General features: G+C 41.2%; 2 protein-coding genes across 8 annotated transcripts in view; both read right to left on the minus strand.

Moving 5' to 3' along the window:
- ANKRD46 (ankyrin repeat domain 46) overlaps positions 1–17569 on the minus strand; it is a 33860-nt gene extending 16291 nt beyond the window's left edge. Inside the window, exon 1 of one of the 2 annotated variants that reach the window (XM_059394932.1) lies at positions 17465–17569. The gene's annotated coding sequence lies outside the window, so the exon portion shown is untranslated. The other variant, XM_059394933.1, reaches the window with a different exon arrangement.
- A 2206-nt stretch (positions 17570–19775) lies between these two features.
- SNX31 (sorting nexin 31) lies at positions 19776–85461 on the minus strand. 6 transcript variants are annotated; one of them, XM_059392928.1, is made up of 18 exons: positions 85223–85461; positions 85037–85111; positions 75089–75203; positions 72348–72412; positions 64786–64896; positions 60774–60864; positions 59736–59823; positions 56421–56490; positions 50277–50369; positions 45489–45692; positions 39929–40042; positions 36961–37038; positions 31255–31311; positions 27824–28667; positions 23822–24003; positions 23225–23720; positions 20935–21072; positions 19776–19821 (listed from the first exon to the last, which is right to left on the minus strand). In XM_059392928.1, exons 1-14 carry the CDS (start codon positions 85286–85288, stop codon positions 28575–28577), a joined length of 1320 nt encoding a protein of 439 aa, XP_059248911.1. In that variant the 5' UTR covers positions 85289–85461; the 3' UTR covers positions 19776–19821; positions 20935–21072; positions 23225–23720; positions 23822–24003; positions 27824–28574. The 6 variants fall into 6 exon arrangements, with proteins under 6 accessions (XP_059248911.1, XP_059248912.1, XP_059248910.1 ...); XM_059392929.1 differs by lacking the exons at positions 19776–19821; positions 20935–21072 and having other exon boundaries at positions 22985–23720; positions 31255–31308; XM_059392927.1 differs by lacking the exons at positions 19776–19821; positions 20935–21072 and having other exon boundaries at positions 22985–23720.
- Between the last annotated feature and the right edge of the window lie 58718 nt (positions 85462–144179).

Below are 144179 nucleotides of genomic sequence, written 5' to 3' on the forward strand. Positions count from 1 at the left end.
ATAGTCTGAGAGGGGCACCTGGGTAGCTCAGTTGGTTAAGTGACCGGCTCTTGGTTTTGGCTCAAGTCATGATCTCAGGGTTCTGGGATCAAGCCCTGTGTGGGGTTCCCTGTTTAGCAGGAAGTCTGCTTATCTCCCCCTCTCTCTGCCCCTCCCCCTGCTCACTCTCTCTCTCTAAAATAAGTAAATCTTAAAAAACAAACAAAACATAGTCTAAGAGACCTTTAAATAGTATTTTTAGTACTATCATGATAGGTTCTCATAATTCTCGTAATGGAATCTATCATAATGGATTCCCAGGCAATGCATTTAACAGATGTGACACAAATGGATCCAGCTACAATGTGGAATTAGTTTCTTTTTCTTTTTTAAAGATTTATTTATTTATTTATTTGAGAGAGAATGTGGTGGGGGGCAGGGGGAGGACAGAGGGAGTCAAAGAAATCTTAAGCAGACTCCCTGCTGAGACCAGAGCCCCACTTGGAGCTTGATCCCACAACCCTGAGATCATGATCTGAGCTGAAACCAAGAGTCGGATGGATGTTCAATCAACTGAGTCACAGGGGTGGCCCTGGTCTTATTTCTTTATGGCAAACAGTTTTACTTTGACAGCAATCCTGATGTAATGCTTGCTTTGCTCACAATAAAAACTTCAAAGATTCTGGTGTATGGTTCATGTTAAACTATAGTTCACTTTAATCTGAATCCCTTTTAGAACGCCTATTTATCGATTTTTGGATGACTGTCTTAGAAGGGCCTGGGAAATAAATTCTCACAGATTGTATGGCTAGAATCCCAATTCTTAACCTTGGACTTATCTGTCCAAAATAAAGGCAAAATATGTGAATATTTGTTTTGAGTTCTTAAAAAAGAAAAAAGGTAGGCCCCTTTTTGATAGCATGAAAGTAAATTGAAAAAGAATTGAGAATATTATCCTTTCAGGATATTCTAGCACCATGAAGACCATCTGAAGGAGGAAGTTCATAAATAGAACCCTCCAAATTTTACTTTCAAGTCTCAAAAATAATTAACAGAAGTTCAAAAAGAATAATTTTTAGATAGATCTGGATCTCCTACAGATATATTTTTACTTTACATTGATTTTGTGATATTTCCAAGTCTAACTTGATTTGTTTAAAATTCTTAACGTTGTGATTTCTTCAATGCCAAGCTTTCAATTGCTTAATTAAAACTTTATTAAAACAATAAAGGTGAGGTTAATTGAAATGTGTGAATTATAGGATGCTACTAAAGGCCAGTTCATTATGTTTAAGTTCATAGAATAATTGAAAGTAGGCTAATCGGGTACTACTTAGTAAACACTCTTAGGAAAGAAAGCTTAATGAAAAAAGAAACAAGAATTTGTTTATATGTCTGCTCTTACTATGCAACAACTGTTTAGCAACATGAGATACATAATATTTAACATTTACTAAGTTATTATATTCCAGGCACTTATTGTTTTTCCCGGAATGATTGATTTAACCTTTAGATAAGTCTTATATAAAAGGTAAGTATGATCAATTATCCTCATTTTATGGGCAAAAAACAAATGGCACTAAGTTTGCTTTCATAAAATTCTTTTTCATATAATGAATTAGTTTAGGAAACTTTTCATCAAAGATTACGTAAAGGGAAACATTAGTCTAGCCCACATATTCTGAATTAACTCCCTATAATCATTTCATTCAAAGTAAATTTTTCAAACTGCAGGAAAACAATATAAATATCTGGAAATGTTTCTTACTTCACAGGAAACATCGGTCCATGTTTACAGGAAACATTCAGTCATATATTCTGAATTAACTCTTTGCAATCTTCTCAAAGTAATCTTTTCTAAGTGTGAGAAAATAACAACAAAATATTTGGGAATATTTTCTACTTTATAGGAAGTGACTAAATTCCTGGAGTCATTATTCTCATGGATTTCTTACTCATTGGGATAGTGAGAAAACACTTGTGTAAAATTTTCTTTCTCCATCAGAAAATCAAAAAACACCAAACAAGGATTTCTGTTATATATTTTCTCCAATGTTTGTACTACTTTACTTATATTCTTGCATTAAAATTTAGTTCAGTTCAACTTTTGGAGAAATATTGGCTTAAAATAAAAATTAATTGTTCACAAATGGAGTACCGGTACCGTGGATATTTTATTTTATTCTAATACCTTTCAGTATTTTCCAAAATCTTTACCGTGTAATTTCAGAATGTTTAATATTCTTAGCAAATGACTTGCCCCCATAGAAGTCTTCAGTTTACAATTTGTAATTATATAATAAAGATATTAAATAAGCACTGGAATGTCAATCTGAAATCTTTCATGCATATGAATTATTTTTATAATGAAGTGATTTTTTAAAAAATCAGGGTTCTTTTTGTTTTTTTGCAACATCTTATCCGTGACCTAATGGTGCCACCTTGTGGCCTACCTGGGCTTCAAGTACAACTTCAGCATCTACAACCAGAATACAGCAAGAGGAAGTACTTTGAAGTTTTTGTTCATTTCTTTTTTGTTTGTTTGTTTTGTTTTTGTTTTTAAAGTTTACTTACTTGTTTTAGATATCTACACCCAATGTGGGGCTCAAACTCACGATCCTGATATCAAGAGACTAATGCTCTACTGAATGAACTAGTCAGGCGTTCCCGTTTTATTTCACAGTTACTTGCTATTATTATTATTCTCAATAATTCTTTTTTTTAAAAAAGATTTTATTTATTTGACAGAGAGAGATCACAAGTAGACATAGAGGCAGGCAAAGAGAGAGAGAGAGGGAAGAAGGATCACTGCTAAGCAGAGAGCCCGATGCGGGACTTGATCCCAGGACCCTGAGGTCATGGCCTGAGCCGGAGGCAGAAGCTTAACCCACTGAGCCACCCAGGCGCCCTCATTCTCTTATAATTCTTAATTAGTGAAATTCAGAGTGGAGATAAAGCTCAATTTTCCTTAAAAAAAAAAAAGTTTACCTAACATATTAATAGCATAAATATAACTCCAGGCTATTTAGAGATCTAAATCTCATTAAACCCACCCTAACAGACTTCATTTATACAAAATTAAAGTGTTAAAAAAAATGACACTCCTGGAGTGCCTAGGAGGCTCATTCAGTGAAGCGTCCAACTCTTGATTTTTGCGCAGGTCATGATTTCAGGGTTGTGAAACTGAGATTCTCTCTCCCTCTGCCCTTCCCCCCCTAAAAAAAAGACTTATTCATTTATTTGGTGTTATTTAAAAATACAGGAACTACAACTTTTGTAAATTACTCATTTTCTAAATAGTTCACAAAATGTAAACCAGATTCACCTCAAGCAATCTGATGGCACAAGACTCTGTTTTAAGGAGAACCTTGAATACTTCTATGAAGTTTTTACAGCCAGGAAGTCCATTCAGGATTATTCAACTCAATCTCCTTATTTTACATTTAAGGATACTGAGAATCAGAAAGGCCGTTAACATGCTACTTGACAAGCAAACTACCCCTTACCCTCAAGATTCTAGCTCCATTCATGATTCACGGTGGAAATATAAGGTACATCATTTTTAACATAAGTTTGTCACAGTTTTATTGTAATCTGTCCCCGCCTAATGCTTTCAGTTGTGCACCAGATGGATGCTAGCATGTATGGCATCCTTCACATAGTGACATAGGGTGGACAAGGACCTCCTTAGGCTATACAAGCCCACAAATGATCTAGCAGACTTCTTTGAGGTGTGCTCTTATTGCATGTAAAGCTATATGAACCACTGTGGTCAAGGGCTCCATACTGCTTACAGTGATGTCGCCTATGAAGACACTTAAAATTCAAGAACTCCTGACATGTCATTATTAGACTCGTGTCCTACCTCACTTATTTGAACCTCTGGGGACCCTAGTAAATAAGGATATACAATGAAAAAAATGACTGAAGAGAGGACTAAGGAACCAACTAAGCCAAACAGCCTCTAAAAATGGCATGGTTATGAACAGTGACAAAAGGACCACCATTGGGGGTGTGAGACATTTCTTCTTTTTCCTTAATTCCCTAAGAATTAAGGATAAGACCTTTGGTAGAAAGAGAGTAAAGGATGAAGAACAGATGTCTGAGACTTTAAGGAGAGCCTTTGTTTCCTTGCCTGCTGCCCCCTTTTAGACTGCGGGGCAACCTATTCTGGGGAGGCGTCCTCTGATACCCAGAGAAAGAAAATAAGGGGTGACATACAAATGACTATAGGTTAAAGAAAAGAAAAATAAGGATTTTCCCCCCTAAATTTTTCGGCCCATTTTAGAAGGATAAAAATAAGAATTACAGGGAGAAGTTGTATTTTTTGGCTGGAGCTTTCTTCTAGCTGCCAGTTAGGAACCTAAAATGTGGGGCACAAAGTGGGAAATGCCAGTATTCTACGGCAGAGCTGAATCAGCAGTCCTGATAGCTTCGTCAATAGAACAGTATTTCTGAGTGAAAAGGACAATGAATTATAACAACATTCTTTCTGACTGAGACCTGGCCCCTACAAAGCCTCTCCTGTTAAAATGGCAGATCTATGAGTTGGCTCAGTTCAAGTCTATGTACTCAGAGTTCTAGGAAATTTTTCAGAAATGGGAGTAGGGCTGGCAAATCCCTGTATCAGTTTCCCAAGAAATTATTTTTAACTGCCCAGAGACCGACCAGGTCATTGTGACTAATATGAGAAAAAGTGATCAGTGACCAAGGATCTCAAGTTTTTAGTTACATGGCTCTCCATATAATTCCCTTGGTATGTTCCAAGACATAAATACTTTAAAAAGTTTTAAAAATGCCCCTAAACCCCACAATATATCACCCCAACTACCGAAAAACAGCATTAATACTAGAACACCAGAATGCTGAGAACCACTACTGCAGCTGTGAATGCTAGGCACTTTACATTTAAAATTTAAATAGCCACAATACTGGATAATGTAGCTCTAATATACAACAAATTTCTTCTATATATATGTTTCTGGCTCTCTACTCTGTTCTAACAGTCTGTGGAACATATATGTGCCAATATCACACTGTCTTAATAACTTTAGTGTCATCATCATCACTAGTTCTTGATATCTTCTATGGCAAGTCTCACAATGTTGTTCTTCATAATCATTATAACAATTATTTGCAATCTTCTATCCCATCTGAGGGTCAGGATTATTTTGACATGTACCACAGAAAGCCTATTGGAAATTTTATTTACTACACAAAGTCATACCCTTGAACGTGAACTCTCTGGATATTCTTTGCTATCTTTTTAATACATTTTTATAATCTTCCCCATGAAGGTCTTGTATATCTTTTATACATTTTATTTTTTAAAAAACCCATTGTTCTTTGTGCTGTGATTGAGGTCTCTTTTTACTACAGTTTTACTTTGGTTATTACCAGTACAAAGAACGAAACTGATGCATATGTGCTGACTCACATCAGCAACCCTGCTGCGTTCTTACTAATTCTATTAATACATCTACAGGTTCTCTTGAATTTTCTATGTATTGCCATATCACTTACATTAAGTACAGGGCGCTGGTTTGAAAACATGCCTGAAAATTCACTACACCTTTCTTCAAGAGGTCAAGTTAAATTATGCACCACCACCTCCCACTCCCCCCAGTATAGGCTTACTAATTCACCACTAACAAACAGGACATGGTAGAAGTGGCTTGTAAGACAGGTCATAAATTAGACAATGCAGCCTCCCTCTTACTGTGTCACGGATTACTCACTCTGAAACAAGCCAGCTGCCATGCCATAAGGACATCCAAGCAGTACTATAGACGTTTCTGTGATGAAGTACCGCCAGTAAACAGCACGGAACTGAAGCTTTTTGCCAATAGACTTGTGAGTGAGCCACCTTGGAAAAGATCCAGCCAAGCCTTCAGATGGCTAGTCCTGGCTGAAATCTTGATTGAAATACACTGAGCCTGAACCACTCAGCTAAGCAAGCCACTTTGAAATCTCTGACCCACAGATGTTATTATTTTAAACTTTTTAGTTTTCCAATTTATTGGCGTAAAGTTATACATTACACACGCTCCTGACTGAAAAATCTCTATTATATCTGCATAGTTTCCTTTTTTGTTTCCGATGCTGTTTATTTGTGCTTTTTCTTGTTTTGTTTTTCTTTCCTAGATCATTATTGGTAAAAGTTTGTATATTTAGTTTTTCAAACTGGTGCGCCTGGGTAGCTCAGTCGGTTAAGCAGCCAACTCTTGATTTCGGCTCAGGTCAGGATCTCAGAGCCCTGGCATTGAGCCCACATGCCCATCTGGCTCCAAGTTCAGTGGGGAATCTGCTTGAGGGTTCTATCTCTCCCTTTCCCTTTGCCCCTCCCCCTGCATGTGTGCATTTGCTCTCTCTCAAATAAATAATCTGGAGGGGAAAAAAAAGAACCAGTTCTCCTGTTTTACTGCTTCTGGTTTTTCTTTTTAATTTCTTCTATTTTAAGTTTTATATGTGGTTTTTTTTTTTTTTACCTTCTTGATTTGTATCCTTAACTCACTTTTAATCTTACCTTTTAACAAATTTATTTAAATCTATATAATTTTTTTAGGAAAAGAAAGAAAAAAAATCTATAAATTTACATTAATGTGTCAACTGGACCCCATTGGTATTTCACACTGTTGTTTAAATATTATATAATTTCTGTGATGTCCTCTTTTAAACCTATTAATTATATAGAAATGCATTTTAAATACCCATACATGGGATCTGAAAATCTTTTTGTTCATTTCTAATTTATTTGCATTGTGGTAAAAGAAAATGGTCTTTGGGGCAAGAATTTTTTAAAATTTAGACTTTCTTTTGGTTAATGCACCAGGTGTATCTGAAATGAATGTATGAAGCATTAGTTGAAGACAGGATTCTACTCTTCATATACATACATTTGATCAATCTTGTTAATTTTGTTGTGGAAATATTCTGTATTTTTCCAATTTTTTGCCATCTGATATATTGGTTTCTGAAAGTACTGTTAACAGTTTTTCCCCATGATGGTGAATTTATCGATTTTTCTTATAATCCCATGTAATTTGGGGTTACATTTTGGGACTATGTTTAGGTACATGGATCACTGCTCTATCTTCCCAGAAGACTGTTTCTTTTATTAGTGTGCTTCTTTATTCCTATTAATGTTTCTTGCCTCAACATTTGACATTAATGATATTAACATTATTGTAGTATCTTTCTATGGTTATAACTTTGAGGGGATATTTTTCTGTTTCAACCTTTATGTATAGCTTTGGTTTAGGTATATGTCTGGTAAACAGGAAACTAGATTGCATTTAAACAGTTCTGAAGATTTTTTCCCCATAGGTGAATTTATTTTTTTAATAGATTTTTACTTATTTGACAGAGTTCACAAGCAGGCAGAGAGCGAGGAAGGGAACCAGACTCCCAGCTGAGCAGAAAGCCCAATGCAGGGCTCCATCCCAGGACCTTGGGATCATGACCTGAGCTGAAGGCAGAGGCTCTAACCCACTGAGCCACCCAGGCGTCCCTCCACAGGTGAATTTAATCAACTTATATTTTCTGTGATTTCCAACCTATTTGGATTGATTTCCACCTATTTTGTGTGTTTTCTGTTTATCATCTATTTTGTGTTTTGTTTATCTTTTTTATTTCTTTTTTTTACCGAGTTATTTAAAAATTTTAATATACATGTTAATAATGTTTCTTGAAGTCTAAAATTACCTGGAATTTTATTCTGAACACAATGACCAGAATGCACTAACCACCATACATGGCTCCAAGATTTCTGTCTGAGTTTTAGCTTTCCCTTTAAAAAATTCCTCTCCGAAACCCCTAAAACTTGAAGTCAACTAAATTTATTAACATTTTATCAATCAGATCACTCTTTTTCAAAAAATCCCATGCCTTCCCTCGGGATTCACTCTTCTGGCTGAAGTTCACTCTCTACTTCTTTTAGTGAGGATATGTAAGAAGTAGCTTCTTTCAGTCTTTGTAAATGTGCAGATGACTTAATTTGACTTGATTCTTTTTTTTTTTTAATTTTTTAAATTCTTTTTTTTTTTTTTTAAAGATTTTATTTATTTGTCAGAGAGCGAGCGAGCGAGAGCGAGCACAGGCAGACAGAGTGGCAAGCCGAGTCAGAGGGAGAAGCAGGCTCCCTGCGGAGCAAGGAGCCCGATGTGGGACTCGATCCCATGACTCTGGGATGATGACCTGAGCTGAAGGCAGCTGCTTAACCAACTGAGCCACCCAGGCGTCCCGATTTGACTTAATTTTTGAATAAAAGTTCAGGTGATCGTGAGGTTATAGTTGCCAGTCACTTTCCCTCAGTATCTTGAAGCTTTCGCCCTGATGCTTCCAGGCATTTATTATTGCCAGGAGAAGTCTGTTTCAGTCTAACTGTTGTTCTTGTGTAGGAATGTCTTTTTCTTTGTTTGGCTTAAAATTTTTCACTTTATCCTTAATGTTCTACAATGTTCTACACTTTACTGGGATCTATTCAGGAGAATTTACTTATCCTGCTTGGAATTCAGAATGGATTTATAATCTAAGTACTCATGCCTTTCTTGCATTCTGGCAAATTCTCTTCAAATAGTGCTTTTCAACAATATCTTCCTATTTGATATATGTTGGAAACTCAATGATCAACATATCCTTTAAAAAAAGTTTTTCTGTGCTACATGCTAAGTGCAGTGTCTCAGCTCCATCTTCTAATTTACTTATGCTCAGGCTACTTTGAATCTAAAATTTTATTACACCTTAAAAAAAAAACCTCAACTACTATAATTTTTCTTTTCTAATTAATTCTTCATATCCACTTTATTTTCCATTTCATAATTTACTCTTCATTTTTAATAAATGTGAGTCCTTTTTCTCTTTGAGCATATAGACACTTAATTAAAAATCTTTGTTGGATGGTTTCCTAAAAGTTTTTGTCAGGACTGAATCTGTGTTCCAGTGTTAATATTGTTGGATGAGTTCTTCTTAGCACTTAGCATCTTCTTCATTCCTTTCAGAATTTGTGCACTTAGCATCTTCTTCATTCCTTTCAGAATTTGTGCTGCAAGCTTCTTTTGGGAGAAAGTTTTGTTTGTTTTTTGTTCTCCATTCCTTCTCCCCTATGTTCACTCCTTCTGATAGCTGCCTCCACTTTGCCACCTGGGAATGTAGTCCAGAACCAGGTCTTATAGAATGTAAGTTAAGCTCTTGTCTCTCAGTGATAATGGGGCTATTACAGATTTAGTCACTGAGCCAAAGCCCAGTTCAGTTCCTGGCTGTGAGACTGACATGTCCTTCTGCCCTGCTAGGTCCAGCTTCTTTAAGCCATCTGATTCCAACAGCACTCAAGAACAGTTTTATTTGGACTCCTTTCCTGCTTAGGGAATTTCTACCCAAAGCCTTGACTTTAAGCCATAATCTTATTCCACTCCTGTCCTGTGTGAAATAAGCACTTGTAATCCTCATCACCCAGCAGGAGCCAAATATTTGCCCACCACTGCCCACTTCCAGAACAGCTGCAGCTCCACTTATCAAACTGTGCTTCTATTCCATAGAGATGTTTAATTCATGTCCTGTTCTCACTACACTTTTCTGGTTCCTTCTTTTTATATATGATTAATTACTGCCATGTACTGAAATGTGAACTTAATGTACCATTTTGATCTAAACCAACTATATGTGTTTTTCTATCCTCAGAAGGCTACTGCCACTGTAGTGGACACACTGGCTGCCAACCTAGTATCTATTCCTATGTTTTTCTGCACCAGAGTACCCAACAGTACAACTCTTCACTGCTCACATGCCTTAAAGGGGTCAGACCTGATTATATTAAGCCATTTAATATTTATATTCCCCTAGCTGTAGTAGTTTATTGAGAGATAAACATGTGACCAGTCCAATAAGTCTCTGCTTGGAATGCTGGAGTGATACAATCTCTTTTTTTCCTAACAATACGGTGTGTGTAAATAATACCAAAAAATTGTTTGTCATTTTGACATATATTTTATACACATGTGCACACATACACACACATATGCATGTGTGCACACACATATAGGAAGCACACAGAGAGAAAAATGGAGTCAAGCCTCGATTAAACCTCATCTGAAGCACATATTAACTGTGGAATTTTGAAATACAGGCATCAGTGAAGTTCCATTTTTTTATTAAGCCAGTTTAAGTTAGGTTTTCTGTTACTTAGAGCCAAATATTTAACACAGAACCTAGAGTGATCATTACTACTTAGTATCTAACCTACTGTTACATGCACCTATAACTGCTTTCTAAGAAATACTGTAAAGAAATACAGTAAAAATACTGTTTTTGTTACATGTTTCATTAAAAGACAAAGGTCAAAGGAAGGGTGGGGTGTAAAGATATCTATGGCTTCAAGAATGAGATGAATTAAGGCCTAAGAAATCCCACACTTAAGTGGAACAAATAGCACAAGGAACTGGATGCTGAGAGCTGTGGTAAATTCTAGGAACTGACCACGGAGATAACCCAGAGAACAAGTTGAAAAGATACCTTGAATAAACAAGTGAGATAAAAATAAGCTCACTGTGGGAAAACCCTTTTTTTAGGAAATACCAGTTTTTGTTTTCAAGAAAAAATAAATATAATAGTCAACAGGCAAAATACAGTCAAAAGATGGGGAAGGGTGAGATAAAGATTTAAATGAAAGAAGCAGTGCCAATTGGGAAGTGGGGAAAAAAATGACTGACTTGACTTTAGGGCTAAAAATGCCACCAAAGTTACAAATGTCTAAATTCTTCCAACAACGTCACACTCAGGACATTTTATTTTAAAGGTAAACTTAGGATGGAGCGTCTGGGTCACTCAATCAGATAATCATCTGACTCTTGATCTTAAGGCTCTGAATTCAAGCCCCACATTGGTCTCCACAATGTGTATGAAGCCTACTTTAAAAAAAAAAAAATTAAACTTAGGTTAAAGGAAAAAAAGACAATGTAATTAGTAAGAGAAAATACATAGGTTATTTGGCTAATTTTAATACATTTGTTTTAGAAAGTAATACAACGAAGTATCTAGTCTCATAAAGACCCAATGTGGAAAAGGTAGCTAAGTAAACTATGTTCTTGCAGTTCTGACTGACTTGGTACCATTCCTAAATAATATCATGCACATGTCTTTTAAGTGATTATAGTCAGAAATTTGTGGAAAGTACTTTTTAGTGCTTAGCAACATATTTATGGATATGTCTCCGCAGGTAAGGGAAACAAAAACAAAAATAAACTATTGGGGTTACACCAAATAAGCTTTTTCACAAGAAACCATAAAAAAAACAAAAGGCAACCTACTGAATGGGAGAGGAGATCTGCAATGGTATATCCAATAAAGGGTTAATATCTAGAATATATAGAGAAGTTACAGAACTCAACACGAAATAAACATCTGATTAAAAAATAGGCAAAGTAGGTGAAAGAGATTAAGAGGCAAAAACTTCCAGGGGGAAAATAAGTCTACTTACTGGATAGCTTATCAAATACATACAAATATCACTATTTTTTTTGTAAATATGTGTTTATGGTGACATGAAAGAGCTAGAGGCAACAAATTGTCCACTTTTTAATCAAATGGGTATATTTCTACTATTTACTGGACATGTTTTGGTCTTAGAATTGTTTTGTTTCTTTAATAATTACTGGCCATAAAGATAATAAATATTTAAGGTTTCTAAACACTGCCTTGGAGGAATTGCTAACAGTCTTAGTGATCGAAGAGAAGCTTCAGAAAAACTTAGCTATAAAATAAGAACAAGTTCACAATTCTGGGTATGTAACCAAAGGAAATAAAATCACTCTCTCAAAGAGATACCCGCATGTTCATTGCAGCAATATTCACAATAGCCAAAATTTATAAATAACCTAAGTGTCAGTCAACAGCTAAATAATGCAGAAGATGAAGATGTGGGGTGTGTTTGTATACAGATACACACACACACACACACACACACACACACACACATATATATAATAGAAGACTATTCAGATATAAAAAAGGAGGAAATCCTGCTATTTACAATACCATACTTAAACAAGGAGCACATTATACTAAGTGAAATATGCCAGACACAGAAAAATAAATACTGTATGATCTTATTTATATGTGGAACTTCAAAAAGCCTAACTCATAGAACCAGAAAATAGAATGGTGGTTATTTGGGACTGAAGGGTGGAGGAAAAGATAGTGGTCAAAATGCATAAACTTTCAGTTAGAAGATGACTAAGCTCTGAAGTTCTAATGTACAGTATAGTGATTATAGTAATACTGTATTATATACTTGAAATTTGCTGAGTAGATCTTCGGTGTTTAAACACACTTACAAAAAGCTAACTATGTGAGATAATGGATATGCTAATTGACCTGATTGTGGTAAATATTTCATAGTGTAAAAGAATACTAAATCATCACGTTGTACCCCTTAAAAAATTACGTTGTGCAACCTAAATATATACAATTTTATTTGTCACTAATACCTCAGTAAAGCTGGAAGAAAAAGGACAAGCATCCTTTTAATCTGGAAATTAGCTGTTCCTTTGCCACTGATTTTTTTTTAAAGATTTAATTAATTAATTAATTAAATTTATTTATTTGACAGACAGAGATCACAAGGAGGCAGAGAGGCAGACAGAGAGAGAGGAGGAAGCAGGCTCCCCGCTGAGCAGACAGCCCGATGTGGGACTCCATCCCAGGACCCTGGGATCATGACCCAAGCCAAAGGCTCTAACCCACTAAGTCACCCAGATGCCCCTGATTTTATTTTTATATATAAAGTTTAAGTTAAGCTGATCATTCTTATGTCTACTAACTGGTTCATAAAAAAGGGACTTTATTACAAAGACTTAACTATAAACACAAGTTTTAATAGCAAAAATTATTTTAAATAGGTAAATCCTTCGTCCACACCACAACAGAGTGCTTTATGGAATGCCTACACACAATCCAATTCTCTAATTATTTTCCTTGTAAGAAATCTAGAAAAAGTCTTTAGTAAAATGGTATTAAGCAAATTTGGCATGACAATTCAATAGTATAGTGACAATCTCAAAAGTTTTTTCATTTTTAAAAGGATGAATAACAAAACAAAATCAACATGGATCAATGAAAAATTTTGCACCAGAAGAGATTCATCAGCTTTACATGAAGAAAACCATACCACTGAAAATTACTTAAAATAATAAACTGAAAAAATCCAGGGTAAAAAATGTGCTTTAGGAATATGCAAAAAAACAAGAACTCAGGGTGAGAGGAAAAATACTAGAAGGAGATTGGGATAAAATAAAACTCTAAGTTAAATAAAAACATAAAAAAAAAGTAAATCCAAATTGTGAGCAGTAAGAAACAGAACAAATATTGCAGAAAATCAAATCGGGGACAGAAAGGCCTCTTTAAGAAGTGATGGAAAAGAAAAGAAAAAACTTAAAGATTTGTGACATGATTAACACAACTAGAAACCAGAGCCAACCCATGAAAAATTCCCACAGGAAAAATGAAAATGAAAACATGATAAATGAAACATGAAAACATGAAAAATGAAAAAACAAAACAAAAGGCACAAACTTAAGAAAATACTTGCCTCAGCTGAAAAAATAGACTGAAGGACCTGCATCTTGCAGATAAGATTGATGGATTAAAAAAATCAGTGGTCATAACACTGAACTTTGAAATATTTTGATCATTCTAAATCTTTACAATGTAACAAATGGCTGTAGCTACTATGGAAACAGTATACAACAAGATCAGGGAAAGAGCTTACACCCACAGCTAAGATGATGTAAATATACCATATGCTGGGTAACCTACTGATTACTTTGTATTTGTATGTGGGCATTAACTTACTCAGAGCAAACACAAGAACCTAAATTCATGTCTTCAAATAAAAACCACAGTCTGGTTTTGTTTTGTTTTACATTTACTCCCTTTTTAAAACCATGCTGTCTTATATTATTATTTATTTGCAAAGAAGTATTCGTCTTCACACTTTGTAAGTAACAAGACAAGCGTTGCTTTGTTACTTATAAATTAATTCTTAAAACAGAAATGATGTATATCGGCACGGTCAGTTCTTACTGCTACTGAGATAGCACACTTCAAAATAAATCCTAGTTCTCAATTTCTGGATCCATGTATTTTTGTTTTTAAATACACAGCTGTAACAGTTGTAAGTTAGTTTTTTAACCTAAGGTAAGAACAAAGTGGTAAAAGAATGCATGTCACTGAAGCACTTTCATGAGTCCTGAAATGTGTTATATCAAAAGGACAAGCTTCCTGGTGTATTGGTTTTGAAGGTTAATAATACATTACTATTATCGGTAGTAGTAGCATAGTTATTTACTTCCAACAGTTATTGATAAAATAATCCAAGTCTAGCTGCTAAGTGGGTGAAGCTGGAAATAAAATTAGTCACTATGAAAATGACTTCAGTGCTTTCAAATAATTTATGTATGAAAAATTTACAACTAACTTTTCCTAAAGAGTTGTCTATAGCTCCAATTCCTCTCCTATTCTCTCTGTAAAACCAGGTTTTAGCCCAGGTTTTCTCCCCCCCAATTCTCCTGAAAGTACTCCTGCGCAGTCACCAAAGACCTTCACATTGCTAAATCCAATGGCCATTTCACAGTCCTCATCTTACACGACTTGTCAACTGAGGAGGAGACACAGATGATCACTTTCTCCTTCCTGAAACACTCTATTCACTTGGTTTCCAGCACTCCATATTCCTACCTTTAAAGGGCTTTTTTTCCTTCTCAGTCTTTGAGGTTCTTAATCTCTCCAACCACTGTATGTGGAAAGCCCAGAGCTCAATCCTCTGTTCTTTAGACCAGATTTCATACAATCTCATGGTTTTAAATACTATCTACTTGTTAATGACTCCCAAATTTCTATTTCAGGTTGCAATCTTTCCCATCAACTCCAGCCTCATATAACTCCATGTGAACAGGCATCTCAAACCTAACACATATAAAACTAACTCTTAATTCCCACTTCACCCACCTCCCCTTAACTCTCCACCCTTAAATCTTCCCCATCTCTATAAACAGCAAATCCATCCTTCCAACAGCTGGAAAGGCCTTAGAATTAGGCTTCATTCTTTTACCCCTATACTCCACATCCAATACATCAGGAAATCCTGGCAGCTACCAAATGGTCTAAGCTCCCATCACCTTTCTTTTTCTTTTCTTTTTTTTTTAAGATTTTATTTATTTATTTGACAGAGATCACAAGTAGGCAGGGACTCCCATCACCTTTCACTTGGATTCCTAAAACGCTTCCTAACCAGTCTCCCCTCTTTCATCCTTGTCCCCACAGCCGATCTGAACAAAGCAGCCAGAGCAACTCTTTAAAAACGTTAAGTCAGATCCCCCAATTCCTCTGCTCAAAATCTTCCACCCACTCCCCTCTTCACTCAGAACCAGTCAGCTCTCAGACCCTCTGCCCTCCCTTAATCTGCTGAAACCTGCTGGCCTCCTTGCGGGTCCTCCAGTAGGACTGGCAGTTTCTGGCCTTCTGCACCTGCCCGGTATACTATTATTCCCCCAGATAGCCCCATGGCTGGCCCTCACCCTCTCCAGTTTTGTTCAAGAATCTTCTCCATGACGCTGTTCCTTACTTAAAAAATGCATCTGTTTCTTCTCTGGTTCTTCTTATCTCCCTTAGCTGCTTTATTTTTCTTCTTAGCAACAGTTACCATCTGACTGGATATACTTAAATTTTTCAATTATTTTGTTTATTGTACCCATTCTCACATTCCTCCAGTGGAAAGTTAGCTCCATGAACACAAAGATATTTTTCCCCACTCCTCTTCCCCAGTGAGTAGAACAGTGCCTGGCCATGGAAGGCACTCAATATACCTTTGCTATAAGAATGTTGAGTATATAAACTCCTATATCCTGTTAAGGCTAAGAGATTTGGGAGATTCTAGTATCCAACCTCTTTCCTCTTGGGAAGCAAGGACTTCCCTTCTGATGTTCACAGGAACCCTGGAGACTCTTTATCCTTCACAGTAAGTAACTCAATTTGCTCTGAACAACATGCCTAAAATCTCTTCATTCCTTTTTATTTCAGTCTCTCTCCAGTGCCTTTCCTACATCCAGTAAGATGTTAACGGTCAACGAAAACCCGTTCATTTCCCTTCAGCACCACTGTCCTAATATATTGCAAAGACAAAGTAATGAAGAATAGTAACGAAGCGCACACACACAACCAAAGAAACCCAACTCTATTTCAAATCAAACTGCATTGGTGGTGGTGAGGGCCCAAGTCCAAGCCTGACTTACTATCCACTATAATCTGTAATGAGCAAAGACTTTTCTCATGAAACTCCTTCAAAACTAAAGAGAAGTTCGTAGAAGGCTCTTGAGCATAGCCAGGAAAATTACGCCTGGGAGAAATCGGCCCAGGCTACAAACCAAATCAAACACACACACACACACACACACACACCCTCTAAAACACGGGTGGACCGGTAACAGAAGCAAGAACACTGCAGTGAGGCGGATGAGGCTCAGACCCCAGCCCACCCCCTGCTAGCTGTCTGACCTTCAACAAGTGAACGCAGACTCTCCGTGCTCGGTTTCCTTATCTGGAAAATGGAAAGGGTACCTATCTCCCAGGGTGGCTACAAGAATTAAACAGAAGTATTCAAACACTCGGCGTCCTGTCTGACACACAGCAAGCACTGCAAATAGTTATCCCTATGATTCCTGTACCACGGACATTGCAGCTGTTTAAACTAGGAGCTCCTTGGTATCACCGTTATTTTATTTTATTTTCTTAAGAGTGAGACGTGTCACTATTCAGCGGTTTATATGAATTTTTTTACCTAATTATATTCAGTAGCCAATTTTAAAGAATAAACGCATCTTCTCCCCCAGGCAGGGCGCTGCACTGGAAAACCCGGCCGGTAAGCCGCCCGCTTCCTCGCACTGCACGTTAAGAGGCAAACGGCTCTTTAAACACGGGGCCAGGTGCCACTCGAGACGGTTCGGTCTCACCGCAACAGCTGTTCACACCTAGGCTGCGGGCTCCCTGCGATCCGCCGCGAACCGCCGCGCCCCAGCCGCGAAAGCACACGCTCGCTCCGGGCGCCACAGCGAGGCGCCGGCGGAGGGCTGCGACTCGGTCCTCCCGATTAACCGTGAGCGCGCTCCGCCCCGGGCCCGCCCGCCGGGGCCCGCAAACCCGCGCTGGCCCTCTCCTGCGGACGACCACAACCTTTACCCGCGAAACAAGAACCCTCGCTGGCCTTTTCGTTGCCCTCACGAGCGACACACCCTTGGGGGGAAGCCACGGCGGACCCGCGACGCCGGGTCGGGCTCCCTCCGGCCGCCGAGTAGGTGCGGGGGACCCCCGGCGGCCTCGCTCTCCACCCCTCGCTCCTCGGTCAAGCCTCGACCGGGCCTCTCAAGTGCGTCAGGGCCGGCAGGGGAGATGTCAGCGGTTCAGTCCTGGGGCCGCCCACGAGCCCCGACCCAGGTACCTTTGACACACGGCCGAGTTGAGGAGGGAGCGCCGGCTGCAGCAGGCTGAGGAAAGGAGAGGGGCGGGCCATAGAGACAGGCGGAGCCCCACCTCCGGGCTAGAGCGGTCTTACGCAGCGTCGGGCCGCACGCCCCCTGGAGGCGGGAGGCCCGAGAGGCTGCTCCGCTTGCCCAGAACTGGAAACGCGGAATGAGCCTGCTCTGAATTAGGGAAAAGACAGAACCTTGCGCAGGGAGAAGAGAATGACAGGCCAGGAAGAGGTTTTTCGGACTCGAGTCCAGGAGCATTTTGCACTATCCTATTCTAAATAGACATCCCACCCCCTCAGCTAAATGAAGGCTTCTAAGCAAGGACCATTTTTATTAAAAGCCGTAGGTATCAATTAATAGTCACTGGCCTCCTGGTAAAGTTAATATAGAAGCCAAATGGACAAACTCATAATAGTAACAGCTTTAATTCTAAAATATGATGCAAAGTTGTTTTTGTTTTTGTTTTTTTAACAATGGTTGGATATTTACATCCCATTTTTTAGGATCCCTGAACTAAACGCAACGTGTATACAGCCAAAACTCACTAAAAATGTAGTGGGTAGTGGGGTAGTAGAAGTTAATTTACTGGAAACATAAAATTATATATATAATATAAAAATATAAATATATACAAATATATATTTATATTAGGTATACATATAATTAGGTAAATAAATACATATATGTATGTTTATATATAAATATATTTGTGTGTATATATATATATATATATGGAGGCGGGAGGCCCGAGAGGCTCTGTTCCGACAGACTTCCTCTGCACAGTGATTACCCCTTCTCCAAATTCTAGCACCTCTCGCCTGACCAGGTCACCCTCTGGGATGTCTCAGATCCATTCACTCAAGCATTATTATTCAGTCTAACAGTTTGTTCTTGGTAAAGTCATGGAAATGTTTAAGATAACTGTCAAATTCAAGAGACTCTCTCTCAAATTTCGTTCACATAAGAATTATGATTTCAGGGCATTTCACATTTTCTGGTAAAGTGACTAATCATAAGTATTAAATACTCTCTGAATGGGTGACTTTTATTAACCAAAATGTCATGGATATCTCCCTTGTGGTTTGGGTTGACTTTATAATCTCTTCATTGATGCCGGTAAATTGTGTCAAATCTGCAGAGAATCTAAACCTTTCCCAGTGTGTTGATGGGATGCACTTCTCTCCATTAATTGGCTTACTAAACAATCTGAGAACCTATTTATTACTTCTATTCAAACATATTTCTTCCCCTTTGTGAATTGCTCTTTTTGTTTGATTTGAAAAAATGCAGGCACCCCACAGTTTTTTTCTCTGATGAGATTAAAGGAGTGAGATGCACACTACACATACTCTGTGATTCCTCCATGTCACCACACCTGGGGACGTCAGCAAATTGGTCATTAGGAGTATTCATAGAAGCCATTTCTATGCTTCAACAATAACTTAATGCTGCATGTGATCATGAACCACATGAATGTATCTCATTAAATGCAAACCAGAGTATTCCCAACTGCATTTCTACTTAGCAAGAGCACCAAAATATCTATATTCACTCCAGTGCTACTCAACTGGCGAAGAGGCCTTGGGAAATCTGAGTAGAAAGAGACAGCAGCCTTTATTGTAGCTAAAATATATTAATTTTACAAGCTTTACAGAAACATTTGGCCTGTGAACGTACTTCAGGGTCTTGGAAGGGAACTGTACAAAGAAGGGGTGGGCTGTATTAGTTCCCTATTGTCCCTGTAACAAATTACCACAGGCTTAATGACCTAAAACAACACTCAATCATCCTCTTACAGTTTAGGAGGTAAAAAGTACAAAATCAGTTTCACTGGGCTAACATCAAAATGTAGGCAAGACTGCCTTCTTCTGGAGGCTCTAGAGAAAACCCATTTGCTTCCCTTCTCCAGCTTCCTGAGGCTGTGCATATTCTGTGGCCTGTGGTTCCTTCGTCCATCCAGCCATCTAGCATCATTTCTCCTTCTGACCTTTGCTTCTACTCTTATGTCTTCTCTAACTTTGATCCTCCTGTCTCATTATAAGGACACTTGAATAACATCGGCCATTCTTTATAAATCCAGAATCTCTCCATCTCAGGGTCTTTAACTTAATCACATCTGTAAAGTCCTTTTTACCATGCAAGGTAACATAGTCATAAGTTCTGGGAATTAGGACATGGACATCTTTGAGGGGATGTTATTCAGCCCACTACAGGGCCCTGAAGCTCCAATTCTTTTCCTTTCAGGTAAATCTGCCTCTTCTTCCTCAATACCAAAGTCTGTTTAATCCCGAGTTCTGATTGTGAGACTTCCACTGGGGAGGAATACCTGTAATTACAACTGGGATATGTGTTATGAAGGAAGAGAAGAGATGCTATATAAAGGCAAATAATATGGGACCTAATTTAGGTGGTAAGGCAGCAATACCTTTGAAGAAGCGATATTGCACCTGAGACACAAAGGATGAGGAAGAGTTATTTACACAATGAACAAGGACAATGTTCCAGATGAGGGGATAGTATGTATGGCCTGGGAATGGAGGTGTCAGAAGGTCAGTGTGGGGGCGCCCGGCTGCCTCAGTCAGTAGAACATGTGACTCTTGATCTCAAGGTCCTGAGTTCAAGGCCCATGTTGGGCATGGAGCCTAGTTAAAACAAAGGAGGAGGAGGAAAAGGAGAAAGAAAAGGAGGAAGAGGAGGAGAAAGAAGAAAGAAGAAGGTGAGCATGGCCCATTTGTGTCCCTACCATTGAACCTTAGCACTACCACAACGAATGGCACATAGTAGGTGCTCAAGAATATTAGCTTAGTAGTTCTCAGCCCTTGTAGCACATTATAGTCACCACAGGAGCCTAAAAATACCAACAACTACGTCCTAGTCAAAACCAAGGCAGAATTATTTTGAAGTATGGTCCCGGCATCTACATTTTTAAAAGCTGCTCAGGAAATCCCAATATGCAGCCAATGTGCAGGGCTGAGAATTGCTGTGTCAGATACAACTGAGCGAGTGAATGAGTGAATGGATGACAGAAAAGATTTGCTTGGGGTAGGATTTTCTTTTAGGTCATTTTTTCTGGATAGGGAAAAAAGGGTTAGACTGATTATATATTACTATCCAGTCTTAGGAAATGCAGAAAGGATTTTCCCAAACATAATTGAACAGTTATCAGAAGAGACTCAGAGTGATCTAGCAACCATCCCAGTGTAACCAATTGTTACACTGTAGAAAAGAGATATGTTGGAATGGGAAAGTGCTTTAAAAACTCATCATAGTGAGGTGCCTGGTTGCTTAAGTGTCTCACTCTTGTTTTGGCTCAGGTCATGATTTCATGGTTAAGATTGAGCCCTGTGTTGAGCTCCTTGCTGGGTGTGAAGCCTGCTTAAGATTCTCTCTTTCCCTCTCCCTCCCTAAAACAACAAAACAAAACAAAACAACACCATACCTCAACGGAAGAGGGATTTCTACTTGTTTTTGAGCTTTACTCCTGTTCCAGGTTGGTTTTTGTAGTACTAACAAATGACCGTCAGAGGGAGACATGTTCCTGAAAATGTTGCTTCCATGGGCGTCCCATCTCTCATTCCTGGCTAGGGAGAATCAGGTGTTTTTAACAACACTAGGGATTCTGAAGGCTTAACCATCGAATAAATAAATTGCATATATTTATCTACACAAGAATTAGATTTATTTCGGTTCCCCAAGAGTTTAAACATTTAAACCACCAGGAAAAAAACGAAGTTTGCATGTGTGCCAAGCATTATTATATCTGCAACACTGGGAAAAAATTGGGAGCCTCAGGGGATAATCTGTCCCTCTAGCAACCAACCATAACTAGAAATTAAGTATGCAAGCAAAACCCTCAGAAAGCGATCTCTCTCCCTCTGTTAATTGCAAAGTAAACATCTTAGATCTTGAATTTCTGGAGTTACTAAGATAAGGGTTAGATCCCTGGAAAGAATAAAAGAACTTGACTCCTTCTCTGCAATACCCATTTGTTGTTTTCTTATCCACACATGCCAGAACCACACAGATGAATATATTAGACTAACTATGTATGTGATGGGAAAGTATATAGCGCTTAGCCCTGATTAAGCTTCTCTTCCAAAAGTTAAGGAACTGATCCTTAGCAAGGGAATACCTTTTGCAAAGGTGTAAGCAAATGCATTGATTTGCAAAGCCTTTAAAAGCGACTGGTGAGAAGTTATGCCTGTGATCAGCAGGTATCAGTCATTGAGTTATGAGATAGGAACTCTTAGGAATGTGGAAGCCATATCTTACTTGGCATATAGGGATTATGTGGGGAACCTAAAAGACTATGTCCCAAAGAGCAACACTGTTTGTCATTGAAAAAGTCAATAAAAACTCTTCAGAGTTTTTATTTTATTTTAATTATATTTTATCATTCTTATTGCATAAGAAATGATGAGGTCCGCATGTTGTTCATTTATTCTATACTTCAAAACAAGCACTAGAAACTCAGAAGTCAGTAGGTTTATAAATTTTTTTTTCAGAAGCAGGCAAGGAAAACCAACAGGAAACCAAACCAAAAGGTCTAGTCTTTTCTCCTTTCCTTTCTGGCCCTAAATTTCCTTCCTAACCTTCTAATATTCCCACCCCTTAGAGAACATGTTAGTTTAGGGTTTGTTCAGTGTGGGAGAGGAGAAGCTAGGGAAGGGTTCATGCTGGTCCCAGAGGGCTCTGGAATGTCTGCTTGGTCCAGAAAATGAGCAGCTCATTCCAACAATCTGTGTTGTTAAAGGGTTCGCTTTAACCCTGGAACGCTGCTAAGCTCACTCCGGGGGCTCACACTGAACCGACATTTTTGGCTTAGAGGGATCTTAACTCTTACATTAGTCTCAAAATAAACTCCTGGCAATCATTCAAACAGAAGCCAAGCTCCTCTCCTTCTCAGTCCTGAAAACACTCTAGGGAATGAGCTTTATCAGAACTTGCCTCAGTTCTGCTCTCTTCCTCTCCAAATACAGAGTTGGTGCTTTCATTTCCACCTTTGTGAAACTGTGATGCCCCAGTCAGGAGAAACCCCGAGGCTATTCTACTCTGACAACTATTTTCTGCCAATACACCTGGACTAACATCTTTTGAACTTAAAACTTCTGACCAGCAAGAAAGGAAACTTGTGACATTTTTATAGGGAAAAAAGGGGGGCGGGAGGAGTGGATAAGTAGTGCGAATTACTCTTAGCCTATGCATTTGTTTTAAGGCAAACAGAATCAGAAAAGACTTTCAAATGATTTTTTTTTACAAACCTCAAAAATGTATTTTATATATCTATCTTCCAAGCTCACGAGACACATTAAAAGAAGAAATGGGAGTTAGTTGTCTTTTGTGTTTGTTTTTGTCATCATCCAGCAGGATTTTTTAACAAGTCCCAGGTAACAATTCCTTACCACACTTGAGCAGGAAGGTTTTAGGATTTTTTTTTCCTACAGTGATTTCACTAAGATTTCAGCCCATCTTCATTATCACCCTTAGCCCACACATCACTTTTGTTTTAATTCTGACAAATGAAAAGGAAAAAGAGGATATGACAGAAGAAAAACAAGGGAAAAAGACATCTTGACACAAATGACCCACAGTTAATTGCAAAAGAGAAACTAATACCGACATACATAATTGATATAAATCCAGTCACCTGTAAGAAATCTTCGATTTAACTACTGTGATATGTATTCAGTCAATATATGAAAAAAAAAGAAAAGAAAAGAAAACCCCACCTCTGATATACAGTCTTCCTATTTTCTCCCTTAACACGATGCCATACAAGTCCTGGGACGTGGAACCGCTTTCCTTTTGCACATAAATAGGTGCACTTGCTGGAATGGTGCCTCTGGAAAGCTCCTCCAGCAATGGCAAAATAGCTACAGTTGAGTTTTGAATAGAACCCGTCTCCAAGTGGTTGACTTCGTCACATGTATGTTTCATCACTGTCATTTCACTTGTTTTACTCAACATTTTGCAGAAAATCAAATTCTAACTTCCCTTGATGAGGACCCAGATGCAGTAGATTTCCATCTCCTCTTCCTCTGCACACTAGACGCGATACAAAGAGGGGGACCTCCCCAGACATTCTGTGGGGACTTCGTTTTCAGTGCGAAGAAGAGCACGCATGCGCACAGAGAGGCCAGCTCACCCTCCCGGCTTCAGCCTGCCGCTCCAGGCGCCTCCACCCCAGACCACGGCTGCACCGCAGAGCCGGTCCAATGAGGGCTCCTGTGGACAGATGGAAAAGCCATTAGGAAGTACAGCCAACTCCGTGTTCCCACATTTCCGGGATGAAAACCACATTTAGTGCAGGAGCTGTGCAAACTCACCAAGGTCAATGCCTTTAAATCAACGGAGTGTCCGACTTCTTCCAAGATGTTACACAACCAAAGCCCAACTGGTGAGCTGAAGACTTTGCCCCACAGAAAAGTAAACAGGCCACACGGCTGGACCGAAGTGCCAAGCCCACCACGGACTTTTCCCATAGCTCTAATTTTTCTTATCTGGAAAACTGTTCAACACATGACTTCTTAAGAATACAACAAATAGCTATTATAAGGTAACTTATAAGCAAAGTACAATTATACATCAATAAAGTGGAGGGAGTCGAATACAATGATAAGGCGAAAAGCCATCCTTTAAAAATTTTTTAAATGAATTTATTAGAGAGAGAGCATGAGCACAAGCAGAGGGAGCTTCAGGCAGAGGGAGAAACAGGCTCCCCACTGAGCAAGGAGCCTGATGTGAGACTTGATCCCAGGACCCAGGGATCATGACCTGAGCTGAAGGCAGATGCTTAATGGACTGAGCCATGCAGGCATCCCTGAAAAGCCTTTTTTTTTTTTTTAAGATTTTATTTATTTATTTGACAGAGAGATCACAATAGGCAGAGAGGCAAGCAGAGAGAGAGAAGGAAGAAGGCTCCACACCGAGCAGAGAGCCCGATGCCAGACTCGATTCCAGGACCCTAAGATCATGACCGGAGCTGAAGGCAGAGGCTTAACCCACTGAGCCACCCAGGCGCCTCAAAAAGCCATTTTCTAAGGGATTATTGGTGTTAGGTATACATTTTCTTTCATTCTCTTTCTTTCTCTCTCTCTCTCTTTCTGACTTTTTATTTTAGAGGAGAGAGACAGAGGGAGAGAGAATCCTAAAACCAATTCCCCACTAAGCAGGGAACCCAATGAGGGGCTTGATCCCAGGACCCTGAGATGGTGACCTGAGCTGAAATCAAGTCAGCCACCCAAACGACTGGGCAAGGTGCTCCCGCTATACATTTTCTAGGTTAACTCAGCATGCTTTATTTTGAAGTGTAAGAGCCAGAAAAATATGTCTAACTTTTTCTTGACTATTTTTCTGGGATCCCTGAGGACAGGATTGAGACCACCCTCACGAAGGAGAAAAGTACCTCGTACCCCATCTCCCTCAGCCCAGAGTCCACATGGGCCCCTGGCTGCAGTCCTCTTGGTGAGCCTTGGTCCACACACGGCAGGGGGAGGGCTAAAAAAGCACCTGGAGAAGGAGAGTTGACTCTGTTGCTGAGTTTTCTTTTGTTTTGTATTGTACGATCACTTTGGCCATTATTTTCCCACTGAGACTTGGAACCTGTTTGGTTTTCCACAAATTAGGGTCACTCAGCCCTTCTCAAATTCACTTTGAGGGTAAACATTGGGTAATTTCTCACTTACATAGGTAGCATAATTTGCTTCCCAAGGGCCCAGCTGGGGATGTGCGCAAGCCACAGTCTCACCACATACGAACCTACATGGAGACTTGGCTTTAGGAAGTGAGCATGTCGGCCCTCCAGACAAAGCCTCACATGATTCTCTCCAGAACCCCCAGGGGCTCAGACCCTTGGGGGGCCTAATCACAATTGAATCAGCTCTGCCCTTTTTTCTTCTATTTTGTGAACTTTTCACACTTTGGGGTTGGCCTGTGAACCAGGGGCTTAGGCCAGTAATTTTAGGAGAATGAACAGCCACAGAAACACATACATGCGTCTAGAAGCAGGGAGAAGTGATGTTGTGAGAACAGATGCATCAGGAGAAAATTTGGCTGACTGGAGACCAGTCACAAAAGTATAAGGGAGAGAATCTATAGACGATAGCATGTGCTGGTAATTTCCAAAGCCTTGCCACCCCACTCAGAAGTTACCTGAAGGGTTTCAGGAGCTGCCCACCTTTAACAATGTTCATGCACTGGCTCTTGTTTTGTCCTGGGCTGAGGGGCTAGGCTGCTGGGAAGGTTCTGCCCAGCAGCACCACACAAGAGTGAGGTCATCACCCTCAGGACAGATGGGGGCCCACTGCTGGCCTCTCTCGGAGCCTGCAGCAGGGAAGGCCACTCTGGGGATCGGAGTTTAGACTTTTCACCCACTGATGAAGTGTTTTGATGCAGAAGTAATTCAAGCCTGCAACTCCTTCTAGATAAAAACAGGCCCAGTAATCCCCAAAGGGGCTAATGGTTCTTTCTTCTCCCCCATAACTGCTAAGGAATATGTCATTTTACAAAGTAAATTTTGAGTTTTGTCTTCCACCACCCCAGTTCCTTTATTCTTCATGGTACATACTATGGAAGGTACTTGTTTCTTCTTATTTCCTGATATTGATGATGATCTCTATGTCTTGGGAAAAAACTATTAAATACAATCCTTCTGTTTTTGCCATCTTCAAACAAGGGATAAACCACTCTGCTCATTTTATAGGAATGCTACATTTGTGGGGCGCCTGGGTGACTCAGTCAGTTAAGTGTCTGCCTTCAGCTCAGGTCATGATCTCAGGGTCCTGGGATCCAATCGGATATCAGGCTCCCTGTTCAGTGGGGAGTCGCCTTCCCCCATCCCTCTCCCCGCTGCTTGTGCTCCAGCTCTCTCTCTCTCTCTCTCTGTCAAATAAATAAATAAAATCTTAAAAAGAAAAAAAAAAAGAAAGGAATGCTGCATTTGTGTCTGCATAGGTACCGATCCCTCTTCTCTTTTAGCTTTATCTCCTAACTACTCCCTAACCTGAAACTTTGCCAGCACACAGTGTGGTTTTGCTCATCATTTCCCACTCGTTGTCCTGTTAAAGCCTACCCTACCCTTTCACATGTGTCTCTCCACCCCGTGGCTGTACTCCTTCTTCAAAGTCTCTCTTCCCCATGGGCCTTCCTGACCATCCCCAACTTCCTCCGACACACAGGTCCACACTACACACTGGACACCAGCCATGTGTTGTCTGGGATTATCAGCTCTCAGGTATCAGGTTGAAACATATGAAACTGACAACATAAAACTCTTTTTGACCTACAAAACAGCAATTAGGTATAGTTCAATCTAGTATATGTACCTTCTCACCCCCAAATACAAGTTCTTTTTGCACTCCTAGTCTCTCTAGTAGGCTCTTACACAGTGTAGGGTTTGCAATTAAAAAGAAATTGATGGGGTGCCTGGGTGGCTCAGTTGTTAAGTGTCTGCCTACCGCTCAGGTCATGATCCCAGGGTGCTGGGATCATGCCCCGCACTGGGCTCCCTGCTCAGTGGGGAGACTGCTTCTCCCTCTCCTGCTTTGCCTGCTTGTGCTCTCTCACTTTCTCTATCAAATAAATAAATAAATAAATAAATAAATAAATAAATAGACAAACTATTCTTAAATTGGCAAAATAGTAGATAAACTTCTACTTTAATCTGAAAATGTATCCTAATCCATTAATACCATCACCATGGATGATTTGGGATGTTTATTATACCCCTTCCCCTGCAAAACCTCCTACTACTGCCTAAAATATAAATACAAAACTTAATGGCACTGGAATTTATGGCTAGAGGCACTGCTATATAAACATTACAGGACTTTAATAGATTCTATATTTCAGAAAGATCATCTCAGAATTTTCATCAGTAAATTTTATATTCACTAGAATATATTTCACATTTATTACATAATTAGTCACACAATCCAGTGAGAAAACATTAGAATATTGCACTTTATCTAATTATATTACATAGAGTCCTCTGTCCCTCTCCCTTATTGCAGTCTTAATTCCATATATAATTACATTCATTCATTATCATGATAAACTGAAACTAGATAAGGAAAAATCTAGTGAAAAAAAATCCATGGTTTTAAAGCTAAGAAACTTACAGAGTATCTGAATTTGAGTGCAGGGTCCCATTGCTTTCCAAAATAAAAAATATTCAAAATAGCATGTGATTATTAAACTGAATTTCATATTCAAAGATAAAATATAGTTACATCAATGGAGAAGTAGAGAAATGGGCAGACTGTTACTTTTGGTCTGTCCCTATTGGGAGGCTCAGGATTATGTAAGGAAAGAAATTAGTATTTCATCACCTCCTTACTCGGTGCTATGGATGGATCAGTGAAGTCCAGATTTCTTTTTCAATGATTCCATTTCCTAGAGCCACATTATCCGGAGGGGGTGAGTCATGTCTTCAGAACTTAACCCCAAATACATTTATAGTGTTTTATGCTAAGCTTTTCATTCATGTAGTATCAGAACATACAGAAGACTCATCAAGCCAGGTAAACATCTGTTAGAGTAAAAAACAAACAAACAAACTTCATACTAATTGATTTGGATTTGCCACTTGTCATTTATGAGCCATTAAAAGCAAAGTGTATAACTTGGTTCATATTTCTTTTTAATCTTAAGATTCACAGAGCTCTGAAGTACCCTTGGTGAATACAGTCAATCTTTTTTATTTTTTGCAATGCATTTATATATACATATTTTAAATTTTTAATAAACATGTAAAGTACTATTAGCCCCAGGGGTACAGTCTGTGAATCGCCAGATTTACACACTTCGCAGCACTCACCATAGCACATACCCTCCCTAGTGTCCATAACCCCACCACCCTCTCCCTATCCCCACCCCCGCCACCCTCAGTTTGTTTTGTGACATTAAGAGTCTCTTATGGTTTGTCTCCCTCCCGAGCCCATCTTGTTTCATCTTAATGGCAAGAGAAAATGGGAAGGGGTTCCATTTCTTCCACTGCTGGTGGACAGCCCACTTTTAATCCCCAAGCTCTTTCACTGTCGAGACAGCCCAGAGGACATTTAAAAATGTGAGATTTTCTCATCAAAGGTCTTCTTCCTCTATGGTCCCAAAAACACAGTCAACATTGGCCATCTCAATCTTGCTTTTTCTTGGTAGAAAACGAGAAACATCTTTCTGTTGTGAAATAAACAGGTCAGAAATGTGAGGAAATAATTTCCATAACAACAATAATAATTAGAAAGTCACGAGAATGTTAAAATAATATTAAAAAGGCAACAGAAAGGTTACATTTATTTAAAAGATGGTTATTTCAAGTTTTTTTTTTTTTTCTCCCCATAGAAGCTTTGTCTTGGGGTAGGTGTCTGTGTTACGACCAAGAGTGCCTCCTGCTGGTAGCTGAGGTAGACCTGTTCAGAGGGCCTTTCCAGGCACTAGTATGTCCCCAGGTAACATTTGGATGCTGCCCTCATCCTTTTACCCTCCCCCGCCCCAGTCTCACCCCCTTAAAGCTATGCAACTTTCCATTTTTAACTCTATGTCAAATCTTTTTGCACACCCCACACAAATACAAATTTCTAACAAGTTTTATATTTTAAAACATTATAAGTGGTTATGGTTGCTATAAACCCTCAGTGAGTGAAGAATTGGCCTTCAATATTTATGAAACCTCAAAGACAAGGTCATGGCTTTGTCACTGGTGAAACAAATGTTCCTTAATGGCCAGATAAGCTAAATAAAAGTTTTTTTTCTTTGAGGGATTTGTTTCGATAGAGAGGCCCCCATGGCAAAGTGTTTAAAGAAATAAACAAACTTTACTGGTTAAACAACAAATAAATACTGCTTCAGTTCTGATACTGGCTCTGTAATTTACTTGCTGTGTGACCTTGAGCAAGTTACTTAACCTTTCTGTGTTTTCAGTTCCTTTGGCTATAAACCAAGGATAATAATAATAGCTGGGTTGTTATGGGGATTAAATGAGTTATATGTGGAATGCAATTAGAACAGTGCTTGGCTCAGGATAAGCTCTATATAAAGATTTGCTAAATAAGTTGGGATTCAATACACTTGGACAACTTTTGACATGCTGGCCCTGCTTAGAGCATAAGGGACGCTGGCCTATTTTAGCATTGCTATTCATCTAAGAGGACATCTGAATTAGTTTCAATGTTGATCATAGTTGTGCTATGTGTTATCTATTGTTCTAGAACAGGGACTCTCAAAATTTGACATGCATCTGACTCATCTGGAGGGCTTGCTAAACACAGATTACTAGCCTCCATCCCTGGGGTTTCTGATGAAGTAGGTTTGGGGTCCAAAACTAGAATTTAAATTTCTAGTAAGTTCCCAAGGTATGCTGATGGTATTGCTCTGGGGACCAAACTTTGAGAACCACTGTTCCAGGATAATAGTTTCAATCCTGGCTGTATATTAGATGCCCTGAGGAGTTTTTAAAAATTCTGTTGCCAGGCCCCTAGACCAATTAAGTCAGAGTCTTTGAGGGTGGGGCCCAGCCATGATTTGTTTTTAGAGCTCCCCAAGTGATTCCAGCACGTAGCCAAGGTTGAGAACCACAGCTCTGTGCTAATCACTATGCTGCTGATGAATGGGAGTGATGGAGTGATTACTACTTACACTTTACAGGTAAAGAAATTGAACCTCGGTGCAGTGTTCCCCATTAGGGTGCTTGCTATAAATGCTGATCTGCTAAATCACTCTTTTGGAGTGGGGCCCAGGAATTTACATTTTAATAAGCACCTCAGGAGTCCCTTAAACATTTAGTTTTTGATCTGTTTGAGGACATATCCACCAGTCCATGGTGGAGTTCTTACCCTCTATCTCTGATTTAAGCAGCCAGAAAAGCTGGTATTATGAAAGAGAGGAAACTTTGCATTTAGTCTGTGTTTAAAATTTTTTTCTTTTTACTGAGCTTAGTCACTCAAGAGAGGACCTTCTATTTTCATAAGTACTGTCCTTATATACTTAGTGCATTTATATACACAGCAAGCAGACTGTGTAACAGGAGTGGATCGATAATAAATCCCATTCAAATGCTACTTGGAGGTCACCTTTATTTCACTTACATACACTAGGATTTGAACTTAGAAAAGAAGAGTTAGTTAGGGGCACAGCTCTGGAGACAGACCATCTTGCTTCTTCCCCCCATTGATTACTGTGCAACCTGGGCAAGTCACCTAACCTCTCTGTGCCTGTTTCCCCCAATGATTTATAGGACTTTGGTGAGAATAAATGTCGTGATCCACATAAACATGCTTAGAACAGTGCCTGGCACTGAGTGCCTACTATGCTTTCCACTTTGATATTTACTGTTATTGTTATCTGCCCAACAGACCTAAATGCTCCAAACAGTATTTAATAAACTTAAAGGCTGTTTTCTACAGAGTACATTGCAGAGAATTCATGAAAGGAAAGTGTGAACCAGAAAGAGGATTAAAAAAAAAAAATTGCACGGAGTGTAGGAGAAAATCACTAAAGAATTCTATGTTCTTGGAAATTTTCTATGTAAAAATTCAGGAGAGTTTGTCTCCCGGTCCTGCTGGGTACTACAGTAAAAAAAAAAAAAAAAATACTATCCTTCTGTGGTAGTCCTCCCATTGGCACAATCCTACGTGAAAGAGCTTCTGGGGGAGAAAATTCTGGCTTGTTCTTAAAAGTAGAATGAATGACTTTGGTTACTTAAAGGGGGAAAAGGACAGATTTATCAAAATTATAATGTCTCAATTATATCATTTTACTCACAGACCTGGCTTTGTTGAACGCGGTGTTTTTTACGGTTGCCTTGTTCTGGAACTTCAATCTGCTAAATAGATTAGTAAAATGTCAGTCAGCACAGCCTGGAGAAGCAAGCACACAAATAATCTATTTAACTAGCACGTTTCCCCTTCTACAATAATCCTCTTAATGGTCTCCAAGACTGCCTGTCAGCAGGCACACCTGCTTCCCATCCACACAACCCCCCTTCATTTGCAAATATACAAACGTGGCAGAAATGGAGCCCCTGAAAGTGAAGTGAAGGTTCGCATTTAACACCGGTGGTTGCCTATAGATTTTGTGATTTAACACAGCTTCCAAGAGGACTTCACACGAAATGAACTCCTAAATCCTGAAATAATCCCCAGAGCTCCAATCCATACGCTGAATCAAAGGCAAATGGGGGCTTTGATTAATCAAAAGGCACCATGAATCAAGTGAAGATCAAATGGAAGTTCAAGACACTTGAATATACCTCCCGTACATGAGGTAAACTTAATATAACAGTCAAGGTCCCCGGCAGAAAACAGATGGCACACTCCTGAGGAGCAGTTTTTTTTAAAAAAGGAACTACTTCATGGAGGTGCGGACAGGATTAAATGAATCAGCAAAGGGATGTTGGAGCCCCTAGGGGCTCGCTGTGAGGGGCTGGAGGGTAATGTTTTCCACTCCTAGGCCGGAAGGGGCAGGGGTAGCAGCTGGTACTGGAATGAGGGGAGCCAGAGCTGTGGGGAGGAGAGGCCACCTCCAGGAGCCTGGCCCTCAGCAGAAGGCTGTGCCGACCACAGAGACCCGGCAGCGACAGAACTGAAGAAATAAATCCCACAATCTCACTTTTCTTCCACACTCCATCCACTGTGGCTGGGTTTTCCCAAGGGTGACCCCAGTAGGAGGCCCGAGAGCAAGATGGCAACACACGGAGATGTGTCTCCAGAGCACAGAGTGGGGTGGAGGAGAGTGCACCGGGAACTGGGAAAGGCAAGCAGGGCCTGGCACAGCCAGGAAACGTGACCTGGGCAGGGCTCAGGAGAAGGAACTCCTAGATGCTTCTTCAAGGAAAACAACACTCTTCTCAGCCACTAGTGTTAAGATACGGGTTTTACCGTATCACGCTACCACCTCTCTCCTCCAACACATAAAGTCCTTGACTCTGGATCCTCGAGTTTTCAACCACTGCCTGGTAAATGTAGGCGTTTGTAAATGCAAGAATGACGTGTGAGGAAAAAAAAAATGAACAAGGTGTGAATTGTTTATTACTGCTTATTCTTCATAAGAATATAAGGAGGAAGAACATTTCAAAATAACTGGGATAAGTAACATGACACCACAAAAGAGCGTTGCCTTTGAACTACAGTTAATATCATTATAAAATAGATTGCTTTGAAGGATGCAAAGGACTTCCTTTAGGTTAGTATTAATAGGGATGTTCATGTATTTGAAGACCAGCTTAATAATTAAAAAAAAAAAATCAGTTACTAGGGATGCCTGGGTGACTCAGTCCGTTAAGGGTCTGACTCTTGGTTTCGGCTCAGGTCATGATCTCAGCGCTGAATGCAAAGGTTACTTGAGATTCACCCCCTTTCCCTCTCCCTCTGCCTCTGCCCCTTTCCCCACTCACAGGCTTTCTATCAAATAAATAAATAAAATCTTTTTTAAAAATCAGTTATTAAGTCTTGGTAAATGAGAAATTAATGCTCTGTAGTCTTACACGTTTTGTTATAGTATTATTGTTACTGTTTACAATATTACGTTATCGCTGGTAAGTAGCCTTGTGCAATGAAATACAGATGTTGGCGTAAACAGCTCAGAATGTTTCTCTCTCCTATTCTCCTTCCCCTTCCTCCCCTCTCTATGTTGAAATAAATAAAACAGAACCCACTATGGATGTTAAGCTATTTCTGATACCTGTTTCTTTGACTTACTCAAATAAGAGCTTTAAATATTTTATATACTAGGGGGAATAAAGTTGGGGGGAGGAAGTGAACAAATCCTTTTTTCATAACGCCGTATTCCTGTATACGCTTCTTCATCAACGGGTAGTTTCTTTTAATAACTACTTACTCTCACAGGGTAATTTCCACCTGGCTCTCTAAAATTCTGTCTACCTGCTATGCTCACACCATTCTCAAGTGGGTTGTGATGTACCTGTACTTTCTGTTTTCTAGATAGCACCAACTCTTCAAAGTCTGACATTCCCAGAAAACCAATTTAGAGATTCAGAATCACTTTTTAGTAAACCTAAGGAAAAAATATACAAACTAATAAAACAAACTAGGTATGGATTAATAAAAAATCTAAGTTGTTTTTCAATTCAGAAAATTAGTCACCATAGGAATAAGTTCCTATCTCTTGCATATATTCAGATTATGGTTCAATATACAAGATAATAATGATACACTTTCAGAAACTCATTAGGAACACATCTATTGCTTAAAATATATCTGCTTCCTTTTCTTAATGTCCTTTAAATTTCTTTCAATGGCAGAGATTGCTGGTAGCCCATCCTATTTTCCATTCTGCCCTTCTTTCTTAGTAATGCCACCCAAATTAATCTGGAGAGACAACATAACCTGTAAAAGACTACAGTTACCAAACTCCCTTGCAGGTAGATATAGGCCTGTGGTGTGACTAACTCCTGACCAATGAACTGTAAGTTGAAATCTGTGGGATTTCAGGGACCCCACCTCAAAGAAGAGAGATGAGCCATTCCTACTTTCCATTTATACTACTGCCTAGGGTGTGGATGTAATGACTGGAGCTCCAGCAGCCATATTCAAACATGAGGTAAAGCCACACACTAAAGGTCTCTAATGACATCATGGAGTCACTGTTCCAGCTCTAGACTGCCTACTTCTGGGTTTCTTTTAGATGAGAAAGATATAGACTTTTATTTTACCTAGGACACTTCTTCTGTCTTGTTTTGCTCTTCATTATATATAGCTAAACCTACTGGTAACAAATACACTTTATTTTCACATAAAATATTTCTTAAAATTCTGTTTTAGTTAAAAGGAGCAAATAATAACAAAATTTGTTGATTATAGGTTTTTGCGTAGGAGCACAGCTCTAAAAAGAATGTTACAATTTTTCCCCTTCTGGTTTGCAGTTAATACTGCCTTTAAAAGAATATAACATAATATTGTTGTATGTTCACATTTTTTTTAGTGCATTTGACTTCAAATCTTTTATTTATTTATTTATTTGACAGAGAGAAATCACAAGTAGATGGAGAGGCAGGCAGAGAGAGACAGAGGGAAGCAGGCTCCCTGCTGAGCAGAGAGCCTGATGCGGGACTCGATCCCAGCACCCTGAGATCGTGACCTGAGCCGAAGGCAGAGGCTTAACCCACTGAGCCACCCACGTGCCCCTTGACTTCAAATTTTAATGATCTCTTCAGAAGGGTTCAAGTCTTATCATTGAAAGCAATGCGTATAGCTAAGTTAATTAAGTTAGCACTAAATTTCTTCTTTTAAAGCCTTCCTTCTTACTAGGATAAAATAGTACTATTTACTCTGCTTCTAGGAACTATCTGATTTATGGGGTTCATTTGGTTATAGTTTCCTCAATTTCTCTCCCCCCTCTCCAGATTCTTCCTGATTTTCAAAATCTTGGAATCTATTCTATCTTGCAAAATAGGATCTGGATCCTAGTCCATACAAGCCTTTAATAAGTGATACATGTCAGTTCAGATTTTCTGTTTACCTAGAAAATGAGTGGATGTCACAGTCACACATTTATATGGCTACTTAAAGTTCCACAAAATGACTTGTTCTGGTCAACTGTGCTTTGTGAGGAAACCCAGAACCCAGTATACATTCAAAGAACTGATCTGTCTGCAATTTTCACTTTCCAGGGTCTCATTCTACCCAGGGGTTTGTAGATGAAATTTCAGGTTGAAATATGGACTATCCCTATAATATCCCCTTGAAAACCCAATTTTCTTTTTTTTTTTTTAATTAAGAAAAAAATTTTTTTAACTTATTTTAGAATAAGAGAGAGAGGGAGTGAGAGTGAGCAGGGGGGAGGGTCAGAGGGAGAGAATCTCAAGCAGATCCACCCCCACCAACTGCTGCTGAGTGCAGAGCCCAACGTGACACAGGGCTTGATCCCAGGACCCCGAGATCATGACCTGAGCTGAAATGAAGAGTTAGATGCTTAACTGACTGAGCTACCCAGGTGCCTCAAAAACCCGATTTTCCAGAGGAAGGGTCTGAACTTTTCTTTCCAAGAACCAAAACAAGAAAGGGGGTAGAAAAGGAGCTTGTGGAACTAAAACTTGTGATTATTTGGATTAAGCCATGCAATGCTGACTGACATGCTGATTTCACTATCTGCCACAGGAAAGGATAGGTTTCAATTTGTGTGCAAATCTAAAGAATGTGGTTAGTGTTTTTTTTTTTTTTTAACTTTAAATAGGTCACTACCTTCTATTTTTCAGCAAATGCTTTAGCTACTCATTGTACAAGTATTTCCTGCATCAAGTAGCTTACATTTTATTCAGCCACATTTGAGAGTACTTCTCTCTTTAATGGGGCTACTTCAGTTAACAACTTTTTCTTCTTCTTTTTTAATATATAATAATGGAAGCCTAAGGGGGTCCATCCTGCCTCAGAGGTTAGATTTTATGACTCTTTAAAAAAGACCATCCATGATTCTTTCATTGCTTGATTTGCTACTCTATGGTACACTTTGAATTGTTTGAATACCAAGGGGCAGTAAATTTTATTTTCCCTAGGAAAATATTTTCAATTCTAGAAGAAAGAGAAATAAGGATAAAATGCAACTATTTTCTCTAGTCCTTACTAGACTCAAAGTCTAGTAAAAAGCAGTGTTTAACAAAAGATGTCACCCATCCTCTTTATAAAGGATTCAATTTAAATGAAAACATTAGGGAACATTTCCAAATGTTTCTGTTTCTGTTGCATTTTTAAGGATCAGTATAACATTCTGCTAAAAAAAAAAAAAAAAAAGTTTATACATGTCAACCAGGCATTAGTATTTTAAAAAAGCATTTGTATTTGTATTGGTATTAATAAAGTATTAGTATCAGTAATACTAAAGTATGAGTATTTGAATCATTTTTAAAATTCCAATTGTACTGTCTTATTCAGGATATGCTTATATCATGATGGTAACAAGACAAGTCGAAAAGTTTAAAATCTCAGTGTCTCTTTTTACAGTCTGCTGCAGCCCTCTCAATAAGAAACCAGGCCTTTATTGAAGAGATACAGACTAGAAAAAGCAAAGTTTAATTTTACACTGAGAACAATTTATGGCCTTAAGAAGTTCTTTTTCTCTATGGCTTCCTTTGACTGCTAATGGCATTCTAATTTGGCACAGTGGAAGCTTCAAAAAACTGTGAGTTCTTTCGAGAGATAGAAGTGTAGAGCTTATTTAAGTTCATTGCTGCTGTGTTTAAGACCCCTGTGGATCCTGACTTTATGATGTGGTTTTTATGGTAAATCTGGAATCTTCCATTTGGGGGAAAGCAGAGATACAAGAATAGAGAGCAATGGAAGGACACTTCTCTTGAAAAAATGGCTTGAATTCTAAAGACTGAGCTCTTTAGAGAAGGCAGAGGAGCTCACTTCTGGGAGGTTGGGTTCTATCCCAGAGAACCAGAATTCATCCCTGTAGGTTAATGTTGGCTGATGGTAGGAACTTAAAGTGAAAAAGATACACAGATAAGAGCACTTACCATTTCTGGATTCTCTGCAGCTAGCTTTACCATCTTTTCTGAGATCATCTTTTTCAAGCAGCTACTCAGCAAAAAAGCCTAAAGAACCCAGAAATAAAGAAATTGCTCAACTGAAGAGATCCTGCCTTTCTTCCCTCCTCACATCACAAAGCAGATTTTGAACTCTGCTGTCCAACAGCACGCTTTTAAGAACTTAGATTTCATCTTTAATTTCCATAAATTTGTATAAGATGCAATTAATAAGTAGCCATACATTTCCTTAACTACATGGATGTACTTAAATTTTTAAAAAGACAGAGAATCATTACATTTCCTAATTTTTCCCCTTTTAAAATTTTCCCTCCTATTTTTTCACATTAATTTGTAAGCAGCTCAAATAACAAGCAACAAATAACAAAAAGTATTTACTATTGTAATCAAATCAATGAAGGATGGTTGATCTTACATTTAACTGTATACATTATTATTGAGAGACCTATTACTAGACATAAATAGTAACCTGTTTAAAAGGGTATATTAGCACCTTATGGCTTTTACTGAACTAAAAAAAAACCCTATTTTTCATCATGTTCTTATTTTTCAACCACCTTTAATCACTCACTTTTAAGACTGATGGTTGCTCCCAGTATCACCTGTGACTTCTTGTTGGCCCAGCGTTGTCAGTGTCAAGACCCACATTAGATATCTTGTCACACAAGAGCTGGGGTTTCCTTTTTCTAGGATCTTCACTCCACATGCCAATTTAAGTTTCCCTATGACTTCTCTACTTGCTCCCTTCCCATTAATCCTCTTTTTCCTTTGTCCTGTTCTCAATCCTTGGCTTGTACTTTTCTCTTTTGGCCCTACTAGAGTTTGAGACAAAGCTTAAAGCTTGAGGTGGCAGGCCCTTGGTACAAATTTATGTCCAAAGATGGTCACTGGCACTGAAGGGAGGGTGGTGATGGAGAGGAGGAGGAAGGAAAGAGAGAAAACCCAGGTTGGGATGGTAGCCAAAGTAGAGACTCTTGGGAGACAGGACATAGAAAGGAGAATTAGAGGGAGAATGGCTACATATGGGTAGCATCTCAAAGTCTTGCAGGACTGTGGAGCTTGACCAGAATTTAATTTATTTAAAGGGAGAAAAGGAGGTATAAGAGAAGGAAGGCACTATTACCAATAAGGAAAAGAGTAAAAGAGTTGGTATTTATGTACAAAAACAAATTTTGATTTCCTGGTTTAGCTAAAAACTAACCCTGTTTATCTGTGCATATTTATAACCTACATAAAACCAGGGTACGAAAGAGTTAAACAACATACACTGAGTTGATAGAGCATGGAAGGGTGTTTAATAATACTTTTTAATAAAAGATGAGGACTGATTCCATATTGCATACAATGTGCACAGATATGTAGGTTAAGACTTGGCTATAAACCAGGTAAGATTTATTCAATATAGATGCAGTGAGCTATTGTTTAAAGGGTCTAGAAAATATTAGGATCCCAGCCCTCATTTGTATTTGCCAAGGCACACAAGCCACATTTCTGCCTTTTGCAGAAGTAGCTCTTGGGTGTGTATCAATAAACCCACACTCCAAAGGAAATAAGACCTTACTAGGAATCCTTTAAAAGAATGTTTATTGCCCTCTCTGTAGCGGCTTAAACTCAAACTTAAACTTGGTACAGACTAGATTAAAAGACCATAATAAAATTTAACTACTGCATTTAGCATTCTGGGCAAGGGAAGGCAATTTCATTGCCAAGATCTAGCTGCATCTCTCCAAGTGACTGCAAACCATCCTACCATTTCCCTAAGGATGTTTCATAACCAAGGTGAACCTGATGGCCTGTTTCTTTAACCTAGAATTTGGTTTCGCACTTCATGTTTTTTCAGAGGACCTTGGTATCTATCATCTTTTGATTGCAACTATACTAAAAGCAGAGAGTCTTGGGGAGCTTTCGCTACCTGAAACCAAAATGCTCCATGGAACTAGTGCGATCACCAACGACTTAAGTTGAATGAAATGTTGACGCAAAGATTACTTTGGTATTTTGGTTTCCTTTTAGAATGTTTGTAGTTTTGATTCCAATTTGAAATAGCTTGAGTTAGTTCATAATATTTTTCAGCTGAATTTGGTGTTCAGAAAATTAAGTTTTTTTTAAAAAATTTATTCCAACTTCAGTTATAAAGTCATGGAAAACCTGCATAGTTTGTTGTCCAACAGTCTCTCCTCTCCTCACAGAACCTGGATTTTGTCTGAGACAAAGGGCCCAGCTCACACTTACTCTAGGGTGATCATGAATTCTGTTCTTTTTTGTTAGATACTTGATTCCCAGATTCCCTTGCAGCTAGGGATGGTCATGTGACTTACTTCTGGTCAGTGAGACATAATGGGAGGCCTATTGGGCTTTTGCCTTCCAGATAAAAGGGGTATCAATCATCTCTAGTATTCTTGTTAAGTGAGATGAAAATCTGTATTGTCTAAGTCAGAGGTCAATAAATCCAGCCCCTCACTTGTTTTTATACATTTTTATTGGCAAACAGCTATACCCATTTGTTCACACATTGTCTGTGGCTACTTTTGTGCTATAACAGAGTTCAGTAGTTGTAGCAGAGACCAGATGGACCCCAAAACTAAACTATTTACCATCTGGTCCTTTGAGAGGAAGTTCACCAACACTTTGTCTAAGCCACTATTAGTTGTGTCTCCTGTTATTTAGTAACTACATCTATTTCTAATTGACCTGAAGACTGTGGTGATTAGTAAAATGAAATCAAACAAAAAATAAACCAAAAAAACCCCACAAAACAAACAAACAAAAAATACCCAAACCAAAAATCAACAACCCAACAGTGTTACAGGCCAAAAAGGAGGATGTATAGCATATTCTAAGACCCTGCTCAGTTGGGTAAGAGTAATATGCTTTGTTCACCCCAGCAAGCAAGAGAGCATTTCAGCGCTGGTTCTCATACGCTGCCCTGAGAACTCACCTGCTTAGTGTAAATAACAAACCAGGGCCAGTGATTTTCTTCACTAAACTGAAATCGGAGCTCCAAGTTCTGGTTCAGAGTTCGCTGGGGTCCATCTGTATCCAGCAGAGTTCCCTACAGAGAAAAGAGATTATTTGATATCTGATAGAAATGGAAGCAGCTATTAACTGTTGGGCAAATACCAAAGCAAGTGATACCGTCACTATTGCCAGGAAGCTGTCAGTCTATGAGGGGCTGTGAAAGTAAGCCACACAGTTTGGTATGATAAATAGTATAAGGGAAGCAAATCCAGGTCTACGGAAGGAGGTAGGATTGACACCTGATCCAGACTCAGAGGGGTCAAGGCAGGCTTCCTGGAGGGAGGCGGTGATATCTAAGCAGCAGAAGTAGAAATTTTCCATGTTTGATGTTGTGGGGTTTTTTGGAGGAGGAGGTGGGTGCAGGCGCGGTGGGAAGTGGTTCTGGTAGAAGAAATAACAAGTGCAAGTGCACTGAGGCATGAAGGGACCTGGCACACTGGACACGTGACAAGAGACCGAGTGTGGCGGGCGGAAGCACAGGCTGCAAGGCAGGCAGGGTGGTGAGAGAAGAGGCTCACCTCAGAGAGGCAGTGTGGGGCCAGATCCTGAGTACTCTGGAGGAAGCAGATTTGACTTTTGCTATACAGCATCTATCCCTCTTTCTCTTAGTAATGGAGTCCCCTGTGCCCTTGGGAAAACGTCTCTCTTTCCCTGTGCCCATGTAGGTAGGGCTGTCAGGGAACGCTGCCCTCCTGGAGGCCAGGGCACATGACCCAAGTTCAGGCTAATTGGACAAATGCCTTCTATGCGCCTTCTTTGATTCCAGAGTGGAGAGATCCAAAGAGCATGTCCTGATAAAGAATTCCTTCTTTCCTAGAAACACTGAGCTCATTTTGTTCTTGACTTTCCTAAGCCTCTGCCTCTGCCTTCCTTTGAGTCACTGGATTATTCCATGCCTCTCTGATAAATCCCCTTTTTTCACTAGAGCCAGAAGTGTTGCTTTCTATTGCTGGCCACCAAAGAGCCCTAGCTGTTCGAGGTTTGATAAGCTAAGTTAAGAAGTCTGAACTTCATTTTGAGGGCAACAGGCATGCATTCACTGATTTTAAAAGCTGGATAACAACATGATTAGATTTATGTATTAGAAGCATTCATCTGACTGCATCAGGGTGAAAATGAACTGAAAAATAGCTGTTTTCAGATACTGAACCACATAGAATCCAGGACTATTAACCCGGGGAGAAGGAAAACAAATGAGGTGAGCCCCATAACCATCTAGCTTACTGCTTGGAGTTTCCAGGAGGCAGTGGAGGGAAGGGGACCCCAAACAGAGCCCAGAGGTCTTGCTGAGTTGAGGAGAAAGGGATGAAAGTTTGAAGAAATTGAGTTTAGAATCGATGGGGCAGAGGATCACAGACAAGGGCTTTACATAGACTAAGAGCTCTAGAGAGCTCTCTTCAGACCTTCGGCTGAATAATGATCTTTGCAAGTGTGGGGAGAGCCCTCATACACTGCCAGGGGGTGTATAACATGGAGCAGACTGTTTGGAAAATAGTCTAGAAGTTTCTTACAAAGTGAAACATGGAATTACCAACATAGTCCCAGCAAGTCCACTCCCAATCATATACTCGAGAGAAATGAAAACCTATGTCCACACAAAAACTTGTACACAAACATTCATAGCAGCATAACTTATAACAACCAAAAGAGAGAAACGTTACTGAATAAACAAAATTTAGTATATCCATACAACATAATATTCTTTTTTTAAAGATTTTATTTATTTATTTGACAGACAGAGATCACAAGTAGGCAGAGAGGCAGGCAGAGAGAGAGAAGGAAGCAGGCTCCCCGCTGAGCAGAGAGCCCGATGTGGGACTCGATCCCAGGACCCTGAGATCATGACCTGAGCCGAAGGCAGCGGCCTAACCCACTGAGCCACCCAGGCGCCCCACAACATAATATTCTATGACCACGAAGAAGATAAGGTGTTGGTACATGCTATGATAAGAGTGGGCCTTAGAAACATTATACCAAGTAAAGGAAGCCAGTCACAAAGATCACATATGATTCCATTAATCATGAAATGCTCCGAATGGGTGCATCTATAAAGACAAGCAGATTAGTGGCTTCTTAGGGCTGATAGGTAGCTTACAGGCGTAAGCTAAGGGATATGGGACTTCTTTCTGAGGTGATGAAAGTATTCTAAAATTGATTGTGGTGTTGGATGTAAAACTCTGTGAATGGAATAAATGCCCCTGAATTCACTTTATATAAGTGAATTGCATGGTATGTGAATTATATCTTGATAAAGCTGTTACAAAGGAAGGGAATGACTGTGTATGTAGTACTGGGGGAGGGATAGACACATGCATCATGGAACAGACTAGAGAATCCAGAAATAAATCCACACAAATGTGCCCAGCTGATATCTGACAAAGGTGCAAAAGCAAGTCAGTTAAAGGACAGGCTTTGCAACAAATGGTTCGGAGCTAGTGGACTTCCACAGGCAAAAAAGGGAATGTCATTCTGAGTTTCACACCCTAGATGAAAACTAACTCAGAATGAGTCATGGACTTAAATGTATGACCTATAACTGTAAAACTTTTAGGAAAAAACTCTAAGAAAAAAATCTTCAGGATCCAGAGTTTGGCAAAGAGTTCTCCACTCAACACTAAAAGCCACAATCTATAAAAGAAAAAACTGATGAATTAAAATTCATCGAAATTAACTTTTCCTCTGCATAAGATCTTGTTGAGAGGATGAAAAACTACAGAGTTAAGAGAAAATACTTGCAAACTACATATCCAATCAAAGACTAGTAACTAGAATATATGAAGTGCTCTCAAAACAATAGTGAAAAATGAAAAACAAAAAACAAATAAACAAAAAAACCTCCAACATGGGGCGCCTGGATGGCTCAGTGGGTTAAAGCCTCTGCTTTCAGCTCAGGTCATGATCCCAGAGTCCTGGGATGGAGCCCTGCATCGGGCTCTCTGCTTAGCAGGGAGCCTGCTTCCTCCTTTTTCTCTCTCTCTCTCTGCCTGCCTCTCTACCTTATTGTGATCTCTATCTGTCAAATAAATAAATAAATAAAATCTTTAAAAAAAAAAAACCCCAGGGCACCTGGGTGGCTCAGTGGGTTAAGCCGCTGCCTTTGGCTCAGGTCATGATCTCAGGGTCCTGGGATCGAGTCCCGCATTGGGCTCTCTGCTCAGCAGGGAGCCTGCTTCCCTCTCTCTCTCTCTCTGTCTGCCTCTCCATCTACTTGTGATTTCTCTCTATCAAATGAATAAATAAAATCTTAAAAAAAAAAAAAACCCAAACTCAACAATCAATTAGAAAATAGGCAAAAGATATGGAAGAAAACATCTCACAAAAGAAGATATGCAGATAGCAAATGGGCACATGAAAAGATGGTCAGCATGATTAGCTAGGAGGGGGATGCAAATTAAAATCACAATGAAATACCATTCCACACTTAGGCAAATGGCTAAACTAAAAAACAGTGACAATACCAAATGCTGTTGAGGCTGCAGAGAAACTCCATCAGTCATGATCCATCACTGGTGGAAATGGAAATTAGCACAGCCACTCTTGAAAACCGTTTGGCAGTTTCTTAAAAAACTAAGGATGCAACTTGCATTTTGCATATTGCCTTTATTTATTTATTTATCTATTTATTTAAAGATTTTTATTTATTTATTTGACAGACAGAGATCACAAGTAAGCAGAGAGGCAGGCAGAGAGAGGGGGAGGCAGGCTCCATGCTGAGCAGAGAGCCCGATGCGGGGCTTGATCCCAGGACCCTGAGATCATGACCTGAGCTGAAGGCAGAGGCTAACCCACCGAGCCACCCAGATACCCCAAAAGAATCAACTGTTTAAAAGCAAAAATAATTATAATGCAGCATGAGGCTTATATTTGTGGAAATATGGCAATAACTATCACAAAAAGGAAAATAGAAATACAATGTTGTTATGCGTTTTGTGATGTGGTATAATAATTAAAAGTGGAATGTAATAAGTTTAAGTATACAAGAATAATGTATACAAGTATACATTATACAAGTCTACAAGTCTTATATACTTGTATACAAGTATACAAGTCTAATGTAACAATAAATGAAAAGGTAGAGCTAAAAAATGGTGTAAATAAAGTTTTTTTCATAATCATAAAATAATCAAATCATGAAATAATCAAAAGAAGGCAGGAAAAGAGGGGGAAAGCTGATAAACCTCAAAGAAATAGACAAACCCACAATTAGGTCTGAAGGTTTTAACATTCCTCTTCTCTCAGCAACAAGTAGAAAATATACAAGAAATATACAAGAAAATATACAAATATACAAGGATACTGGAGATCTGAACACTGTCAACTGCTTGACTTAATACTTCTAGAATATTCCATCCAACTGTGGCAGGATACACATTCTTTTCAAGTACACATGGAACATTTACCAAGAGAGACCAGATCTGGGGCCATAAAACAAGTTCCCATAAATTTAAAAGACTAAAATCATAGGCTGATCACGTCAAGATTGCCGGTTCGGCGTTTAGCAGGTGGTTGAAGTCCTATATGCCAAAATGGGGAACACAGAGGGGGAAGATCCCTAGGATGGGCAGGAGAGGGCAAGGATGTCTGTGCGACACCTAGTGTCGATGCCTAGGAGGCATTAGGAAATATTGGACCTTTCCATAGGGATGTAGGCAATTGATTTCAGAGAATACAAAGTAGAAAGATGGAAATGGAACCCCAGGTTAATGAGGGCTTCAGAAATGCTCAGAGGAAGAGGCAGCTCACAAAAACAGGGGAGGAAGGAGAGGGAATTTTGAGAAGCAAGAAATGGTTGACAACACCAAGTGCCACAAATAGGCCTAGTATTGTCCCAGCTAAAAAAAATCCCCTTGGATTCTGCAGATTTAGCAACTGGGGATTACAGTTGCTCTGAGTTTGTCCTCTCCTAGTTAACCTCAGTTTCCCGTGTAAAGGGGATAATCCCACTTAGCTCACTGAGTTATTGCAAGAATTTAATTAAATAATAGATGTGGCAGTACTCAGAACAGCATCTGACCCAAAGGAGGCACTCCAGTACATCTGATCAGAGGGTTTTCTCTGGGAGGAGATGGCAATGTAGGTGTGATTGAAAGGGATCCTTAAGAAGAGCTCTACTGGTCAGCGTCTCGTTTGTAAGGGTAGAGATCTTGTCAGTCCTGAGTCTGTGTTAGGAATTCCACTAACAGCAGCCATTGTTTCTCTATGCTTCTCATACTATAGCCAGCCTTCAAGCAGTAGAGAAGCCTGTCACAGCAAAGTGGGAAGGTGGGTGTCTCTATTGCTATAGATGGGACATTTGAACCAGATGATAGACAGCTTTGACCGTCAGGTGATGCTTCATGTGGCTTAGATGCTGGTCCACTCAATGTGGTGATGCAAATGGCAGAACCACGTCCCTACTGCCAACTTTGTCATCCAAAGACAAGAGGATTTTTAAACCAAAGTAGAGACTTTAAATCACTTTCAAGTGCCAAGATACTTACAAGGAAAGTGACCTGCCAGCGCTTCACTCTGTTCATCTGGAAAATGACTTCCTGGGTCTGGTTATCAGGCAGGGTTATGCAGCAGCTGATCTCGTCCTTGCCAACAGAGAGGACGGCCCCACAGCCTGGCTGTGGGTAGTCACAGGTACACGGATCCAGCCGCCAGTACCCGTAGTGCCGGACCTCTCGGGACAGCTCCAGAAACTGCTCCGGCGGTGAAGGTGAGCCAAAAGAAGCAAAAGACTGCTTGAAAAAGGTGACCACCTTCTGTCAGAAGCTACTGCCATCCTAGTACAATGCACAAAATGGAGCCACAGTGAAAGCGCCTTTTTCTTCTGGATGTTACGAATGAAGACAATGCCCCTTGTGCTCCCTGACAACAAGGCTGGGGAAGTCCATGGTATGTCCTGCCAAGGTCGAACCATTTCTGCCTCATTCACCATTGTGTCTCTCCTCCTGCTACTGTGCTTGGTACATAGTGGGGACGAAAATATTTGGTGACTGAATGACAAACGGAGAAGAATGGGGGAATCAAATGAACGAGTAGAGAGGGTTCTACCTCAGCAAATTACAACAGCAAAATAAACGAAAAGTATACATTTAAAATGCTGTTTGGGGGCACCTGCGGGGCTCAGTCTGTTAAGCGCCAACTCTTGGTTTCAGCTCAGGTCATGATCTCAGGGTCCTGGAATCAAACCCCACATCAGGCTCTCTGATTAGTGCCGTGTGCCTCCTTCTGCTCCTCCCCACTGCTGGTGCACGCTCTCTCTCTCTCTCTCTCTCTCAAATAAATAAATAAATAAATACATAAATAAAATGCTTTTAGGGAGCCTGGCTGACTCTGTCAGGAGAGCATGCAACTCTTGATCTCAGGGTCTGGGTTCAATCCCCACAGGGGATGTCAAGCCTCCTGTAAAAAAATCCCATTTTGGGGGCGCCTGGGTGGCTCAGTGGTTTAAAGCCTCTGCCTTCGGCTCAGATCATGATCCCAGGGTCCTCCGATCGAGCCCCATATCAGGCTCTCTGCTCAGGAGGGAGCCAGCTTCCCTTCCTTTCTCTCTCTGCCTGCCTCTCTGACTACTTGTAATCGCTATCAAATAAATAAATAAATAAATCTTTTTTTAAAAAGCCATTAAAAAAAAACTAAGCTGAGGTCTATGTAGAAAGAAAGTAGTTAGTTTTTACAGTCAGCTTTATATGATGATGGTGTGAATTGTCAGAGGAACAGATTTTGCAAATGGCAATAAAATCAGAGAGTGAGCCTGCTTTCTAAGTAGAGTTATAGACAGCCCAAATAGTGTTAAGGGAACACCTTTATGTAACTCTTTTTTTTTTTTTTAACCTTTATGTAACTCTTAAGGGTTAGCTTTTCCCTCTGCCTTTTGTTTGTTTGTTTGTTTTTCAAAGAGAGAGAGAATGTGGGGAGGGGCAGAGATAAAGGGAGAGAAAGAATCTTAAGCAGGCTCCACACCCAGGACAGAGACAGATACGGGGCTCAATCTCTCAAACGAAATCAAGGGTCCGATGCTTAACCAACTGAGCCACCCAGTTGCCCCCTTCCCTCTGCTTCTGCCTTGGCTTAAGAACAGAGGACAGTTGGAGTTCACACCTGCGGTCTAGACATCCTGCCCTGACAATAGGTATCCGGGACTTTTCACTTTTGTAAGAAAGCATTATTATTAAAAAAAAAAAAAAAAGCATTATTATTATTAACCATTGCTTTTTTTTTTTTTTTTAAGATTTATTTTATTTATCTGACAGAGAGGGAGAGAGGGAACACAAGCAGGGGGAGTGGGAGAGAGAGAAGCAGGCTTTCCACTGAGCAGGGAGCCCGAGATGTGGGGCTCGATCCCAGAACTCTGGGATCATGACCTGAGCAAAGGCAGATTAATAACGGAGCCACCCAGGCGCCCTTTACCCACTGCTTTTTAATAAGCTGGTATCAGTTTGCGAACCTCTATCTTATTCTTCCAGCTTTCCACCATGGTCCTGCCTGATGCTGTGTGGGATGGGTGTGAAGAAAAGGGAGTTCTCACACGATCAGAGAAGACTGAATGTGATCAGAGAGAACCCTTAGTGACAACCTGGCACTTTCCAGATCCTTTCTTGAAGGAAGGCAAGTTCTTTCAAGGACTATATGAAGCACTCTCTGATGAAGTGAAATGTGAACAGATATGAGCAGTGAGGGACAGTTGACTGTCACTACAAGGCGGGAGAGGTGTTCAGGCTCCTCTCCCTTCCAGCCACACATCATCGTCATACCAGCTTACTGTGCTGTGGTCCTTGCCTTCAATTTAAGACACATGTCAAGTTGCCTGGCCCCCCCTTTAGGTCAATGGAAAGGGCAGAAACGACAGGTCCTGAGTCACACCATGCGTGCAGGGGTGGGGTAGGGGCAGAGTAATGTTGCCACAGCATACCGAGCAATTTTAAGCTCTTGCTACAATAGTTTCTTATTTATTATATGGTACAGATCTTTATCTCATTGCATGGTAACACTTTAAAAAACCTTTTGTAATGTGCTCTCAAGGAGATGAAACTGTTTAAAAATTAAGCTCCATTTCTCTAGAAAGTTAGTGATGAATCAGTAACTCGTTCAAAATACTTGTGGGCATTTGTCATTCAACAAGTGCGTGTAGTGATGTTACTGACCATATGCAAACTAAAAGAAATCTGCAAGGATTCGTTTTTTTGTTTGTTTTTTTTTTAAGAAAATTAGTTTTTTAAAGAAGCTTACACCCAAAAAAGATAGTTTAACATGCATAACGGCGAAGGACATGTTCATATATTTTCATTTAGACTGAGGATTGGCAAACTTTTCTGTAAACAGCCACATAGTAAATATTTTCAGTTTCTGGGCATATGGTCTCTACTGCAACTACCCACCTCAATCATCCTATCACAAGAAGCTGTCTTAGAGAGTATGTAAATGATGGCCACATGCCAATAAAACTTCATGGGGTGCCTGGGTGGCTCAGTGGGTTAAGCCTCTGCCTTTGGCTCAGGTCCTGATCTCAGGGTCCTGGGATCCAGCCCCGCATTGGGCTCTCTGCTCAGCGGAGAGCCTGTTTCTCCCTCTCTCTGACTGCTTCTCTGCCTACTTGTGATCTCTCTCTCTCTCTCTGTCAAATTAATTAATTAGTTAATTAATTAATTAAAAACAAAAAATTTAAAAAAATTTATTTACGAAAATAGTGGTCCACAGGCTGTAGTTCGCCTATGATATAGATCAACACATTCCTCCTTTAAGTTAATTTCACTCATTTTCTTCTTCTTTTTTTTTTAAATATTTTATTTATTTGAGAGAGAGAGAGAGTTTGAGTGTGAGTGGAGGAGGGGCAAAGGGAAAGCAGACCTCCCACTGGGTGAGGGAGCCTGATGTGGGGCTCTATCCCAGGACCCTGGCATCAGGATCTGAGCTGAAGGCAGACACTTAACCCACTGAGCCACCCAGGTGCCCCTAATTTCCCTCAATTTCTACTCCAGGTTTTCTTTCACATGGACATAAAGTAAAGCGATAGTTGTTAACGTGCTGTTATCTACTAGCAGAAGAACTTCATAAACACTTAAATAATGCCAGTTTTTATGTCAGTATCCTGAGATCCTTCAAGAGAATATCAGTTAATTTGAATCATGGTTCAGTTCTTTTTTTTTTTTTTTCCCCCATCTATTTCATGCATTCAAAGTACAGTTTTTTAAAGATAACTACTACAAATAGTATGGTAAAATAAAATTTGTTTTGTGTCAAAAATACAAATACAAATTTGGGGGGAGTATAGCACATGGTAAAAATAATATTCTTACTAAATTCATTAAATTAATAAGTTTAGGAAGCAGAAATGTACCTAGAATCTGTAATTGTATCCAAAGCAGCTGATGTAACTGATTATATCCAAATATTCTGTCCATCAAAATAAACACTATAATTGAAATTGAACTCCAAAATTTTCATAACAAGCTGAGGCAGAATACCAAGGAAGGAAAATATTGAATCATGGCAGTAGATACTTTTTCCTTTTCTTATCCTGCCATCAGTACAATTCTCAAAATATCTGAGCTTTTGAAGAATTACTTTCTATATCAATTTAGGTACAAATGAGTCCTCTAAATTTTGTTTGCATTTTGTTTAAAATCAGTGAGTGAACTAGCGAAGTTTAAAGGATAAAGAAGACAACATGATGAAACAGAGTCCATTTCTTCTGTTAACTTATGCCTTGTTCGTCAGGCTTCTATCATTGCTTGGGGACACAAGGGAGTACGAGTTGGTACAATCTTTATGGAAGCTTTAAAACCATTCTTCTAGAAATATATTCTAAGAAATAATAGAACACGTACTCCAAGACAGAGGATGCTGGCTGCAGTGTTCAGGGACCTTCAGGAACAGTTCCAGGTGTTGGGAACATACAGGATATAAATTAGACACAGTCCTGGGCCTCGTGGTGCTTGCTGCCAAAGTGATTTATAGCAGCAAATCTGGAAACCACCAGATTTCCAATAATAAGAAATTGGTTAGCTAAATGATAACTATAAAACAGAATACTCTGTGGTTATTTAAAAAAATGCTGTGGGTCTATATTAACTGGGCAAAGGGTTCATCACAATCTATTGTCTGTATTTTTCAGAATCTTTAAATAATATAATCAGAAAAAATAATGATGATATTCTCATTTCTTAATCTTAAACCATTTTTTGTGGTTGATGGGTTTATAAATTTAAAAACAGCTCAATTCTAATATGTTTCTTTAACTCCCCTCCAAGAGATTTCTCTTGATGCAATATCTGATTTACCTTGGTTTGGTTGTCTTCTTTCTGGAAAGCCTGTAATTTCTGCCTCTGTGCCTGTGTGAGTTTGGCCCATTCTTTTTCAATGTCCTGAACTGCCTTAAAACAACAGAAGTTGTAAGATTAGCAACCTTACTTACTTGCTTGCTCAAGATGAGCAGAAACGAATTAATCTGGCAAAAACACATTCATGTATGAAAGGCTACAGAAACAGACCCAAGTAGACATATACAAGGATTTAGCATGTTATAAAGGTTATGTATTAAATTAGTGGGTATAGGAAGAATTCGTTCAATAGTTTGGGGACAACTGGCCACACTTGGAAGAGAAAATAAAGTTAGTTCTTTTCTCATGCCACCCAATCAAATAAATCCAGATAAAGGTTTAGATATTTTTTAAAAAGTCAGGGAAAAAAAGCCTGATCTTGAGGTAAGGAATAATATTTTTAAAATATAAAGGAATATGTAATTACATGAAAATATAAAACTTTTATACATAAAAGCCATCAAGAACAAAACTAAGGGGGCGCCTGGGTGGCTCAGTGGGTTAAGCCGCTGCCTTCGGCTCAGGTCATGATCTCAGGGTCCTGGGATCGAGCCCCACATCGGGCTCTCTGCTCGGCAGGGAGCCTGCTTCCTCCTCTCTCTGCCTGCCTCTCTGCCTGCTTGTCATCTCTCTCTGTCAAATAAATAAATAAAATCTTTAAAAAAAAAGAACAAAACTAAGAAATAAATGCCAAACCAGAGAAAACGACTGCATTATATGTGGGGATAAGTTGATATTATTTATGTAAAGCAATAAGAAAAATGTCAACAAGGGATTTGTATCAGCAATCAACAAAAAGGAATTCCAAATTACAAATCCATATATTTTGCCTCTGGACTTGGCAGAGACTAAAAATATATATAATATTCAGGGCTAGCAAGGGTTGAGGGAAACAGGAAGTTCCATATAGAACTGATGGGATTGAAACTGGTATGATTAGCCTGGACTGCTTTTATTTACATGTTTTAAAAGAAGTTTTCCACTGGTCTTCAGTTAGCCTGTCAACCCCTCAGGGGAAAACCTTGAGTCCTTCACCTCAGTGTTTCTTGTCCAAGGTCTTACACACAGCAAACACTCAACAATTCTTCACTAATTGTCAGACACTTATTTACACCCTAGTCTAAGTATAGGTTTATGTGTTCCATTCCTCAGTGTGGCTGGTGATGCCTTATCTCCAAATGGAGAATGAAAAGCTGAATAAAGTTTTGATTTAGCTATTTAGATTGAGGAAAAGGAGATGGGTTTAGAGAGGAGAAAAAATAATAATATTTGTTGAGAACCTGCTTTAGATAGGTTTTCTTATTGACTTTATCCAAATTATTCTGTGGGATAGGAACACCCCCCCCCATCTTACAGATGGGTAAATTGAGGTCCAGAGAGTTTATGGCTTTTGAGACCATGGCAACCTGGCAAGAGTTGGGTTAAAATCCCAATATGGCCACTGCACTGAGTTCTCCTGTCCTGAGTCCTCCTGTCCATAATCAACCCTCCTGATTATGGGCTCCTGTCCTTGGCCAAGCCACTGAATTCTGAGCATGTGGACAGCTACCCACCCCAAGACCTTCTCCTGGCCACCAACTATTCTCAAGACTAAGCATAGACACCCTGTCAGAATGGAATTGATGTGGGTGTGAAGAATGGAACACCTTTTCCTCTTCCCAATTTTACTTGGTGGTAGAGTCCCATAAGGGGCTGTTATCACAGGGCAGAGGTATCAGAAAGAAAGCATGACTAAAGAAAGAAGTTAAACAGCAATCACAACAGTAAGGACTCACTGAAGATAGGTCATTCAGCATTAGGGGACCTGGGACTCTCAGACACAGAGATTTAAATGCCATACCTCAGCAGGACCAGACTGCTCTTGTTTCACTACCTTTGAAAAGATTTAACCCTGATTATGGGCTCCAGAGTCATCAAATACATGACATACAGGACCTTTCCTAACAATGAGAGAGTCAAATTTAGACAAATGGCTCTGCTCAGTTCTCTGGCCCCCCAAAGACTGGCTGCTGAAGACTTCTATAGAAACTGATTTTTTATTTTTAAGATTTTATTTATTTATTTGACAGAGAGAAACATCACAAATAAGCAGAGAGGCAGGCAGAGAAAGTAAGGGAAGCAGGCTCCCTGCTGAGCAGAGAGCCCCATGTGGGGCTGGATCCCAGGACCTTGAGACCATGACCTGAGTCAAAGGCAGGGGCTTAACCCACTGAGCCACAGGCACCCTGTAGATACTGATTTTTAAAATCCAGTGAAATCTCCTAAGCCATGGGTTTCATGTGCTTCCATCACACATATCCCAAATCCCCCGCAGTGAGAAATGGAGAGAAAGGCATCAGCCACTCGGGTCCAGCTAGGGGAGGCATGGCACAGCAAGGCCAGGACTATGTGGGTAGGCCTGGGTCTGCATGAAGGGCACCAGGTTCTGGGGCTCCAGGAAAGGTAATGGTCAACCCACGCTCCCTTACCTGAACCACAGGCCCTGATACAGGGTTAAGCCTGCCTGGAGGAAGGGACCCCTTGTTCTAATTTGCACAAAATTATCATTCTGGCCAGTGGTGCTGAAAAGCAGACCCGGAATTGACCAAGCCTCAATATTTTTGAGAAAATCCAGAAATGAAACAATATTTTTGAGAAAATCCAGAAATGTTATATATACAATCTTCCATTTTGTTCCTTTTCCTCAAATTTTCAAAAAGGAAAAAAAAAAAAATGTGGGAGTCCACTTGGCTCCCAGGATGTCACGAGGCACAGCTGCTTTGGAAAAATCAAAAGCAATTATGATGGCACCATTATTTACCAGAAGAACTCCTAAGAACATTCTGCATCAATTTTTTTAAAAGGATGATTGCTTCTCACACATTCACACCTCCTAAGCTCCCAGGACAGTCTCTGCCCTGGGCCTTTCAGAGTCTAGTTAGGCAAATATGTATGTGGGCAGTATTTTCAAGGCTGGGTGAGAAGGACCATAATGGGTACAAACGAAATACCACAGGAGCAGAGAGGAAGGGAGACATTTTCTTTCGAGGGGAGCTGAGAAGAGTTTCCCCAAAAGAGGCTACAATGATGGCTGTGACTCCCAGGGGCCAACTTCTTGGTACCTCTGTGTGGATTCAGCAAACAATGAGAATATTGATGGTAATGGCACAGACGGTTATAACCATCGGCAACCATCTTTTGAAGACTTTGCCAGGCAAAGATCTACAATTTGGATAATAGTCTATTCAAGCTGAGAGAGAACTTAGAAACTGTTCCTTCAATCTCATCACTTAACAGGGGGACGTTGTTAAGCGATGAGATTGGATCAGGATCAGAAGAATGAAGGTGGCGGGCCCTCGATCATACCGGAGAAACAGCCCACAGCACAGCAAGGGAGAGAATGCATCTTCGAGACTGAATTCAGTGTGCTTTCCATGAAGCCATTTTCCCCCAAAACTATAAGCAGAGGAAATATAGAGCATTTCTCTCTGGTTTATAACTCCTTGATGAAGACAGATAAAATTCCTCTAATGACGTTGGCAGCCTCTGCTTTTCCCCACAATGTATCCTGGAAACCAGGCCAGAAAGACTGTTTCCCACCAGAACAACAGTGGAACTGGGTGATGCTTTCTCCACCAAGGATGTGGTATCAAATAGACCAGACACAACTCATAATGCACAATAATAGCAAGGTTACAACAGCAGTGAGCCTCAGACAACATTTAAAATGGTAAATTATGTTCCAACGCACACCATGTGGGTTTAATTACATGGATCAAAGGATGATCAGAAATGAGCTCAAAACTATTCTAGCCATTAAACTACAGTAGTGAACATTAAATATTCAATAAGTGATATTTTGATTCGCCTCCTTAGAATTTAGAAGAGCTTTGTGAAGATGATTTATTAAATTGCCTTGGTCTCTTGCAAAGTGACCTGAGAGAGGCCCCTGGGTGGCTCAGTCCGTTAAGCGTCTCACTCTTGTTTTCGGCTCAGGTCATGATCCCAGGGTCCTGGATCGAGCCCTGCATCAGGCTCCCTGCTCAATGGAGAGCCTGCTTCTCTCTCTCTTTCCTGCTCGCTATCTCTGTCTTTCTCTCCCAAATAAATAAATAAAATCTTTAAAAAAAAAAAAAAGGTCACATAAGAAGGTCACCCCTTATCAACACTCTGGCCTCTGGGCTCTGTGTGTCTGCTCAGTCCTACACCCAGGTGCTCCAACCTGTGATGGAAAAGCCAAGGTCAATGCATGAGGCGGGTGGTCTAGTGGGGGAAACAGAGATGTCAGTGATGCTTTACTTTGTCAGATTGTAGGCACCACGGATTCTGGTACCACGTTTTTGTGAGACACTAAGTAAAACCACTGCCGGTTAAATGGTGGCGTGCCTTGTGACTTTGGGGCCCGGTGCATGGACCCACCATGCTGACCTTTCCCAGCTTCTTTCTTCTGAGGCATTTGGTGATTCTCCTGCCTTGCTTCCCTGCTTGGCCTGTGCTAGGCAGTCCTTTGGCATACAGCTCAGTAAATCTCCCAGAAGTTTCCTCTCTCTGAGCACATAAAGCACCTAGTGGTTGCTTTACAAGATAATATGGAAATGTGGTCACTTCTTCAAAGATGAGCTTCTGCTTTATAAATATAAAAGGGAAATCTGTCACTCTGTCTTTGCCTTTTTGTAAACTGTTTATTTATTTATCCATTGGTTCATTAATTCATTGATTCATTTAGAATGAGAGTGAACAGGGGGCGGGGAGGCAGAGAGAGAGAATCTCCAGCAGACTCCCTGTTGAGTGTGGGGCCTGACGAGTCCATCTCATGAGATGAAACCACGGGTTGGATGCTTAACTGACTGAGCCACCAGGCACTCTGTCTTTGCCTTTCTGTGCAAGTGGTAATTCTCATTCCGTGGAGAAACATCGTGTCTGTAGTGACAGGGGGCTGGTGAGGCAGGGGAACAAAGGTAGGGCTGGGGACGTAACTGGAGACCTATCACAGGGGCAGCACCCACTGACCATCCCTCTGCTTAGCAGAACCTTTACCACCCGACTTGGGAAAGGAAAGGAGGCCAAACTCCAAATGTACTTTCTGGGGCGGGGGATGGGGGTGGGACACTTAGGGCATTGGGGTAGGCAGCACCAACAACATAATTTGAAAGGGCCTAATGCAAAATGAAAGCGTGGGTTCTGTTGTTCCAAAATTAAGGATTTCAAGATGGCAACAGCAGAATCTTAAACAAGTTTGGCGCCCTTCTGAGCACGGGGCCCAGTGCTGCTTCACAGGCTACACATCTCTGAAGTGGGCCATGTGGGTAGGTACAATGCTTGTCGCCTCAGGGAAAAAGAAGAGGATGTTAAAATGAGATTTGGGGACTACATGTAGCTTTAGATTATCAGGGACATCATTTCTAGGCTCAGGTAAATTGGCCCAGATGATGGAGTGTTGGCTGGAAAACTCGGAGAGATTGTTAAAATGGAGGTAGAACTTTTCTTCTTTCTAAATTCTGCTTCTTAAAAAATTTTTTTAACTGTGGTAAAATATATATAAAATGCATCCTTAAAAGGTATCCTTAAAATGTATCCTTAAAAATGGTTAAAACCATTTTTAAAAAGGTTTATTTGTTTATTTTAGAGAGAGAGGGAGAAAGTGTGTGTGTGCGCGTGTGCATGCATAGGGGAGGGGCAGAGGGAGAAGCAGGCTCTCTGCTGAGCAGGAAGCCCTGTGTGGAAAGCCTGACATGGGGCTCAATGTGGGGCTCAATCCTGAGACTCCAGGAGCATGACCTGAGCCGAAGGCAGAGCTGAACTGACTGAGCCACCCGGGGGCTCTACTTCTTAACCATTTTTAAGTGTACAATTCAGGGGCACTAAAAACATTCATAAGGTCATGAAACCATCAACACTCTCTTACACCTACTTTTTTAGCAGTCCCAGCAAAAATGCTGTCCCCGTTAAACAATAACTCCCTGCCCCCTCGCCCCTAATAACTTCCATTGTACTTCCTGTCTCTGTGAATTTGTCTCTCCTAGCTTTGGAGGTAGAATTCTTAACTATTACCCATTTTTTCCTAATGTTTTCAATCCCAAATGGTGAAGACCATCTGGTGTTTTGCGAGTCCTCGGTCCTGCTCACCTGCATGTAGATCAGCTGGAGCGCTGCTGGGCAGTCCATCAGCACGGAGTCCAGGGACGGGTCCATGTACCTGTGTGGTTCAAGAGCATTAAGGTCATTCAGATGCCATGGCCGGTGGGCACACCTGGGAGCCAGTGCTCTCTGCAGTGGTGGCCCCCTACACTTGAAACTGAGCCCCCCTTTACTAACACCCCTCTCCTCGCCTAGCTTTTAGTTTGTCCCTCCAGCTCTCTGTCCTCAACTTTCTTTACACTCTGCGCTCTTGCCTGGTGGACCCTGAGAGGAAAGATGCCAAACGCTAAAGCTGATGGAAAATGGCCCACAACCTGTTCGCACTCAGTCCCCGACTGTGCAAGCCCTCTCCCCACCCCACAGTAGAGTGTCTTCATCAGCCCTGTACCCACATCTGTATCACTGCCCCACGCCCAGGCCACCCAAGCCGCTTCCTTTGTCAGGCCGCCAGCCTCAGCCCTGCCCCTCTGGGTCAGGCGCTATATTCTAACCTGAGTGCTCTTTCCTGAGTAACCTTTGGACTCTCGGTCCCAGGAGTTAGATCATTCATGCTGCTCCTCTCCAAGGTGCCCGTCATGCGACACCTAGCTTTCATTTCCAGCTCCATCTATGACCTACCTCCCTCCTTCACACTCTACATTCCAACCATGTGTTCTTTCCTCTGCCTGGAAGACCACTAGCCTCCCCAGCCTCCAGCCCTGACTCGCCTGCCTCTTCCGGCATCCTCTGGTCCCCACTCCCCAAGGCTTCCACTCCATCCTTTAGCACCCTAAATTCCTCCTACCACTGCTTCCCTCATGTGGACCCCGACACCAGGGAGGTCAGGGCTTCGTCCTATTTGGAGTTGCCCCTCTGGACCTTTGCAGAGTAACTTGCAAATGGCAGGGCTCCATGTCTGTCTAACGGATCCAGACTCACCAGGATAAACTGAAATCCTAGCTCCTGTATAAGCACAGGAGCTGCTAAGAATGGATAGAGATGGTCTGGAAAGGACCCACAGCAGCTGGTCTAAACCAATCTGAAGGCAGACGTCAGCAGAATCACTGCACTTAGAAATGAATGGTTAACAAACCAATGGGATTGGCACAGACTAGGAAAGGACGAAAATGTGACTTGAAGATCACCTTCCTCCTGGGGGGTGGGGAGAGGCACTGGAAGCACTCCGTTATATTCTATTTAGCTGACTTGCCACGCAGCACACGTACCCTCTTCTCTGTGACAGAGAAGAACTATTGCATCAGAACTAGAGAGCCCCCAGACCCATTCCACACTGGGGCTCTGAGAGGCCAGAGCAGGCTCCCTCTGGTCTGCAAGGAACCGTATCATAATCAGAGAGATGCCAGCAGAGAATTCACAGAGAGTGAAAAATCCCCCAGAGGCTGGCAAGGCTTCATTTGTGATGCTTCACCTGCCAGGAATCCCACAGTTTATGGCAGCCAAGCCAGCCTCCCTGCTCCTACTCAGTTAGACTTTTCCTAGAAAGAGGACAAAGCTCCTTCAGGATCATACTCCAGGCTCTCCCCCTCAGACGACGTGACCCTCAGCTCTAACAATTGGAGTGAGACCTCTCTTCTTCCCAGTTCCCATAGGCAAAGGCAATCTGCCTGGATCCGAGAGGCTGACACATGAATGACATCTTCTCTTGCACTGATGATCTAGAATATACCTGTTTAATGAAGACATAGGCAAAGCCCAATTTCCAATGAAGGCTTCAAGATGAGGGACAGAATCCTCATGTCATTGATGTCAAGGTCTCTGGAGAGCCCATGAGCGAAGCAGTCTAAGCCCCAGGGATTTCTGTTGTTACTGTTATTACTATTATCATTATTATCCTCAATATAACAGCAACAAATAAAACCAAAATTTATTGAGCATGTGAAATGATTTTATTTATCCCTCATACTAAGCGTATGGGGTAGACTCTTATTATTATTCCCATTTTACAGATAAAGAAACTGAGGCTTAGTGAGCTTGAATAACCTGGCTAAAATTATTCAACTCAAACCCAAGAGAGTTGGGATTTAGATTCACATACTCTGACCCCGGGAATAGTCATTCTCAGCCTAGCTTTTCATACTATACAGCTTCCAGAAACACTTAGCTGGAACTGCTCAAGGTTTTTCCTTTTCCCCTTCTCAGGGTTCCATGCCACAGATTTTGACAGTTTCTCAGAATACTTTGAATAGCAGTATATGAACTTTTAGCCTTGCCCAGAACATCCTTCCAAAATTCAAAACCACAGACTGGAGCTCTAAGGGAGGCATCACGAGGTCAAGATCGCTACTATTCCTAGATTACAAAATGCCTTTCTTTAAAACTTCTGTGATCAGATGACAAAATAGCTGGGCTGGGAGACAGTGAGCCAAAGAAGACATCCAGTACAGCCATGGTAATAAACATTGCAGTCTACACTTTATGGGATATACGGGGGGGGGGAGGGGCTTCTTATTTATTTATTTATTTATTTTTAAAGATTTATTTATTTGAAAGAGAGAGAGCGCGCATGAACGGGAATAGGCGGAGGAGCAGAGGGAAAGAATCCCAAGCAGACTCCCCACCGAGCATGGAGCCCAACACAGGGCTCAGCCTCACAGCCCTGACACCCATGACTTAAGCTGAAATCAAGAGTCAGATGTTCAGCCTACTCAGGACCCAGGCATCCTGGAGTACTTCTTGTTATTTTCTGTTTGTTCGCTCTCCTTAGGGCTTCCTGTTTCTGGGGGAAAGGGTAGTATTTTTTCAAAGATGTTCAATCAATCTAGGGATATGGCTGGCCCTGGCTTATATGCATTTATTGTTGGAATCCTCTAGGAACATGAGCGGAATAATACTTTAGAGTTCAAATTCATGGCAAGTTGGCTGAGTCCATCCTTTGCCCTCAGGGAATACCACGGTTCAACAGATGAATCGTACTTGCTTAGAATCATCAACCAATTCCTTCAATTAATCCAGCTGATAATCCATTCCAAAGCAAGCTCACAATCCGCAGTCCCTCGGCATTCCTGCTTCCATCCCCACCCCAACAGCACTGGCTTTTCAAGCCTTGCATTCATGGCCACCATCTCCAGGACAAGAACCCTCAAGTACTTAAGGGAGACCAGTGAAAGCCATCCTCTTACTGTTTAGGACAAATATTCTGGTTCACTCTCCGCTCACTCTTCTTTATTGTTCTCCTCTCAACTGTCCCCATGTTCCTGGTCCCTCTCTAGCTGTTAGGTTGGGAGCTGACAGGGTGAGACCAACAAATTCTCAACAGGAATCCAAAACATCCTCAAAATACCTCCGGTCACCATAAATGCTTACCACTTCCTCAGTCCGACCCTGCAGTTTTCTGCTTCAGCGCTTCGAAGACTCACATAAGGGAGCTCGAAGTCCACCAACTTTTTCATGACTAGAGAAAGGGGAAAGAGAGTCCTACTGGTTGAAACAGCACATATAGTTTACATACCGAGGCTTTTGAAATGAGAAAATCAAGCATTACATTGGAAAGAATATAACCACAACAATAATATTCCTTTGCATTTGTACACAATTTTTAAGTTTCTGAAATTCCCTTAAAAAAATAAGTAGCATTTGATCCTCATAAAATATCAACACCTTTAGTAGGGGGTATTTTACCCTGGGATACTGAAGAAGAACCTGAGGTTCATAGAGGTCTGGTACCTTCGCCAGCCCAAGGCAGATCTCAGTGGCCAAGTCGCAACCCAAACCCCTTAATTCCAACTCAAAACCACCTCTCTGTAGCTTCTTGGGAACATATGGAACATATGGAAACTGCCTTCAGTTATAAGTAAATAACTTGTCCTATCTTAGACATACACTGTAAAGAAACACGAAAGCCATGTGAATCATACCATCATCTTTCACTAACTCATTACATGAGTTTTAAGAATCTGACAACTTATCGATAGCATCCATGTTTTACAGCCAACATTCCCGAACAAGGAGAAGTGATGGTGTGATGGGATGTCCTGACACCTGGAGTCTAGCTATCCATTTTGAGGTTATAGGACGGCTGGTGGTCAGCAGCCAGGGTGAGAGGGTCATGGTGAGATGGGCCCTGGGCCTGGGACCAGGGCAGGCACGTGATGCAGTGCAGTTGCTAGAAGGACCTGACATCTTGCTACTGTCTGTGCACCCCACGCCACCTCTGCTCAGCCCCAGCTTACCCTGAACACAGACACAACTTTCCATCCCCCACTTTTGCTCCAGGGGTTGGGACAGTAGTAGGGCCCATGCACGGCCCTCACTGGGCTGTATCTCCTGCATCCTGTGAGCTGGGCACCCACCCACACCAACCCTCCCCGGCTCCTGGCTGCCCTGCACTCCTTCTCTCCTTACCAGACTGTTTGCCCTCTTTGCAAAACCGAATGAGAAAGAGGCTGAAGTAGCCCAAGAGCTCCTGACTCAGTCCAATTCTGTGTGACACCACCTGTAACCAAAGACAAGAAAAGTTAGGAACGTCCGCCATGCTTACGGTGATGGGCAGAATTTCAAAGCTGCCTATAAATGTTGATAAAAAGGGGCTTTGATGGGCTACTGACATTAAAAGGAATCTTTTCTGAATCTGAAAGTGATCATACTCGTTTTAGAAAATTAAGAAATTAAACAAATTAGAGTGAAGAAAATAAAAATCAGCTCCAGCACAATGGACATGAGCCAACCTCTGCCAAGGCTGGTTGTCCCATCTCGGACACAGATGTGTCTCCCAGAGACTTTGGTCTTTACAGTCCACTGGAGGGCAGCAGCCATTCTCCATGTCTGTCTGTCCTTCTGCGGTCAGCCGCTGGGGCCCCCACACCAGCTGACCTTCCTACGGGCTGGTTTATCTGACACAGGGAAAAGGGACATGCTCTGCCACTTGGCCGTCCAAGCTATGGGCCGTCTTTGACTCCCTGGGCCTGCTTCTGTCTGATATCTCCAGTGATGGTCAAGTCTAATTTGTCTGGCGTTCGCTCAGTGAACCTCAGATCCCAGGCACAGGCTGCTTTCATTTCATGTTCCTCCCTGGCTTTTCTGTCAAACGGCTTTCCTTCTAACGGTTTCATTTTTGCCAGTGGCTCATGAGGCTGGAAGCTCCCTGTGTCTTACACTGACTCACATTCCCTCAGCGGGAATGCCCATGTTACCAAAGACTCTCCCCTTCTTCACTCACCCAGACCCTCCCTACTGAAGACTGGGCCCCTGAGTGATTTCTTTGCTTGCACCCCCTAAAAGCACTAGACCACCTCTGGCACCCTCAAGTGTTCACCTTTACTGCCATATGTGTGAGCTGATGCTTTAAGCATGGCTCCAAGGGGATAGCTGTACAAATATGAGGCTCAAAGGGGTCCTTTTCCTATCAGGGATCTGAAAGTTACCTCAGGAGACGGTCTTATTAGGTGGGTGAAGTGAGGGGGTGTTTTCGGCAGAGCTTTGAAAATAAAGGGGAGCCTGGGAACTTTTCACACGTTCACTCAAGGCTTGTCCTCATTCACCTTCTATTTACCTCACCCATGCCCATGCCCAGGGGAGGGGAAAAACCCCAAATCAAACGCAGCACTCCTGGGTGCGCAGGGGTGAGTGTGTGCTGGGTTGTAACAGGCTGCAAAGACATCTTTTCCTAGAGTGTGATCCACGTCCGTTTAGATTAGACTCCTCTCTCCTCTGACTCACTCCGTGAAAACAGCAAGCTCTCGTGTCAGGACAGATAAGGGAGGGGGGGGGGGGGGGAGAATGGAGAAGCCTTTTGTAATTTATAAAGACATAAACCCACATACCTTCTTTTGAGAGGAGTAAACGTCGACAAAAAGAGACCCAGTATTTTCTTCTTAGCAAATGTTAAGGACACTTCAAAACACAACCACCACCAGTAAAACCAAATCAGCGCAAATGTGTTAAAAACCAAAAGGAGATTTTAGCTTGTTGCTGGTTCTTTAAGGAGCCCAGCAGGATGGTGGTGAGGTGCAGAGTGGGGCCCATATGCTTGAGGAGATATAAACAATGGTTTTCAGTTACAAAATTGAACTTACATTTCTATGCAAGCTGGAGAGATTCCCAGCTGCTGGAGAATTCACCTGTCTGCCTGGCCGAGGGCTCATTTTACTTTTAATAGAAACTCCGTGGCTTGGAGGGTGGAACCTCCAGGTGAACTTCCCTGATGTTAATGTTGTCAGTGTCAGGGGTGTGAATTTCTCACGAGTCAGTGAGATTGGAAGAGGGAAAGTATATTTTTCTGAGACAACAAATGCACCTCCTTAAATCCATCCTATTAGTTACAAGAGGAACTGGGCAAAATAGATGGCATTGCGGAACCCTAGGCTTACTACCCTACTCAATAGCGACTCAACACTCCCTCCAATAATTGTTATTATCAATAATAATACCCATACTGAGAAATAACCATAACCACCACTGTTGATGGAACATGGGCTATTTCTATAATACTTGGACACGGTCTTGAAAGGGTAAGCCACTTACCCAGACCCACACAGTTATGACGTGGCAGTGCCATCATTTGAATCCAGCTCTTGCCCTGACCCCAGGGAAGTAGAGACCCCAAACTCCCACCAGCAGCCAACTTCAGCGGCACATATGTCTCAACAGCCCAGTGAGCCAGGATGTGACAAACATGTCAATAATGAAGCTGTCAGGCACGGCAGGGGCTCTCCTGTTTTCCATGCCCGACCCCCGCCCTGTTCCAGAATTATCTCACATCCCTCATTGGCACCCCTGCGTTACAGGCCTGGCCCTGGAGGCATCTGGGTCTATGGCCTCTGCCCTATTACTGTCCTTCTCTTTCACTGATGTGTCAGTCTCCCGCTCTGCAGGTCCTCTGGGGGACAATTTAGGGAAGAGTGTTTTTGTATTTGAGAGGATTTTTTGTTTTACTTTTTTTTTTTTTTAAATAAATCCCCTCAGGCATGAAGTGTCCAGGGCCTCTGATGTTTTTTAGAAAGGTCATTCTGGAGGTCAGTATAGAAGACTGGAGAGACTGCAAGCCAGGACTACTTTTGGGGGCTGCTAGAGAAATCTAGTTGAGAAATAAAGGCTCAAAATGAGGGTATGAGGATGGAGAGGAGAAAATGGAGAAAATGGAGATGGGAATTGTTAGGAGAGAGACTTGGGACACTTGGAGGTCAGTAGGATTTGGGGGGGGGGCGGGGGTTGGTTAAGGAAGGGCACCCTGGGGTAACTTCTTCATGGAGGGCCTCAGCGATGAGGTGGCTGCTATTTCAACAGGACAACGGTACAGGAGCCAAGAAAAGGTAGTGTGCAGTGACTATCGTAGGAAGGAAGGTCCAAAACGATCACTTTTTGGGCAGAGCCAAGACCCTAGAGAAAGGATATTTCCTAGTCTGGGGACAAAACTGCTCTTTGGAGACCAAGAAGGCATGGGCCAGCTTCAAATCCCAGGCTAGTAAGAAAAGCCATGATGCCGGGAGAGGCCGTCCACCCACGCCACGGTCTCAGGTAAAAGTGGGCCTGAGAGCTGGGAACCCAACAGGGAGGAATTGTTTCCTGCCCAGAAGGTATCAGGTACCAACTCCCTAGCGCAAGAATATTCTGTCCTTGGAAGACCCTAGAAACTTCCTGACCTCCACCTTGTTATAACTTTATATTTCCCTCATATACTTCTCTGGAAGATTAGAACTAAAACCCTCCAAAGGAAAAGGGCCTAGGAACAGTGTGTGGATGTGAGAAGCCAGTGTCTTCTTGGCACCCAGGGGAGGGAGGAGAAGCCCCAGGGACAGAGCTGGTAACGGCTGCCATCGAAAGATGGGTAGGGTAGTCTCTGGGTCTTGTCCTCTCTGTGAAGAGTCAGACTCTTCACAGAACCAACTAGAATTCAGGTCTGGACCCACTGGACCCAGAGTTAGACCTGCTAGGTTGTTGGTTTCAGGGGTTTTCCCGGTTGGGGGAGGAAGGACAACTCAAAGCCTTTTCAGCATTCCTCTGTCACTCTCTAACAGGACCTGTCACCACCTACCTGGGTACTGCCTGTTTCAGCCTCATCTGGATTCCACTCCCTTTCCTGCTCCCAACTATGAGGCATCCCATAATAAAGCACTTGGCACATTTCCAGGGTACAACCTTGGCTGAGTCCCAGGTGACTGACAGCAGCCTTGGGGAGGGTCTAAAAGATGTCTGGGAAGTTGATGTCCACAGGAGAGTAAAACCAAAGACGCTCTTGAGGACTGGCTGTAGCTCAGATTCCTTGGTCCGTCTCCCAGAAAATCCCAGCATCTCAACAGATATGTCATCCAGAATAAAAAAGATAGGCAGGAAGCTTCTGGAAGGTAACTTTATCCTAGTCCCTGCCTTTAAACAGAATGATTCCTAAATTTGGTTCTGGAGTTTCGACAAAGTTTACCTCCAGGACTCTTTCAGCAGTGTCTGATGTTAGAATTTCGACTGGAATATTCCTTCCATCTGGCAGAAATATATCCAGAGAGGCTGTCTTGGTAGTGATGCTAAATGTGTCCTGCAAGCAAAAGAAAAGTACAGTGAGCCCTCACAGTGCCCTTCAATGGGGCACACAGAGCAGGAACAGTCAGTGACTTCCTCTACCTGGGCCCTCAGGGCATACGCCATCCAGAGACACACAGAGCTGACTACATGGATTTGGTGGATGGAGTCCTGAGGGGCAGGGTGGGGTGAGGCAGCGTGAGGAGAGGCTGAGACAAAGCAATGACATGTAGCTTGAAAAATTTCCAAATAAACAATAAAGCATCCATTTTAAGGGGAAAAAGAAAAGCTATCCATGTGACCCCGAGGCATCTCAGATTTTAATTCTCACTTTGACTATTTCCCGGCCTCCCTAAAAGTGCATCATCTGCAATAATTTATGCTTTTGCTATAGCAAAAGTCTGAAGTGTGCAAACCATGAGGCCTGAATGAGGAAACATGTCACTATCTGGGGAGCGAGTGTCCAGTCCTGCTTTGCTCATACTTACCCATTCTGCAAGGGGCTGCATGTGCACTAGAGGCGACCGCAAACCTGGGGGCCTGTGAAGTTCTTGGGTGAAATGCTCTAAAATGTCAAGGACATGCTAGAGACCCCGAGAAGACCTCAGAGTTCAGGAAAGTGTGAAGCTGTAACTGGTGCTCAGTTACCACAGGGAGGGGGTCCCCAGGAGGAGGCATGGGCAGTGCTGCCTACTGAGCCTCCAGGGCAGCTATGTCTGGGGGAAAGCTGTTTTTAGCCCCTGCCAAGTGGGATGCTCTCAGTCCACAGGGCTGCCTCATCTCTGGGAGGCTGATTCAGGTCACAGCCTTTCTGATCCCAGGATCTACGAGAAGATTAAACCCTAATACACCAACGCATCCACTGTAGGCAATGAGTTTGCTTCTCTCCTCGGCATCTAGAATAACAGTGGTTATGTATCATCCTGGGGAGAACTGAGAGAAACCACTGTCTGTGTTCTAAGCTTACTATAAAAGCTAGAATATCACTAATACAGGGGCACCTAGACAATGTGCACCCAGCCCAGGTTACTGCCTTTCTGGTATCAGGCTGGGGAGAGAAGAACCAAATGACCAGTCCGAAGAGAGTTCAGAGATCAGGTGAGCTGACCAACTGGGACCTTTCCCTTCAACAGGCAACACCTCCCCTTTCCTCACCCCGACCACATTCACAGATATGACAGATCAGGTTTTATAGGGAACTGGGGGACTCCAACAACTCAACTGTATTATCCAGGTACCTCAAAAGGCCGATACATTAATGACAGGCTTACTTTTCCTAATTTTATTATCAAAGGGCAATCTTTGACTTTAAATTTTAACTACCCTCTCATGTACTTAAAATTACTAAGTTTCTATGGGCTCCCTCAAAATAACTGTTGCAAATAGTCTCTTTCTAGGTACATCTTTGCCTAGATGTTGGCTCCTCAAGTGTTGGGGCCTATAATCACAGAGATCTCTTACGTCAGGGGAAAAACACTCAAAATGAATGAAAAGAATGCCATTGCTTTTTGGTAAGATTCTGAAAGAACTCCTAGCATTAACTATATTATCTTATAAATTGGCAACTCCCAACTCAAACCAAATTGCAGACTGGTAAGATAGCTACATTACATGAACAGCTAAAATGATATAAAGGCATACCTTTATTAAATTCTTCTGCAAAAGCAAGAAAGCAGGTTGGATTGGCAGAGTGGGTCAGATTATAAAGAGCCCTGAAATCAGACACTTGAGAATTTTATCAAAAACACAAAAGAAAGCAGAAGGCTGGAAACAGAGTTATGGAAAGACCTGCCTGGTTGTGTGGTGAAAATGAGTGGGAAGAGAGAGGGCGGGGTGGGGTGGGGGGAACTCAGAGGTCAGCTGCAGTCATCCCCTTGGAGGTTCCAAGGAACTGGGCTGGACCATGTGAGAAAATGAGCCCAACTCCTGCACTCACCACATGGGACCTTGTGCCAACCTGGAGAGGTTACTTGCCCTCTGTATTCCTCATTCCTTCAGCTCTAAAATAAGGATGGTAATAGTGCCCACCTCACAGGGCTGTGGTCAAGATTCAAGGAAGCAAGGTGTGGAACTGGGAACAGTACTCACAGCAAATGCCCAGCTATGTTATATGGTAGCATTATTGCTAGTGGAAGGAAAGAGGAGGAAATCATGTCCCTTTCATTAGAATGAGCGCCAACAGGTAAGAAATAAAGGATTCAAGAAAAGAGTCAGGAAGATATTTTTAACATTCCTATCCAGTCAAGTTCTGAGTTGTGCGTATTTTACATCTTACACTCTTAGCTCTTGAATCCATCCACTTTTCCTCTCCACCACCAGCACCTTAGCCCCAACTGACATCTCTTCCCCCAGACTCCTGCAATGGCCTCCTGGCTTCCAGTCTTTTAATTAATTTATTTTTAAAATTTATGCGAGAGAGAAAGAGAGAGTGAGCACATGAGTGAGCGAACGGGGGTGGGGGCTGCAGAGAGAGAAGGAGAAGCAGGGTCCCCCCTCCAAACCAACTCCAAAGCTCTTTGAACCCCATGGTTTGGGGACTCTTATGGAGGTCTTATCACACAGGCATGTGATAAACACTCTCAAGGGGAAGTAAAGAAATAGTCACTTCTCAGATCCCCCAAGCAAAGCCAGAATGAACTAGACTTCCCAGGTCAGTAGGTGGCTCCTAACTTTCCAAGCGCACCAAAGCTATTCCAAACACCTTCTCAGTCTTCTTTTTCTCAAACATGTTGTTCACATCAGACCATAGAATACTACAATTTAAGAATCAAGAACATTAAAAAGTCTTTGGTCTAAAGACTTTGATTTCACCTTTTCAAAAATCCCTTTATCTCCAAGGCGATCACAGGGGAAAAACATAGAGCGTGCACCGTAAATGAAGGGAGTCTAGAGACACAAAACAAAAGGGATGTGTGGTTAGGGGCAGGGCTGGGTGGGCTACCATCACTCTAGAAATTTCTCATAACATCCATGGAGCAGGGCCTCTGGGTCTAGGCTCGTTGGGTTCAGATCCCAGCTCTTTCATGTATGAGATATGTGCCCTTGGACAAGTTACTTCACCTGAAAAAGAGATCCTAATGGCACCTCCTTCAACAAGTTATGCGGGATAAAGGAGAGAATGCACATAAAGCACCAGGCCTCGCCCAGGTTAAATCACCCCACAGCAGGAAACCCCTCTTGTTTTTGCAACTTGCATATGATCATCCTTGATAAAGGGTTTCCTCCGGAGGGCTGGTGGGAAACTTGCACGCATTCAGGTTTCTCATGTCCTGTGTTTTTGCCCAGAGAGAAGATACTCTTGTACTGCTCAGCCCAAAGAGCCCGGCCTGGGAGCCTGTGATTACCTGGCAATAATCACTTGTTGAGTGCAGGCCAAGCACTTATCAGAAGAGGTGCAAATATGCAGGTCTGTAGAATACTGACCTGGGCAAAACGGCCAATCCCTGTTCCTCAGTCTCATTTCACAGTCTGGCAAATCCACGTATCACCACTGCTCATTCCAGTTCTCCCGGCTCCCATGCGCCTTGCACTAAGCAATCTATCTGCAAGCTCGGTGGGCTGACCTCTTCTGCATTTACTGCATTTATTTACCGCCAGTACATCCCTCTGGCCCTGCAAGGTGGTCGTGGAAGGGATTCCTGGAAGTTGGAGTAGACTCACCCCCATTGCTAAGTGGCTACTGCTTCCCTTTTACTAATATCAGTCCTGAGGCTTCCAGAAGGCCAGACACTATGTGTTTTGTCCCTAACCGAAAGAAAAAAGCTAGAGTATAATCTGATACCCCTGCCCACACCAGAAATCTCCAATACCAGCTTTGTTGTCACTTCCTTTAGAAAGTCCCCCAGACACACACTCATCCTAAGGCAGTGTCTCCTGGACCTTTTCTCACGGGTCACAGCAGGTGCTCCTGCATCCACAGTGCGTGGTCCCGGCTCAGCAGCGTGTGCTCCTGCATCACGGTGCGCACTCCTGTATCACTGTGCATGGTCCCGTCTCAGTGCATGCTTCTGTGAAACGGTGCACAGTCCGATCTCAGTGCGTGCTCATGCATCATGGTGCACGGTCCTGTCTCACAGTGTGCGCTGCTGTATCATGGTGCGTGGTCCCGTCTCAATGTGTGCTTCTGCATCATGGTGCATGGCCCCATCTCATAGCACAGGCTCCTGCGTCACCGTGCAAGGTCCCATCTCATGGTGCGCGCTCCTGTATCATGGCGTGTGCTCCTGTATCATGGCGTGTGGTCCCATCTCACAGTATTCATTACACTTAGTGCCCTGCCCAGTAACTTTTCTGTCTCCCCAAGACGACAGTAAACTCTGTGAGCTGGACTTGGTGCTATTTGCTGGGGTCTCCTCCACCTCTAGAGCAGTGCTGGCTCTCAGAGCGCATTCACTACTCACTAGGTATTTGCTCCATGTGTGAATGATAAAGGACAGCATAAGGCAGGACAGGGGTGCAGGGGAGATGGAACCACCTTCCTGATTTAAACTCCTTTTTCAAAATCATCAAGCTTCTTTATAAACCATCCATCCTGCTCTTCTTTTGGAGACAGAAAACAACCGGAAGGAAGATCCTCCTGGGAGAAGTTGAAAATTGTCTGGAGCCTGAACCACTACTGGGTTTTCAAAGGGGCTGCCCAGCGCAGTTGAAATCAGACCTGGCTGGGGAGGAGAGAAGCAGAAGGGTGGAGGTACCAGGGAGCTCAAGTCACAGGAAAGCCGGCTGCAAGGAGTTAATCCCCAGGGACTAGCGTGCCTGGGAATATAACTACAGGCCAACTGGACACTACCAGGTGGCAGGTGAGGCCGAAAAAAGAAAATGTACAGACACACTCTCTTTGCAGAAAGCAATCTCTCAGCATGGTTGGGAAGAGAAGAAAAGACCAGTGTTAATGGTAGCAAGTACTTCGTAAGTGTTAGTTTGCTGGATGATATTTAAGGGCTTTAAAAGATACTAAAGGCTTACTCAATCCTCAAAATAGCCCTGTGAGGCAGGAATGATTCCCCTATTTTATAGCTGGGGGACTGAGATACAAAGAAGCTGGGTACATTGCCCCCCAGGCCATACAAATGGAAAGTTGGGCAGCCAAAATTGAAACCTGGGTCATCACACTTCTACCTTGCACTCTTAAACACTGAGCCGGTCCTAAAACTACTTAGTCAATGAGAGGGTTTATTTTATTTTATTTTTTTAAAGATTTTATCTATTTGTTTGAAAGGGAGAGAGAGAGCACAAGCAGGCGGGGGAGCGGCAGGCAGAGGGAGAAGCAGGCTGCTCACCAAGCAGAGAGCCCAACATGGGGCTCTATCCCAGGACCTTGGGATCATGACCCAAGCTGAAGGCAGATGCCCAACCGACTGAGCCACCCTGGCACCCAAAAAGAGGATTTAAAATGCTAGATCATGATGTGTGGAACTGTGGTTATGGCTTCACTGCTAGATACACTGCTCGGCGCTCTGGGCAGAATGTTAGAGAAAGTGCTCAGAAACAAGAGGTAAGATCCAGAAGTACAATGGACAGATTCAAATGACTCAATCCCAGCTCCTCGCCAACACTGAGTGTCAGCTGACTCATGAAGCACAGACCCTTCCAAAGCTGAGTGACTGCCAGAGGAGAAATAGCCAGAGCCCTCGGCAAAACTCCTGCCGGGAAGGAGGAGGAATCGTTACCAACTTAGGGTAAAAACTATATTCTCCAACCATGCCACTAAGGAGATGCCAGTGATAGATATCTTAATAAAAATAGAGCTTCTCTGAACTAAGACCTCAAAGAAGAGATGAAAGCCTCAAAAAAGAGGTACAATAACAAAAAGGTTGAAAAGCTGGCCACGTTGATGGAAGACATAGAGGAGAAAAATGAAGCCACTACAAAAGTGGAAACCTTGTGGAAAGCAAGGTAAGGTAAAACACTAACAGAACTAAAACCAGGCAAAAATCTTTCAGAGTATCAGAAGAAAAGACACTCAAAGCTCCAAGACACTGATACCCCATGAATGGCTTTTGAAAAAGTGCTAAATGGAAAAGCCACAATGTACATAAAAAAGATAATAAAACTGAGGCCACTGTACCTCTGGGGACTGGCGTAGGATTTGCAAGATGAGAATTAAAAAAAAAGTTTCAGTAAGTGTGTGGAATATGTGCTTATTTGTAAAACAGAAAGGATATGCATAGATATGAATGCATGTGGATGCACAGAAATGTGTAGAAAGAACACACATTAAACTGGAAACAGCTGGGGCACCTGTGCGACTCAGTCAGTTAAGTGTCTGCCTTCAGCTCAGGTCACTATCCCAGGGTCCTGGGATCAAGTCTCTCAAAAAGCTCCCTACTCAGCAGGGAGTCTGCTTCTCCCTCTCCCTCTCCCTCTGCCCCTCCCCCCAACTCATGCTTGCTCCCGCGCATGCGCGTGCGCGCGCTTTCTCTCTCTCTGTCTCTCTCTCTCTATACATATATTCAAATAAATAAATAAAATCTTAAAATAAATAAAAAATAAAAAAATAAACTGGAAACTACTGCCTCTGAAGAGGGTTGCTGGAGGTTGGTGGTGGGATCATACGCCCTTCTGTGCTATTTGAATTTTACAACCCTCTTGAATGTTACAACACTTCAACAACAAACTCTAAGAAAAAGAAAATACGTATTTTTTAAGCCATCAAATACAGCTGAAAATATGAATGGTGACACAATGGGAGACTCCAGGGTCACTTCTCAGGTTGAATGGACCAGTTACTATACCAACACGGTTGACCACTGAATAAATAAAATTTGCTTCCATTTTTTACAAACCCCATCAAAGTATCATTCCTCCCCTAGCTAGGGATCCAGTTAAAAAAATCATGTTATTCTTATGACTTCAATCTTCGCAAAGCTTTCCATTCAGTCAAGAACATACTTGTAGGCATAAAAATGTTTCCCCGTGTACAACGAGAATGAGCAGTGTGCTAACCAAGCCTACTGGGCAAACTTCCAGCCTCTACAGGCAAGTGGCCAGTGGTTCTGTAGACCAACAAAGGAAAGGGAGTTGCTCTGCCATTCTGTTCACACTGAATTTTCTCTGTGATCCACTTACAACAAAGTCAGGAGCAGAGAATATACAAGGAACAGTTGGTCCAGCTCCTACTGCTGTCTCGATGTCTTCACTATGGTACACTGGATCCCAGCTACAGAAGGAGGTCCCCGAATTGTTGTGGCACCCTTAATAATAAAAGGTTCTCTTCCCCATGGTCAGTTTTGAGATGTACGATGCTTAGACTACAGGATTAAAAAGTATCTGCTTAATTAAGTTCAAAGGTCAAGTGACATGCTTATTTTCCTTCTAGAATCTAAACCTCCCCCCCCAAAAAAAAAGCTAAAATAGGAAGCATTCTCCAATTCCTCCATTGTGAGGTCAATGGCCAGAAACACACACATGGTAATTAAGAGACATGTTCAGCAGCAAAATGATCTTAGTAAAGAAGAGCATGCTTACCAGCTGTACGAATTTTAGAAAGTCAATGAAGATGTCACTTCTCAACATGTTTGGATCCACAGTTACTGAAAAATATGGATGGTGAGTTAGATTAGCATGGGGCTGGGTTGACTTCTCTGTTAAATTGCTCTGTCCTCGGGGCGCCTGGGTGGCTCAGTGGGTTAAGCCGCTGCCTTCGGCTCAGGTCATGATCAGGGTCCTGGGATCGAGCCCCGCATCGGGCTCCTTGCTCAGCGGGGAGCCTGCTTCTCTCTCTGCCTCTGCCTGCCTCTCTGCCTGCTTGTGATCTCTGTCTCTCTCTCTCTCTGTCAAATAAATAAATAAAACCTTTAAAAAAAAAATGTTCATCCAATTAGTACTTACTGTGCAACTGTTAAGAACCAGGTACATTGCTAAGCACTTCGTATATTTTAATTCATTTAATCTTCACAACAAACCCTACGATAAATATTATCTCTATTTTACAGACAGACACTAAAGCTTAAAGAGGGTAAATGTCTTGCCCAAGGTCATACAGCCAGTGAAATGCAAAGCTAGGATTTGACTCTGGGTCTGACTCTAGAGCCCATGTCTTAGCCCCAACACCAAGCTCTTCTCTCTCCTTGCTCTGCCTTGCCTGAAGAGGAGGCAGGAGACAGCCCCATGTTATGCACAAAGGCCAGGCCTGGAAAAGCAATCCTGTAGGCTCTGTGATCATTTGCAGAAAGGCCAGTAGTTAAAGGAGTTATTTCCCTCAGATATAAGATATCAAACCAAGAGAGAAGAAAAATTCAACAGATATTACATTTTTGAGTTTGAAAGGGCTTATCTAACAGGTCTAAAAGAGTCATATTCTTCATTACAAAAGATGAATGGGAAATAGATGACTTCTAGAATTTTTATTGACTATCTTTAAGGAAACAAGTGCCACCATGAGAGGTAATGAATAAAGTCTATAACGGCTAATCTAGAATGGTCTATAAAACACAGATTTTTAAGAGAGAAAAATCAACTTACAGAAGAAAAAAACGTTTTTTTCTTGTGTATGAAGGGTATCAGTAGGTTAGTTGGTGTAGTTTGACAAAGGTCTCTAGATTAGATAACATTATTATATCAGTATTAATTGTCTGCTTTTGATAACTATACTGAGGTTGTCAATGAGAATGTCCTTGATCTTAGGGAATACACACAGAAGTATTTAAGGGGAAAGTGGCTTATGTCTGTAACCCAGGCCTCTCAAAAAGTTATATACATATAATACACACATACCACGAAATTGAGAGGATGATAAAGCATTGAGAGGATGTTCGCATTTGGGAAATCTGGGTGAAGACTATACAGAAATTCTTTGCATTATCTCTGCACCTGTTTTGTAAGACAGAAATTCTTTCAGAATAAAGTTTTTAAGAATCAGGTACCAAAAAAAAAAAAAAAATAAGAGTCAGGTACCAAAAAGCATAGAGAGTACATTCCAGTTTGTGTTTAACAAATAGGGATGTGCATACCCACCAGTAGACACAGAAATTGTTTCCAAGGAATATTTAAGCCATGATGTTTACTTCTAGAGGCCTAGGGGTGGGCGGGGGTGGGGGGGTGGTACTTGGCCTGGAAGGGAATGTACCTTTCATTGTATACTCTTGAGACAGTTCAAGTTTTAAAATATTTCGTGTACCTACTATTGCCTCTTCTCAAAATCTTTAAATACTTGAATGCCAATTTTGCTATTTCTCCCAAAACCCCTTTCTGAGCATGGTTGATTTTGCCAATCACATGTTGTGCTGTGCACAACATTTGCAGAATGCAAGCAAGGGGCAAGGACTAGGACACTTCAAGCCTCACCAGGGTCAGAGCAGACCTGGGAGGCTCCCTGGCAAGGACAGAGATGGAAATGCATCTCTGATATTTCCTGAGAGCTTTCAGGAAGACAGTTTATCTCATCCCTCCATTTCAGTCTTGATCCAGGGAATAGGTCTTTGACTTCTTAATCAATGCTAATATACAGCACCCAAAAGCAAATGTGAAAGCAGAATATTTTTAAAACCAAATACAAAGGCCGTATTTTGTATGTTCCATGTATATAAAATGTCCAGAACAAGCAAATCTAGTAAGACAGAAATTAATATAGATGGTGATAGAGGCATGTTGGGGAGAGGAATAAGGAGTGACTGATAATAGGTGCAAGGTTTCCTTTTGGGGTCACAAAAATGTTCTCAGATTATGGTGGACGGTTGCACAATTCTGTAAATATGCTAAAAACCATTGAATTGCACACTTTAAAAAAAAAAGATTTAATTTGTTTATATGAAAGAGACAGCAAGTGAGAGAAGCATGCAGGGGGAGGGGCAGAAGCAGGGTCTCCCACTGAGCGGGGAGCTGGACATGGGGCTCGATCCCAGGACCTAGATCATGACCTGAGCCAAAGGCAGATACTTAACCAACTGAGCCACCCAGGTACCCCAAACTGCACACTTTATTTTTTTTTTAAGATTTTATTTATTTATTTGACAGACAGAGATCTCAAGTAGGCAGAGAGGCAGGCAGAGAGAGAGAGAGAGAGAGAGGGAAGCAGGCTCCCCACTGAGCTGAAAGCCCGATGCGGGGCTTGATCTCAGGACCCTGAGATCATGACCTGAGCTGCAGGCAGAGGCTTTAACCCACTGAGCCACCCAGGCGCCCCCGAACTGCACACTTTAAATGTGTGAATTTTACAGTCTATAATCTGTATCTCAATAAATCTGTAAATATAAAATGCAAATACCTACCATTCTGCAAATACTGTTCCAACTGGTCCCTCCTCTCATCAGCCATGGATGTGGTCATTGCAAGATAGTACTTTGGTGGAAAGGGAGGCAGGCAATTTCCAAAGACCCGCCTCAGCTGAAATGCAGAAAGCACACAGTTAATGCAAAGAACCCCCAATTCAAGGTTGATGAGACATCAAAGCATCCCCTCTTCAGGCAAGTCTCATTCTAGTACTTAATTTAAAACTACCCCCTCCTGGTGGCCACAAGGAAGAAAAGGGGTTGCTTTGGTTTTCCCAAGAAGTTTATTTCAAGATAGGTTTCTGGGGATACTGTTAGACATACTACAGAATGACCTCTTGAGCCTGAGTTTGGTAGATTTGGGGTACCTTTTAATTTTTCATTTGTTTTTGCAAGAGTGCCCACTACTCATACCATACAATGTTTCTTTAACTCATTCTCCAATAGTATCTGTGATACCAATGAGCATAGTTAGGGATTTAATTCCCCATCCCACCTCTACCAAGTCTGAACATCACAGACGTTTACAGCATGCTATCTGATAAGGTATCCCCTAGCTAGAGCTAATGAGCCCTGGGAATATGGCTAGTCCGACTTGAGATATGCCATCGGTATGAAATACACTCCAGACTGCCAAACTTAGTACAGAGGGAAAAAAAGTAAAATGTTTCACTAATAACCCCTTATACTGATTATATTTGAAATGGTAATATTTTAGATCGACTAATTAAAATTAATTTTACCTGTTTCTTTTCACACTTTTTAATTGGGTTACCAGAAAATTTTAAATTACATATATGGCTCACATTATATTTCTATAGGACAGTGCTGGCTTGTAAAATTCCTATAAGACTGACATATGATCCCTGTAGAAATCCAGTGAGGCCCTTCCCAGGCTTCTACCCACCCAAATGTTGACATAAGACCAAGGTGGCAGTTATTTTTATGCAAGCTAAATAGTGGATATGTCAAAAATATGTTTTAAATTAGATGATCAAAAGTGCATCTTCCTTCATTTCAGCCCTACACTTACAGTAGCAGCTTGAAGATAAGGCATGACATCATTCTCTTTAAAGTAAGAAAAAGAAGGGGTGCCTGGGTGGCTGGATGGGTTAAGCCTCTAACTCTTGACTTTGGCTCAGGTCATGGTCTCAGGGTTGGAGATGGAGCCGCATGTTAGGCTGCTGGAAATTCTCTCTCTCTCTCTGTCCCTCCCTATCCTCTCTGAAATAAGTAAATCTTAAAAATAAATGAAAAATAAAATATGAGAAAGAAAACTAGCCAGAAATCAGGGTTAAACATGGTAGCTTGGGAGAAGGCAGCGGCTTAATCCACTGAGCCACCCAGGCGCCCCTAGCTTGGGAGAAGGACTAAAACTCTTAATATTGTCATAGTCAGTAGCTTAAAGGAAATGAGAACATATTTAAGAGAAACAAACAGGCAGGAATTTTAATTCCATGGCCTTTGTCACAAATACAGTGTGTATCTGGTGAATATTTACCTTGCATAGGCTCTAGCTTTAAAATACATCAAGAATCTTACCAGCTCTCAGGACCCCTGGGTGGCTCAGTCAGTTAAGCGTCTGCCTTTGGCTCAGGTCACGATCTCAGAGTCCAAGGATGGAGCCCCACATGGGGGGGGGGGGGGTCCCTGCTCAGTAGGGGGTCTGCTTCTCCTTCTCTCTCTGCCTCCTGCCCCTCTTCATGCTTTCTGTCTCTCCCTCTCTCTCTTTCAAATAAAATAAAATAAAAACCACAACAACTTACCAATTCTCTCCACCCCCACTGTCATTATCCTGGTCCAAAACACTGTCGTCTCTTTGCCTCACTGCTCCAACAGCTTCACAACAGAACTTTCTGCTTCTGCCCTTGCCCCCTTCAGTTTATTCTTAATACAGAATCTAAGGTAACTTTCTAAAAAGGTAAGCCAGATCAATCCATTGCTTCTCAAAATCCTTCTGGCTTCCTATCTCACTCAAGGAAAAGCTAATATCTTTGCAATGGCCAAGAGCTATGCCATTCGATAGAATGTCCACTAGCCGCCTGTGACTACTTACACTTAAATAAATTAAAATGAAATAAGATTTTAAATTCAGTTCCTCAGTTGTTAGCCACATTTCAAATACTCAACAGTATTTGTGGCAAGCTGCTACTGAACTGGACAAAGCAAACATAGAGCATTTCCATGAGCACAGAAAGTTCTATTGGACAGCACTGGTCCAAGAGCTAGAAAAGTTAGTAAATGCCTGCCTATAGGTAAAATACGTTAAGTAATATGGTAAGTGATGGGAATCAGGTTTTTCATTACTGAAGTGAGAGTTTTTACAAAAGCAAGGGGACTAGGCTGGAATGACCCATGTGGTGGTGGATTATATTTGGAGATGTTGATATGAACTCATGTTTAGCTTAACATAAACACAGATGGTTACATATAAAGATAGTTATAGCTACATGTATACACCTATTTCCTTGCTCTGTCAGCTGAGAGGACCTTGAAGCGATAATACCATAGTAGCAATGAACATACCTCGTCCAAGATCTTGGTTTCTCTTAACCATTCCCCAACTAAAGCAACCAGGGTTCCATGAAGAAAATAGTTGATTTTTAGGACTGATGCAGGAGATATAGAAGAGGCATCTGGGGCATCTTGTAGCACCAAAAAACAAAAAAGTGCTCAAAACAACAACAACAAAAGCAACAGTGGGCCCATGTGAAAAAGTTCCAGGAGCAAACTTGAAGGAGCTTCCTTTGAAGCTGGAACAGCTAACATAACAAAATAAAGCAGTATCAAAGTATAACCCAAAGTCTAAAGTAAATATCCAGAAGTCTATGCAGCTATCAATTACTGAATAAATATGTAGGAGAGAAGAGAAAAATCTGTGAAGAATCCTGAATAATTTCTATCGATCCTCATTCCACAAGGACACAGAGCATTCATCCTCACAGTGCGGACTGCCCAGAGTGACTGCCTCCCATAGGGTACACTTTGGGAAGGGGAGAAAGAAGAGCAACTTCACGGTGGTCAAACCTGACAAACACAGCCTCCGCTAGGTGATCAAGGCATCAACAGTGGTAAGTCACGTTAATGCAGATGCTCTTCTGTGATGTGATTAGGACGACCTGGACCTCTGTGGTTTTCCATAACGCCAGCCTGATCATGTGAAAGATCTCAGATTCTAACAAAGGGACATCTCACAAAATAACTGATGAGCGCCCCTCAAAAAGGTTATTAAAAACAATGAAAGTCTGTGAAATTGACACAGTCAAGAGGAGAGTAGGCAGACAACTAAATGTAATGTGGGGTCCTAGATGGGATTCTGGGGCAGCCATAGGACATCAGGTTAACACTAAAGAAATAGAACTGAACTGTGGTCTATAGTTCATCATAGTGTGTTAACATTGGTTCATTAACTGTAACAAATGTTCCCTACTAATGGAAAACAACAGGGCAAACTTGGTGCGGGAATATATGGGAACTCTCTGTACTGTCTTTGCAATTATTCTGTAAATCTAAAACTGATCCACCAAAATAAAGTTTATTGAAAACAAAACAAAACAACAAAATCCTGATGCTCTGGCTTCTTGAAAAATCAGAGGTTCTGGAATCACTGGGTTCACATTCCTTGGGTAATCATCCCCTTTAGAGGAGGCCTAAGGAGTTTCCACCAGTCCCCATCGCCTCTCACCTGGCACCCGCCTCTCATTTCAATTATCTACCCGACCCCTAGAGCCATTGAAGTTTGCATCCTTTCCTCCCTTAAATCTGTTAGCATAAAATGTTACAGCAACAGTTTTCTTTAATTCAAGGCAATTTTTGTGTTATGTTAAACACTGTCCAAAGACACCCCAGTTGGAGCATCAAACCAGGCAAGACTGCTCAAACAACCTGGGATTTATGTATCCCATCTCTGTTAACTCAATGAAATAGGAGCAGAAAAGGGTCTTCTCTGCATGTGACTATTTCTTGATCCATGGATTAAGCGATTTTAGAAGGCAACTGTCTTCCTAGGCATGCGTTCATAAATGTCGAAGATGTTCACAAATTGGTTTGAATCACAGCAGCCTTGAGCCACCAGAGCCATCTGTGTTTTCCATGGGCAGGAAAGCATCTTGGGGAAGTCCCTACCATAAGTCCAAGAGCTAGGGGAAATGTCACCATGGCTTAAGGTTCAAATACCCAACACAGCCCAAACTCTCCCAGCCGGTTTTACAACCTGAGCTCACTTCCCAAGGAATCTTTCCCCTCCTTTCTTTAATACTGGTTTAAGGCAGAAGATAAACATATAATAAACTGAGTAGTTACGTCTGCCAAACATCAATCATTGACTCCCCAAGTTCTTCAACTCCAGCAAAATATGACCTTTTCTACTGGTCTCAGCACACAGTTTCGCCATTAAAACCAACAGCATGCTAAGAATTGCCTGGTATTTGAGTGTAGCCCAAAGACTCTTTTTAAAGATTCTTCAAAGTTCTCCAAAGGAAAGCACACCTCTTTTGTTTATTATGCGATGTATTGTTTATTTGGGGTTTTTGCTTGTTTTTGAAAGGCCATGTTTAGATAATATATATTTTTAATCCCAGCACAATCTCCTGCATTTCTCCATCAGACAGTTCTGCTTTTTAACATGAAGAGGACTTTACTGGCCAATGGAAAATAGCCTCTCTTTCCCTGCCTTATGCACTCCCAGCCCCCCACGCTTACCCCACAGTGGTGACCTGGGACAAGTGGAATTACAGACACAGTGTCCTTTCTAATGCTGACTTATCCATCCCACCTCTCTAGGGCCCCTTTGAATCAAAACCCCAGAGTCACCAGATAAAGGACCACAGCACAAAGCAATCCAGACTGTGGCATCTGTGGCATCCAAAGAACATTAGCCTGGAGCTTCCGTATTCTTCCATTTGGTCCTCAAAATAGTCCCGTGGAGTAGACGATCATTGCCACCATCAACATGTCATCCTTCCACCTTCACATCAAAGCTACACTATAATCACAGAAACCTGAAGCTTGGGAGATCTAAGGTCCTATAAACTAAGGAATGGCAGATTTTCATTACTTTTCCCTTCTCTCTCATTTTTTCTTTTTCTCCTTCACCAAATCTCTGTTGAGCATCTACTAAAGAAGGAGTCCATGCTGGGTATACCATACCCACAGCCTTCATTCATTCCTTCTTGTAAATATTTGGCTTTTGTAACTAAATAACCTGGGGAAGGCAAATATATACACACAAGGAGGAATGTGACAAGGTCTAAACATGAAATGACCCAGGAATCAGAGGAAGGCATCTCATGCAATCAAGGAGGACTTCCCAGGGGAGGTGAGGCTTGAGATGCAAATAGCCACCTAAGTTCTAAACAGTTTCTTTAAAATGAAGTTGTTTCTACTGACAGAGGAAAAATGTTAAGTACGAGATGTAAGATAGTTGGAAGCTGCATAAAGAAATCTCTATTTTTGGATTTTGAAAAATTTGAGATAAATATGAAGTATTTTTTAGTAATTATTTTTATTTTTACTTTTTTATTTGAGACTGAGAGAGTGGGGAGGAGGATCAGAGAGAGAGAGGAGGAAGCAGACTCTCTGCTGGGCAGGGAGCCCAATGTGGGGCTTGATCCCGGGACCCTGAGATCATGACCTGAGCCTCCCAGGCATCCCCAAATATGAAGTATTAATATCTACTCTATACCTCACATTGGGCATCAGGCTGTGACAATTCAGTATTTAAGAGTCTACTGAAATGGGGCACCTGGGTGGCTCAGCGGGGAGCCTGCTTCTCCCTCTCCTGCTCCCGCTCCCTGACTTGTGCTCTCTCTCTCAAACACACACTCTCTGTCTCAAATAAGGTCTTAAAAAAAAAAAATCACATGTCCTGAAGTTCCATCTGCATGTAATATACCACAATGCATGCCATCTAATAAGAACTTAGTAAATATTTCTTAAATAAATCAGTTAATTCTCTAAGATGACATGTTTGTTCTATCAGGATACAAAACTTCCTAGGAAATGTACTCCAGCGCACACACAGATGGGGCCTTTTATTGTTTCCTCTTTAAAAGCGTTTTGTAGTAAGTCAGATTAAGAATTCTGAGCCATTTGCAAATCTCCAGTGGAATAGAAGAGTAAGATCTAGCTGAGAAGCGCCTGAGAGGAGTCCTCTAGATTTTCTCAGACTCAGGGTTGCCAGACAAAACACAGGATGCCCAGTTAAGTATGTCCCAGATACTGCACGAATCTACTTACCTAAAAACTTCTTGGCTGTTTATCTGAAATTCACATTGAACTGGGGAGCCTGTGTTTTTACTTGCTGAATCCGACAACCTTACTCAGACTACATACAAGATGGGAGTCATGCTGATGAGCGTACTGTGGACCCCACAGAGGCTGGCTGGGCAGTTGGATAAAATCCTGGGCCCAGAACTCAGACAGAAAGAAGAGCTTGGTTGCCTGGGGTCAGAAGTAGAGGGAGAGGGCGCCTGGGTGGCTCAGTGGGTTAAAGCCTCTGCCTTCTGCTCAGGTCATGATCCCAGGGTCCTGGGATCCAGCCCCACATTGGGCTCTCTGCTCAGCAGGGAGCCTGCTTCTCTCTCTCTCTCTCTGCCTGTCTCTCTGACTACTTGTATCTCTGTCTGTCAAATGAATAAATAAAATCTTAAAAAAAAAAAAAAAGAAGTGGAGGGAAAGGATCGAGGGCAAAGGGGACAAGGGAACTTTCAGAGGGCAAAATTTTCTTTATCCTGATTATGGTGGTAGTAGTGTATACACTTACCAAAATTCACCACACTGAACACTAAAATTGGGAAAATTTATGTTATTTTTCTAATAGGACATTTTTTTAAATGTTCTAATTTTACTTTAGGACCCAATTGTTTTACTGATACAATTTATTTTGTTGACTTCAGTAAGAAACCACAAAATATAAGGGGCCAGAGCAGGTTCTGGAGATCAAATCTTGACTCCAATACTTACTAGCAGTTTGATTTGGGGCAAGCTGTGCCTCAGAGGCTTTCCTCTGTTAAATGAGGCTAATTATAATCCTCGCTCATAGAACTACTATAAAAATTAAACATGATATTACATGTAAAGCCCTCAGCACCAACCTTAACATACAGTTACTGCTTGTTGTGGTTTTAAGTTAACAATGCAAATAACCACCTAAATTCTAAATAGTTTCTTTAAAATGAAGTTGTTCCTACTGAAAGGAGAAAAATGCTAAGTACCAGATGTAAGATAGTTGGAAACTGCGTAAAGAAATCTCTACATTAGGATTTTGAAAAATTTGAGACAAATATGAAGTATTTTTTAAATAATAATTTTTATTTTTATTTATTTATTTGAGACGGGGGGTGGTCAGAGAGGAGAAGGAGACTCTCTGCTGGGCAGGGAGCCCAATAGGGGGCTCAATCCCAGGACCCTGAGATCATGACCTGAGCCGAAGGCAGAGGCTTAACTGACTGAGCCACCCAGGTGCTCCTTAATATGAAGTATTAATATCTATACTATACCCCATGTTGAGCACCAGGCTATGGCAATTCAATATGTAAGAGTCCAGTGAAATGGGGCACCTGGGTGGCTCAGTCAGTTAAGCGTCCAACTCCTGGTTTTGCCTCTGGTCATGATCTTCTGGGTTCTGAGACTGAGTCCCCCATACTCAATGGGCAGTCTGCTTGAGATTCTCTCCCTCTGTCCCTCCCACCACAGGCACCCCTTTCTCCCTCAAATAAATAATCTTAAAAAAAAAAAAAAGGATGCCTGGGTGACTCAATCGGTTAACTATGTACCTTCCACTCAGGTCATGATCCCGGGGTCCTGGGATCAAGCCCGGCATCAGGCTCCTTGCCTGCTTCCCCTCTGCCTGCTGCTCCCCCTGCTGTGTGCTCTTCTCTCTCTCTGACAAATAAATAAAATCTTTAAGAAAAAAAAAGTGAATAACAGTTTGTTGTTAATGGCTTCAAAATAGAAGATCTAGAGTAAAAGTTTACTCACTTTATGTCTCTGCTTCTGAACCTGCTAAGATTCAACAGGTCTTAATTTTTCTGAAAACAAGCATTTTTCTGAGTCTGTTAGTTAAGAAGGGCCAGATTCAGGACTTTAAGACTCTCAGTCCCTAAATGTTTACTGAGCACGTACCATGTCCCAGGTTCTGGGAGGAACTGGCCCGTACTCTTTACAAGTACCCTGGAAAGTGGATACCCATGGCCACCTATCTTCTTTTTATTTTTGATGAAAAACATTGAAGGTCAGAAAGAAGGTAAGGTGACGAGCCAGGGAGTAGTCAATTCCACAACCCCCTTGCTCCCCATTGCTGTCTCATGCTTTATGTGCTATGAATGGCAACCACCCCAACCCCACCTCACATTAGAGAAGACAGATTAGTGGGGGAGATGATGACTCAACCTTTTCCTCCAAATACATAACACACCTATACTTTCTCTTTCCTTAAGTCCTCTCAAATCCCCAGACACGTTTTGGTCACAAGTAGCTTCTAATCTTGCCAAAGTCTGAATCCATGCCCTTTCTTATTGAATCAGACCACCATCATTGCTGAGAACCTTCTGGGGCAACTGCAGCAGGTGTTAGCAATTCAGACAGGACCATACAAAAGTGCATTACACCTGTTTTTGGTTGATTCCAAAGAAATGTAATCATACCTTGAAAATGGACTTTTCCAACGCCCTCTAATATGAGCAGAAAGGTTTACTGCAATGTTGTGAAAAAACACAACATTTAGTGAAAAAATGATATTGACAGCTGCCCTTCAACAGAAGGTGTATCGACTCACTAGAAACCCAGATTTCCTGGAAGGATTCTCCCCAAAATGTTAATAGCCTGGACAAGTCTGTTTCTCGGTTTTGTTTTGAGTTTAATTTTTGAAGTAATCTCTGCACCCAACCTGAGGCTCAAACTCGGGACCCGGAGATCAAGAGTCACATGCTCTTCCCACAGAGGTAACCAGGCTCCCCTTTCTTTCTTTCTTTCTTTTTTTTTTTTTTTAAGATTTTATTTATTTATTTGACAGAGAGAGATCACAAGTAGGCAGAGAGACAGGCAGAGAGAGAGAGGAGGAGGAAGCAGGCTTCCCGCTGAGCAGAGAGCCCGATGCGGGACTCGATCCCAGGACCCTGAGATCATGACCTGAGCCAAAGGCAACGGCTTAACCCACTGAGCCACCCAGGCGCCCCCCCCCCTTTTTTTTTAAGATTTTATTTCTTTCTTTCTTTCTAATTTTAGGTATATTCTCTTTAAAATCAGGGTATATAATCTAAAAAAAGAATTGATTAAAAAGAAAACACTATGCAGGGAGGCAGAAGGGAGGTGAAGTTTATTTCCAAGCTTTCTTTTAATCCTCTAACCCACTTTGAAGACTTATAACACTTACTTATTAGGACAATAAAACCCATTAGAGCAGGTTAATAAATCAGGCTGCCTCCCAAAGAAAATGCCACCAGCACATCTGAGTGAGAAACTATAGTGGGAAATGGCCTCCTGTCTTGATAATTCATCTGTTTCCCAGGTTTCCAGCCTGCCAGTACTTGAAGCCTATAAATACAATTTTTGAAAACAAAATAGACACACCTTTTTAAGAAGCCTAAGAAACTCTGGGAGAAAGAAGATTAAATACCTATGTACAAGATCACTAAGGCACCTTGGTCTAGGCTGAGTATGCTCATTCTGAATGGGGACATTGTCCTGGGGAAACAGCTGGCACTGGAATGGGGCCCACCATCTCCCAGCACCCTGCCAGGTGGGGCCGCTGGGGAATCGTTGGGCTGAAAAGAGTTTAGGAGAAGGACCTGAGCCCGATTCCCTCATCTCCCAGCTGTAGATGGTTAGGAGCGGCCACCTATATACATGGAGAGGTACGCCAAGCGATACCAAGTTACAGACTAGGAACTTAGAGTCCTCAAGAAGTCCCGCGTCTGGGGAGCACTCTGCTGCCTCAAACCTGCTCACCTGTTCGTTCCAACGACGCAACTGGCTGTAGCGCACCCTGCAAAAGAGGTACCCGTCCAGGTACACCGAATACAGCTGCAACAGAGACAGACCGCCCCCGGTTAGCTGAGCGAGCAGGTGAGCCCCCCCGCCCCGCCAGGTCACCGACCTTCCCTAGCCGAGTCGGACCCTGACCCCCCCGCGCACCACGTAGCGGCCTCCCAGCGGGTCCAGCCGCTGCTGGGACACCGGGATACAAAAGTGCATCTTCATGGCCACGGCGGCGGCCCGGGAACAGCGGTGGCAAACCGAGCGGCGGCAGTGGCGGCGCGTCCGCGAGTCCGGGATCCGGGAGCAGCTGCGCAGCGGGTCTGCAGCCGCGCGGTCTAGGGTCGGAGCCCCGGAGCGGTGGCCCGGGCGGTGGCCGCGGGGTGCAGAGCGGGCTGGCCGCGCCGCCCCCGGCGTCCGCAGGTGGGGCTGGCCCCGGGCCACACCGCCCCCAAGCCCCGCCCAGCTCCCCGCAGAGCCGCAGCGGCCCCGGGCCTGCGGGCAGCCCGCCTCCCAGAGGCCAGGTGGGGCCTGGGACCGAGTACGAGCTCGCTGGGGGTCACCCCGGGGTGTGGACCTCTCCGGGCTCCTTGGCGGGAAAATCCTGCTGCGTGGGTGGCTGAGTGGGTGCTTGCGTGGGGAGAGCGAAATCTTCTGGGGAGAAGATTCTAGGTTTTTAAAAAAAATTTTCATCAGAACCTACAAAAGTTTAAAATGGTTGCTACAGCTACATAAATGTCCTGCCCATGCGCCAACCATGTAACTACTTCTCACCCTGCCCCAAGGTCTCAGGATGGGGCTAGGTGCTAGGATGGGGAGGTACAGGGGAGGGGGGTGCGGGTGCGTGGGAGGCGAGTGGGGGGAGAAGGAAGGCCTGCCGAGGAGAAACCTCTCTCCAAGTGTCCGCTCCAGGGCTGCATTCTGACCCCGCGGCTTGTAGAATGTCCCGCCCCCCTTCCAATGGGCCTGTCGTGTAAGCAGGGGGAGAGGGGGTGAGAGACCCAATTCCATGCAGATGCGCCCTCAAGCTCAATAAGTTGACCTTTTCTCAAAGTAGGTGCTCCGACAGGACGGAAAAACGTTTGTTTCCCGTTACCGGTGCCTGCCTGCAGTGCTCTGCGAGTTAAGATCTTCCAGAAATACATAAATCTAGTTAGTTGCCCTAGGACCTGCGTAATTATATTAGCTTTAGTTTTGTGTGGTAACATTTGTTAAATCCAACACTGGTATTTATAACCCCGATTTAGTATTTTTTAACACAATATTTTTCCTTTAAAAAAGATTTTTCCCATTAATATACCGGAAACCTCAACATTTTTCCCCCTTTAATATAACAGAAACCTTATCAGATGAAAAGGGGTTGGGCCTCTCTTGATCCCCAGGAAGTCCTGCATTTAAAAGGTGTCAGCGCCCAGTTGGCTCGGAGTCCTCTAGACTAACCTGTGTCCTCTAGAATAACCAGCCCAAGTTCCTTTAACAGTCTTTCATCTTTAGTAGCTGTGTAAAGTAATCCTATTAATTCCCTTATTCTAGTGAAATCAAGTTAGAATTCCTGTCCCCCTCCACCACCATGATCAAGGTCACTGACTGGAGTAAGGGGAGGCTGCAGTTACCTGTGTGCCTGTCACTAGGCAGGCACTGAGCTGCCTCCATGCTTCCTCCTGTTCCTTAATCTCCTAACTCTTATGGGCAAACATCCAGAGCACCTTCCTGCCACTGACCCAACAGGTCCAGAGTGGAAGACCTTTTCCAAGGTCACATGTGATTTCCTCCCCCTCCCCCACTGGTCTGAGTAGTTTATTCTAGGATTCAGTGATAACACTGAAAGTCCTTTTTTGGTTTTGTTTTGTTTTTTATGTAAATTCTAATTGGTTAACATGTATGGTAAAGTTGGTTTCAGGTGTAGGATTTAGTGATTCATCACTTACCCAGAACACCCAGTGCTGGTCCCAACAAGTGCCCTCCTTCATCCCTGTCATCCACCTCGCCCATCCCCCGCCCAGCTCCCTCCATCATCCCTCCATTTGTTCTGTAATGCAAGTCCTCCCTGGGTGAGAGCTGAGCGCCTGAAGGGGGATCTGAGACTAGCAAAGGAGAAACAACACTTGCCGAACACCCGTTATTTCCTGCTCGCTTACTGAGTCCCGGGCTCTCCTGTTTCTGTTCGTTCTACCACTGAATTTCCCCAGACATTGTGAGCTGGGAAGCATTGATGGTTCTGAGAAAGGAAATGGAGTCTTCGGGCCGTTAAGTGAGGGAGGCAGTGTATTGTAGAGCCTAAGAGAATGGCAAGAGGAATTCCTATTCCAGTAGCTTTTAGCTGTGGAGCCTTGGGCAAGTTAGTGGACTCTTACACTGCATTTTCTTCCTTTATGAAATCATGTGAATACCTGTATTCCAGGGGGTACTTGGGTTGCTCAGTCGGTTGAAATGTCCCAGGGTCCTGGGATGGAGCCCTGCATCCCTGCTCTTCTCAGCCGGGAGCCTGCTTCTCCCTCTCCCTCTGCCTGTACTCTCTCTCCCTCTGTCAAATTGAAAAAAAAAAAAAAAAAAAAAAAAACCTGTACTCTGGGATTTTTCAGTCTAGGGTAGATGGACATTAGGGGTTTTCCCGTGCCAATAGGCCATCACTGACCTGGAAGGCTACCCAATACCAAGACCTGGAGTATCCTTGGGTGTCCCCTGGTAGAGGCTGATCAGGTAGGCTCCGAGATCTGGCCCTGTTGGTCTTCAGGACAACAAAGCAGAGCCCATCCTCCTGGAAACTTTCTTCCACCTGTTTGGGGCATGCCTCTATCTCCTAGCATTGTCCAAGTTGCCACTTCCTTCAAATCACTAAGCCAGACCTGGAACAGGACCTCCAGTTTGCTCTTGACTCATTCAATGAACATTACGTTTTTGCCAGAGTATTTTGTATCTTATTTTTCCCAACTTTACTGAGATCTGCTTGACCTATAACACTGTGTAAGTTTGAGAGGTACAACATGATCTTTTGATATATGTGCATATTGAGAAGTAATTGCGGTAATATGTTTACCACCTCACCTAGTTACCATTTGTATTTTTGTATTTGGGTGTTTTGTAGTGAGAACATTTCAAATCCACTCCTAACAACTTTCAAATATACAATATATGCTGTATATGCCATCTCCAGACTTCACTCACCTCCCAGCTGGAACCGGTTACCTGTTGTCCATCATTCCTCTACCCCTCATCCCTGGCAACCACCAGTCTACTCATTCTATGAATTCAGCTATTTTAGGTTCCACACAGAAGTGAGATCATCTGTTTGTCCTTCTCTGTCTGACTTCACTTTGCATAATGTCCTCAAGATCCATTCATGTTATTGCAAATGTCAGGACTTCCTTCTTTATTGTGGCCAATTAACACTCGTGTGTGTGTGTGTGTGTGTGTGTGTGTATGTGTGTGTGTGCGCACACGTGTGTGTATCACATTTTCTTTATCAATTCATCCATTCCTGGACACTTAGATTGTTTCCATTTCTTGACTATTATGATAATGCTGCAATGAACTTGGAGGTGCAAATCTCTCTCTCTCTCTCTCTTTCTCCCCCCCCCCCCTTTTTAATTTGTCAGAAAGCAAGAGCACAAGCAGTGGCAGGCAGAGGAAGGAGCAGACTCCCTGCTGATCAGGGAGCCCAAAGTGGGGCTTGATCCCAGGCACAATCTGAGCCAAAGACATACGCTTAACAGAGCCACTCAGTTGCCCCCAAATATCTCTTTGCAATGTGATTTCATTTCCTTATAGCCAGGAGTGAGATTGCTGGATCATGTGGTAGTTCTGTTTTTAATATTTTTAGGAATCTCCATGCTGCTTTCCATTGTGGCTATACTAACTTACATTCCCACCAACACTGAATTGGTGCACCAGGGTTCCCTTTTCTCCACACTTTGGCCAATATTTATTATCTCTTTCATTTTTGATAGCAGCCATTCTAACTGTGTGAGGTGACATCTCCTTGTGGTTTTTTTACTTCCCTGATGATTAGTGATAATGAGCACCTTTTTATGTACCTGTTGCCTATTTGTAAACCTTTAGAAAAATATCTATTCAGGCCCTTTGCCCATTTTTTAACATTTAGAAATAATTGACATCAAACATGGTTCAGGTGTGTAATAGAATGATTCAATATTTGCAAATATTGTGAGATGATCATCACAATAAGCCTAGTTACCATCCATTCCTACATATACTTACATTTTTTTTCCTTGTGATAAGAAATTTTAGGACTTACTCTTAACTTTCAAATATGCAATACAGTATTAACTATAGTCACCTTGCTGTGCATTGTATTCTCAGAAATTTGTTTTATAATTGGAAATTTGTACCTTTTTGACTACCTTCTCACATTACTTTTTCCCAGTCCCAGCTCCGGCAACCACTACTCTCTATGGATTTAGAGTTTTTCTGGTTTTGTTTTTCTTGTTTTTTTTTTTTTTTTTTAGATTCCACACAGTAAGTGAGATGGTATGGTATTTGCCTTTCTCTGTCTGACTTATTTCATTTAACCTAATGCCTTCAAGGTATATCCATGTTGTTTCAAATGATTTTCTCAAAAAGATTTCCCTTTTTAAAAAAATGACAAATATATCATACAAATATACATATACCATATTTTCTTTTTTTTTTTTTTTTAAGATTTTTATTAACATGTTTAAGCAAGGGAAGTGGCAGAGGAAGAGGGAGAAGCAGGATCCCTGCTGAACAGGGAGCCCATACTGAGCTTGGTCCCAGGACCCTGGAATCATGACCTGAACCAAAGGCAGGTGATCAACTGACTGAGCTGCCCAGACACCCCCCCCCTTTTTTTTTTTTTATTCATTCACCCAACACTTCTGTTGGTTCCATGTCTTGGCTATTGTAAATAATGCTGCAGTGACTGGGGGGGATTAAGTATTTTTTTGAGTTAGTATTTTTAATATTTTAAGGAAACTCCATGCTGTTTATATCGACTGCACCAATTCACACTCTCACCAGCAGTGCACAAGGGGTCCAGTTCCTTTCACTAATATCCTTGCCAACAATTGTTTTTGTCTTTTTGATAATAGTCATTCAGACAGGTGTAAGGTGACGTCTCATTGTGGTTTTGATTTGCATTTTCCTGATAAGTGATGTTGAACATCTTTTCAAGTCTTATTGGCCATCAGTCCTCTTCAGAAAAACTTCTAGATCCTCTGCATACTTTAGGATTTTTTTTTTTTTTTAGTATTGAGCTGTAGTTATTCTTTATATATGTTGTGTAGTAAGCCTTTATCAGATATGTATCTTGCAAAGATTTTTGTCCATACAGTAGGTTGCCTTTTCTTTTCCTTTTTTTTTTTTTTTTTTGCCATTTAATCCTTTTAAATTGAAGTATAATCAACATACAGTGTTATTAGTTTCGGTTGTATAACATAAGGGTGCTGCATTTTCATACATTACTCAGTGCTCATTGTGATAAGAGTGCTGTTAACCCCCATCCTCTCATCCACCGTCTCTCTGGCACAGTTTCTTTGTATTTGAGAGTCTGGCTTTTGTTTCTTTTTTCTTTCTTGGCTTTATTTCTTGAATTTCACATATGAGTGAAATCATATGGTATTTATCTTTCTCTGATTGACTTACATCACTAGGCCCATCTATAACTTTGGGAAATGGCACAATCTCCCTCTTTTTATGGTTCTATGATATTCCATTATGTATATATATGTACATGTATGTATGTGTTTATACACACACACACACACACACACACACACACCTTTTTTTAACCATTCATCTATGGTTAGACACGTGGGTTGTTTCCATACCTTGGCTATTGAAAATAATGCTGTAATACTCATAAGGATGCATATGTCTTTTCAAATCAATGTTGTGGTTTTCTTTGGGTAAATACCCAATACTAGAATTACTATATCATATGCTAATTCTATTTTTAATTATTTAAGGAACTTCTGTACTTTTTCCACAGGGGCTATACCAATTTGTATTCCTATGAATAGTGCATGAGGGTTCCTTTTTTCTCCCCATCCTCACCGATGCTTATTATGTCTTGTCTTTTAGATTTTCACCCTTCTAACAGATGTGAGGTGGTATCTCATTGTGGTTTTGATTTGCATTTCCCTGATGAGTGACGTTGAGCATTTTTCATGTGTCTGTTGGACATCTGTAGATCTTCACTGGAAAAATGTCAGTTCAGGTCCTCTGCCCATTTTATTTATTTATTTTTATTTTTAAAATATTTATTTATTTGACCGAGAAAGATCGAGAAAGGGAACACAAGCAGGGGGAGTGGAAGAGGAAGAAGCAGGCTTCCCCTGAGCAGGGAGCCAGATGCAGAGCTTGATCTCAGGACCCTGGGATTATGACCTGAGCTGAAGGCAGATGCTTAACAACTGAGTCACCCAGGCACCCCACTCTGCCCATTTTAATTGGATTATTTGGTTTGGGGCTATTGAGTTCTGTAAGTTCTTTATAGATCTTGGGTATTAGCCTCTTATTGGATAGTGTAGTCCCAAAAGTTTATTCTTCCTCTAGTTTTCCTTTCCTGAGGAGGCCTCCAGGAAAAAAAAAAAAAAAGCTTCTATCGCTGGTATCAAAGAAATTACTGCCTATTTTCCTCTAGTTTTATGGTTTCAAGTCTCACATTTAGGTTTTTAATCTATTCTGAATTTATTTTGTGTATGATGTAAGAAAGTGGCCAGTTCCACTCTCTTTCTTGTAGCTGCCCAGTTTTCCCAGCATCATTTCTTGAAGATACTATCTTTTACTCATCATGTATTCTCTTCTCCCTTGTCACAGATTAACCATGTAAGGGTGGGTTTATTTTCTGGGCACTCTATTCTGTTCTATTGATTTATGTGCCTGTTTTTGTGCCAGTGTTGCCATACTGTTTTGATTACTACAGCTTTGCAGTATCTTTTTTTTTTTTTTTTTTTTTTTTTTTAAGCTTTGCAGTATCTTCATGTCAGACTGTGATACCTCCAGCTCTGCTCTTAGATTATTTGACTATTTAGGGTCTTTAGTGGTTCCACCTAAATTTTTGTTATTCTAGTTCTGTGATAAATATTGGTATTTTGATAAGGATTACTTTAAATCTGTAGACTGCTTGGGGTAGTATGTCTATTTTAACAATATTGGTTCTTCTAATCTATAAGCATGGAATGTCTTTTCATTTGTGTTCTATTTAATTTCTTTCACCAATGTTTTATAGTTTTCAGAGTACAGGTCTTTTATTTCCTTGGTTAAGTTTATTTCTAGGTATTATTATTATTTTTTTTTTTTGGTACACTTGTAAGTGAGATTGTTCTCTTCATTTCTCCTTCTGCTACTTCATCATTCGTGTATAGAAATGCAAGAGATTTGTGTATTAATTTTGAATTCTGCAACTTAACTGAATTAATTTATGAATTCTAATAACTTTTTGGTAGAGTCTTTAGGGCTTTCTAAGATGTATCATGTCATCTTCCAAGAGCAAAAGTTTGGCTTATTTATCAATTTAGATGCATTTTATTGTTGCCTGATTGCTACAGCTAGGACTTTCTGTACTATGTTGAATAGAAGTGTTAAGAGGGGACATCCTTGTCTTGTTCCTGATCTTAAAGGAAAAGCTCCCTGTTTTTCACCATTAAGTATAATGTTAGCTGTGGGTTTATATATATTGTTGAAAGCATTTATCATGAATGTGTGTTGTACTTTGTAAAATGCTTTATCCATACCTATTAAGATGATTGTATGGTTTTTTTTTTTTTTTAAAGATTTTATTTATTCTTCAGAGAGAGAGGGAGAGAGAGCGAGCACAGGCAGACAGAATGGCAGGCAGAGGCTGAGGGAGAAGCAGGCTCCCTGCTGAGCAAGGAGCCCAATGTGGGACTCGATCCCAGGACGCTGGGATCATGACCTGAGCTGAAGGCAGTTGCTTAACCAACTGAGCCACCCAGGCGTCCCTGATTGTATGGTTTTTATCCTTTTTCTCATTAATGTCATGTATCATGTTGATTTTGTACATATTGAACTATCCTTGTATCCCTGGAATAAATCTCATTTGATGGTGGTAAGTGATTTTTTAATGCCTTATTGGATTCTGTTTGCTAGTATTTCACTCATACCTTGTCATTTTATTGATGGTTTCCTTTGTTGTGCAGAGCTTCTTAGTATAATGTAGTTCTACTTTGTTTATTGTTTATGTTGTAGTATTAGTTTTTGGTGTCAAATTCAAAAAACCACCCCCCAAGACTGGTGTCAAGGAGTTACTGCAAAGCTTTCTTCTAGGATTTTTATGGGTTCAGGTCTTACATTCAAGTCTTTAATTCCATTTTGAGTTAATTTTTGTATATGGTATAAGGTAGTGCTCCAGTTTCATTCTTTTACTCTTGGCTGTCCTGTTTTTCCAGCACCATTTATTGAAGAGCCTATCCTTTCCTTACTGTACATTCTTGCCTCATAGGTTGATTTCTGGGCTATTTTGTTGCATTGATATATGTGTCTGTTTTATGCCAATACCACATGATTATTGTAGCTTTGTAATATAGCTTGAAATCTGGGCTCATGGGGCTGCTGGCTTTGTTCTTTCTCAAGATTGTTTTGGTTATTTAGGGTTTTTTATGGTTCCATACAAGTTTGGGGATTGTTTTGGTCTATTTCTGTGAAAAATTCCACTGGAATCTTGATAGAGATTGCATTTAATCTGTAGATTGCATTAGATTGTTTGGGCATGTTAACAACGTTAATTCTTCCAATCCATGAACACAGGGTATCTTTTGATTTATTTGTCTCCTCTTCAATTCCTTTTACTTAGTGTCTGATACGATCTAATGTACTAGTCTTTCACCTCCTTGGTGAAACCTATCCCTACGTATTTTATTCTTTATGTTACAATTTATGACTTAATTTTTCTGATATCTGATAACTGAAATACAACAGATTTTCATATTGATTTCATATACTGCAATATTACTGGATTTATTAATTCTAACCATTTTCATGGAAACTTTGACGTTTTCTACATATAATGTCATTTGTAAATAGTGACCATTTTACCTCTTCCTTTCTAATTTCGATACTTTCTATTTTTCTTGCCTAATTGCTCTGGCTAGGACTTCCAATATTTAAATTGTTGAATAAAAGTGGGGAGAGTAGGCATCCTTGTGTTATTCCCTTTCTGACAAGCTAAAAGCTTTTCACCATTGCATATATTAATTGTGGGATTGTGGGCTTCTCTTCTATAGCTTTTATTATGTTTATGCATATCACCCTATGCCCATTTTGTTGGGATTCTCTTTTCTTTATCATAAATGTATACTGAATTTCATTAAATGCTTTTTCTGCATTTATTGATCATATGATTTATATCCTTTGTTAGTGTGGTGTTGACTAATTTGTGGACACTGAATCATGCTTGCATCCCTCGAATAGATCTCTCTTATTATGGTGTGATCCTTCTAATGTATTGTTAAATTTTGTTTGTTAATATTTTTTTAAGGGGGTCGCCTGGGTGGCTCAGTGGGTTAAAGCCTCTGCCTTCGGCTCAGGTCATGATCCCAGGGTCCTGGGATCAAGCCCCGCATCGGGCTCTCTGCTCAGCAGGGAGCCTGCTTTCTCCTCTCTCTGCCTGCCTTTCTGCCTACTTGTGATCTCTGTCTGTCAAATAAATAAATAAATAAATCTTTAAAAATTTTTTTGTTGTTAAGGGTTTTTGCATCTGTGTTCATCAGGTATATTGGCCTGTAATTTTTTGTTTTTGTTTTGTTTTATTTTTGTGGTGTCCTTGTCTGATTTTTTTAGATATTAAGATAATGCTAACTTAATTAATGCATATTAAGATAATGCTAAACTCATAAGTGAGTTTAGAAGTATTCCCTGTTTAGTTTTGTTTTGTTTTTGTTTTTGTTAATTTTTTATAAACATATATTTTTATCCTCAGGGGTACAGGTCTGTGAATCACCAGGTTTACACACTTCACAGCACTCACCAAAGCACATACCCCACCCAAAGTCCATAACCCCACCCCCTTCTCCCAACACCCCTCCCCCCAGCAACCCTCAGTTTGTTTTGTGAGATTAAGAGTCATTTATGGTTTGTCTCCCTCCCAATCCCATCTTGTTTCATTTATTCTTCTACCCACTTAAGCCTCCATGTTGCATCACCACTTCCTCATATCAGGGAGATCATATGATAGTTGTCTTTCTCCGCTTGACTTATTTTGCTAAGCATGATATGCTCTAGTTCCATCCATGTTGTTACAAATGGCAAGATTTCATTTCTTTTGATGGCTGCATAGTATTCCATTGTGTATATATATTCATCTGTTGATGGACATCTAGGTTCTTTCCATAGTTTGGCTATTGTGGACATTGCTGCTATAAACATTCGGGTGCACGTGCCCCTTTGGATCACTACGTTTGTATCTTTAGGGTAAATACCCAGTATTTATTGCTGGGTCATAGGGCAGTTCTATTTTCAACATTTTGAGGAACCTCCATGCTGTTTTCCAGAGTGGCTGCACCAGCTTGCATTCCCACCAACAGTGTAGGAGGGTTCCCCTTTCTCCGCATCCTCGCCAGCATCTGTCATTTCCTGACTTGTTGATTTTAGCCATTCTGACTGGTGTGTGGTGATATCTCATTGTGGTTTTGATTTGTAGAAGTATTCCCTGTTTTTCTATTTTTGGAAGAGTTTGAGAAGACTGGTATTCTTATTTAAAAGTTTTATAGAATTCAACAGCTAAACCTTCTCATCCTGGACTTTCATTTCTTGGGAGGTTTTTGACTACTCATTCAATCTCCTTACTAGTACTGAGTCTTTTCAGATTTTCTCTTTCTTCATGCTTAAGTACTTCCATGGTAGGTTATATGGGTCTAGCAATTTACCCATTCTTCTACATTGATTTGTTAGTGTATAATTGGTATAGCACTCTTACAATCCTTTGTATTTTTGTATCATCAGAATACAATGTCTCCTCCTTCATTTCTGATAGTAGTTGATTTTTGTCTCTCTCCCCCACTCCCTTGTGTGTCTAGCTAAAGGTTTGTGGATTTTGTTTGTTCAAAAAAAAGAAATCCCAGATCTTAGTCATTTTTTTTCCTATTGCCCCTGTAGTCTGTTTTATTTATTTTTCTCTTTGTTTATTTTCTGATCTTTGTTATTTCCTTCCATTTTATTAACCTTGGGCTTTGTTCTTGTTTGAGGTGTCCAATTAGGTTGTTTATTTGAGATTTTCCTTGTTTTTTGATATAGGCATTTATCATTATGAACTTACCTCTTAGAATTGTTTTTGCTGCATCCCATAAGTTTTGGTACTTAGTCTTTTGTATGTTGTATTGGTACTTAGTCTTTGGTATGTTGTATTTCCATTTTCGGTTGCCTTAAAGGTATTTATTTTTATTTCTTTTGATCTATTGGTTGTTCGGTAGCATGTTGTTTAATCCCCATGTAGTTATGAATTTTCCACATTTCCTCCTGTAATTGATTTCAAGTTTTCTACTACTATGCTTAGAAATGATGCTTAATATGATTTCAGTCTTCTAAAGAAAGACTTGTTTTGTCTTTGCCCATGTTTTTAGTCAGATTATTTTTTGCTATTGAGTTACAGAATTATCTTATGTATTTTGCATATTAACCCTTTCCCATATATATGGCTTTAAAATATTTTCTCACATTTCATGATGTGAGATGAAATGATGAAAATGCTCTTTTATTTTTTGTTGTGCAGAAGATTTTTAGTTTGATGTAGGCCTATTTGTTTACATTTTGGTGTTCTATATACAAAAATTGATTGCCAAGACCAATATCAAGGAGCTTTTTCTGTATGTGTTCACTGTGTGATTTGTGGTTTCAGGTCTTATGTTTAAGTCTTTAGTCCATTTTGAGTTAACTTTTATGAGGAGTATATAATAGGGGTTCAATTTCATTCTTTTGCATGTGAATATCCAGTTTTTCCACAAGAATTTATTGGAGACACTGTTTTCTCTTGCATATTCTTAGCTCCCTTGTCAAATATTGGTGACTGTATGTATGGAACTTTATTTCTAGGATCTCCATTCTGTTCTACTGACAGGTCTGTTTTTATGCCAATACCATACTATGTTGATAACTATACTTTTGTAATATAGTTTGAATCACGAAGTGTTATGCCTCCAGCTTTGTTCTTTTTCAGAGTCTTTGGTAGTTCCATATCAATTTTAGGATTGTTTCCTCTATTTTTGTGAAAAATGTCACTGGAATTTTGATAGTCCTCTCATTGAGTCTATAGATGGCTTTGGGAGAATGGACATTTCAAAAATATTCTTCCAATCTGTGAACATGGGATAACATTCCACTTATGTGTGTCTTCTTTAATTTCTTTTATCAATGTTTTATAGTTTTCAGTATACAGATCTTTCACTTCCTTGGTTAAATTTATTCCTAAGTATTTTATTCCTTTTGTTGCTATTATAAATGGGATTGTTTTCTTTCGTCAGATATTTCGTTGCTAGTGTATAGAAATGCAACTGATTTTTGTACATTGATTTGGAACCATTTCAGTTTACTGAATTCATTTATTCTAACAGTATTTTTATGAAATTTTAAGGATTTCCTATAAACAATGTCCTGTCATCTGCAAATAGTGACCACTTTACTTCTTCCTGATTTGGATGCCCTTTATTTCTTTCTCTTTCTTAATTGCTCTGGCTAGGACTTCCTGTACTATATTGAATATAAGTGGTGAGAGTGGGCATCCTTGTCTAGTTTCCGATCTTAGAGGAAAATTTTCAACCTTTCATTCTTGAGTACAATGTTAGCCCTGGGCCCATCATACATGTCCTTTTTTGTGTGACATTCCTTTTATATTTGTTGAAAGTTCTTATCATGAATGAATGTTGGGTTTTGTCAAAATGCAGAAAAAGTATCTAATAAGATAAGATTTTATTTTCATTTAATTAATATGATGTATATTTTTGCATGTTGAACTTTGCTTACATTTCTGGTATGTATCTTGTTTGGTCCTTGTGCATGATCATTGTAATATATTGTTGAATTCAGTTATTATTTCATTGAGCATTTTTGCACCTATGGTCATCAAGGATATTGATCTTCAGTGTCCTTTTCTTGTAGTGTCTTTATCTGACTTTGGTATCATTGTAATACAGGTCTTTTAAAATTAGATTCAGAGTGCTTTTTTAATTTTGGGGGAGAGTTTGAGAAATATTGGTGTTAGTTTTTCTCTAAATGTTCTGTAGAATTCACCAATGAAGCCATGTGGTCCTGAAATTTGTTTGTTGGGAGGTTTTGTTTGTTTCTTAATACTTCATCTCTATGCTCATCATTGGCTTGCATAGAGTTTCTATACTTCATTAGTCTGTAGGTTGTATGTAGGATTTTATCCATTTCTTCTAGGCTGTCCAGTTTCTTGGTGTATAATTTTTTATAGTGATCTCTAATCCTTTGTTCTTATTTCTGTGCTATCAATTGTAATGGCTTCTCTTTCTGATTTTTGAGTCCTCTTCCCGCCCCCCTTGGTGAGTTTATTAGCTGAAGGTTTATAGATTTTTAGTTTTTTTTGGTTTTTGTTTTCTTAGTTCTTTGTATTTTTAAAGAAGCTATTTTTATTTTGTTAACCTTGTCTATTTTTGCCCCATTGTCTATTTCATTTATTTCTTTGATTTCATTTACTTCCTTCAGCTGACTTTGGGCCTAGTTGGTTCTTTTTCTAGCTCCTTGGGATGTACTTTTAGGTTGTTTATTTGAGATATTTTCCCCCCCCTTAAGGTAGATTTTCATACTTTCCTCTTAGTCATTCTTTCGCTATATCCTTTAAGTTTTGGTATGTTGTGTTCCAATTTCCATTTGTCTCAAGGTATTTTTTGGTTGATTTCTTCTTTGATATATCAATTGTTCAAGAGTATGTTGAGGGTGCCTGGGTGGCTCAGTTGGTCAAGCATCTGCCTTCAGCTCAGGTTATGATCCCGAGGTCCTGGGACCAAACACTGCATCAGGGTCCCTGCTCAGTGGAGAGCCTGCCTCTCCTCTTTCCTCTGCTCTTCCCCCTGCTTGTGCTTGCTCTGTCTGTCAAGTAAATAATAATAATAAAAAAAAGTGTTGAACTTTCATGTGTTTGCGAATTTTCTTTTTTACCGATTTCTAGTTTCATACCATTGTGGTTAAAAAAAAATGCTTAATGTAATTTCTATCTTTTTGAATTTGTTGAGACTTGTCTTATAGTCTAACATGTCCCTCTTGAAGATTGTTCCATTACCACTTGAAAAGAATGTGTATTTTACTGTTGGATAGAATGTTCTGTAGGTCTATTAAGTCCATTTAGTCTATAGTGCCGTTGAAATCCTCTGTGTTTTTACGGATTCTCTGCCTGGGTGATCTAATCATGTTTGAGAGTGTTATTTAAGTTCTCCACCATATTGTATTGCTGTTGATTCTCTTTATTATTTATTTATTTTTAAAGATTTTATTTATTTGGCAGTCAGAGATCACAAGCAGGCAGAGAGGCAGGCAGAGAGAGAGGAGGAAGCAGGTTCTCCACAGAGCAGAGAGCCCAATGCAGGGCTTGATCCAGGACCTAAGATCATGACCTGAGCTGGAGGCAGAGGCCTTAACCCACTGAGCCACCCAGATGCCCCACATTTACTTATTTATTTTAACATTTTATTTGACAGAGAACACAAGCAGGGGGAACAGCAGGCAGAGGGCGAGGAAGAAGCCGGCTTCCAGCTGAGTAGGGAGCCTAATGTGGGGCTTGATTCCAGGACCCTGGGGCCATGAGCCCAAGGCAGATGCCTTAAAGTCTGAGCCACCTACGTGTCCCTGTTGATGTCTTTTTAGTTCCCTCAGTATTTGCTTTATATATTTTAGTGCTATAGTGTTGGATGCATAAAATTTATAATCATTATACTTTTTTGGTGAATTGATCCCTCTATCACTATATAAAGAACTTCCTTGTCACTTGTGACCATTTGTAACACAAAGTTTTTATTTTTAAATTAAAGTAACCCCCCCTTTGATTACTATTTACTTAAAATATCTTTTTTTTCATACTCTTCACTTTTAGCCTGTGTGATCTTAAAGTGAAAAAGTCTCTTTATCATTAGCTCTAGTGGTTTTTTTTTTTTTCCATTCAACCAGTCTGACTTTTGATTGGATTTAATTTAATTCACACTTACAGTAATTATTGATAGGTAAGGACTACTATTGCTAATTTGTTCACTGTTTTTGGATTGTTTTATGGTGCCTTTGTCCTTTTCTCTTTAGCCATCTTTATGATTTGATTGCTTTTTGTGGTAGTGAGTTTTGATATCATTATCAAAATCTTGTGTGTATCTACGATGGGTTGTTCCTTTGTGGTTACCCGAGAATCACATAAAATGTCATATAGTTCTAACATCCCATCTTAAGCTGATACCTTAACTTGAATAGCATATAAAAATTCTCTACTTTCACTTCTACCCCCACCTCACATTTTAGTTTATTGATGTTATAATTTATCAACAAACATTATTGCGTTCCTTCCACGAACTTCACACTGTACAAGGTCTAGTGCTGAAACATGCCCATGAGTGAGGCAAACTAGTGAACCCTCTGAGAGAATTTATTCTATGCCACATGTGGTTCAGAATACTTAACGTGAGTAAACTCAATTCTCACAACAACCACCTGAAGTAAGGACTGACCTGATTCTCATATACAGTCGGGGAAACGGAGGCACAGAGAAGTTAAGAAACTTCCTTCAATCGACAGACTTTGTCAGTGGTGAAGCCGGAGTACAAAGCAGGCAGGCAGGCTGCATCTACGGCTCATGCTCTATTCGGGTACTTTCCAAGGATGGCTCGTGAAATCTGTGCCATGACTTTTCAGTCATGCCATTTATGGGTCTTAAGTCTTAACACAGTTTTAAATAGATTTTTTTTAATGGTGTTCCATTTTTGAATCAATTCTATATTGTTTCCAAGGATTACTTTAATTTACTCTGTGCCTGACACATGGTAGCCATATGAAATAAAAGCTTAACATTTCCTCATTCGAGGACTATTTATTGAGTGCCTCTTGTGATGTGACAAGGAGTTGTCTCCTAACCTCACAGAATCTGCCACCTAGATTACAGATAAGAAGGGAAACAATTTCTGTAGCATAATCCATAGTATTACCAACAAAGAACACTTAAAAGGCTTAAAAAGCATTAATGTTATTTGCATGTAGCCTATTCAATTTATATAATCTTTTTGGTCTTTTCATATCTGGGACTCACATTCTATGGGGGTGTGAATGGTGAGAAATGGCTATCTTCAGTGTGGAGCTTTCCACTTCCCCTGAGTCCTTCATACTCGGGCCTCTGGGATGGGCAGGGTAGTAGGTCTACTACAGAGCAAGGTGAACAAGGTGGTTCCTAACAGCTGGTGCTCTTATTTCAGGGGCCCATCTAGTGTCCATAGGTGCCCTTTGTTCCTCTTATAGCCCAAGCTTTGGGAACCAATTGTCAAAGCTCTGGACTATATGAACAAAGAGACTTGAGCAAACATGTAGCATTTCTGATCAATAAGCAGGGTTTTTGAGCAAACACACAAAAATATAAGAGTGGCAAGAGGGAGGGAGTTAAATCCTCCCACCTCATCTATCTTGTCTCATTCGTCAGCATCCTCTTTATTCTCTGGAGGTTTCGAAGAAAGGGTCATAAAGGTAAGGCTAGAGAGCTTGGGCTGTATGTCTGTCTCTGTCCTGACTCCTCCTGTGCTGGACTATGCTGAATGCCTTAGAGTCCTTTGGAACTTGAAAGAACACACAAAATTATAGGAAATGTGAGAGACCTGCAAAATTACACCAGTAATAGGTAGTTCTGTAATGTCTGGAGTTCCTGGGTAATTTTCTGGTCTGGAACACCTAAACCCAGAGACCGGCTAGAGTCCGTTGGATAGTGTCCTCCAAATATTCAGGTACTTCCGGAAGCTCAGAATGAAGACTTAATTGGAAATAGGGACTTTGCCAGAGCACAGAGGGTGATGACCTCAGGCCCTGCGTGTGCCTCTGAGGAGATGAAACCAGGTGAGAGCAGCCAAGAGGAAAGGGGACCTGTGATCTGAGTGACAGTGTTCTGGAAATAATCCCAGGACTGGCTAGCCCTCATGTAGTGTTCACTATGGACCAGACTGTGTCCATATATACAAATTGCTTGAGCCCTTGCAACAACCATAGGAGCTTGACCCAGTGGTCATCCTTGTTTATGGGAGATTTAACTGAGGTAGATTAATACTTGTCCAAGGTCACACAGCTTCTCTGATGGGCGTCAGGATTCACACCCAGGCACTCTGATTCCAGAAGCCTGATCTCTTCTTCAAACAAAAATAACACTTCAGTTTGTACCTGCTAATAGGAAGAACGCTCAAAAAGGGACCCAGATCCAGGCACTGAAATCAGGAGAAGCTGGCGCTATGGAAGGGACACCAGGAATCGGGTGTTACAGACACTGTCCTCATCAGAGGGGGACATAAAGGAGCTGCTGGGAGGCTCCCTTCTGTACAGGCACCACATTAGCATCAGTGGTGGGAGTTGAAAACTGGACCATCTCACTGTCTACTGGGGCCAGACAGACACCGCTAGCACCGTGGGGAGTTCTGGGGTGCTGTGCTGTGCCAGCAAACATGGAGAGTGGGGGAGGGGCAGAGAAGCTTTCTGGAGAAGGTGAGTTTGACAGGGATCTTTCTGGAGAAGGTGAGTTTGACAGGGATGAGTAGAGGCCATGTTCCAGAAACATGGGCCAGCACGGGCCTAGGATGACTTAAAAGAAAAAAAAAAAAAAAAGTTTGTTATTGGGAAATAGAGGTGAGGCCAGAAGAGGTGTATTGTGGAGCTGCAGACGGAAGCGGCAGGGATTCTGAAGGAGCAGCCATGAGGCCAAGGAGCTTGGAGTCCCCAGATGTGACCCTGCTCCATTCCATTCTGACAACTAGAGGTTGTATGAGAAAAGTGAGCAGGAATTGAATTTCAAAGAAATAAAGGAGCAAGGACAAACATTCAAGAGTTGCTTTCCTCACTAACCAAGCACTCACAGAAGGATGACATGTCCCTGTATTTTCTACCTTGCAATAAATCCGTGTTAAATTGTTTTTAAAAAAATTTTAGGAGGGGAAGTTAGGCAGGACTTGGATTGGCTCTGGAGTGAAGAAAGGGAAGAGACCCAAAGTGGCTTCGGAGTTTGGGCTAGAAGGTCTGGACAGCAGCTATCCCCAAAGGCTGCACAACTATTTTGGAAAAGATACTTGGTTTTAATAAGAAGCACAAATGACCTTTGAGAAATGGGAATAAAGTGCAAGCACGTTATTATAACACACAGACCTTGAGTATCAGAATTTGAAGGCCCTTCAAAACATTACCCAAAAGCTACCATGCAAAAGGGTTTGCTGCCTCTCAAAGGTGATGGGACTATTATGAGGGAAAATTTCCTCCGGGTTATAGAGTCTGAATAACCATTGGTGCCCAATAATGTTGACAGCAATAATAATGAGGAGCTCAGCCAGTCTTATAAGGATTTTCTCAGTGCCCAGCACTGTCTTCTTTACACTGTACTAACTCCAGCTCACTGTGACTATGCGGTAGGAACGCTTGTCCCCACTTGACATTTGAAGAATCAGAAGCATGGTGTAGTTAGGAGTCCTTCCTGAGGACCTACCTGTCCTCTCTCCCTTGTCCCTCCCCCCACTGAGGCTGCCCCAGCTTCTTCAGAAATTCTCCATAGTCCCCTTCCCTGGGCTTCAAGGCACAGCTTCCCATCTCACCTTCGGCATGTACTCCAGGGATGACTCCGCTCCCCTCACCGAGAGACTGAATGCCTTGGGGTCAGGTCCCCTTCAGACCTAGGAGGCTCAGATCTGCCTTTGCCCATCCCTGCCTTTGGACTCCTACAGGGAGCTCTAGTTGAGAGCAGGGGTGGTGTTACCACAAAAGGAACTCTTCCCCTTGTAAGACCAAACTGTACTACCTGGGCGGGGGGGGGGGGGCCTCAAATGAAGTCTTCTAAAAAGATGAGAAAATACCATGGAGCTTCGATATCCTATGGACCCCCTTCCTGAGGCCGCAGTCTTGTCAGTTTATTGACCCCTGCTTGTATCTTTAAATATGATTACAGGCTAAGCACCATCTATGACCCATGACTCCCGTGAAAACCTTCACAGCGCAGCCTTGGGTTTACACCAAAGCAGCACGGCTCAGCCTTGACTGCACACTGGGTATCCCCTGGGAAGCTTTTAAGGAAATACCAGGGACTCCTAGGTGGTTCAGTTGGTTCTGCGACTGACTCTTGCATTCTGCTCCAGTCATGATCATAGGGTTGTGAGATAGAGCCCTGTGTCTGGCTCTGTGTTGGGTGTGGAGCCCGCTTAAGATTCTCTCTCCCCTTCTGCCCAGCCCCAACCCCCATCTCTTGCATACATTCGCTCTCTTAAATAATAATAATAATAATAATAATGCCTGGGTTCCCCCCTTCAGGCATCCCAATTCAGTTGGGGAGCCCAGGCTAAACCCTAAACCATGTGTGAAAACGACCAGGGAGTGAATGCACCCATCATGGCCAGAGCCCCGCCCAGCTCTCAGAATTCTGCAGGTTGACCTTGGCTCAAGCTTGCTCTATAAGAGAGATCTCATTTTTGGAAAAAATCCCTCTCGGGAAAGCTGCGTAAAGAACTTTATCCAGGCAGCTCGCTGGGACAAAACTGAAGCCTGGGGTTTTATTCAAAGTCTTTTTCATCCACTGGTAGAATAAAGAATCTTTCATGTGCTGCCAGGAACCTACAGAGAGCGCAAGAGGGTGCTCGGAAGCTGTAGAGGGGTTGGCCAAGAGAAGCAATCCCCGTGAAGACGTAGTGAGAGCTTACTGTGTGCTAGGCATGACTCCGGGCCCTTTGCAATATTCGCTTAATGCTCACAAACCCCCTAAGAAATACGTAGTACTGTGCCCGTCAGACTGAAGAGGAAACGGATACAGAGCAGTATCTTGCCCGAGAATACGTAGCTGGGAATCCTTACAGCAGGATTTGAAATCCAGCAGTTCGGACCCTACAGAGAAAGGTAGGACAAAAGGACACTCACTGGCAGCTTCATGAGGGACACAGTGGGACAGTGGTGGCGAGAGTGAACTTCGTGTGAACACACACTATACCACGAAGAGGTTCTTTGCGATGGGTCCGGGGCCTGGTTTTTTACTCTGGGTGTATTCCATCCCATCCCCAGTCCCCACCTCCCAAATAAGGCCTTTTAACAGTTGTTTCCTGCAGACTCCCCCTTTCGGTTCTGTAGTGTGACATAAATGATTGCTTTTACATGAGAGATCAAGCGAGGCCCGGCTATGTCAATCAGCACCACACTTTAATTCCTCAAGGGGCACAGGCCCCTGGCTAGAAGGAAGAAATTTTCTAGAGGGATCAGAGTCTCCACCTGGGGAGTTCCCTATAGGATGGTTCCTGCCAGTGCTGGCTGGGCCTCTCTAAGCAGCCTGGCCAGAGTCCCTCAGACTCTCCTCCCTGAAGTCTTCCTCTCCACAAATCCTGATGGTTAGCCATAAAAACGTGCTGTTCATACATTGGAATAATATTTGCTGAAGGGCTGCTTTAAAAGGGACATCAAGTTCTGCTGGCAGACTGAGTCCCAGCAAACCCAGGAACTGTGAAAACGCAGACCGTCTGTATCCCTTCACGTACGCCTAATGGCAGGGCATGTTCCAGAGTAGTCTGAATAGAATTTCTACCGCTGGCCTTCACAACAGTCCAGAAAGGCAGGTAGCTACTGCAATTTCCATATTCCTGAGGAACACTTAGTCTAAGGTCAAAGGACTAGTAAGTTCTAGAAGCATATGTTCTCATAAGGAGGAGAGTCTAAAAAAGTTAAGCTAAATCAAGGATCGCCAATAAAACTTGAATGTTGACCCTGACCCAGTAGTGACCAACAGGGGTGGGGGCAGTGGGAAAGAATAATGGCTAATCTTTTTCCTTAAACAGCTTGAGAGAGAATTGACCTACAACAGATCACCTGTTTCAAGTGTACAACTTGACTTTTCACTTGTGCACGCTTATGAAGCCATCCTCTCAATCAGCCTAGTGAATATATCCACTACCGCAACGGTGTAGTCCTGACCCTTTGTGATCCTTCCCTCCCACCTTGCCCGGCCTTACCATTTCCTGGCAACCATGGATACACTTTCCATCCCTAGAGATCAGTTTGCGTTTTCAGTTTTGTGTAAATGGAATCATGCTAGATCTACCTTACCTTATTGGTGTATTTTCATTCAGCATAATTATTTTGAGATCCAACCAAGTTGTTAGTGTTCATAGTTGTTGTTTTTTTTTTAAGTACTTTTCGTTGCTGAGTCGTATTCCACTGTATGTATATATCACAATTTATTTGCTTGTTGATGAACTCTTGTTGAGAAAACATCTGGGTTTTGGTGTAAGAACTTAAGATTTCTTGAGTGCTTGCTTTGGGGCACTCTTCCAAGTACTTATAGAACTAAAATTATTTGGTCATTCAGCCAACCGCAGGACATGAGACAGGTACACTTGTGCTCCCCCTTTATCAGTGAGGTAAGTGAGGCCCTGCATGATTGACTAACCCAAGGCCATGCAGCTGTTAAATGGATTCAAACCCAGTGTGATTCCAGAGCCTACCTTCTCAGCTTCTGTGCTACACTGCCATGATCCCTTGGTAACGCTTGTCATAGGCTGGAGATAAGAGTGGGGGATAGCAGATGTACCCTATATTTCCAATACCCAAGCTCTTATAACTACCATCCTCTCCCATCTAAACTGTCCTCTTAGAACCTCTGTTTCTGCTTTTCATTGAATGGAAGACATTTCTGGGTATGAATTTTTTCAGCACTAGACCTCTCTCTTCCAACAATAGAGTATCATGACACCATTGGCCTAGTTTAAATATTTTGCTTTTAAAAACTAATGAATGAACATCACAAACCTATGATGGTCCCAGAGTAACATCTTTGTAGTTAAGAGTTAAAGAGAAATAGCTCTTTTCTCGACAGCACAACTGGAAATGACCCAACCAGCCCATTTGTGTGTGCACGGGGCTTTTGCAGAATGCCTTTGCAGAAAAGTGGTTTTCTTTTTGCTTTTGACTCTTCTTGGCTCCTCTTCCTCAGTTGCGAGGAGACCGTGTGAATTACAGCCATGCCCCACAGCTCCGAAACAATCAGAATGGGGTTCTCTCTGCCATTTGAAATCCTATTGTCTAAGGGTTCATATAAAGGAGATTCTGTTTCTTCAACACAAACGAGAGGCCCAGTTCTGTGGCTGGGGATAAAGGCATTACCAGCCATGCCTGGGTGCACCACTGGGGTACATCCCGCCTGCTGAGCCGGTCTTACTATTCAGCTATCGGACTTTGGGTTAAGTAAACATGAACTCGGGGACATCCAGCTTTTCTGCATCTCTAGTCAGGGAGTTGTAGGTGCAAGGTGGAGCTGGCGGTTCCAGCAGTGAGCCGGTTGGGCAAGGTGGGCTGGTATTCAGGCAAGAGGGGAGAGCACGTTTAGTGGACATCTGCTGTGTGTCTGGCCCCGTGCCTCAATGGACATACCAGATGTAGTACCTGTGCTCCCAGGGTCTCATGGAAAAACCAAATATTCAGCAAGAAGAACATGACCGAACTCTATTCCAGGTGTGACCCGCTCTATGAAGCCAAGAGCATGGTGCCTGCACAGGGTTGGGGGTGTGGAGAGGAGCCCCGAGTCAGAGGCACATGGAAGGCTTATCGGAGACCTGAGACGTGAGGTGGGTCAGTCAGATGAAGAGTCTGGGTAGAGGGTTAGAAAGAGGATTGTTTAAGACAGAAAAACAGCAAAGGTGAGAAAGACTTTGGTTCTCTCAGAGCAACAAACAAGGCCATGGAGCTGGAGTGGAAGAGCAGGAGTGCAGGCAGGGAGCCGACGAGGAAGGTGAGGCCCTGAGGAGTGAGCTGACAGGTCCAAGCTTCTGGAACAGACCATCAAAATCCTTTCCTAGGAATTTCAACCCAGGTTCCAGAGGGACCATCAAGGTCCCTCTTCATGAGTGTTTGACCACGTTGTCTTGCTTTATTCCTGTAAGCCCTTAAAAACATCCCCATTTTAGAGATAAACTGAAGCTCAGAAAATGACTCCAGGGATGAGGGTCAGAGCCTGGGTTTGAATACAAAAGTGTGTTGGTGTTACTTGTGTTAACCTTTGATTAAAGCCAAAGGAAACCTATTACCACTCTGTGCACAGCCCCTTTTCCCCCCACCAGGCGGTCCTGCAATGGATGACCCACCCCCTGCCCTCATCATGGGGTGTGGCTTCCTGCTGATGTGATTTGATGAGAAGAGAGAACTTAAAATACCTATGGAAATAAGGTATTAGAATTTTTTAGAAGCAAGTAAAGAAGCCCCCTGGAGATAAAACCAAAAAGCAGGATTTTGCTTAAAGATACAGGGGTTCTTGGAGGACCCAAGGGCAGGATATAGGTAGATATTGGGAACGGATGGGATTTGGAACTGAAACATTTCTGAAACTTTTTCTTCACCTTTGCTAATCAGTTTTTGCTGTTTCCCTAAGTCACCTGGCACACCACTGTTGCCTTATAGCTCTCCCCTCCCCCACCCTAATATTCATGTTACCTACAAACGTTCCAGCCCTAGAGAGAGGCATTCAGTCCTCTGGAACCTGGGTTGAAATTCCTGGGAAAGGATTTTGATTGGTTCATCCCTGGACCCATCAGCTATGCCCAGGGAATGTGGCTGTAGTATAGGACATAGGATGACACCCACTAGGGCTGTGTGTGTGTGTGTGTGTGTGTATAGATCAGTTCCATGATAAAAAGGTCATTTGTTCAAAACCTAACTATGTCTGGGGCATTAAAGAGGGCACGTGATGTGATGAGTGCTGGGTATTACATGCAGCAGATGAATTATGGACTTCTACATCTCAAGCTAATTATGTCTTATATGTTGGCTAATTGAATCTAGATTTTAAAATAAGTTAAAAAAAGACTTAAGTCTGGCCTACTAGGACCTAATACTCTGGAACTCACTTTACCCTATTTATACTTTGCAGAAGGAAAAGATCAATAATAATGATAAAGTATCATCAAACAACCCCTCCCTAAAGGATAATTATACCTACAACTGCCTTTTGAACCATGTCCTAGCCTAAATTTTGGGCGGGTTGCACCAGTCAGAAACCAAACTTAATGTAATACAAACAAAAAGGAAATCTAGTGCTCAGGTAAGCCAGAAAATACACATTTTCTGGCTTCCTGCACACATGGATCCAGGAACTCAAATAATGCCTTTAGGAGTCTCTCTGGAAACACCTTCCCATTCTGCCTTCCTCTGTGCGTTGGCTTCGTCCACATGTTCTAATGATGGCTGCTTCCAGGAATCTGGGTGACAAGGCAAGCAGCACTAGCTTTGAGCTTCAGATCCCAGCACAGTGCCTCTCAGGGTACGGAGTGAGATGGCAGCAGTGCCCCCTAGAGAGTGTATCAGAAACTTGTGGGGAAGAACTGGGTTGTCACGAGGGTGGGGAGCTACTCCTTGAATTTAATGCTTAGATATCCTGCAAAGCATGGCACACTTAGACAAGGAAGAATTACCTCACGTGTCAAGCAATTTCTACTGTCCCAATGGACATGAACGCAGGAGCAGCGCCTACTTAGGCTCAAATCTAGGCTCAGGTAATTCTATTTTATTTTCTATTCTTGCAGGGATTTTTTACACAGAGCTAAAACTCACATAGAACATTATTGGTTTTGGCCGTAAAGCAGCGATTCATGCTTTTATGCATTGTGAAATGATCAGCCACAAGAAGTCTTGTTAATATCCGTCACAACATATAGTTCTAAATTTTTTTCTCATGATGAGTAGCTTTAAGAGGTACACACTTAGCAACTTTCGAATACATGATATAGTGTTATTAACTACAGTTCCCATGCAGCATGCTACATCCCCAGGGCTTATTTATTTTATAACTGGAAGACTGTACGACTTGAGGCCCTTCACCATTTGAGCCACTCCCATCCCTTGCGTCTGGCAACCACCAGTCTGTTCCTTGAATCTAGGATTTTAGTTTTTTGTTTGTTTGGATTCCGCACGTAAAGGATATCCTATGGTATTTGCCTTTCTCTGATTTATTTCACATGGTGTACTGTTATTGTTGCTGCAAATGGCAAGATTTCTTTCTTTTTATATGGCTGAATTATAGTCCAGTGTGTGTGTGTGTGTGTGTGTGTGTGTGTGTGTGTGTGTGGCACACTGTCTTTATTTGTTTATCCATCATGGCCACTTTGATTACTTCTGTGGCTGTTGTAAATAATGTTGACAATGAACATGGGAGTGGGGGGATGGTGAGTGTATCTTTCTGAGTGTTCCCCCCCCCCTTTGGATAAATACCCAGAAGTGGAATTGCTAGATCAAAATGTAGTTTTACTTTCAGTTTTTGAGGCATCTCCACACTGTTTTCCATAGTGACTACCCTGATTTGCATTCCCACTAATAGTGCATGAGCGTTCCCTTTTCTCTACATTCTTGCCAACACTTGTTATTTCTTGCCTTTTTGAGAATAACCATTCTGACAAGTGTGAAGTGATATCTCCTTGTGGTTTTGACTTCCATTTCCCTGATGATTAGTGATGTTGAGATGATTTCCTGTACCTGTTGGCCATGTGTTATGTGGTCTTTAGGGGAAAAAAAAATCCTTTGCCCATTTTCCATTTTTTTTTTTAAAGACTTTATTTATTTGACGGAAATCACAAGTAAGCAGAGAGGCAGGCAGGGGCGGGGGAAGCAGGCTCCCTGCTGAGCAGAGAGCCCGATGCGGGACTCGATCCCAGGACCCTGAGATCATGACGTGAGCCAAAGGCGGAGGCTTTAACCCACTGAGCCACCCAGGCACCCCCACCCCATTTTCTAATCAGTTGGTTTTTGTTGTTATTATTGTGTGTTTGTTTTGCTGTTGAGTTATGTGAATTATTGATATATTTTAGCTACTAACCCCTTATCAGATACAGGACTTGCAAGTATTTTTCTCACTTGGTAATGTTGCCTTTTCATTTCGTTGGTGGTTTCCTTTGCCGGGCAGAGTTTTTTAGTTTGGCATAGTACCTCTTTCTTTCTTTCTTTCTTTCTTTCTTTCTTTCTTTCTTTCTTTCTTTCTTTCTTTCTTTCTTTCTTTATTATTTTCAGCATAACAGTATTCATTATTTTTTTACCACACCCAGTGCTCCGTGCAATCCGTGCCCTCTATAATACCCACCACCTGGTACCCTTCATTATTTTCGCTTTGTTGTCTTTGCTTGTGGCGTCAAATCCAAAAAATTATCACTGAGACCAATGAGTTTACTCCCTATGTTTTCTTCTAAGAGTTTCATGATTTCCGGTTTTATATTCAAGTCTTGAATCTGTTTTGAATTGTTTTTTGTGTGTGGTGTGAGTTAGGGCTCCACCATGATTCTTTTGCATGTGGCTGTCCAATTTTCTTAAAACAATTCATTAAAGAAACTGTCCTTTCCCCATTGTATATCCTTGGTTCCTGTTCTCTTAAATTAACTGGCGGTATGTGTGGTCCTATTTCTGGACACTCTATTCTGTTCTACTGATCTCTCTATTGTTGATTACTCTGATACTCTTTTGATTACTATAGCTTTGTGATGTAGTTTGAAATCCGGACAGGCGATCCCTCCATCTTTGTTCTTCTAAGTATTGTTTGGTTATTCAGGGTCTTTTGTGGTTCCATGAAAATTTTGGGATTTTTTTTTCTATTTCTATGGAAAATGCCATTGGAATTTTGATAGGGATCCACCTGAATTTGTAAACTGCTTTGGGTCCCATGCACATTTTAACAATATTAATTTTTCTAACCCATGAGCACAGAATATCTTTGCATTTATTTGTCTTTGTTCAGTGTCTTTCATCAGTATCTGATAGTTTTCAGTATACAGGTCTTTTACCTCCTTAGCTAAATTATTCATAAATATTTTATTCTTTATGATGCAGTTGTAAATAGGATTGTTTCCTTAATCTCTGCTAGTTTGCTATTAGTGTATAGAATCATAACAGATCATTGTATGTTGATTTTTGTATTCTGCAACTTTACTGAATTTGTTTATTCTAACAGTGTTTGGATTGAGGATTTTTTTTTTTTAAGATTTTACTTATTTATTTGTCAGAGAGAGAGAGAGGGAGAGTGAGCGAGCACAGGCAAACAGAATGGCAGGCAGAGGCAGAGGGAGAAGCAGGCTCCCCGCCGAGCAAGGAGCCTGATGTGGGACTCGATCCCAGGACGCTGGGATCATGACCTGAGCCGAAGGAGCCACTTAACCAACTGAGCCACCCAGGCGTCCCAAGGGTTTTCTATATATAATATTATGTCATCTGCAAATAGTGACAGTTTTACTTCTCCCTTTCTGATTTGGATGCTCTTTATTTCTTTTTCTTGCCTGATTGTTATGTTGAATAAAAGTGGGGAGAGTGGACATCCTTGTTTAATCCTAATCTTAGAGGAAAGTTTTGTTTTTCACTATTGGTATGATGTTAGCTGTGACCCTAAGTATGTTGGGTGAATGTTTCCCCTACACCCACTTTTTTTCTCTTAGAGTTTTTTTTTTTAATCATAAATGGATGCTATATTTTTTATTTTTCAAGTGTGTTTTCTGCATTTATTGAGACAATCATGATTTTTATCCCTTATTTTGTTAATGTGATATCACATTGATTTTGTGGATATTGAAGCATCCTTGCATCCTAGGAATAAATCCCACTTGTTCATGGTATATAATCCTTTTAATATATGGTTGAATTCAGTTTGCTAATATCTTGTTGAGGGCTTTTGCAGTTATGTTCATAGAGGATATTGGCCTGTAATTTTCTTTTCATGTGGCAACTTTGTCTGGTTTTGTTATCAGAGTAATGCTGGCCTCATAAAATGAGCTTGGAAGTATTCCTTCCTTCTCTATTTTTGGAAGAGTTTGTGAAGGCTTGGTATTAATTCTTCTTTAAATGTTTTGTAGAATCCACTAGTGAAGCCATCTGGCCCTAGACTTTTGTTTGTTGGGAGGTTTTTGTTTATTGATTTAATGTTCTTACTACTTATTTGTCTTTTGAGATTTACTATTGATTTAGTCTTGGTAGCTGTTATTAGAAATTTACCCATTTTTTTCTACATTTTCCAATTTGCTGGCATGTTAATTGTTCATAGAAGTCTCTTATGAGCCTTTGTATTTTTGTGGTATTGGTAATACCATTTCCTTTAGAATTTCTGATTTTATTTACATGAGTCTTCTTTTTATTTATTTATTTTTTTGGATAAGTCTAGTTAAAAGCTTGTTTCTTCTTTCAAAAAAATCATTTTCTAGTTTCACTGAACTTTTCTGTTGTCCTTTTGTCTGTAATTTGTTTCTGCTCTGATCTTTGTTGTTTCCTTCTTCTAGCTTTGGGCTTTGTTCTTTTCCTGTTTTTTTGAAGTGTACTTTGAGGTTTTTTGAGATTCTTCTTGTTTCTTGATGTAGCTCCTTATCATTATGAACTCTTAGAATTGCTTTTGCTGCATCCCATAAGTTTAAATGTTGTATTTCCATTTTCAGATGTCTCAAGATTTTTATTTCTTTGATCTACTGTGTGTTCAGTGACATGTTGCTTAACTTTGACATATTTTTGGATTTTTTAGTTTTCTTCTAGTAATTGATTTCAAGTTTTCATACTATTGTGGTTGGAAAAGATGGTTGAAATGATATCAGGTGTTTTTTGTTTTTTAATACCAGTTGTTTTGTGGCCTAATATAGGATCTATCCTGGAGGACATTCCATGTGCACTAGAGAAGAATGTGCATTCTGTTGTTTTGGATGAAATGTTCTGTTTATCTCTGTTAAGTCCATCTGGTCTAACATTATCATTTTATGGCCATTTTAATATTCTGTCTGGATGATCTATCCATTAATGAAAGTGGGATATTGAAGTTCCTTACGATTACTGTATTTCTTCTTTTGGGTTGCTTAATACTTGTTGTATATATTTAGGTGTTTCTATGTTGGGTGCATAAATACTTACAAATATTATATCTTTCTGTTGGATTGACCCTTTTATCATTATATAAATGTTTTCTTTGTCTTGAAGTCTGTTTTCTGTGATAGAAGTATAGCTTTCACAAGTTTCTTTTGGTTTCCATTTGCATAGAATATCTTCCTCAATCCCTTCATTTTCAGATTGTGTGTCCTTACATCTGAAGTGAGTTTTTTGTATTTGACATATAGTGAGTCTTATTTTTTTTTGGTTTTGTTTTTTAATCTATTCCACAGTCTAGCGACTCAGTGGAGAATTTAATCCATTTACGTTTAAAGTACTCGTTGTTAGATATGTACTACTGATCTAATGTTAACTGTTTTCCAGCTATCCTGTAAGACTTGTGTTACTTTCTTCCTTTGTAATTTCATGATCCTTCTGTAGAGGTATGCTTAGATTTCTTTCTCATTATCTTTTGTGTATTTACTATAGGTTTTTGCTTTATGGTTACCATGATGCTTACATAAAACAACTTGTATTTATAAAAATCTATTTTAAATTGATAGCAGCATAAGTATGAACACCTTCTAAAGCTTCACGTTTTTATTCCCACAGACAATATTTATGTTTTGATGTCACAATTTAAATCTTTTTATCTTGTATATCTCTTAACAAATTGTTATAGTTTTTTTCACTACTTCTCTTTTAACCATCATACTAGGTTAACCTTTACAATATTACCTTTACAACATTAGATTATTCTGAATTTTGTTATATATTTATCTTTACCATTGAGATTTATGTATGTGTGTGTATGTGTGTGTGTTTACCAATGAGCATCTTTTGGTCTTAGCTTAAAGAAGTCTATTAAACATCTCTTGTAAAACTGGCCTAGTGATGATGAACTCCTTTAACTTCTGCTTTTCTGGAGAACTCTTTGTATCCCCTTCAATTCTGAATGACAAACTCTGCCAGGTGAAATATTTTTGGTTGGCAGATTTTGTTTTGTTTTGTTTTAAAGATTATTTTTTTATTTGAGAGAGTGACCATTAGCAGGAGCAGAGGCAGGGGGAGAATCAGACTCCCCACTGAGCAGGGAGCCCAATGAGGGCCACGATCCTGGGACCTGAGATCATGACCTGAGCTGAAGGCAGATGCTTAACCAACTGAGCAGCCTAGGCACCCTGGAAGGTTTTTTCCTTTCAGCACTTTGAATGTATGGTGCCACTCCCTTTGGTCCACAAAACTTCACTGAAAAACCTGCTTATAGTCTTATGGGCATTCTCTTGTATGTTACAAGTTGTTTTTCTCTTCCTGTTTTTAAGAGTCGTTCCTGGCCTTTAACTTTTGACACTTCATGGGGCGCCTGGGTGGCTCAGGGGGTTAAACTCTTTGCCTTCAGCTCAGGTCATGATCCCAGAGTCCTGGGATCAAGCCCCACATTGGGCTCTTTGCTCAGTGGGAAGCCTGCTTCCTCCTCTCTCTGCCTGCTTGTGATCTCTGTCTGTCAAATAAATTTAAAAATCTTAAACAACAACAAAACTTTTGACACTTCAATTATAATGTGTCTTGATGATGTTGGTCTTTTGGGGTTCATCTTCTTTGGAACTCTGAACTTCCTGTATCTGGATGTCTGTTTCCTCCCCCAGGTGTGAGATTTTTTTCAGCCATTATTCTAAAATAAATTTTCTGCCCCCTTTATCTCTCTTTTCTTTGTAACCCCCTATAATATTAATGCTGTCCTACAAGTCCCCTGAGATATCTTAAGATTTTCTCATCTTTTTTTTTTTCTTTTTGCTGCTCTGACTGAATGAGTCCACTACCCTATCCTTCAGTTTACTGATCATTTCTTCTGTTTTTTTTATAGCTGTCGAATCCCTCTAGTGTATTTTGCAGTTCATCTATTGTATTTTTCAGCTTTATTAATTCAATTTGGTACTTTGTTATATTTTCTATCTTTTTGTTGATATTCTCCCTTTTTCATCCATTCTTTGCTGAGTTTGGCGAGTACCTTTATGATTATTATTTTGAACTCTATCAGATAAATCACTTCTTTCCATTTCATTAATGTCTTTTTTTCTAAGGTTTTCTTATTTCTTTTGGAACACAATTTCTACTTCATTTTCTTCAGCTGTCTATTGATTTCTATGCATTAGATAAAACAGCCACCTCTCCCTTTCTTGAAAGAGTGGCCTCATGTTGAAGATGAGCCTTATGCTCAACCTTGTCCTTCTTAAAAAGGGCACCTAGGCAGCCCAGTCAGTTAAGTGTCTACCTTTGGCTTAGGTCCTGATCAGGATAGAGCCCTGTGTCAGGCTCCCTGCTCAGCAGTGGTCTTCTTTTCCCTCTCCCTCTGCACCTCCCACCCACTCATGCTCTTTCTCTCTCTTGCTCTACTCTCAAATAAATAAAATCTTAAAAAAGAAAAATAAAAAGTAGAAGGAAAGCTGAACAGACTAAAACAACAAAAACACAATCTAAACACTCAAATGCACAATTAAAGACACAACTTAAAACCCAAGTAATGGAAAAATTTTAATGGAACCAATTTATACTACAGCCTGCAGGCCTTCAGGGCTCACAAAACGAACTTGCATCATACCATATTGTGAAGGATGGACAGATAGAGAGTTATCGCTAAAATGTGGGAAAAACTGGAAAAAAGAGCCATGATCCCACTCTAAACAACACTGGTGATGCAATAATAACAAAGCTTATAATAACAAACCTAAAATTGGCAGGAATTCCAGCAATGCTGGGCACATACAGTGGGAGGTGGGAACACCCAAGAGCAGGGCTTGGCAGCCAGGCTCATCAGCTGAATGTTAAATCAGTCCCTAGGAAACACTAGCAAAGCACTAATTTTGGTTACCCTTGACTGCATATAAGCAGTTGTACGTAATAATGGTCCTCTAGGGAATTATATGCACTCACTTATGAGAACCAAGGAAAGGACTTGCAGTGTTCCAGTCAAGTGGTGGCCCATCTGATGTTCCTTCTCATGGGCTGCTGACCATATTTTTTTTTATAAAACAAAGCCTTAGGAGATCACCATTCGTGTCACACCTTGTAGCTGGGTTTTGCATGGAACTCAAGAGTGAAAAATTAAGACTAGAATCCTTCTAATTGGCTGATGGAGGGGCTATACATGGTTAAAAATTTATATCTTTATTCAACGAACATTCATAGAACCTATTCCATGGCCCAGCATGGTACAAAGACACGAAGACTTGCAACTTACAGTCTAATGAGAGATCACAGTCCACAAACAGATATGCTGAGTAACCCATGGGCTGTTTTTCCTATTCACTCCATGCATCCTAGCCCTTTTCTTCTTCCTAGATCTACACAGCAGTTCTCTGCCACATGATCTTGTGTTTTCCTATTCTCTTGAAACCAGGTATTTGGCAAATCTCTTTCTCCATTCAGGACTCTACACCAATGGCAACTCCTTGGAGAGGATTTTCCTGACCCCCTCAATGGAAATAAAAATCCTCCCTTTGGCCTCCCAGCCTTTTATGCCCTCACTCCCACCTCCTCTATCCCCTAACCCAGTTGTGTTTCAGGATTTCTCTCCATTAGTGTCCATGGTTCTTGGTCATGCTGCTTCAAAGAATGAAGAGGTAGACCAGACAAAGAGTGGTGGGCAGCAAAGCAAAGTTTATTGAGCCTTAGTACAAAGCTCCTGAAGAGGGATGAGATCAAAGAGGGTTGCCTTAGAAGTTTCTAAGTCTAGGGGTTTTTATGAGATTATTGGAAGGCTCTTCTAATCTGAATAACCTTCCATGTGCCTGTGACCCAGTCAGATTTTTATCTGTGTGCTCATCTATCTATCAGGTAGTTGTTCAGAGGGGGAAAGGGTGGAGGGCTCCTTTCAGGGTGGTGTAGTTAACAGGATGGAGGACTTTCCTCTTAGGGGGCCCCTTGGCCCTGCTTGCCTTTCTTTCAACTATCCTCCATTAGTTGGATTTGTCTTCCTAACATTAACAGTATATGATGTTAAATAATAGTTAATTCTTATTGAATAGTTTCTGTTCGTGTGAAATTGGTCTAAGCACTTTACATGGATTAATTCTTTTCATTCTAACCTATGATTTGATAGTGAAGTTACTATTATCATCCCCTTCTTGTACATAAGTAAACTGAGGCAAGAGATGTCAAGTAACTTGCCCAAAGTCCCATGGAGCTAGGATTTAGACTCCAGCCAACCCAAGGTGACAGACTTAACCAGTACATTATGTGGCTGCTCTCCATACTGTGGTTGATCTGTTTTTTTCTTTGACAATCCACTGTCTCTCTTCTGGAACATAAGCTTGAACAGGGCAGAGATTTGACTGAGCAGCCACCATACCTCCAGGGCCTAGAGGGATGACTTGCATAAGCAAGCAACAAACACTAGAGGCACAAATGATGATGCTGAGTATTCCCACCCTCGTCCCCGAGCACTGCAAGAATTCAAATCCTCACAAATTTGGAAGGACTTGAGAAGTTGTGGCCAATACCACCCACACTGGATAAGAATCCGACCTTCCAGCAACAGATCTCCATGCTGGTTGCACTGTGCAGTCTCCTGGGAGCTACTAAAATTTGGATGCCCAGGCCTCCCACCAGACCCATTAAACCAGGGTCTGTGCATTGGACCCTGGCCTCACAGCTGATAAAACTCCACTGCTGATTTCTCCTGGGCAGCCAAGTTTGAGAACCACGCCCATGGCTGAACCTGATCAAAAGGTAAGGCAAACAGGGTGGAGGTTCTAAGATATTGCCTCATCAAATCTGGGGATAAAGTAGAGGAGATTACAAAAGAATTCAGAATGAGTAATTTGAGTCTAGGAGATACAAGGCATTAGACTCCCAGCCTACCACAGGTTCCTGGGAAGGCAAGGAGTCCTTCCATGCAAGTGCCACATGCTCTTCCTTACCATTAAACACACACCTACGACTCTCCCTGGACCTCTGCATCTTTAGAACTTGGGTCCTGGCCAACACTATCTGATCGATCAGCAGTTTCAGCCCAGTCAACAAGAAGGTATCCCCTCCCCAGTTCACTGGGGCTGATAACTGTTTTCTTACTGAGTGTGTGACTTTATTCTGGGAAGGTCTTGGGCTTAATTTTAGAGACGATGGAGTTAAACCCATTGTATTAACATTTCTGTGTTAAACTTTAAAAACAGCTTATGTAATATTTTTCCATCGGGACCTAGCATGTTGGTCACGTTTGAAAGGACCTAGCATTGTTGGGGATCCAACATATTAGCCTCGTGAATGTTAATGTAAAATGTGTAACTGAATAATCAATTGTAGTCTTTAGGTTTTAAGTTGAAAAGTACAGTAGAATTTATCCATGTTTATTAACAATACTGCCACATTTAAAGGACCAGGCGAAACACTGTCATTACTCATGTGATTCATCCGATTTTCTGTGGTTGCTTCTGTGCTGTGGAAGGTTATTCTTGTTAGTCCAGCTTTGGAAATGCTTACAAGTGATTATATGAAACATACAAAATATATACAAAGCTTAAGACATTTATAGGAATTGAACTAAGTTGTGGAAGGGGTTGGTGTGTACTTTGGAGCCTTAACTCTCTCTCACATCCCATTTTGACCCATCGACAAAGCCTGCTGCTCTTCCTTTAAAATATATCCAGGATCCCACCCTTCTCATCCTCTTGACTACTTCCACCCTGGTCTAACCACCATCATCTCTCACCAGGATTTTTAAAAAAATGGAGGTTCCCCACTGCCCCCTGCTGCTCCCTGCTCCTCTCCTGTAAGCCAGCTCCCGCCGCTCCCGCTCCCAGCTTCAGCAGTTTCCTTTCTCCCTCAGGACACTCGCACCCACTGCCCTCTCCTCTGCTCTCTCTGGACTCATGGTGGATCCAGGTGCCGCAGGTCTAGGCCCCTGCACCCACTGCTCCTTCTGCCAGAAATGCTCTTCTTCCAGATGGCTCCCTGGCTCATCCCTCACTTTCTTCTGTTACCAGATCCCCTCTGCAGAGATGTCTTCCCTGACCATCCTGGGCAGAACCCTCCCGGCTCTTTTCCCATCCTTGCCCTCACTAGCTTCCTTGCCCTGCTTCAGTTTTCTTCGAAGCACTTACCACCATCCAACAGATTAGATACTGAATATACATTGAACGTATGTGTGTGTGTATACATTTTTTAATTTGGGGCACAAAAAGTATCTTCGTAGGCAGCAAAAAAACAAAAACAAGAGCACCTCACACTGACATGTGGAAGGAAGATTATTGACATTTAGAATGGTTTCAGCTGGGAGCACCTGGGTGGCTCTGATGTCACTTAAGCATCTATCTTTGGCTCGGGTCCTGGGATGGAGCCCCAGGGCTTTGGCTGGCTCCCTTCACCGCGGGGAGCCTGCTTCTCCTTCTCCTTCTGCCCCTCCCTCCTCTCATGCTAGCTCACTCTCTCAAATAAAGTCTTATAATCAACAGCTGGAAACTTTTTTTTTTAATTTGTAACAATGATACTCTTATGTTAAGAAATAAGGAGCAGCATTGTGTAAATAAGAGGCATCATGCTAAGTTCTTTCACCATTGTGGTTGCTATTACTGTCCTCATTTTTCAGATAAGAAGGTTGAAGTACATGGGGCACCTGGGTGGCTCAGTCAGCTAAGTGTCTGCCTTAGGCTCAGGTCATGATCCCAGGATCCTGGGATGGAGTCCCATGTCCAGCTCCCTGCTCAGCCTGGGAGCCTGCTTCTCCCTCTCCCTCTGCCATTTCCCCTACCCACCCTGCTCATGCTCTCTCTCTCTCTCTCTCTCACGCTCTCCCTCTCTCCCTCTCTCCCTTGCTCTCTCTCCAACAAAAAAATAAATACAACCCTAAAAAAAAAAAAAAAGAAAGAAAGAAAGAAAGAAAGAAAAGAAAAAGAAAAAAGAAAAAAGTTGCAGTCCAAAAAGGTTAAGTGTCTTCTCTAAGATCTTAAAAACCTGTCATGGTGAGCAGGGATTCCAGACCAGGTCATGTGGCTCCAAGCCCTGCACTCTTTTTTTTTTTTTTTTTAAGTTTTATTTATTTATTTGAGAGCGAGACAGTGAGAGAATGCATGAGCGAGGAGAAGTCAGAGAGAGGAGCAGACTCCCCGTGGAGCTGGGAGCCCGATGCAGGACTTGATCCCGGGACTCCAGGATCATGACCTGAGCAGTCATCCAACCAACTGAGCTACCCAGGCGTCCCACTCTTTTTTTTTTTTTTTTAAGATTTTATTTATTAATTTGAGATAGTGAGAGATCACAAGTAGGCAGAGCAGCAGGCAGAGAGAGAGATGGGGAAGTAGGCTCCCCGCTGAGCGGAGAGCCTGATGTGGGGCATGATCCCAGGACCCTGAGATCATGACCTGAGCAGAAGGCAGAGGCTTAAGCAAGCCACTGAGCCACCCAGGCACCCTCCAAGCCCTGTACTCTTAACTGCTTTGCTAGATTTTCTTGAAGCCTCTTTCTCCATAAGGCTCAGAGAGAGGGAAGGTCTAGGCTTTGTCTGCCACCAGTTGACGGTGACTAGACAAGCAGCTTACCTTCCATCATATCTGCACAGGAGCTCGTGTTCTCCTCTAAGCCTGAGACAACGCAATTTTCTACTGTGAGGTGTTGCTCCAGAGAACCAAATAGGAGGAGACAGGTTTAGAAGACATTAAGATCGGGCTCCTGAGCCCACTTAGAATGAGACCCTTTGTCCGGATACGCTAACCTGCACATGCAATCTTGTAGACCATGTCAGGTGGCCCATGAATTCTCCAAAGCCCCAGATGCCAGATGAAGCTCCCTTGCTATAAACAAGAAATTTCAGACCATTCTGAAGGAATATGAGCCCTCTTTTTAAAAATAAAGCTGGACTTTAGAAGTTTGGAATTGTCCAGATATAGTTCAATCAGGAGAAAGAATGAGAATCATCAGGATTTCCCAAACTTCCTCTCTGTGTTCCTCTGTCCCCTCAGGCAGGGAGTTCTCAACATGGTCACTATTGACATCTTCAAGGGAATAATTCTTTGTTGTGGGGCTGCCCTGTGTATTGTAAGATGTTTACTAGCCCCCCTGAAATCTCTCGATGCCAAGAGTCTCCCTCCTCCAGGTGTGACAACCAATACTCTCTCCCTACATTGCCACATTTCCCCTGGGTGGAAAAATCACCCCTATTTGAGAACCACCAACCTGGCTCAGTTTAAAAATAAGTCTTTTCCTCACAAACACTTGTACATGAACGTGCACAGCATTATTCATAATAGCAAACAACCCAAGCATCCATCAAGTGATGAATTGATATATGTGGTATAGCCATACAAAGGTATATTATTTGGCCCTAAAAACATTGATACCTCCTCCAATACAGATGAGCCCAGAAGATCTTACACCAAGTGAAAGAAATCAGTCACAAAAAAATGCAAATTATATTAATATATTTTTATAAAATGTCTAGAATAGGTAAATCCATAGAGACAGAAAGTAATTAGTGGCTACCTAGGGTTGGGGTAATAGACTGGGGAGTGATGGCTAAGAGGCACAGGTGTTTTGGGGAGGGTTGATGAAAAATATTCTAAAATTAATCATGGGTGCAGTTGCCTAACTATGAACATACTAAAAACTATTGGATTATATACATTACTTTTAAATTTTTTTAAAAGATTCTATTTATTTGAGAGAGAGTCCTCACAGAGAGTGAGAAGGAGAAGCAGACTCCCCGCTGAGCAGAGAGCCTGACTTGGGACTCAGTCCCAGGACCCTGAGATCATGAACTGAGCCGAAGGCAGATGCTTAACCGACTGAGCCACCCAGCCACCCTTGGATTGAATACTTTAAATGGGTGGATTGTATGTGAATTATATCTTGATAAAGTGATTAACAACAAAAATACATTCTCTGCCACCCCCTTTATCTCACCGCCTACCCCAGACCTATGGACTGAAGCAGATGCTCCAAGGAGCAGAGAACTGGGCACATAAGAGTCTCCCCAGGTGGTCCTGTGCAACTGGCTGGCTGGCCAGTGTTTGGAAATCTCCACCAACCTCCTAGTTCTCTTCAAACTTTAGGCTGAGTGACCACTCCCCTTTTTTAAAATTAACATATATTTTTTTATTGAGCTACAGTTGGCATATAATGTTTTCTATTAGTTTCAGTTGTACAACATAATGATTCTATATTTGTATATATTGGAAATGGTCACTACCCTAAGTCTAGTCAATATCCATCACTATACATAGTTACATTTTTTCCTATAACAGAACTTTTAAGATCTACTCTCCTGGCAGCTGTGAAATCTATGACAGCATATTATTTATTAACTCTAGTCACCATGCTGTACCTTACATCCGCAGGACCGACTTTATAGCTGGAAGTTTGTACCTTTCAACCCCTTTCACCCATTTTGCCCAACCCCCCAAAATCCCTACTTTTGGCAACCACCAGTCTGTTCTCTGTATCCATGGGCTCAGCTTTCTGTTTTGTTTTGTTTTTTAGATTCCACAAAATCTAAGTTGTGATGGCCCACTGTGAATCTGCTTGTGAATGGGACCCTCACCTGAGGCTTTGATTTGCATTTCCCTGATGATCAGTGATGTAGAGCACTTTTTGATCTACCTGTTGTCTTCTTTGGGAAAATGTCTATATAGATCCTCTGCCCATCTTTTTTATTAACATATAATGTATTATTTGCTTCAGGGATCTGTGATTCCTCAGTCTTATGCAATTCACAGCACTCACCATAGCACATATTCTCCCCAATGTCTACCCCCCAGCCACCCCATTCCTCCCACTTCCCTCCACTGCAGCAACACTCCGTTTGTTTCCTGACATTAAGAGTCTTTTACGGTTTGTCTCCCTCATCTTGTTTCATTTTTTCTCTCTTCCCCTATGATCTTCGGCCTTGTTTCTCAAATTCCACATATCAGTGAGATCATATAATTGTCTTTTTCTGACTTATTTAGCTTAGCATAATATCCTCTAGTTTCATCCATGTCATTACAAATGGCAAGATTTCAATTTCTTTTTTGTGGCTGTGTAACATTCCATTGTATATATGTACCACATCTTCTTTATCCATTTATCTGTTGATGGGCATCTAGGCTTCTTCCATAATTTGGCTATTGTGGACATTGTTGCTATAAACATTGGGGTGTAGATGCCCATTTGGATCACTATGTTTGTATTCTTTGGGTCAATACCCAGTAGTACAATTGCTGGGTCATAGGGAAGCTCTATTTTCAACTTTTTGAGGAGCATCCACACTGTTTTCCAGAGTGGCTGCCACAGCTTGCATTCCCACCAACAATCTAGGCGGGTTCCCTTATCTCCACATTCTCACCAAAACCTGTCATTTCCTGACTTGATAATTTTAGCCATTCTGACTGGTGTGAGGTGGTATCTCATTGAGGTTTTGATTTGTTTTTCCCTAATGCCAAGAGATGTGGAGCACTTTTTCATGTGTCCATTGGCCATTTGGTTGTCTTCTTTGCAGAAATGTCTGTTCATTTTTTCTGCCCATTTTTTGATTGGATTATTTGTTCTTTGGGTGTTGAGTTTGATAAGTTCTTTGCAGATTTTGGGTACTAGCCCTTTATCTGATATGTCATTTGCAAATATGTTCTCCCATTCTATTGGTTGTCTTTTGGTTTTGTTGACTGTTTCCTTTGTTGTCCTCTGCCCATTTTTTAATTCTATTTTTTTTCACCATTGAGTTATAGGAATTCTTTATATATTTTGAGTATTAACCTCTTATCACATATGATTTCAACTATTTTTCTCCCATTTGGTAGATTGCCTTTTCATATTACTGATGGTTTCCTTTGTTGTGCAGAAACTTTTTAGTTTGATGGAGTCCCACTTGTTTTTGCTTTTGTTGCCTTTGAACTTAAAAAAAAAAAATCAACCCTTGCCTTCCAGTCAGAGGAGGAATATGAATTCACAAAGACCAGAAAAGATGCCCACTAAGAGTTGTCATTTGCATATAGGAGTTGTTTGTCTTCAAGTGTCTAGTGATGGAAGAGGAAATACCACAATTTATGAGTTGACATGCAATGATGCCTGGGGACAATTGCAACACAAAGTCTCAGTGTTTACATTGCTTTTACAGCTTTTAACCAAATACCTCTATTCTTTCCTGTCTTCATCACTTGCCAGTTCACCTGTCTTAGAATATTAGACACAGAGTGTATCTCAGGCCTTGGAATGTATGAGAAGAGAGAACACCCCTTTAAGTCAATATTTGTGGAATCAGTGGAAGTTCAGGAAGAAACTTCCTAAAGGGAAGTGAGATCTGATGCCCTCTTTTGCTTTTGGGTTGCCACCAGGAGAGGATCCGGCTCCAGCACTCATTCATCTTTCTTTCCTCCACTGGCCATTTTGAGGTGGTGATAACGTATGTTGGTGATGATGTGGAGGAAAGGGAATCCCTATGCACTCTTGATGAGAATGTAAATGGGTACCACCATTATAGAATGCTACATGGATGTCCCCCCAAAATAAAAAATAGAACCATATGAACCAGTAATATCACTCCTGGTGATACATCCGAAGGTAAATGAAATCAGCTGCTGAAACAGTGTGACATGGTCATTTACCACAGCATCCTTCCCTGTACCTGGTGATTGATGGACCTCAATATGCCTTCTTCTGCTGTCTCCTTTTTGCTAGATGGGTTATGGTTCCAAGTGCTTCCTCACTGTTTGGGCCTGGGCTCTGATCCTCACTGGCACAGGCCCTGAGGCTTGTGCTTTTCCTGCATTATCGTAATTATCAGGATAGTCCTATGAGAGAGGTACTGTTGTTATTAGGGCCTTCAGATGAGGAAACTGAGCGCCAAGAGCTGAGGTCAGTTGCTTGATCATGAAGACCATGAAGGCCATGCAGTCACTGTGTGGCATGTGGCTGGATCATACTATCATGTGTTTTAGCGTCCAACTCCTCCTCTGTCTTGGATCAATTGAACCCCTTCTTGATATGTATTCACATCTTCTAAGACTCAGTGTGCTAGCACTTTCAAGTCACACCTTTGTGCCTTTGTGTTTTAACAGGGACCTTCTAGCAGTCAACCCATAAGCCCCAAACCCGAATCCCTCATGCTAGGATTTCAAGTGCTCTGGCTAATGGGCGAGGGGATAACATGGGGCGGGGGCTCTTTCCACGTAGCTCTCCAAGTACCATCTGGGCACGTAATAACGTTAACTCCATTTGGCTAGAAGCCATTCTGCTTTGCACTTCCTATATCGTATCTGTTCTGATTCTCTTTATAACTTGCAAGGGTGTTATGAGCCACATTAATAGCAGAGGAGACTCCTTAAGCCCCTGAGCCCGTGAGCAGAAGAGCCAACCTTCACAGCCAGATCTTTCTGGCTCTTAATGGCAGGTGGCCCTTTGCCCTCATGCAGCCTTCAGCAGTTAGTAGCTACCTGAGAGGAATTCAGAGCACTATCTTGTCATTAATGCTTCTGCGTTACCCCCCCTAGCAAAGCAGGCACTCAACCTCTCGGGGAGACTGGATCTTATTTAGTCTGGGGTGTACACAGTAGGTGTGCAACACAGTCTTATTGCAGGAATGTATAGCTCATTCAACATGTTGCTGTTTTTTGCTGCTGAGATGAACCCAGCCTTTGAATGAAATACTTGAACTTCTGCCACAAATGTTTGCCAGTGGGTTAGAGCCATTATTCATAGGGCAGGGGGTGGTGGGCATCCATGCACTCTAATTGTAGCAGGCAAAACATGCTGTCTCAGATACAATTTTAACTTGCCTTTGGTGTTTTTTTTAAGCCCCAACCCCATGTCTCTCTGGTCTCTAGGCTTACATCCCAAGGCTAACCTGTCTTAGCCGAGGATCTTTCTGCTGCGGCTGACAACACCACAGTTCAGACCAGCTTATACAAACTGGGGATGTTTGGCTTTTGCAGCTGGATAGCTTGGGGAGCACAAGAGAACAGAGGGGAGCGTTGCTGAGCCTCAGGGGTGTGGGGAAATCTCATTGTAGACAGGTGAGTATAATAAGGCAGGAAAGAGAGTCCTCTGCAACCCCCCTGATGGGGAGGGGGGCTGTTTCTCCTGAGCCCAGAGGAAAAGAGAGCAATTGCCCTCTCCTCTGATTTGGGAAATTCTGAGAAGGCTCCAGTGGGCCTGGCCTGTGGGGTGCCCACCACTTGGACCAATTCACTCACTGGCAGGTGTTCAACAAATATTGTGAGCAAAATGACCCCATACTGAGGCTCATGAAGCCATAATCAGTGGGGGAGACAAACCTTAATCAACTGGCTGAGTACAAAATTGCCTTGCGGCAAGTGCATGCAGAAAGAGCTAGATGTTGCTGTGAGAATGCATGAGGACTTGACCTTGGAGGTCAGGGAAAGTGTCCCTAGGTAAAGGATGTTTGAGTGAGGCTCAAAAGGATGAGTAACCTAGGTGGAAGAGTTAGGGCAAGGGCAGTGAGGGTGGAAGGAACACTGTACCAAGCAGCGCATTAACCCATGAGTAGCTACAGGGACGATACTGGGTAGAAAGCTGTGCACATGAGAATGGACAAATGGCAGGGCAAGGGGGATGGTGGTGGGGTGGACAGTCCCCACAGTGCCTTGTGGGCCACGATAAGGAATTTTCTCTTTCTCCTAAGACTGCAGGAAGCCAGTCTAGATATGGGGAAGGGGCAGGGTGACGTGACTCTATCTGTCCTGGAAAGAGTGACTCCAGCCGCAGTAGGCTGGACGGAGGCCACCCAGGGCTGGCTTTGGGAATGTCCTTTCAGAAGGCATGCAGTGGTTTGGGATGGAGATGGTCCCAGCTGGGATTAGGGTGATTGGAGAGATGGACAGGAAAGAAATCCAAAAGATAACACTGGCAGGCCATGACAGCTTGGGTGTGGCAGGTAGAGGAGAGGCTGGGGTCCAGGATGACCTCCAGCCTCCTAGCTTAGTCAACACTGCCGAACGGGTGCAGGACAAAGACTGGCCCACTCTGGATCATTGTCTCAGCCCTAGACAGGATCAGGCACTGTGGTTTGTCAAACCCCACTATTCACCTGGAGTGGGTGAGAAAATTCCTGAAGGAAAGGGAATACTGTTACCAGGACAAAAGGAATGGCGAAACTGGCCTACAGACCCCAGCCTCGGCTACCATGGCCTACTGCAGAGATCACTTGGAAGGGCCAGTCTCTGGCCTCCATGATAGACAGGCCACAAGTGCCACACCTGCAGTCACCATTCGTCACCAGTGTGCTGCTATCAGGCCAGATACTATGGAACACAGGCCTGCGGCTTCGGAAGGACCCTGAGTGAGAATTCCCATGGTCAAGTTCACGGTCTGGGCACAGACCTGGAAGTGGCGCTGTTCCTCTTCCCACTTACTTCCCTGGTCCCCGAGGTGGCCAACTGGGTGTCCTTCAAGCCCAGCTTAAATCAGAGGTTAAGAAAGTAGGGACATTGCTTCCGACGCTCTCTGCCAAAATGGGGCATGGCGAAGGAGCCAGAGTGGGCTCCGTGGGAACCCTTCATCCCTGTTTTGCATAAACACACATGTGCTCACATGTACTGGGGTGTTCCTTAAATCTTTTCCCATCAGGTCACGGAAACCCAAATCTTCAGAAGAAAATAAAGCTCTTTCCTTTTCTTTGGTATTTCTTTTGGTGATACCTAGAAGCCACTGGCAACGATGTTAGAATTAGAAGCCCAAATGATGAGCCAGCGAGGAGGTTAAAATAACAAGAACTGGCCTTTCAAGGTCCCCTAAGGTACTCCACAAAACCGGTTGTTTTAATGACAAAATGGAAGAAGCCAAATTACCCAGGATGTTTGTCTAAGAAAATGCTAGTGTTGCTTTTCCTGTATCCAACGATGGGTGTGGATCCACCAGCATTTGCTAAGTCCTTGTAAAGGGTCAGTGTCAGCTGCAGGCTTTACTGTGGAAAGGCTGTGTGTGAAGTGAGAAGCTCTGTCTAGCAGGTAGAGCTTTTTTTATTTTGTGTTGGAAGTCATTCAAGTGGTCAAGAAGGGAAAACCAAACTCAAGGAGAGAAAAGAGGGTGTGTCGTAAAATAACACCAAAGGGGAAACTCCTGGGTCTTTGTCACAAGGGTGTTAAATAGAAAAGGCAGTCTTTTCTAAATGGGTGGGAGAACTGGGCTGAAAGTATGGAGTAACTTCCAAGTTCGTGGTTTCTGTCCTTGCCATGAGACAGGTCACTGGGCCCAAGCCCGCCCTCAGGGTTGGTGGCTGTCGCCAATGAGGCTATTCTTGTTGCTGATTCTGCTCAGGAATAATGACTACTGTCTGTGGAAGCTCACCACCGGCCAGATCTCCAAGGGCTTCACGTGGGGTATTTCCTTCACGACTACCTGCGAGGTAGTCCTGTTCTCATCCCGATTTTAACAGGATGATATGGAGGCCTGGCGGGAGCTGTAACTTACTGGAGCCCTATCACTGTTAAGTGACAGTCCTGGGGGTCTGTTTCTAGACCTGGCCAGCTGAGCCACTGTGCTGAACTATGCCTTCCATAGTTTCTGCCCTATCTTGTTTCTCCTTGAATTCTGGCCCTCCCTCCAGACTGGGGCCAGGCCAAAAGTGGGGTGGGTGGGCATGACGGTAACAGAGTCTCCATGAAAGGCAGATTTTGCTTCTGTGCTTCAGTACAGGGTTGATCCTGGGGACTCCCTGCTGCCTACATCTGGCTGATTGGTAGCTGTGCCCAGTGTGGCTGCTTCTGCCCACAATTTTCCATCATGCTAAGAGGACAGAGAAGGATTACCAAGCAAGGCCTGCGGGGCAGAGATCCTGTAACCTACCCAATATCCATCATGCCCTTTGATCATTAGAAACAGGGCTCCAGTTTGATTCCAAGTGGCCATGGGCCCAACTGGAAGATCTGGGAACTTTCTGTAGCTTCTACATCAGCATATGCTGCCTCACCTTGCACTTTCATTCTGTGGAGATGGCTTCTTTCCTTCAACCTCATGAACCAGTCTCTTCTAGCTTCAAACTTTTCTTTAGCTTCTTCGCTTCTCTCAGCTTCCATAGAATTGAAGAGTGTTAGGGCCTTGCTTGGATTAGGGTTAGATTAATTTCATTTGGCATAATGCCCTCAAGGTCCATCCATGTCACAAATGGCGAGAATTCCTTCTTTTTATGGCTGAGTAATATTCCTTTGTGTGCGTGTGTGTGCAGGTGCGTGTGTGTGTGTGTGTGTGTGTGTGTGTGTGTTTTATCACATTCCTTTACCCATTCATCCACTGATGGACACTTAGGTTGTTTCCATATCTTGGCTATTATAAATAATCCTGCAAAGAACATGGAGATGCAAATATCCCTTTGATGTATTTTATTACCTTCTACCCAGGAGTAGTTGTGCTGGATTATATGGTAGGTCTATTCCTAGTTTTTTGAGGAAACTCCATGCTGTTTTTCATAGTGGCTGTACCAATTTATACTCCCACCAACAGTGTATAAGGGTTCAATTTTCTCTGTATGCTCACCAACATTTGCTTGTCATTTCTTGTCTTTTTGATAATAACCTTTCTAACAGGTCTTGGATGAAATCTCACTGGTTCTGAGCAGAGGGAGGCATTTGGTTTTTGTTTTTGCCATTGAGTTCTTTATATATTTTGGATATTAAACTCTTATCAGATACATGATTTATAAATATCTTCTCCCATTTTGTAGGTTGCCTTTTCATTTCATTGGTTTTCCTCTACTGAAAGCTTTTTAATTTGATGTAGTCCCAGTTGTTGGTTTTTGCTTTTGTTGCCTTTGCTGTTGGTGTCAATTCAAAAAAATAATTGCCAAGACCGATGTCAAAGGAGTTTACTGCCTATGTTTTCTTCTAAGAGTTCTATGGTTTCCTTTCTCTACTATATATTCCTAATTCCTTTGTCACAAATTAATTGACCATATATTCCTGGGTTTATTTCTGTTCTGTTTAATTTTTCTGAGTCATTTTTATGCAAAAACCACACTATTTTTACTATAGAGCTTTGTAGTAGCTGACTTTGGAACCACATGGGATTGATATTTCCTTGTTTATGATTTTCCTAACATTGTCCTTTCTCTGGCTTAGTTTATTGTAAAGATAGAGCTTGTAATACACATAACATACAAATATGCATTAATCAACTGTTTATGTAATTGGGAAGACTTCTAGTTGAAAGTAGGTGATTAGTAATTATGTTTGGGGGGAGTCACAGATATATGCAGATATTTTACTACATGGGTGGCTCAAAGTCTTTAACCTCTGTGTTGTTCAGGGTCACCTGTGGTTTGAAGTCAGTGTGATGCCACTGGCTTTGTTCTTCTTTCTCAAGATTGCCTTGGTAATTTGGGGTCATTTGTGGTTACTTACACATTTTAGGATTGTTTGGTCTATTGCTGTGAAAAATGCCACTGGAATTGTGATATAGGGAATGCTTTAAATTTCTAAATGGCTTTTGGTAGTATGAATATTTTAATGACCTAAATTCTCCCAATATCTAAGTAGAGAATATCTCTCCATTTATTTGTGTCTCTTCTTTCTTTCATCAATGTCCTATGGTTCTTAGTGTATAGATCTTTCACGTCCTAGGTTAAATTTACTCATAGGTATTTTTTCTCTATTATTTTTTTTAATTCCAGTATAGCTTACATATAGTATTATATTGGTTTCAGGTGTATGTTACAGTATTTCAACAATTCTATACATTATTCCACGTTTATCATGAGTATACTCTTCAATTCCCATCACCAGTTTCACCCATCCCCCCACCCACCTCCCCTATGATCACCATCAATTTGATCTCTGTAGTTAAGAGTCTGTTTCTGAGTTTGTCTCTCGTTTTTTCCTTTGCTAGTTTGCTTTGCTTCTTAAGTTCCTCATGTGAGTGAAATCATATGTTATTATCTTTCTCTAAATGACTGATTTTACTTAGCATACTACTCTCTAGCTCCAGACATGTTGTTGCAAATGGCAGGATTTCATTCTTTTTTTACAGCTAAATAATATTCCATGTTAGATAGACCACATCTTCTTTATCCATTTGTCTGTCACTGGACACTAGGGTTGCTTTCATAGTTTAGCTATTGTAAATAATGCTGTAATGAACATACAGGTGCACGAATCCCTTTGAATTAGTGTTTTTGTATTTTGGGGTAAAAAACCAATAGTGCAATTACTGGATTGTAGTGTAGTTCCATTTTAACTTTTTGAGTAACTTCCATACTGTTTTCCAGAGTGGCTGCACCAGTTTGTACTCCCACCAACAGTGCAAGAGGGTTCCCCTTTCTCCACATCCTCTCAGTATTTCCTGTTTCCTGTGTTATTGATTTTAGCCATTCTGACAGGTGTGAGGTGATATCCCATTATAGTTTTGATTTGTGTTTCCCTGATGATCAGTGGGATATTGAACATCTTTTCATGTGTCTGTTGACCATATGGCTGTGTCTGAAAAAAATGTCTGTCTCTGTCTTCTTCCCATTTTTAAATTGGATAATTTAAGTATTGAATTAGATCAGTTCTTTATATATTTTGGATACTAACCCTTTATCATATATGTCATTTGCAAATGTCTCCCATTCAATAGGTTGCCTTTTAGTTTTGTTGTTTTTCTTTGCTGTGCAAAAGCTTTTTATTTTGATATAGTCCCAGTGGTTTATTTTTGCTATTATACCCTTGCCTCAGGAGACATATCTAGAGAAGCGTTGCTAGCTAGTCAGACAAATTACTGACTGTGCTTTCTTCTAGGATTTTTATGGTGTCAGGTCTCACATTTAGGTCTTTAATCCATTTTGAGTTTATCTTTGTATATGCTCTAAGGAAGGGGCCTGGTTTCATTCTTTTGCATGTAGTCATGCAGTTCTCTCAACACTATTTGTTGGAAAGGCTATCCTTTTCCCACTGCATATTCTATCCTCCTTTGTCAAGGATTAATTGACCATATAGACATGGCCATATAGACATTTCTGGGCTTTCTATTCTATTCCATTGATTTAGTGCCTATTTTTGTGCCAAAACCATAATGTTTTCATGACTATAGTTTTGTGGTATAACTTGAAATCTGGAATTGTGACACTTTGAGGGTTTCTTTTTTTGTTTTGTTTTGTTGCTTTTTCAAGGTTGCTTTGGCTACTCAGTGTCCTCTGAAGTTCCCTACAAATTTCAGGACTGTTTGGTTCTTGTTTTGTGAGGAATGTCATTGATATTTTGATAGGGATTGTATTAAATGTGTAGATTATTTCAGGTAGTATGGATATTTTAACAATACTTGTTCTTCCAATCCATAAGCATAGAATATCCTTCCACTTGTTTGTGATCTTCAATATCTTTCATCAATGGTTTGTAGTTTTCAGAGTACAGGTCTTTCACTTCCTTTATTAAGTTTATTCCTATGTATTTTATTATTTTTGGTGCAATTGTAAATAGGATGTGTTCTTAGTTTCTCTTTCTGTTTCTTAACTATTAGTATACAAAACTGCAACAGATTTCTGTATGTTGATTTTTGTGTCCTGTAATCTTATTGAATTCATTTATCAGTTCTAGTAGTTTTTTGGTGGAATCTTTAGGATTCACTATACATAGTATTATGTTATATTCAAATAATGAAAGTTCTACTTCTGGGGCACTTGGGTGGCTCAGTGGGTTAAAGCCTCTGCCTTCGGCTCAGGTCATGATCCCAAGGTCCTGAGATTGAGCCCCACAACGGGCCCTCTGCTCAGCAGGGAGCCTGCCTCTCCCTCTCTCTCTGCTCGTGTCTCTGCCAACTTGTGACCTCTGTCTGTCAAATAAATAAATTAAATCTTTTATTAAAAAAAAAAGAAAGAAAGTTTTACTTCTCCCTCACATTATGGATACCCTTTATTCCTTTATCCTGTCTGATTGCTGTGGCTAAGACTTCCAGTACTATTTTAAGTAATAGTGGTAAGAGAGGACATCCCTGTCTTGTTTCTGACCTTAGAGGAAGTGGTCTCAGTTTTTCACCATTGAATATGTTAGCTGAGGGCTTTTCATAAAAGGCCCTTATTATATTGAGGTATGTTCCCTCCAATCTTACTTTGTTGAGGGTCTTTGTAATGAATGGATCTTATGCTTTGGCAAATGCTTTTTCTGCATCTATTGAAATGATCCTATGGTGCTTATCCTTTCTCTTGTTGATGTGATCTATCATATTGATTGACGTATGAATATTGAACCATCCTTGCATCCCAGGGATAAATCCCACTTGATCATGATTAGTGATCTTTTTAATGTATTGTTGGACTTGGTTTGCTAATATTTTTTGAGGATTTTTGCATCTATGTTTTCTCAGAGATACCGGCCTATAGTTCTTTTTTTGTAGTGACTTTTCTGGTTTTGGCATCAGGGTGATGCTTTCTAGAATGAATTAGGAAGTTTCCTTCCTCTTATATTTTTTTGATAGTTTAAGGAAAATAGGTATTAACTCACCTTTAGATGTTTGCTAAAATTCACCTGCGAAGCCATATGGCCAGTTTCATTGATGGTAATCTGTTCAAATTTTCTATTTTTTCCTAGTTCAGTTTTGAAAGGTTCTATGTTTCCAGGAGTTTATCTTTTTCTTTTAGGTTATCCAATTTGTTGGCATATAATTTTTGGTAATATTCTCTTACAGTCTTTTGTACCTCTGGTGTCAGTTTTTTCCCCCCTTTCATGTCTGATTTTGAGTCCTCTTTCTCTCCCTCTCTCTTTTTTTAATGAGCCTGGTTAAAGTTGTATCAATTTTGTTGATCTTTTCAGAGAACAAACTCCTGGCTTCATTGATCTATTCTATTGCTTTCTTTTGTTTCATTTTTAGTTTCTCTTTCGTTTATTTCTGCCATGATCTTTATTATTTCCTTCTTTCTACTGGTTTGGGGTCTTGTTTTTTTTGTTTGTTTGTTTTTTGTTTTTGTTTTTTGGGGTTTTTTTGGCTAGTTCCTTTGGATTTAAGTTTAGGTTGTTTATTTGAGATTTTTCTTGTTTCTTGAGGTAGACCTATATTGCTATAAATGTCCCTTACAGAATTGTTTTGCTGTATCCCATATATTTTTGAATTGTTGTGTTTTCATTTTCATTTGTCTACATGTATTTTTTTATTTCATCTTTGATTTCTTGGTTGCTCCACTCATCATTTAGTAGCATGTCCTATAACCTCCATGTATTTGTGTGCTTTTCAGGTTTCTTCTTGTGGTTGACTTCTAGTTTTGTAGCATTGTGGTCAGAAAAGATGCATGGCATGACTTCAGTCTTTTTGAATTTGTTGAGACTTGTTTTGTGGCCCGTTACATGATCTATTGTGGAGAATGTTCCATGTGCACTTGAAGACAATGTGTATGCTGCTGTTTTAGGATGGAAAGTTCTGAGTCTATCTGTTATATCCATCTGGTCCAATGTGTCATTCAAAGCCACTGTTTCCTTGTTGATTTTCTGTTTGAATGATCTATCCATTGTTGTAAGTAGGATGTTAAGGTCTCCTACTATTGTTGTATTACTATAGGTTATTTCTTTAGGTTTGTTATGCTTTGTGTATTTGGGCACTACCATGCTGGGTGCATATATATTTGCATTTGTTATGTCTTCTTTATATAGTGTCTAGTTTGTCTGATATTAAGTATTGCTACTCCAGCTTTCTTTCCAGTTCCCTTTGCCTGATGAATGTATCTCTATCCCTTCACTTTCAATCTGCAAGTGTCTTTTGGTCTCTTATAGGCAGCATATAGATAGGTCTTGTTTTTTTAATCCATTCCCTCACCCCATGTCTTTTGAGTGTTTAGTCCGTTTACATTCAAAGGGATTATTGATAGGTGTGTACTTATTGCCATTTTGTTACTTGTATTGTGGTCGTTTTTTGTAGATCCTCTCTGTTCCTTTCTTTTCTTGCCCTGATTTCTCCAGCATAGTTGGTTTTCTTTAGCAAAACTCTTGGATTCCTTACTCTTTTTTTTTTTTTTTTTTGCCTATTACTGTTTTTTTTGATTTGTGGTTACCATTTGGTTTATACATAACACCTTCAGCATATAGCAGTTTATATTAAGTTGATGGTCACCTAATCTTTTTTTTTAAAGATTTTATTTATTTATTTGACAGAGATCACAAGTAGGCAGAGAGGCAGGCGGGGGTTGGGGGGAAGCAGACTCCCTGCTGAGCAGAGAGCCTGATGCGGGGCTTGATCCCAGGACCCTGGGATCACAACCTGAGCCGAAGGCAGAGGCTTTAACCCATTGAGCCACCAGGTGCCCTGATGGTCACTTAATCTTGAACCCATTCTTTACTCCTTTCCCCTCCATATTTCAGATATTTGGTATCATATTTTGCATCCTTTAATTTTGTGCTTTTCACTGATTTTTACAGACATACTAAATTTTTATTTTTATTTTTGTGAGATATATATATATATATATATATTTTTGTTGTTGTTGTTGTTGTTTTGTTTTGTTTTTGTTTTTGTTTTTGTTTTTGTTTTTGTTTTTCCTCCTCTTACTCCTGGCTTTATTTTCCACTCACAGAGTTCCCTTTGACATTTCTTTTTTTTTAAAGATTTTATTTATTTATTTGACAGAGAGAAATTACAAGTACACTGAGAGGCAGGCAGAGAGAGAGAGAGAGAAGGAAGCAGGCTCCCTGCTGAGCAGAGAGCCCGATGCGGGGCTCGATCCCAGGACCCTGAGATCATGACCCGAGCCGAAGGCAGTGGCTTAACCCACTGAGCCACCCAGGCGCCCCACCCTTTGACATTTCTTATAGGGTTGACTTAGTGGTCAGGAATTCTTTTAACTTTTGTTTTCCTGGGAAACTATTTACCTGTCCTTTTATTCTGAATGATCACCTTGCTGGATAGAATAGTCTTGGTTGCACTTTTTCCCTTTCATCGCTTTGAATATATTGTGCCACTTTCTTCTGGTCTGCAAGGTTCCTGCAGAAAAATCAGCTGATAAACTTACAGGGTTGCCTTTGTATGTAACTTCTCTTTTCTCTTGCAATGTTTTGTTATCACTATTTTTATTGTCATTTTAATTACTATGTGTCTTGGTGTGGACCTCCTTGGGTTGAATCTGTTGGGGGAATTCTGTGCCTTCTGAATCTGGATCTCTGTTTCTTTCCCCAGATTTAGGAAGTTTTCAGCTGTTATTTCTTCAAATACATTTTTTGCCCCTCTTTCTCCCTCTTCTCATTCTGGGATCCCTATAATGCAAATGTTGTATGTTTGATGGTGAACTGAGTTCTCTAAGTTCTATTCTCATTATGCATTATGTTTGTCTTTCACCAGCTCAGCTTGATTGCTTTCCATTACTCTATCAACCAGGTCACTGACAAATTCCTCTGCTTTCTTTAGCCCACTATTTATTTAATCTATTGTATTTTTAATTTCATTTATTGAGCTCTTCCTCTGATGTGTTATTTTTATCTCTTTGTTAAGGGTTTCATTGAGGTCCTCCACTCTTTTCTCAAGTCCCATGAGTATCCTTATGATCATTACTTTAAATTCTCTGTCAGGCATATTATGTATTTCTACTTCATTTGGGTCTTTCCATAGTATGACTGGGTTCAGTCTGCCCCTTTTGTTGTGGCCCTGGGGTGGTAGCCTGTTAAGCATAGTTTCCCCATTCTTTACAGTCTTATAAAACCCAGGAATATAAGCCTCACCAACCAACAAGGCCATCTAAAGGACATCTAAAGGTGTCCCCTGATAACTCCCACAAAAATCAGAACACTAAAAGAAGTTCCAACTCTTTTTTCTGGAAACAGCAGCAAGCTGAAGCAAGGCAGAGGGAAGGTGCAAAGATAGCATCCATCTGCCTCCATCCCTAGAGAGTACGACAGCAAGCTCCCAGATGTGTGTTAAATTAGATGACTCCCTCTTAGGCCAGTTCTTTAAGATAAGCAAATAAGCTTCATTTGCAGGAAATCTGGGCACCTCTCAGTCTGCTGTATCCCTGGGACAGCCCTATAGGAATCCTTTCTCACTTTGCTCTATCTGTGGGGTATTATGGACACAAGCCCTGTTGGTTTTCACAGCTAGATATTATGGGGGGCTCATCTGTCAGGTGCAGGTCTTAAAAGTTGGGGTACTAGATGTGAGGCTCAAGATCTTCACAAAGAAGCTCTGAATTTAAGTATACTCTTGATTCAGGGTCTCTGCAGCAGGGGTGGGGTTTGTGGTAAATTTTTGTTTCAACCTCTCCTACCTGCTTTGATATGTTACTTTTTTCATTTGCCTGATGTGTAGGGCTCACTCAGGTAGGTTTGTGGGTTTTTTTCCCAGAAGAAAGTGATGTAACTGTAGATTTGGTGTGTCATGGGAGGAGATGAGTTTAGGATCTTTCTCCATCACTGTCTTGAACTGGAAGCCCATGAGCTTCTCTTTTGTAAATTCCACATATAAGCTATACCATATAGTATTTGGATTTTCTGTCTATCTCACTTAGCATAATGTCCTCAAGGTCCATATGTGTTTTCACACATGGCAAAATGTCATTCTTTCTCATGGATAAATAATATTCATACATACACACACACACAAACACACACATATACACACAGCATCTTTTCTTTATCCATTCACCTGTTGATGGGTATTTAGGTTGTCTCCATATCTTGGCTACTGTGAATAATACTGCAATAAACATGGAACTGCATATATCTTTTTGATACCAAATTTTCATTTCCTTTGTGTGTATACCCAGAAATGGAACTGATGAACCAGATAGATCTATTTTTAATTTTTTGAGGAAACTCCATATTGTTTTCCATAGTGGCTGAAGAAATTTCATTCCCACCACCAGTGTACAACAGTTACCTTTTCTTCACATCCTCACCAACATCCTTTACCTTTGGGTATTCTTGGCTCCCTTATCAAATATTATTTGACTGTATATGCAGGGGTTAGTTTTAGGCTATTTTGTTCCATTGGTCTATGTCTAGTTTTATACCATTTAATTATCATAGGTTTGTAGTATAGTTTGAAATCAGTAAGTATTGACTCCAGCTTCATTCTTCTTTCTCAAGATTGCTTTAGCTACTTAGGGTTTTTTGTGGTTCCATACAAATTTTAGGATTTTTTTTTCTATTTCTGTGAAAAATGCCATTGAAATTTTGATAGGGATTGAGTTCAATCTATAGACGGCTTTGGGTAGTATGGACATTTTAACAATATTACGTCTTTCGATCTATAAGTACAGGATGTCTATTTGCATCTTTTTCAATTGTTTAAAAAGTCTTGTGGTAGTTGTACCACATCTTCCACTTCCTTGGTTAAATTTATTACTAGGTATTTTATTGGTTTTGATTCTATTGTTATTGGGACAGTTTTGTTTATTACTTTTTCAAATATTTCATTATTAGCATATAGAAATGCAACTGATTTCTGTAGGTCAATTTTATGTCTGCAACTTTACTGAATTCATTGGTTACTTCCTCCCAATTTTTTGATTAGTCTTTTGGATTTTCTCTATATAAATTTGTTACCTGAATACAATGACCATTTTACTTCTTTCCTTTAAAAATTTTTTTTTAATTTATTTTAAGCAATCTCTATACCCAACGTGGAGTTCAAACTCATGACCCCAAGATCAAGAGTTGCATGCTCTTTGGATGAGCCAGCCAGGTGCCACTTACCTCTTCCTTTCCAATTTGGATGCCTTTCATTTGTTTGTCTTGCCTAATTGCTCCAGCTAGGACTTCCAGTATTATATTGAATAAGAGTGGTGAGAGTGGTTATATTTAGGTCGTTTCTGATCTTAGAGGAAGTTCTCAATTTTTCACTATTGAATATAGTATCGGCTGTGGGCTTTATGGCTTTTATTATGTTAGGTATCTTCCTCCTATACTTAATCTGTTGAGGGTTTTTATCATGAAAGTGATCCTGTGTTTTGTTAAGTGTTTTTTTCTGCATCCATTTTGATAACCATGTGATTTTTTAGCTTTCATTCTATTGATGTAATGCATTGCATTTATTGATTTCCATATGTCGAACCATCTTTTCATCTCCATGATTAATCTCATTTGCTCAGGTTGTTTTCTTTTTTATTTAAATTCCATTATAATTAACGTACAGTGTTATATTACTTTTCAGTGTACAATATAGTGATTTAACAATTCTACACATTCCAGAGTGCTCATGAAGGTAAGTACTCTTACTCCCCTTTATCTATTCCATCCATGCCCCCACTCACCTCCCCTCTGGTAGCAACCAGTTTGTTCTCTATATTTAAGAGTCTGGGGTGGGTTTTGTTTTGTTTTGTTTTGCTTTGTGTGTATGCCTTTTTAAATTTGTTTTGTTTCTTAAATTCCACATGACTAACGTCATATGGTCTTTGTCTTTCCCTGACTTATTTCACTTAACATTATACCCTCTAGGTCTTTCCATTTGTTGCAAATGACAAGATTTCATTCTTTTTTATGGTTCATTAGTATTCCATTACAAATACACACACACACACACACACACACACACACACACACCTTTTTTTATTCTTTTATCCATTCATCTATAGATCTATAGTGGACAATTTGGTTGCTTCCATATCTTGGCTATTGTAAAAAAAAAAATGCTGTAATAAACACAGGGGTGCACATATCTTCTCAAATTAGTGTTTTTATTTTCTTGGGTAAATACCCAGGAGTGGAATTACTGGATCATATAGTAATTGCATTTTTAATTTTTTGTGGAACTTCCACACTCTTTTCCTTCTGTAAACTTTGGGCTTAATTTTTCTTTTTCTAGTTCCTCGAGGTATGAAGTTAGATTGCTTATCGGAGATCTAATTTCTTAAATATTCATTGCTTTAAACATCTCCAAGTACCATTCCATAGACTTTGCTATTTGTTTCCATTTCCATTTGTTTAAAAATAATGTCTCTTTTATCTTTGACCCATTTGTTGTTCAGAAGTATGTTTAGTTTCCATGTTTGTTGATTTTCCAACTTTGTTCCTGTTTATCTCTAGTTCCCTATTATTGTGGTCCCAAAAGATAGTTGGGACTTAAATGTGCTAAGACTGGTTTAATGTCCTATCATATGATCTATCCTAGAGAATGTACCATGTGTACTTAAGAAGAATGTGTATTCTGCTGTTGGATGCAATGTTCCACATGTCTGTTAAGTCAACCTGGTCTAAAGTATGGTTAAATTCCAACATTTGGGGGCGCCTGAATGACTCAGTGGGTTAAAGCCTCTGCCTTTGACTCAGGTCATGATAAACCCTGCATCAGGCTCTCTGCTCAGCAGGGAGCCTGCTTCCTCCTCTCTCTCTGCCTGCCTCTCTGCCTACCTGTGATCTCGGTCTGTCAAATAAATAATAAAACCTTTAAAAAAAAATTCCGATGTTTCCCTGTTAATTTTTTTGTGTGGATGATCTATCAATTGCTGAGAGTCCCTAACTAGTATTGAAGTCCCCCCACTATTATGGTATTCTCTAATTCTCCTTTCAGATCTGTTACTATTTGCTTAATACATTTAGGTGTTCCAATGTTGGGTGCATATATACTTATGATTGTTTCATCTTCTTGATGTAAAGACAACTTTATCATTATATAATGACCTTCTTTGCCTCATTACCCTTTTTTGGGTTAAATAAATATGGCTATCTCTACTTTCTTTTGGTTTCCATTCGCCTAGAATATCTTCTTCTGTCCCTTCAGTTTGAACCTGTGTGTGTCTTTAGGGCTGAGCTGACTCTCCTTTAGGCAGCATATATTTGTGGCTTGTTCTATCCAGCCACTCTGCCTCTTGAGTGGTGAATCCAACCTATTCACATTTAGAGTAATTATTGATATGTAAAGATTATTTTTTTTTAAGATTTTATTTATTTATTTGACAGAGAGAAATCACAAGTAGTCGGAGAGGCAGGCAGAGAGAGAGAGAGAAGCAGGCTCCCTGCTGAGCAGAGAGCCCAATGCGGGACTCGATCCCAGGACCCTGAGATCATGACCTGAGCCGAAGGCAGCGGCTTAACCCACTGAGCCACCCAGGCGCCCGATATGTAAAGATTATTAATGCCACCTCTTCACTTCTAGTTATCCTACATCTCCATTGTTTCTTTTTCCTTCTGTTTCTTTGTAAATTGGTAGTTTTCCAAGGTGGTGTGCTCTGTTCTCTCCCTGCCACCGTCCCCCCCCCCCCCAATAAATCTACTTTCGACTTTCACTTTGTGATTACCGTGAGGCTTACATGTAACATCTCATAGAGAAAATAGTTCATTTTATGCTGATAGCAACTTGCATTTATTTGCCTCAAAGGATCCACACTTTTACTCTCTTTTTATATTTTTGGTGTCACAATTTACTTATTTTTATGCTGTATATTTTTTAGCAAATCATATTAGTTATACTTTTGATACTTTTTTCAACTTTTATACTGTGGTTAGCACACCATTCTAATAGAGTTACACTTCCTATTTTTCACCTTTACCAGAATGTTGTGTACTTTCATGTTTTCATGTCTCTGATTAGCATATTTTTTTTTTCAGCTTAAAGAATTCCTTTCAGCCTTTATTACAAGACAGGTCTAGTGGTGTGAACTCCCTCAACTTTTGTGTGAGGGAGTTATTTCTCCTTTGTATCTGAAGAATAACTGTGCCTGATAAAAGTATTCTTGGCTAGCATTTTTTTTTTTTTTTTTTTAAATCTTTTAACACTTGGAATATGTCCTTCCACTCTCCCCTGGCTTGTGGTTTCTGGAAGAAATCTGTTGATAGCCTAATATGATTGCTTTGGAGGTTACTTTTTTTTCCACCCGGCTGCCTTTAAGATTCTTTATCATTGGTTTTTGAGTTGCAGTATTTGTCTTGGGGAAGGTCTTTTTGCATCAGAATTATAGGGTGTTGTTAGCTTTGCAGACGTGTTATATCCAAGCCCTTTCCTGGGTTTGGAAAATTCTCAGCTGTTATTTCCTCATGTAATCTCTCTGCCTTCTTTCCTCTCTTCTCTTTCTGGTACAATAGTTTTTCTGTTATTTCCCTTCCTGATGGAATTCAGTAACTCCTTTAGCATTTCTTCACTTCTTTTATATCCTAGTTCCCTCTCCTCTGGAATTTTTTCTATACTCCTGCTCTTCAAGTCATTTATTCTTCCATCTGCTCTGTCCTTTTACTGATGCTCTCTAGTGCATTCTTCCATTCATTCATTAAATTTTTGAGCCCAGAATTTATTAGTTTTTAAAAATAATTTTAATCTCTTTGGTAAAGAACTCTTTCTGTTCATGTTTTATTCCTGAGTTCATTGGGGTTTTTTGTAGCTTGTCGAATTTCCTCATAAAAGATATTGTGAATTCTTTATCAGTTAGATCTTACTATTCTGGTCCTTTGTATTCCCTGGTGGAGATTTTTCTGTGATAGTATTTTTTTTTATTTTTAAGATTTTATTTATTTATTTGGCGGGGGGAGAGAGAACACACAAGCAGGTGGAGCAGTAGGCAGAGGGAGAGGGAGAAGCAGGCTCCTCCCTGAGCAGAGCCTGACACAGGGCTCCATCCCAGGACCCTGGGATCAAGACCTGAGCAGAAAGCAGATGCTTAACCGACTGAGACACCCAGGTGCCCCTGATACTGTATTTCCTTGATGCTGTTTATAGTATGCATTTCTGCCTTCACATTTGAAGTAGCAAGTGCTTTAACTAATGTATTATCGCCTCTTTGGTTCTTACATTTCAACAGGCTGGCTATTAGAAACCTTTCTTTTGTCTTCCTGACTGTAGTGCTATAGCTCAATTTGTGGATTCTCCCTTGTACAATGACCTTGGCCTATTATCTGGGCATCTTCTATGTTTGCTGGAGAGCTGGCTCTTGGGGTGTACTTGGGAGTGCACACAAGGAGCTGACAGCAGAGGTAGGGAGGTATGGGTTTGGTACTTAAAAGTACTGAAAGTGCCCACAGCCTGGTGCAGGAGGACCCCAGAGTGGGGATATTCCTAGAGGTTTGTGGGTAGACTTGCTGTTGAAGTCCTGACAAACACACCAGGTAATGTTAATGCCCTTTGATATCCTTACCTGCCTCCTTCCCTTTCTCCTTCTGGTCCACAAGTCATAGAGGTTCTTCCTTAAGAAATCTGGGTGCTGCTGGGAGAGAAACAGGTTTGTCTCGCACAACCATGGTAGCCAGGCATTCACTCACCATTTTCACTTTCCATCTCCTCTGCCATAGTGGTGGCCCAAAGCCCAGACCTTTGCAGTATCAACCTGCAGAGATGGGCC

This window comes from Mustela nigripes, chromosome 3, assembly GCF_022355385.1.
Source record: "Mustela nigripes isolate SB6536 chromosome 3, MUSNIG.SB6536, whole genome shotgun sequence".
Lineage (NCBI taxonomy): Eukaryota > Metazoa > Chordata > Mammalia > Carnivora > Mustelidae > Mustela > Mustela nigripes.

Bases quoted from the DNA above. Each gene is read 5' to 3' on its own strand.
- SNX31 (XM_059392928.1), bottom strand. From the start codon at position 85,288: ATGAAGATGCACTTTTGTATCCCGGTGTCCCAGCAGCGGCTGGACCCG. The intron at 72,413-75,088 runs GTAGGTATTTGC...CATATTTTTCAG, and splicing joins GGAACAGTATTTGCAGAATG to TAACTGTGGATCCAAACATG. The intron at 64,897-72,347 runs GTAAGCATGCTC...TTTTGCTTGCAG, and splicing joins TTCTAAAATTCGTACAGCTG to GACACATTTAGCATCACTAC.